Genomic DNA, 134,718 nt, shown 5'->3' on the forward strand with positions numbered 1-134,718 from the left:
ATACTCTTTAATGCCTTTCATTTGATACACATGTCATACAAACACATTCCAGGGTTTCCCTCGGTTCATTTTCCTACATGGTTATTTTCCCTTATGTTGTCACCATAGCTCTCAACTGAGTATGTAATGTTCGGTTACACCCGAACTTAACCTTCCTTACTTGTTTTAATTAATATTTTCTAGAACATGAAAATAATACACTGTGCGACGCCTGTTTGTGGATATCACTGAGGACCTGTTTGTGCTTTTTTGCTTCATACGGTTGTGTTCTCAGGTGCCGTATTTTCTCATAATACTTACGGAGATGACCCCTTATGCCCATGGGCGGTGTAACCCGAACTTAACCTTCCTTACTTGTTTTAATTAATATTTTCTAGAACATGAAAATAATACACTGTGCGACGCCTGTTTGTGGATATCACTGAGGACCTGTTTGTGCTTTTTTGCTTCATACGGTTGTGTTCTCAGGTGCCGTATTTTCTCATAATACTTACGGAGATGACCCCTTATGCCCATGGGCGGTGTAACCAATCAGATGTCTGTTGCGATGCCCAGGTTTCTGGGTATTCAACAGAAACTGTTTAGCATTTCATTTCTCTCCCTAATGGGGAGTACTCTCGCCTCATGGTGTAGATGGTGTTCTGGGGACATAAGAAGACAGCCCGTAGCGGTTCTGAGGGTAGTATTTTGGCAGGCCTGTATTTTCTTCCAGTGAGTATCCTTTAGGCTTGGCGACCATATCGGGGACGCGTAGCATGTAATCGGCCGGCCAATTTCTTTGTAAGTGGTGATGAGCGTTTATCTTTACCCCAAATACTACCGGCAAGAGATTTATGGATTTTATTACGGCTCGGGATTTTCTGTACAATTGCGGCTGCATGCTCTCCAAAATGTAGATCCTGATCGAACGTCACACCCAAGATTTTAGGGTGTAAGACAGTCGGTAGCGTGGAGCCATCGACGTGAATGTTCTATATGGTCGCCATTTGGCGCTTCCATGTTGTAAATAAGGTCGCCGATGATTTGGTCGGTGACAATGTCAGGCTTCGCGTGGCGAAGAAACTGGAGAGATCAGGGAGATAGCTGTTTATTTTGTTACAAAGCTCATCGATCTGACGATAGTGATTCCTTCTTGTGGTGAAGGTAGCTTTGATATCCCTTTCATGCCCGAATTAATTTGGGCAGGGTTAAAAAATTTTTTATGACATATTATTGTTTGGTAGGCTGTAAGTATAAGGTTGTATCGGTTTCAAAGATCTACGCTTCTTGGTTTGTCCGTTATGAAATGTTGCCTATAGGCAACATCGTGCCATATTGGTACACATAAAAATGAAAGTACATATGTATCTATTTTATTTAGAGTGTTTTTATTTGCCTTCAAATTTTGAAATATTAAGTATGGTATGAATTGAAACAATTCTTTTGTGAATTAGAGCATTAAAAAATTTTACACTTACAGCACTTTGAGCGCGGAAATCCAGTATGGCATAGTCTGCACCTTCCCTTTTCTCCCCATTCAACCCAGTGACCGGTTTGCCAGCGTAGCCCATAGCCTCCACGGGCTCACAAACAAAAATAAAGCTTTTGAATGGAAGAAGGAGCAGGAAGTGGCTTTCCAAACATTGAAAGAGCGTTTGTGCCCTGCCCCAATGTTGGTATATCCGATTCCAGGAGCAACGTTTATTCTAGATACAGATGCGAGTGGATGTGCGATAGGAGGCGTTTTATTACAACTGGTCGATGGACAGGAGAAGGTAGTTGCATATTACAGCCGATCAATTGGAAAACCAGAGAGGAACTATTGCGTTACACGGAGAGAGCTGTTGGCATTGGTAGAGTGCATTAAACATTTTCACAAATACCTCTACGGGCAGCGATTCGGCGTCAGGACAGATCACGCAGCGTTGAAATGGCTCCTGCAGTTCCGTAATCCAGAAGGACAATTGGCACGGTGGATCGAGCGACTACAAAGCTATGACTTTTCCATTGAGCATCGAAAAGGTAGTACCCATGGAAATGCTGATGCAATGTCACGAAGACCATGTACTTTGGAATGCAACCACTGTTCAAAAGCTGAGGCTGAAGAAGACATTATAGATGTGCGGCTAATGACTATAACGTGTACGGATGAATGGGACAAGGAACAACTAAGAAAATGTCAGCTAGAAGATACAGATCTGTCACATGTTATGCAAGGGCTCGAACGAAACGAAAGACCAAATAGAAGGGAGATGTCAGGAGGGAGTCCCATTTCGAAGTCATATTGGGCACAGTGGAACAGTCTAGAGTTGATATCCGGTTGCTTGCATCGAGTATGGGAGAGTGAAAATAGCCAATGTCAGAGGAAACTGATAGTTGCTCCCAGGAAAAGGATTCCTCACGTTCTCAACGAGCTACATAATGGTCCAAGTGGAGGTCATCTGGGAATCACGAAGGCGATCGAGAAAATTAAGCAGAGATTCTATTGGGTTGGTTGCCGTCAGTCGGTCACTGAGTGGATTGCCAATTGCGAGGCCTGCAGCAGAGCGAAAGGGCCCAAAACCCGAAGTCATGGTCATGCAAAACTTTGAAGGGTTTCAACAATAATATTCTTCAAATGCACCCCGGTACTTGTTTCTTCCTCATCACTTTCACCATCTTCTGAATCGTTCCAATCAAATTCAATTATTTTGTTGATCTCCAACTGTGTCAAACCTCGCCGACGCATTGCTAATATAAAGCATACCAGATATGATATACATATGTACCCAATGGACCAATGTTGCCTATAGGCAAAAGTGCGTTTGTCAAAATGTGTGGCTCAAACCAAAGACATTTTTTACATTTTTTTACACTGCATTATTCTCTTACCTGTTTTTTATAATATCTTTCACTTTTTGTAAACCAATTTACTTATTTATTGTACTTTACTTTAATCTTGCCCAAGCACTTTTTGCGGATTTTTTTCTGCACGTGGAACCACTATGGAAGAGCGATGGCAACTAAGCACGCGTAAAGCTAACATAATTTAACTCAACTCTATGCGCTCACAATATTTTATGTTGTCGACTAAAAAAACCGTTAGTCAAAATATTTAATAGAATAACAGTTACAAACTAAAATATACAATGTTGCCTATAGGCAACAACGGGCATGTAGAAGTTAAACAAAATATTGGACGCTACCCTGTGGCACCCCTTGTTTAATTCTTCTTGGTTTGGATGCTACGTTCCTGAATTGCACCGATGCTTGCCGACCAGACAGATAATTTGCGGTCCACCTTTTGAGACTTGGGGGAAGAGGAGACCCTTCCAGGTCTTGCAGTAACGTGCCGTGGTTGGCCGTATCAAAAGTGTTCGGCCTGGGTGCGTCTGAAACCGGCAATGGGTAGGCGCACACGGGTCGATCTCGGGTTGATAGTGCACTCGAAAGAAATACGAGAAAGAAAACACCAAGAGGAATTCCTCGTTATAATAATGTATTTAATTGAATTGAACGGAAATGTACAATGTAAAGATGACAAGGGTTATTTTACCTGTATAACAAAGTACAGCGTTGATCCTTGGACGATGCGTATCGGTAGGCGGTTGATCGAAAAAGAGCCCGGTTGTGCCGTTGATGACAACCGCTAAGCCGCGAAAAGGTCCTCTGGTATTAAGGAGGGGAAAAACCACACACACACCACCCTTACGTATACGTGCATGGGTGCTGACAACCTGCACACACACATGCATGTGTACGCAACACATGCATGTGCATGCATGCACACAAATGCGGCGTGAGTGTGGGTGGCTGGAAATATTAAAACATTAGGGAGGGGCGCCGTCAATCAAGTGAAAGTTAGGCATTGGGCCTAAACATGCCGCCCCCCTTGCGGTACGCAACCTCACAGTCCTCCAAGGATCACCGACCGTAAAGAAGAGGAACAAAAAAATAAAAAACTTATAACTAACTTAACCTAACGACGGCCAGTCCGCCGGCTTGGCAGCACGCACGATGAGTTGCGTAGTGTGCGGGCTTGGTTGCGGATGCCTCGGTCATTCGCCACTTTCCCGTCTTGGTTAGAAGCCTGAGCCATGTTTGCCTAGAGCTAGGGATTGCAAAAAAGTAAAAAGATATATATGTTCATATTTCTTGCCGTTTATTACAAATTCATGGGAAATGAACAAGCATAGAATTTTGTATGAAGAAAATTCAATAAAAAATAACTTATTGTAATGATACAGGATTTTAAACGCACATCTCCATTGTGAATTCATACAAGTGGCGAATTTTTGATAAAACGTTCACAATAGTGAACAGCGAGTGAGTATTAATCTGTAGTTTGATTTTCTGTATACAAATTTAAAGGAAAAGCTGATTTGAAACAAATGCTCAATTCATGGCACTTCAATTTAATAACGTCGAACACAAGAAAAAGAAACCTTTCTTCCATTCTCTGGCCCTTCGCGACAGCCGTCCTCCCTGTCAGCTATGATTTGCCACGTAGGTATGGCAATGGAGGGATAGAAAGATTTTTCACTTGTACGAAGTCACAATGCACACCTCTTGCGAATGTGTACAACAGAAATTCAATAAAAAATAAATAAAAAAAGAATAAAAAGTGTAAAAATTCCTGTATTTCGGTCGTTACCGAACATTTTCATGTTAGGCCTTGGTTGTGCCCGAGAGTACCCAACCGAAGATGGTACTCTGAGCCAGCAAAGGGCCAAACGTGGTGGGCAGAATCCCTGGTAATATTATCTCCGCATATACATCTGTTCCTAGGATGAGGCGGATCGGCGCGGATGCATGGAACTGCGGATCCGCAAGACGGAGATGTGCATACGGGGATGCGATGGCGCTGTCGACGCTGGTCGTGGGGGCCATTCGCCGAAAATTGGACACGACCGCCGCATGGGTTGCAATTCGTTTATTTTGACCGTGTCTTCCTCGTATGCGTAGTAGGCATCCTGCTTGCCCGCCAATGGTGCCGGTAGGGAGTTGGAGCTCCCGGGCGAGCTCATCTGCGATCACGGTGGTGGGGGAGCATCCGTCGATTAAGGCACGGACGAGGTGTAGCCGCCCCCCAGCTTCTATCTTCACGACCGCGGTGGGTGTGATCGCTACCGTTGGTATCATGGTGGCGGTGGCCGCTGAATGCAGGGCTACGAGCCCTGATCGAAAGGCGGACACTGTGGTGAGCTGCAGCGGGTTGCATCCGTGGCTTCGATCTTGTGGCTGATGTCGTTGGTGCAGGCGAAGAGGCCTTGTCTCCGCTCTGCGGTTGCGCGAATATCGTTTGCGTTGGGGGTTCCTGGTTTGCCGGCGAAGAGACCGGGTCTCCGCTCGGCCGTTATATGTATGGCGCTGTGCTGTCGCTGTCCCTTGTTGGAGCCGTTTCCTCTCGTGCTGCAGAAGTGGTCGAAATGATTTGGCTGTAAGCGGTATGGTCGGGCGAAGAGACCGCGTCTCCGCTCCGGTTCGGCTGGAATCTCGGTTTCGGGGTGGACGGAGAGGTCCAGTCTCCGTTCCAGCGTCCGACGCATATAAAGAGATTGAGTCGTCTATCCGCTCTCGGGGTGAATCTAGCTCCTCTTCCACTTGGACGCTCCATGGCTTGGAGCGGGCTTCTCGTAATAGCTGCTCCTCTTCGTCGATCGAGGCGATGTGCAGCATCGTGTGGTGCTTCTCGCCGCACCGTTTGCATCGCCCTTGGCTTGGGCACGCGTTAGAGCGGTGATCAGGCGCCAGACAGTTTCCGCAGTAGCTTTCGCGAATGGTTACGTAGAGGCGCTCTTCTGGCCTTTTCGCCCGAAAGGTTGGGCACAAGCGGATAGGGTGTCGCTCAAGACACACTCGGCATTCCGATGAATAACGCGCTGCGTTCGTGGCAGCATTACGTTTCAAAGCGGCAAAACGACCCATTTTCCTGAAAGAAGTGCAATATGTTTGACTGGGTCGAGTCATTCTCGAGATGCAGGGGCGAATGGTCCCTAATTGTACTATTGAGATTTGGGAACTTTTATTAGGGCGTGCATAAACATCTGTCGCTGCAAAAAAAAAAATATTCATATGTGGCGCGCATTATGTGCATGGCCTCTTTCCCCGCACGTTATGTGCCTGGGTCTTTAGTGCCTTATTTTGCTAATTTTGTGTCACCCGGTAGCGTTTTAGTTAGCCACGGGCACACTAATGCTGAAGAAAAATTAGCATTTAGGATTTTCGGTTCGCACATTCTGGTACCGAACCGGATAGAAAGTGTGTAGCGTGGGTTCTTTTGAGTCGCTGTTATTTGTGTTGTTGATGCTAAAAACCAACAACTTCCCTGCCCGCCACAAAAAAATGTTTGGACAGCAAATTGTATGCTATGTAAAGAAAAAATAAAAAGATCTTCGTTTTGGACGAAGAGAACAATTTGTAGAATGAATCATTTTTTTTTTTTGTTTTATTGCCCTTCGCTTATTTCTTCAACTTTTCCCCAAGTACGCTTATAGTCCCGTTTTATTGATGGCCTTTAGCAAACGCCACGGTTCCCGAAGGGTATTTGGCTCCGGTACCGATTTTTCCGGAAACGGGTTTTTGGGTACCCGTTTGCATCTTATTATGCATCCCTAATATAATGTGCATTTAAAACTCGGCATATATGTGTACATACGTTGGTGTAAGTATATGGACAGTCAGTGCACGGACCTTACCGCATTAGTAGATTTTTTAACTTTTCTTACCCCTTTTCATTTTCTACTACTACTACCACCGAGGCCCAAAATCTACCAGTTTTCAGTATTTTCGCATTGAAAACAAATACTGTGATCATTTTGTAAACGTATTTAATTGCTGAGCAGAACCAGCTAATATTAGGCGGTTACACTAACCCCCCCAACGAAATTTGGACAAAGGTGTGCACAAATGCAAAACGGAAATAAATTTGTTTATGAGATAAATGTATTAACTGAGCACGCAAAATATTTTCGGCGCTTTTGTCATCTTTGTGTGTGTGAATTTAGGAGTAAGCTGTGCCGCTACACATTTACATGGATTTTGGTTTTGTTTTCAAAATTTCCCTTTTTTGTTGAAAGCGTTATTTCCGTGCACTGTGCTTCATTTTGTTTTGATAAGCGATGAATTGTTTTGTACGAATAAAAACGGTCGCTTTTGTTTCTTGGAAAAAAATCTCTTAACTTCCATTACCATTTTCATATTCCGTCTACCAACATTTTCATCATGTAAAGTCCGCGAACTGGTATAGCATACCAGCAGCAAAGGCAAAAAGAAAAAAATACTCGCGAACATTTATACATACCTATGTATATCATGTAAATTCCACTGAATTGAAACAAACGGGACATAAATTGGATAACTTAAACCGTTTTCTCATTCTTCTACTACGGCGCGTGGCTGTAGTGCTATTACATTGTGGCGTTGGAGAAAAAAAACTAATAGTAAGTAGGATTTAACATTTAATTAAAATAGGATATTTCATCTATTTCATTTATTAATCAATTTTCTTTTAATTTTAGGTTTTCTCCAGCGTTTAGAAGAAGCAAAAATGGATATCATTCAAACATAGATCATAGTTAACCTCCTTTTCCTGGAGTGAAACGATACTGCCGACAATTAGAGCAATTGAAAATCTCCTGTGAAAAGGAGGTTAACCATGATAGTGTAGCACAACTCCACGCCTTACCTAATCTTTCTATGTACTCATTTGGTGCTGTACGCGAAACACTTTTCATTGCTTTAGCAGCACATAAAGCGCAACAGCTCGAACGACTAGAGATATCTGCTAGAAATTGCTTAACCCACGACCGTGCCAAAAGCTGCAGCAATTGTGCAGCCTTATTTGTCCAAGTAATGACAATCTAAACGAGGGATGTCTATTCGAATGCGCTGAAAGTTTAAATATTTTGGAGCACATTGATATAAGAAATTGTCACGCTGTAACAAAGATCGGGTTCTTGTACTGTTGCGCCGTTGTACACACCTCAAAAATGTTAAAGTTGGACAGTGTGCAGGGATGAACGATGGTTTCGTGTTCGATGCATATGACAGGTTGAAACAGTGTATTCGGGAGTTTAAGGAGCAAGCACTGCTTTATGTCGCAGGCACAAGACTGCATGAGATGGTAGTAAAGAATATATACGATTTCGAAATATGACGTTTATTGCGATTTGCGCTTACAGAAGCGACTTCCTAGTAGAGCGTTAACGAAATGTCGTGATTCCCACTAAAGGCGGATAGGCAGCGCTTACCGCATCATGTGCTTTCGACACGCGCGTAGCGATTCTGGACGTTGCTTAAATAAGAATTCCCTAAAGCCCAACATATAACGTTCCACATAATTTTCCAAACCAATGGTGCGTGCATCAAATATTCGAAGCAACCAACAGCCCTGGCAATTTTATTTTAGATACTTGAAATGCTACAAAAAAATGAGGTTAGGAATAATATATTCTTTTAAGGAGGAAAAAAACACGAAAAATGTATTGGAAGAAAGGGCAATTGTTCCAAATTGGCGCATAGCCATTTATGACAAATATTTTTTTTTTTTTTTTTTTTTTTTCATGATTGCAAGAAGCTTGAGGTGGCACGTTTCAATTCACCACAAGGGCTTTACTTTCTTGATGATGGTATGCAATCGAGTTACAGTGTCCACGTTAGTTAAGTACACGAGTTTGCAAGGTTATGGGTTGGATAGCTGGCACAAACGGAGAAATAATATTTGTTGCTGAACCAGATAGCAATAAGCTTACAAGTTTGATCATCAATTTTTACGCCCGAAAGCTTATGTTAGGCAACACGGCCATAAATATCGCTAAAAAGAGGCGACATACATTTTAAATGCGTTTAAAACTTTAGCCAAACGTTTCAGTAAAATTTTTCTGGCATCGCAAATTTTTTAATTGAGCCGAAGAGGTAAAACATCATTTTCAGATTCGCTTGATTTGGATTCCCCATGTATTTTTTTGCATTTTAGAGCACAGTTCAGCCGATTTCTTTTCATCAGTGCCCTATATGTTTAAAGTAGGATATTATTTTGATTGAAGATCATTCTGTGGGTTACCATCGGCAAAAACACGCTGCACCCGGTTGAGGTCACTTTGTTCCGAATGTCCTGGTACGGTACGCGCACCCAAATTGTTGTCCAAGCAGATGCTGGTAGTGTATATCAGTGCGATTTTGAACACTTTTTAATGCCGATTTAACCAGGTTTCACTAAATGTTACAGGAACCTTTACACCGACTGACGGCCGAAAATGTTCCCGAAGGAGACCATACAAGGCGTAAAGATAACGCAGGAGCACGCAAGCCAGCATACAAATATGACTACTATAGGAAGGAGAATCATGGGTAAGCCATTAATAAATTGAAACATCATCAGCGTCAACCTCTACTACTGTCTGTCTGTCTTAGAAAAAAAAAAAAATTTTGTGTTTGAGTGAAAACGAAAAATGTTTTATTCGCAATAAAAATAAAAGAAAGGTGTTTGTAGGATATTCAAATAGTTGCACTATTTCATTCCAATTAGATATAGTACAGAAAAATAAGTTGAGGTGGTTGTGTAAAACAAAACCACATCGGCGATACACAACTGTGCAGACAGCTTGCTATGGCACGCCCAATTTATCCAAATCAGCAGAAAATTGCTGAAAAATTGGTTATAATCAATGATCGTGGCCTGGGAATATTAACACGTATTTACAATATTAAAAAAACATGCGGCGATACTAAATCCAAGCCAGGTTTTCTATCAGACAAATCAGTTATTTAATATGTGCCGCAGATTTAAGATGCATACTCGGCATCGATTAATGGAATTGCATAACCAATAGCCTTTAAAACTGCAGACAGACCTCTGCCACGATGTGTGCGTATACCCTTCCAAAGCGGCTTCAGCTAAGGCAGCAATTGCCAAAGCTGAGGACTATAACCTAAAACAATATAAAAAAAACGAATTCAGAACCTCAAAGTTTCTTAGGGCCAAAAATAACGGCATATCAGCTCATATTTGCAAGGATCAAACAAATTGATAAAAACAAACTTTCCGACACCCTCTGAATATAAGCTTCAAATTTAGGGGCGAACCTTTGTAACTAATTTCGACCCAATCTTGAGCCCAGCTTTAAGAGTAAAAATTAGAGAGCGTAAGGAAACCTGATATACCACACACTAAACACAAATATCTGAACTGCATGCTTTCAAATATTGTCTATTTTAAAATATAAAATTCTACTGAAACTAGCAAGAATATTGAGAGCGGTTAGAATCTGTAACGTAACTGGCTTTTGGTGGTAAGTCGGAGGTGGCATGCGGCATGGTTGCAAGCCCCTGCTAGCTCGCCGAATGGGGTGGGTTTTGCACACCCTCCTTACCTGCAGTTACCTTTACAAAAATAAGAGTGGTTCATGCCTAGCTGAAAAGAAATAAATAGGAGAATTCTAAGGAAAGTAGGAGGAGAAGAAAAGGTTGAAGGCCTGTCCTGTCAGGTGGAGTCTTCCCACCCTCTTCAGCGCAGCTTGCGCTGAACCATGGGCGCTGTGCTGACTCCTCTTTCCTTACAGCGCCCCCAAACCTGACGTCCGTCTAAGTATTCATATGTCACTCAGCCATTTCTCCTCCGTTATCCTTCACCCACCGTAGCGCGCCCAAAGGCAAACCACACACCAAAAATTATTCTTACCTCAGCCCTGCATTTCAATGAAGATCACGTAGTTCAAGGATACATTCTTCAGGTGTTTATTTACAAACGATTCTCTTAAACCTAAGTATATTCTAGTATAAGTAATCCTATCTCTACGATTAAAAACTCCAGAATAGATATTCACAAATAGCTATTTCATAAAAAAAATCCCATACAACTCGGACTCAGCAAAAGAATAAACTATAATAATCCGATCTAATTGTGTTTCTTTTAGTCTACTTAATTATAAGTCTTGAAGGCAAATCCAGTTTACAAAGTGTTTTAAAACAAAAAAACTGCTACCACTAAGATATGTCTTAAACTATGGCTTCTTTCACACAGCCTTTGTATAGTTTAATTATAACCTAACTGACCCAAAAAAATTTAACTTTCATTCTTACTATCCTATAAATATCGCCCCATCTTGATGTTTTCGTTTGCACAAGCAAACCTAACGAATCTAAAAGATACAATTGCTCTTAGCCTAACGCTAATGCGAAATTGCAAATTTTTTATATGTGAAGGATTACTGACCTGCCACAAAATGCATGTGAAACTGCGGAAATAGGAAATAATAATAAAAAAACTTGTTTTGAAAAAAAACTAAAATGTATAAGAAGAAAAGGAAATACGCTCAACGAGATCGCTTTTCTGGTGAGCTTATGTTTATGTATGTTTGTATAATATTTTTTTTTTTCTCAGCTACAATGCATGCACATACATCTATTTTCTTGCTCTCGCTGCTAATCATTCAAAATTCATAGAATTAGGAGCGCCTAGCTTAATCTATGTGCATACATAAGCGCATATATGTTTTTATGTTTTGTATTTGCACTCACCTGGTCACTCCGTCGCTCTGGTACCGTCGCTCTTGAGCACCTGTTGCTGAAAAAAGTAACTCGAAACACATATGCTAATATACATACATACATACATACATAAAGGGAGCGTGGTCACTCCGCTCTATCACCTATCATTAACTTTGGGACATTAGTTTGTGAGACTTGACACCATGTGGTCGCGATTGTATGCGCTAGCAGTAACGTGTCGTCTTATTAACAAAAATCGGAATAACAAAATTTTAATGTCAAAAAAACTGCCAAGAATAAAAAAAAAGGTGGAGGCGGCCAAACACGGGTGGTGTGTGTAGCTAATGTGCGTCTTGGAGCCGCGAAATCGGAAGGTCCTTACCAAAGGTATTTCTTGTTTGGTAAGCAAATATGTGTTTCTGGTGTGTTTTTTTTTCTTCTTTTTTTTCTTTTGTGGGGTTTCTGGTTTTGGGGTTGAATTATGCCCTAGCAATCATAAAGGCTTAGATCCCTAAAAACGGGTCGAAAAATAGTTTAACCTAAGACATGTGCTTTGGCAAAAAAAAGGCACAAGAAAAAAGGCAAAAAAAAAAAAATAATGTGTATATGGGCTAGTAACAAAGGCAAAGAAAACCCAAAACAAAAATAGGGGCAAATACCAAAAATAGCGAAATGAAAAAAAAGGGAAGACGTGAAAAAAATTCTTACGAAATCGCTGGTGAGATGAAGTAATTAACTCCAGCGAGTGCAAAAAAATGCAAAAATCAAAGTGAAGATCACTTCAAAAGGATTTACTTCGCACCTTTTACCGATGTGTCCGCAACAAAAATCGAAAAACGAAGTCGAAAGAAAATTTCCAATATTTAAAAAAAAAACAAAAAAAATTAATTAAAGGGAAACTAATTAAAAGCCTAGGTGACTTTCTTCACCCCTTGTACCTCAGCTACCTACGCCTTTCCAAAACCTCTCTCTTCATACGTATAAAATCAAACTTCTTTGCAGCTTTAAAGTATTACATACAAATATAAAATAAAAAAAACTTATAAACTAAACCACTTCCTTCGGTGATTTTTGGACTGGACCGTCTCCCGGGGTTGATGCCGCTAGTAAAAAAATGTCCGCTTCCTGATGCGTGTCTGGCGAAATGAGTGTTGTTGTTGTTGCCGTCACCGATTTAAAAAAGTTGTGCTTCCTATTAGGTATTTGCTCTACGGCTGTATCGTATTACCTGGTGTTGTTGTTGTTGTTGCCGTCACCGACTTTAAAAAGTTGTGCTTCCTATGAGGTATTTGCTCTACGGCTGTATCGTATTACCTGGTGTTGTTTCTGTGTGTTGTGCGAGGTGACAGTGGGCGTGTGCGGTACATACCAGTGCGTCGTTCAGTTGTTGTTGTTTGGTGTTGAGCGAGCTGATGGCCCTTCCTTCCTCATGGATGGGATGTGAACTAAAACAAAAAAATACAAAGAAAAGGTCCTAATTAGGTTTATATAAATGTATATCCGCCTCTACTATACGCGGGCACACACAAAAAAATTATTTTTTTCTTTGTCTGCTTGGATTTCCGTTGCTTGCATCGACATAAGCGTGTCTAGCAGCAAGGGTTAAAGCAGTTGCGGGTTTCATTTGCCTTGCTTTAACGTTAGGGACTGGACAGTCCATGCCCCTGTTCGTAAGCCAAGGGAAACACCTAGCAACAAAGAGCACGGATATCACTTACCTTTATATCGGGCCTATAGCCGTGACAATACCTGGGGAGGATTCCCCTCACGCTCCTGGGGCTGCCTGGGTAATTTTAGCGCTTCGCGTTTACTTATTTTGCACCCGCACTTTTAACGTGAATTTATACGCGCACTTAACTTTCACTTGGACATTTTTTTTTTTTAATTTTTTTTTTTTTGTACTACTGTGTTTTGGTATCACTACACTTCGCACTTGCACAGATTTATTGAAACTTTGGCCCGTTGCCTTGTCTCACTCCCTTTTATACCTACTGCTGGGGCATGGAACGTTAAGTAAAAAAAAAAAAACGGAAAATTTTAACAAGTACATATACAAAATACCTATCGGATTTCCCGAATTCACACGTACACAATCATACACCCACACACTCGCACTAACTAGCTTTTAGATGTAAATCATACGTGTATTTTCCGTAATGTTGCTAAGCCTTCTGCAACATTGTGGCTGCTGCAACCGTCGTGCTGCTAGCGCCTTTTGTTTCTGCCACCTGCATCAATCCTACTGCGTTTACCATGGACACATGTTGCCTCTCGCTTATGCCCGTGAGGTAAAAAGCTGGCGTTACAGGCTCGCAACCGCCGATGGTGCCTGCACCATGGAGCGAGTGCGTAAAAAAAGTTCAACGCAGCCGGCAACGTGTGATTCCCCCGCTTAATGTGTGGCCTCGACCCACGCCATAATGCCGGGCCTAATGTTACCATCATTACTAACCTCTCTAGTTATTCCTTCCTTCGCATGTGCCTGGGTTAACTCAGTGTGCTTCCAATTCTACCTCTTATACTTTACTTAAACTATACCACAGACAACTTAGATACTCTACGTGCCTAGCAGTAACAATATATTACCGGTAACACGATAAAAAAAATTGTATAAAAAAATCACAGCAAAAATTAAAAAAAGATAAATAAATAAAGCGATCGGAAAATACCACGGCAATATGGTAAAAAGGTATATATACTAATCAAAAATATATAAATAAGGGCTTAAAGACACATACACAAATAAATAAATAAAGTCAATCGTAAAGTAAATAAATAATACATTGGTCAAGAGATATGTACATACGAAAATGCGACAATTAATAACAGACAAAACAATTAAAATAATATGACTGTAATTAGGACAACATTAAGCAGACGGACTTGCTACAAAGACACAACGGACTATTTTGCAAAGATATCCTTGGCGTGGTATATCCCCATTCGTTTACCATTTATGTCGCCTAGCTCGTACATTGAATTTCCAATGACCTTCAAGACGAGACACTTAATATTCTTCGGGGCCAGTTTAGCATTATAGCTCGCTATCTGCGAGCTTTGCCTAAAGTTGCGGCGGTACACCACTTGTCCGATTTTGAATTGCACTTCTCTAGATCTGGCGTTATAAACCTTTGCGTTCTTGTCATGGGCCAACTTCAGCTCCTTCATGATCTTATCTCTAATCATTTGCATTTTCTCATCCGTCGTCAAATCTCGCAATCTCCATCTTTTAAGGCTCCGAGCTTACGATACAACTCATACGATGCTGCATGCTGTACCATGGGAATACCAAACGCTGCGAAATATGGGGAACTTCCTATACTGGTATGTACCACACTGCGAAGAGCGAAGGCGGCATCACTGACGTGTTTGTCCCAGCTTCTCTGGTTTTCTTTGACGTATGACCTTACGATTTGTAACACCGATCTGTTAACCCTCTCTGCAGCATTCCCTTGTGGTGAATAGAATGCCGTCCTTATGTGTTTTGTACCATATTTTTTTAGGAACGAAGAAAATATCTCGGAGACAAACTGTTTTCCATTATCCGAATGTATGTATTCCGGAACACCAAATACATGGAATACCTCCTTTTCTAAAAATCGAATAACTTCAGCTGAAGTGGCTTTACGCATCGGTTTTAAGAAGACAAATTTAGAGAAGTGGTCAAGACATACGAACACAAACACATTACCCTCTGACGTACGTGGATACGGACCCATAAAATCGATAAATAAACGCTGAAAAGGTCGCTCAGTTAGATGCTGCTTGCCCATATGAGGTTTATGAAAAAGATTTTGCGTTTTGTTCACTCTACAAGTTTCGCACTCGCTGATATGCATCCGGACATCAGTCACCATACCAGGCCAGTAATATTTCTGTCGTATTCGTGATAAGGTTTTATGAATTCCACAGTGACCAGCAGATGGTGAGCCATGGGAAGCTTCCACCAAGCCTCCCCGAAGTTCAGTCGGTACCCAGAGTTTCCAGGCTTGGTCCTCCTGAATATCGTCCCCCCTAGAAAATTGCGTTCGTTTATAAACGTATCCGTCCGAGATGCACAGTTCTGGCAGTCTGTGTAAGTTGTTTGTCAAGCTTTTCCTCAGCTCTTCATATTCGTCTGAATTGAAGCTGGGTGAATCCATGTCGATGTCTAACAGTCGGCTGTTCATGTCGATCTCGTCCATGTCCATACGTGACAGTGTATCCGGTACTATGTTTTGTGCGCCACTGCGGTGTTGTATGTCGAAGTCGTACCCCTGCAGTTTAAGACTCCAACGTGCGAGCCGTCCCGACAAATCCTTCTGGTTCATCAACCATTTGAGGCTCGCATGGTCTGTTATGACGGTGAAGGGTAACCCTTCGACATATGGCCGGAATCGCTTTACGCTCAGCACTGCCGCGTAGCATTCAAGTTCGGTTATACTGTAGTTGCGCTGAGCCTTGTTAAGCTTAGCAGACATATACGCAATTGGCCGCTCATTTCCGTCGTCGTCTAGTTGGAACAGCACACCCCCTACTCCGTCGGTTGACGCATCGCATTGAATATAAAACCGTCTAGAGAAATCAGGATGGGTCAGTACTGGGGCTGATATCAAACTCTCCTTCAAGCGCTCAAAACCTTTCTTTGCATCGTCTGTCATTGTAAATTTTTTTATTCGGTCTTTACTGAGGCAATCGTGGAGCGGCGCTGCAATTGTCGCGTAATCCTGAATAAACCTGCGGTACCAGCCCGTCATCCCTAAGAACCGCCTAAGTTGCTTCGGCGTTCTTGGCTCGGGGAAATCCCTCATGGCGGTCACCTTGTTGGCATCCGTGCGAATGCAACCATTGCCAACGACATATCCTAAATACCTGACCTCCTTAAAACAGAATTTACTTTTTTCAACATTTATCGTCAGTTTTGCATCGCGCAAGCACTTAGCGACCATTTCTAGCAGACACAAATGGGAAGGGAAATCAACTGAGCACACAAGCAAGTCATCTAGATACACAAACACTGATTCACGCAACGAGGCTGGAATAACTTTATCCATAAGTCGGCACATTCTCTGCGCTGCATTACACAACCCAAAAGGCATAACTTTAAATTGATATAGGGGCCGACCAGGTACCGTGAACGCTGTCTTTTCTCGAGATTTCCGCTCCAGCGGTATTTGCCAAAAAGCGTCTTTTAGATCTATGGCTGAAATGTATCGCGTGGTTTGCAACCTACTCAAAATTCCCTCTATATGCGGCAACGGGTAAGCATCTTTTATTGTACGAGCATTCACCTTCCTTGCATCTAAGCATAACCGATTTTTCGTTCCTTTTACCACTAGGGAGACTGGCGAACTCCAGCTGCTATTGCTCTCTTCGATTACTCCCAATTCCAGCATTCGATCAAGCTCTGCATATATCAATTTCTGGATAGCCGGCGATATTGGGTAGAATCGTTGCTTCACGGGTAAGTTTTCATCAGTAACCTCGATTGTATGCTCCTCTATATCAGTTTTGCCAAGCCCTAAAACTTCGAATGATGGAAATTTGGCTTTTACTCGCTCCAGGGCTTCGTTTTTCTCGTTGGAAAGTTCGTGTCGTACTGCGTCAAAGGACAGATCACCATCGGTGGGTACGAGCTCTGTCACACCGTACTCATTCAGACTCACATTCACACCTCTACTAACGACACTCATCCCGAAGGCCTGCCAGAAATCCACTCCCAAGTATACCTCTTGTTGTAAATCGGGCACAATTAGGAACTCCAAATCCCTCACGGTATTATCCCACAAAACAGGCAACGTAACAACCCCAGTGACCGCAGTTTCTCCTCCGTTCGCCGTCCTAACATTTTGACCCCTTATTGGCATTATCTGGTTCTCCTTACCGCATAACAAGTTGTCTGCGTTCCTACCAATACAGCTTGCGCCTGCCCCTGAGTCTAGCAATGCTAACACTTCGTGACCTCCGATCTTGGTTTTCGCAAAAAAACGATTATCCCCTTTGAGCGTTACTGTTGTTGAAACGATCTTGTTCTTAATCCTTTTAAAATTTTTTCTCTTTTTTCTCATTTTCTTAATCTTAACATAGTTTCTATTTTTCCTTTTAGCTACTATTTCCTCACTAAAGATTCTCCTACGTGCTTGTTCATATTCTATCTTACGTTGATGCAAACTCTTCGGTTGTTTCTCCTTTTCCTTCGTTTTACATTTCTCTTTATCTAAATGAAAATTTTTAGGAATTATAGTTTTGTTTCCGGGTTTCCCTGATCCTGGTATAAGTTCCCGGAAATCTCTGCCAGTTTGTGGTTTCCCTTATCGGACTTGTACACACAAAACGACGAATCTCCTCCACACGCAAAGCACAACATATTATGGAACGAGGACTTACATCTGTGGGCTTCTGCCGGGTTTTTCATGTAATGATCCACCGGCATGCCACAAGAGAAACACAGCATGAGATGGAAAGGTGAAGGACAAAAGGATTTTACACTGGACTTAGACGGATCACTACAAATTGACGAGGAAGCATCCTTTCTGTATTGACTTTGTGTTGTTACTGGTACTTTCCCATATTGGGTTTTATTAATTGCCTCGACGCTTCTCCCTATAACCCCACTCTCCTCAAAGTCTATTTCGCTGACCTGTTTGGACCTGCTCTTGTTTTCTCTGATTAGCTTTTCTGCCCTTTTGCATTCTGCCTTCAACTCAGCAATCGTTTCTATTTTGGATGCAAATGTTAGGTTAGCTAGATATGGTTTCAGGTTTCCCCGGACAATGCCAATAAGCTCCTTTTCACTTATGCGCTTCCTCAGACGAAACGTTAAATTATGAATCTCCCCGTAAAATTCGTCAAAATTTTCGTTACTCTGTTGTTTTCGCTCCATTATTTCACGTATTATCTCATAGTCTGTTTCAGCGGTCTTAAAGTGGCATAGCAGTTCGGCTTTTAGTTCAGGATAACCAAAGTCGGGGTTTTCTGCATGGTCTTCGAGTACCTGCCAATACCACTTTAAGGCATCGCCGGTTACCAGGCAGTGAAAATCCGTGAACAACTGCTTATACGTGATTGCATGCTGTTCACGCATTTTTTCTACGCGAAAAATGAAGCTTTCTACACTCATACCTTTACTAGAACCGTCGAACTTAATATGCCACTTTTCAAGATCGATTTTCTTCCAGCGTCTGAATTCACCTGAAGGCGAAAAGTTTTCGCCCTGGGTCCTATCCGCTGCGCTGTTTCGCTCATCGTCCTCTTGCATAACGTTGGTCACTTCTGGCGTGGATGTGTTTCTTGATCGAGGTTGAGGTATCTGGGTAGGTGCGCCCACTCCACTCACACGCTTATTGAGGTCTGCTACAGCGGCTCGCAGGTGGTGAATCTCGCCAGTATACTGCGCAAGCAAATCCCCTTGTTGTGCCATCATCGCCATCATTCGGCTCAGCTGTTCCATTTGGGCATCTGACGAAACCGGCTTCCCACCTACGGCCCCCGCACCTGACGTCAACGGATCGTTGGGTGAGGCATTTCCCCTTCCTCTCTCGTCTGAATCGGCCATAGCGAGCACCTCCTCAATCTTCCGCGAAAAGTTAATAGTATCGTCGGTTCTGCTACACGAAAATTCGTCTGTTATTCTAATACTCGGCCTCTCTTGCCCTTGTGACCCGAAAACCCTAGCAGTACAGCGATTCAGTAAATCGATAGGAACGAAGTCAACGCGATGAGGTATCCCTGTATCGATTTGGGTAAATATAGAGCCAGCGATTTGGTTCTGGAGAGCCCTCGTCGTGCACCTAGTAACTCTACGACTTGTGTCGAATATGCCTAGCCCGCCTGGCACTATCCAATCAATCTCTTCTTCTTGTTCCATACACTCAGAATTACCGTCTTTCTCTTTATTTCTGGGACCGGAAAAATTGTATGCTCAACTATCTGGGAAAGCAACTATGGATCTTACCAAAAACTTACACTCCTCCCAGGTTAAAAGTCACCAGCAGGTATTAATCAATCGTAAAAAATATAACCCATGTATATGAAGACCACAAAATTCAATTCAAAAGACTTCAAAATTCGCCTTAAATGTATGGGTATAATTGAGTATAATTAAGTACAAATATATGCTAATAAGAGTAGGTATAGTTTTAAATAATAATAAAACCATCTACTTCCATATAAAAAAAATTGTAACCGCAACTACCGTAGAAAAAAAAATAAATTCACATAAATATAAAAAAAACAAGTAAGGAAGGCTAAGTTCGGGTGTAACCGAACATAACATACTCAGTTGAGAGCTATGGAGACAAAATAAGGAAAATCAATCTGGGGTAACCCTGGAATGTGGTTGTATAACATGTGTATCAAATGAAAGGTATTAAAGAGTATTTTAAGAGAGAATAGGCCATAGTTCTATGGATGAACGCCATTTAGGGATATCGCCATAAAGGTAGACCAGGGCTGACTCTAGAATTTGTTTGTACGATATGGGTATCAAATGAAAGGTGTTACTGAGCATTTTAAGAGGGAGTGGGCCTTAGGTCTATCGGTGGACGCCTTTTCGAGATGTCCCCATTAAGGTGGACCAGGGGTGATTCTATAATGTGTTTGTACGATATGGGTATCAAATGAAAGCTGTTAATGAGTATTTTGAAAAGGAGTGATCCTTAGTTCCATAGGTGGACGCCGTTTCGAGATATCGCCATAAAGGTGGACCAGGGGTGTCTCTAGAATGTGTTTGTACGATATGGGAATCAAATGAAAGGTGTTACTGAGCATTTTAAGAGGGAGTGGGCATTAGGTCTATAGGTGGACGCCTTTTCGAGATATCGCCATTAGGGTGGGCCAGGGGTGACTCTAGAATGTTTGTACGGTATGGGTATCAAACGAAAGGTGTTACTGAGCATTTTAAGAGGGAGTGGGCATGAGGTCTATAGGTGGACGCCTTTTCGAGATATCGTCATTAGGGTGGGCCAGGGGTGACTCTAGAATGTGTTTGTACGATATGTGCATCAAACGAAAGGTGTTACTGAGCATTTTAAGAGGGAGTGGGCATTAGGTCTATAGGTGGACGCCCTTTCGAGATATCGCCATTAGGGTGGGCCAGGGGTGACTCTAGAATGTTTGTACGATATGGGTATCAAACGAAAGGTGTTACTGAGCATTTTAAGAGGGAGTGGGCATTAGGTCTATAGGTGGACGCCTTTTCGAGATATCGCCATTAGGGTGGGCCAGGGGTGACTCTAGAATGTGTTTGTACGATATGGGTATCAAATGAAAGGTGGTAAGGAGTATTTTAAAAGGGAGTAATCCTTAGTTCTATAGGTGGACGCCTTTTCGAGATATCGCCATAAAGGTGGACCAAGGGTGACTCTAGAATGTTTGTACGATATGGGTATCAAACGAAAGGTGTTACTGAGCATTTTAAGAGGGAGTGGGCATTAGGTCTATAGGTGGATGCCTTTTCGAGATATCGCCATTAGGGTGGGCCAGGGTGACTCTAGAATGTGTTTGTACGATATGGGTATCAAATGAAAGGTGGTAATGAGTATTTTAAAAGGGAGTAATCCTTAGTTCTATAGGTGGACGCCTTTTCGAGATATCGCCATAAAGCTGGACCAAGGGTGACTCTAGAATGTTTGTACGGTATGGGTATCAAACGAAAGGTGTTACTGAGCATTTTAAGAGGGAGTGGGCATTAGGTCTATAGGTGGACGCCTTTTCGAGATATCGCCATTAGGGTGGGCCAGGGTGACTCTAGAATGTGTTTGTACGATATGGGTATCAAATGAAAGGTGGTAATGAGTATTTTAAAAGGGAGTAATCCTTAGTTCTATAGGTGGACGCCTTTTCGAGATATCGCCATTAGGGTGGGCCAGGTGTGACTCTAGAATGTTTGTACGATATGGGTATCAAACGAAAGGTGTTACTGAGCATTTTAAGAGGGAGTGGGCATTAGGTCTATAGGTGGACGCCTTTTCGAGATATCGCCATTAGGGTGGGACAGGGGTGACTCTAGAATGTTTGTATGATATGGGTATCAAACGAAAGGTGTTACTGAGCATTTTAAGAGGGAGTGTACATTAGGTCTATAGGTGGACGCCTTTTCGAGATATCGCCATTAGGGTGGGCCAGGGGTGACTCTAGAATGTTTGTACGATATGGGTATCAAACGAAAGGTGTTACTGAGCATTTTAAGAGGGAGTGGACATTAGGTCTATAGGTGGACGCCTTTTCGAGATATCGCCATTAGGGTGGGCCAGGGTGACTCTAGAATGTGTTTGTACGATATGGGTATCAAATGAAAGGTGGTAATGAGTATTTTAAAAGGGAGTAATCCTTAGTTCTATAGGTGGACGCCTTTTCGAAATATCGCCATTAGGGTGGGCCAGGTGTGACTCTAGAATGTTTGTACGATATGGGTATCAAACGAAAGCTGTTACTGAGCATTTTAAGAGGGAGTGGGCATTAGGTCTATAGGTGGACGCCTTTTCGAGATATTGCCATTAGGTTGGGCCAGGGGTGACTCTAGAATGTTTGTACGATATGGGTATCAAACGAAAGGTGTTACTGAGCATTTTAAGAGGGAGTGGACACTAGGTCTATAGGTGGACGCCTTTTCGAGATATCGCCATTAGGGTGGGCCAGGCGTTACTCTAGAATGTTTGTACGATATGGGTATCAAACGAAAGGTGTTACTGAGCATTTTAAGAGAGAGGGGGCATTAGTTCTATAGGTGGACGCCTTTTCGAGATATCGCCATTAGGGTGGGACAGGGGTGACTCTGGTATGTTTTTGTACGATATGGATATCAAATTAAAGGTATTAATGAGGGTTTTAAAAGCGAGTGGCCCTTAGATGTATATGTGAAGGCGTTCTCGTGATATCCACCAAAATGTGGACCAGGTGATCCAGAAAATCATCTGTCGGGTACTGCTAATTTATTTATATATGCAATACCACTAACAGTATTCTTGCCAAGATTCCAAGGGCTGTTGATTTCGCCTTGTAGAACTTTTTCATTTTCTTCTACTTAATATGGTAGGTGTCACACCCATTTTACAAAGATTTTTCCAAAGTTATATTTTGCGTCAACAAACCAATCCAGTTACCATGTTTCATCCCTTTTTTCGTATTTGGTATAGAATTATGGCATTTTTTTCATTTTTCGTAATTTTCGATATCGATAAAGTGGGCGTGGTTATGGTCAGATTTCGCCCATTTTTTATACCAAGAAAAAGTGAGCTCAGGTAAGTACGTGGGCTAAGTTTAGTAAAGATATATCGGATTTTGCTCAAGTTATTGTGTTAATGGCCGAGCGGAAGGACAGACGGTGGACTGTGTATAAAAACTGGGCGTGGCTTCCATCGATTTCGCCCATTTTCACAGAGAACAGTTACCGTCATAGAATCTATGCTCCTACCAAATTTGAGAAGGATTGGTAAATTTTTGTTCGACTTATGGCAATAAAAGTATTCTAGACAAACTAAATGAAAATGGGCGGAGCCACGCCCATTTTGAAATTTTCTTTTATTTTTGTATTTTGTTGCATCATACTTATATACAGTAAAGATATTAAATTTTTTGTTAAAATTTGAATTAAAAAAATTTTTTTTTTAAAAAGTGGGCGTGTTCTTAATCCAATTTTGCTAGTTTTTATTTAGCACATATAGAGTAATAGTAGTAACGTTCCTGCCAAATTTCATCATGATATCTTCAACGACTGCCAAATTACAGCTTGCAAAACTTTTAAATTACCTTCTTGTAAAAGTGGGCGGGGCCACGCCCATTGTCCAAAATCTTACTAATTTTCTATTCTGCGTCATAACGTCAACCTATCTACCAAGTTTCGTCGCTTTATCTGTCTTTTGTAATGAGTTATCGCACTTTTTCGGTTTTTCGAAATTTTCGATATCGAAAAAGTGGGCGTGGTTATAGTCCGATATCGTTGATTTTAAATAGCGATCTGAGATGAGTGCTCAGGAACCTACATACCAAATTTCATCAAGATAACTCAAAATTTACTCAAGTTATCGTGTTAACGGACGGACGGACGGACGGACGGACATGGCTCAATCAAATTTTTTTTCGATCCTGATTATTTTGATATATGGAAGTCTATATCTATCTCGATTCCTTTATATATGTACAACCAACCGTTATCCAATCAAACTTAATATACTCTGTGAGCTCTGCTCAACTGAGTATAAAAACAAAAAAAATTAATTAAAGGGAAACTAATTAAAAGCCTAGGTGCCTTTCTTCACCCCTTGTACCTCAGCTACCTACGCCTTTCCAAAACCTCTCTCTTCATACATAAAGTTGTGCTTCCTATTAGGTATTTGCTCTACGGCTGTATCGTATTACCTGGTGTTGTTGTTGTTGTTGCCGTCACCGACTTTAAAAAGTTGTGCTTCCTATGAGGTATTTGCTCTACGGCTGTATCGTATTACCTGGTGTTGTTTCTGTGTGTTGTGCGAGGTGACAGTGGGCGTGTGCGGTACATACCAGTGCGTCGTTCAGTTGTTGTTGTTTGGTGTTGAGCGAGCTGATGGCCCTTCCTTCCTCATGGATGGGATGTGAACTAAAACAAAAAAATACAAAGAAAAGGTCCTAATTAGGTTTATATAAATGTATATCCGCCTCTACTATACGCGGGCACACACAAAAAAATTATTTTTTTCTTTGTCTGCTTGGATTTCCGTTGCTTGCATCGACATAAGCGTGTCTAGCAGCAAGGGTTAAAGCAGTTGCCGGTTTCATTTGCCTTGCTTTAACGTTAGGGACTGGACAGTCCATGCCCCTGTTCGTAAGCCAAGGGAAACACCTAGCAACAAAGAGCACGGATATCACTTACCTTTATATCGGGCCTATAGCCGTGACAATACCTGGGGAGGATTCCCCTCACGCTCCTGGGGCTGCCTGGGTAATTTTAGCGCTTCGCGTTTACTTATTTTGCGCCCGCACTTTTAACGTGAATTTATACGCGCACTTAACTTTCACTTGGAAATTTTTTTTTTTTAATTTTTTTTTTTTGTACTACTGTGTTTTGGTATCACTACACTTCGCACTTGCACAGATTTATTGAAACTTTGGCCCGTTGCCTTGTCTCACTCCCTTTTATATCTACTGCTGGGGCATGGAACGTTAAGTAAAAAAAAAAAAAACGGAAAATTTTAACAAGTACATATACAAAATACCTATCGGATTTCCCGAATTCACACGTACACAATCATACACCCACACACTCGCACTAACTAGCTTTTAGATGTAAATCATACGTGTATTTTCCGTAATGTTGCTAAGCCTTCTGCAACATTGTGGCTGCTGCAAACGTCGTGCTGCTAGCGCCTTTTGTTTCTGCCACCTGCATCAATCCTACTGCGTTTACCATGGACACATGTTGCCTCTCGCTTATGCCCGTGAGGTAAAAAGCTGGCGTTACAAATCTTCCCAGCCAGCATTTTTTGAAAATTTTGATCAAAAAATATTCAAATATCACACCCTACGATGATCAAAAACGTTCAAATTTAAAAGCATTTTCTGTTCGAATATTAGCGTATCGTCGGGAGAAAAATGTACCATAAATGTGATTATTCTTGAATAATCATTTATGATTCATATTTCGAAACGCTTTTTATTCATATTTGATATCATTGTAAAATTGAGCTTTAATTGTTTTAGAGTAATATTTGACTGCTTTTCACAGTCATTTTCTGATCATATTCGTTAATATATTTCAATCGTTTTGGTTTAGATTTTTGACTAATTTTTGAATGCGATTATGATGCATTTATTCTTCATATCTCATTCAAAATAAGATACTACATAATAATCTTATTTCATCAGGGGAAGAAAGCATGCGGAAGTGAGCTATTTGAACCACAGGTCACTCGCAAACAAACCTGACCGATATTCACCTGCGACTACAACATCCAACACCAGCTATGATCGTCAATAACTTAAATTACGATACGGTACGGGATGTTGAAGACATATCCAGGTACATATGTCAAGAGAGTTTCACCTACCTAATCAAACAGCTCACAACTTTTGTATTGTCCAACTATTATGTATTATCTGGGAAGGTGGAGCAATGGTTGGGGAAATCTTCGGGCATGATCAGCAGTTGCATTAAATTGTCTTGAAGAATGTCTTAATAATAAAAATTTTATATACATATTTTTTCTGAACTTCATGATTGAAAAAATGTGTGTATGTGAAAAAAAAATAAGTTTTTCAATGAAAAGTAAAATTTTAACAAGTATAAACTCATTATTCAGTTAACAAATATAGTCAGAAAAGTTTCAGAAAGCTGAATTAAAAATGATTATAAATGTTTGATCACCTAAAGTAAACACACATGATTCAAATATGATTCCAAAATGTGATTGAAAAACTATATTCAGATTTTGTTCATCGAAAGGTGAGCATATTTGATCATTCCTTTTGTTGACTTTTATGAAATATTAAAATTTAATCATCAAAGGACTTCAAAAATGATTCCAAAACGTGATCGAAAAATGATTTTCAGCCCCTGATCATCAAAGGTATTCATATTTGATTATTTCTTTTGTTCAATGGTATGATAACTCATTATTTAGTCAGAAAGAAGAATCAAATTGTATTTATATGTAGGGAAATTCAAAATTTAATCATCTAAATGCCGTGTGGGTTGGAAATCGATATGAAAAGTTTGATGTTTGAAGTCTGAAGTTTTTTTTTTCATTGGAAAACTCAAAATTTATGAGTTTATTTATTTATTTATTTTATTTTTTTTCTTTTTTTTCACAAAAGATTTTGGGGATGGGATGAATTTTCATAAATTCTGTTGGCCGAGTGCCTTTGGCCGAGTGCAGATGCATTATGTGGCAGATCATGGATCTGCGTTAGGGTTCTGATTGGCCTCGTTTCGGTGAACGAGAGCTGGGTTATGAAATTTTGAAAATTTAAAAAGATTATGGGCCGAGTGTCTTTGTTTTCTGTGGCAGACCGAGGGTCTGCGTAAAAGCTTTCCTGGTATACTCGTTATGGAATAACGAGTGAGTGGGGAGATTTCTAATGTCCTCGCTCGGGGTGAGCGAGTGAATTTGTGGGATATTTTTTGAAAGGCGGGATGTGGAGGAACGGGGGGATTGTTAAGAGAGGCTCTTGGTCCTCTCACAATCTATCTCCGTGGGAAGAAGGATCACTTTGACCAAAGGTCGTCTGACTTGACCCTTCTCGGTTATGAGGTCGACTACACGTACCCGGTTATCTTCGCCGTGGTGTACGTTGATGACTCTACCTAACCTCCATTCGTTGGGAGATAAGTTTTCCTCTTTGATGACAACTAGATCATCCACTTTAAGATTTTGCTTTGACTGTTTCCACTTCACTCGTTTTTGAAGTTCGGAAAGGTATTCGCTTTTCCAACGACGGCAGAAGGTTTGATGGAGGGCCTTGAGCTTCTGCCATCTGTTTATTATGCAGGCCGGGCTTTCGTTCACATCCGGTTCTGGCGGCGCCAGAAGATGGCTGCCCGTTAGGAACTGTCCTGGGGTGAGTGGTTCCAGGTCCGTTGGGTCATTCGACCCTGGACTGAGTGGGCGCGAGTTGAGGCACGCCTCAATCCTGCACAAAATGGTTTGGAACTCCTCCATGGTGTACTTATGGGGAGATGCGATCTTTTTGAAGTGGCTTTTGAATCTCTTCACTCCCGCCTCCCACAAGCCGCCCATATGTGGAGCGCCAGCGGGAATAAAATGCCAAGTTAATGCTTGATGGCTTTACTTGGAGACTGTTTTGTCTCGGCTTTCTGCCAGGAAGGCTTTGAATTCCGATCGTAGAGATCTGGAAGCTCCGACAAAGTTCGTACCATTGTCGGAGTAGATGTTCTTCGGACATCCTCTTCTCGCGATAAAACGCGAAAAAGCCGCGAGGAAGCCTGGGGTACTAAGGTCACTAGTGGCTTCTAAGTGGATGGCCTTAGTGGAAAAACAGACGAAAAGGCATACGTAGCCTTTTGACAGTCGACATCCCCTACCGCGGTAGCTTTTGATGTCGAAAGGCCCCGCAAAGTCTACCCCGGTATTGGTGAACGCGCGGGTAAAAGTAGTCCGTTCGCATGGAAGGGTCCCCATAAGTTGGGACTGTGCCTGCTTTCGGTGAATAATGCAGGTTTTGCAATTGTGGATGATGGCTCTGATCATGGTCTTGACATTCGGTATCCAGTATTGGGTTCGGATAAGACGGAGCATGAGCTGGTTCTCGCCATGAAGGGAGTCATGATGAGCCATCATAACGGTAAGGCGAGACAGCCTACAATTGTAAGGCAAGATAATCGGATGGCGCTCATTATATGACATGTCTTTTGAAGCCCCTAGACGCCCCCCTGTTCTAATAATATCATCTTTGTCGATATATGGGTTGAGTGACAGTATTTCACTCTTTCGATCGATAGGTTCCCTATTTTTCAATTTTAAATATTCTGTCCCGTAAAATTGTTTCTGGCAGACTCGTATTAATGCTTGAGTCGTTGCCTTAATCTCATCGGCTGAGATTATACACGACCTTTCGTGGAACATTGCTTTAGTTTTTGGGTGAGTTCGTTTATAAAATCTCCTAACATAGGAAAGAACCTTTAAAGCCCTGGGTAAATTTGAAAAACGGTCGAGAATATCTACCTGATCTACCCTTGTCGTGGCATATGTTTGTGCCCTCTTCTCCTCAACGGACGTTTTGTATTCGGTCTCTTGTGCTGGCCAGTGGGAATTGTTTTCTTGCAGCCAAGAAGGTCCCTGCGACCACAACGAATTGTTGACCAACTCTGATGCAAGTAGGCCTCTGCTTCCTAGATCCGCTGGATTAGATTCCGAGTCCACGTGAAGCCAGTCCTTGCTACCGACCATATCGATGATCTTAGTGATTCGGTGTGCGACGAAGGTTGACCAGGAACAGGGCGGCTTTCTTATCCATGCGAGTACGATGGTTGAATCCGTCCAGAGGTGAACTTTTGCTGGTCCCAGATGAATGTTTCGGAATATTGATTCCATGATTTCTGCAAGCAGCACGGCGCCGCATAGTTCTAAACGTGGTAGCGAGATGGTTTTCACTGGGGCTACTCGGGTTTTGGCTAGCAAGAGATTTGTGAAAATTTTATCGTCCCTTTTTACGCGCATGTATATAGCTGCTGCATATGCCTTTTCCGATGCCATGTATTTCGATGTCGTCCTCGGGCGTAAAATTTACCCATCGCGGTATCCTAATGTTATCTATTTCGTTATAGTGTTGGGTGAAATTTTCCCACCGTTCTAAGGTAGTTGGGGAGACAGGTTCGTCCCACCCGGTGCCCTCTAACCAGATATGCTGCATTAGTATTTTTGCCACTATGACCACTGGTGCAAGCCAGCCTAAAGGGTCGAAAAGTTTGGCTATAGCGGATAGGATTACGCGTTTGGTGATGTTCTCGCCACTCTCTAAAGCTCCTGCGGTGAAGTAAAACATGTCTGAATGCGCGTTCCATCGTATTCCGAGTGCCTTCACCGAGCTAGCCTCTTCAAACGCTAGGAAGTCCTCGCTGAGCAGATCCGTTTTGGGGATGTCCTGAAGGATTTCCTCACAATTTGATGTCCACTTGCGCAATGGAAAGCCAGCTGAGTGTAATGCTTCGCGAATCTCGTTTCTTGCTCTGATGGTTGACGCTATTGTATGTCCTCCAGATAAAACGTCGTCGACATACATACTTTCTCGTAATATACCCGATGCTATTGGGTGCGTATTTTCTACATCATCAGCCAATTGTAGAAGTGACCGTATCGCGAGGTAGGGGGCGCAGTTTACACCAAATGTGACAGTCTTTAGTTCGTAAAGACTGATGGGTTCGTTGGGGGATGTTCGATGGACAACTCTTTGAAATTTGGCGTGATTATCGGTCACCCAAATCTGCCTATACATCTTTTCTATGTCGCTATTAAAGACAAAGCGGTAAAGTCTCCAACGTAGAATTAAAATAGGCAAGTCCGCTTGGAGTACTGGACCTGGGTGGAGTATGTCGTTTAGACTAATGCCATTTGCCGTCGGACTTGACGCGTTGAAGACGACGCGCACCTTGGTAGTGGTACTTTCCGCCTTTACAACGGCGTGGTGGGGCAGGAAATAATTATCCGAATCGTCGGATGGTATATTATTCTTAATTTTTCTCATATGTCCAAGTGTTTCGTATTCTGACAACACCCGAACATACTCTTTTCCAAAATCTTGGTTTTTCAGTAATCGCCCCTCATTTCTGAAGAATTGTGAACATGCGCGCTTTAGGAACGGTCCTAATTTAATATTCTCAGGGTAATCCTGCCTGAATGGTAGCGAGACTGTATATCTTCCACTTTCATCACGTTTTGTTGTGTCCTTGAATAATTGTTCACAATACCTTTCTTCTTCATTAAGCATTTTATTTTTGGGAACATTTTCTATCTCCCAGAAAGCTTTTAATTGGTTGTCCAATGCAACCTCGTTATAAAATGACATGATGCTCTTCGTTGGACTCGGTGCTTCGATGCGACCGGTTAGTATCCAACCGAACACTGTCTCTTGGGCCAAAAGTGTATTTAGCACATTCTTTTTCAGACCGCTCAGTATAATTTGGGGATATATGTCTCCTCCAAGTATGAGGTCTACGTCTTCGTTAATGTAGAACCTCTTGTCTGCCAACACCAAGTCTGGGAATGCCTGCATAGTCATGGCGTTGATATGGCAGGATGGAAGATTCCCAGTGAGTTTGGCTAGGACTAGAACGGGTGTAGTCAGGCTGAAGCAAGCATCCACTGGTGAACGTAATTCAATTTTGGATGCCTCTTTCACCTGAGCTGACACCGCATTTGTGATGCCTGAAACTTGGGCATGCATTTTCCTCGCTGGCAAATTGATTCTGCGTTTCAGTCTTTCAGTTATAAAGGAACATTCAGACCCTGAATCAATTAATGCCCGCGCGGAGAAGTCGGTACCATTATGGTGAATGTGTACGCGAGCAGTTCCTAATAGCACACCTGTGCTGGAATTCGTATGACAGGATGTCACATTTTTGTTCCCGTTTGAACCTGGTTTTTCTGTTTCCTGTCTCGCTAATGCCTGTCTAGAAGTAGAGGGCCTATTATCGTAGGAGTTTTGGGGCGGGTTGTAGGTGGTGTTTTTCTGCAGGGCATCCGCATGCAGGAGTGTATGGTGACGAGAGTGGCACGTATTGCAGTTGTAGGAACTGGTGCATCTGGTCACTGTGTGTCCTGGGGATAGACAATTCAGACAACCACTTGTAGATTTTATGAATTTAATCCTTTCTGGAGGGGTTAACTCGCAAAAGCGTGAACAGTTTCGTAATCTGTGCTCTGCGGACTTGCACATTTTACACATTGCCTTTGACGTCGGTCTGGATACCTTTGTTTGAAAGGCACCAAGTCTTTTCGTAGGGGGTTCTGTTGATTGTCGCGACGCGTTTGGTTTTTGCACTTTCGAAGTGGCATGCCCTGTAAAACCAGACACTGTTTCAAGTGTCTGAAACCGATTAGACAGGAATTTATCCATATCCTCCCACTTGGATATGTCCATTTTATGGTCTATACTTTGCTCCCATAGAGCCAACGTGCTCTCTGGTAGCTTGGTTAAGCAGAGATAAGTCAGGATTGCATCCCAATTGGAAGTGTCAATTTTGTGGCATTTGAGGGACGAAATACAATTATTTATATCATTTTGCAGCTTTTTTATTGAACTGCCACACTCACTTTCTACCTTTTTTAAGTTAAATAAAATTTGTGGTTGTGTGTTAACTAAGATACGTTTGTTTTCGTATCTTTCACACAAGTTTTTCCAGGCCATCTCGAAACCTTCATTTGTGAGGGGGCATTTTTTAACGATATCTTTTGCTTCGCCCTGCGTTTTGTTGTTGAGATGGAATAACTTTTCCACCCCTTTCAAGCTGGAATTGTTTATATAAATTGCCGTGAAAAGGTCGCGAAAAGTTTGCCAAGACAGATAATCCCCTTTAAAAACTTCCGTGTCGCAAGCAGGGAGGCGAATTTTATGCGCATGAGGTTCTTGCTCAGGGTTGACGTTCTTTTCATCCTTCTTGTATTTTTCTGCCTCAGCAGATATAGACGCTGAACATCGCACGTAGATTGCGTATGCTGCCTTTTGCTTCTTTCTGATCGCCATAACGTCATCGGCTGACACCTCATCAGATCCCAATAGCGAATCAAACGCAGACTTTACCTTCTTCCACAAGAGCCGCAACTCTTCCTGCTGTATTGCAAGGGTGTGTTTGCTATGGTCGCTCTCCGGAATAGGGCTGTAATCTTTATCAAACTCTGCGATTGATTCTGCTAAACGGATGTAGGTTTCCATTGTTTTATTTACGTTTATTAACGAGAAAATTTCCGATTAGAAAAATAGAACTCTTCTGAGTTAATATGCCTGCCCAGCCCTAAATAAAAACTATTGAACTTCGAGTTTATTATTTATTTTGTTTATTGCAGACTTTTTGTCTTGGTAGCGACAACGAAAAGGGTTTATTTTATGGACTTTTTTGTCACAACAGGGACAACAAAAAGGATTTATTTTTGGACTTTTTGTCACAGCAGCGAAAACAGCAAAAGATTTAATGTACAAATTTTTGTCTCAGCGGCAACAACAAAAGGGGACCACTCGCCACCTCCACAAATAATGGGTGTATTTTTGAAGAAGTGAAAAAATGCGTGCGATATTGTAAAAAAGCGCCAAAAAAAGTGTAAAAAGTGTTTAAAAAGTGAAGTGAGCACCGGATTAATTAATTAAATTGAACTTAATTTCGTGTTTGTGAAGTACAAAAGAAACAACAACAAAAACCTATTTAGTATGGTGCGGAAAGTGAGGTTGTGTCTGGAAAACCTTACCACTGGTGGGGGGATGGACCAGATAATCACAAGGACTGAAAATAAAGGCTAACAAACCGAGTGATTTAACCTTTGAAATTAGAAAAATAAATTGGTGCTCACTAAATCACTTCACTGTTTTCACTTTTATTTTTAATTTTTCGCGCACTACACAGGGTTTTTTTCTTTACTTTGCAAAAAACAACACTCAAAAAAAAAAGTGGCAAGAAATATGAACTTACTTTGTTTTTGTGGAAAAATTGATGTGATGGTTGTGGCTCCGGCGGCTGATAATGTCGTGTATAGTATCAAACTTCCAACTTTTTGGTGGTTCTGCTGGACTATGCTGTGACAAATAAAACTTTTGATGATTTTTTGTGGCAATTCGTGCAAATTTAGTAGTAGGCAAATGTGCTGTGTTGTGGACTGTATATATAAAGAGGCGCTTTTAGTTCCTGGTGAGGAGGACCAATGTTCGGCCTGGGTGCGTCTGAAACCGGCAATGGGTAGGCGCACACGGGTCGATCTCGGGTTGATAGTGCACTCGAAAGAAATACGAGAAAGAAAACACCAAGAGGAATTCCTCGTTATAATAATGTATTTAATTGAATTGAACGGAAATGTACAATGTAAAGATGACAAGGGTTATTTTACCTGTATAACAAAGTACAGCGTTGATCCTTGGACGATGCGTATCGGTAGGCAGTTGATCGAAAAAGAGCCCGGTTGTGCCGTTGATGACAACCGCTAAGCCGCGAAAAGGTCCTCTGGTATTAAGGAGGGGAAAAACCACACACACACCACCCTTACGTATACGTGCATGGGTGCTGACAACCTGCACACACACATGCATGTGTTCGCAACGCATGCATGTGCATGCATGCACACAAATGCGGCGTGAGTGTGGGTGGCTGGAAATATTAAAACATTAGGGAGGGGCGCCGTCAATCAAGTGAAAGTTAGGCATTGGGCCTAAACAAAAAGCTTTTGACAGGTCTAACGCAACGAGTATACTGTCCTATGGTGGAGGTTTTGATTTAATCCGCAATTTATCTGAGTACTAATAGCATTTAGCGCGATGGTAATGCTATGTAATTTTCGGGAGCCATGCTGATGATTAGCAAGTTGCAAATTTGCATTAAAATAGGAAAGCAGAATGGCTTCAAGTGTATTTGCTACTGGCGATAGGAGAGATATCGGTCCCGTTCTGCTCTATGATGCAGAAGCATGAAAGCTGCAAACATCACTTGAGACTACTCTAGTATAGAGTTATATTTATGTAATATCGACAAAAATAGTTTAGCAGATTTATCCCTTTATCTATAAAAAAAATAAAATAGGTTTAATAAAATTTTTATAAATCTTTTATTGTGTATGAATAAGGGGGTTAGGGTACTATGTAGAAAACTAAAAATATAATATTAATTGTTTGAGTCTCCGGAAATCTTAACTTTCTGAACTTCAATTGTAACTTCCTGAATGTCAATTGGAACTTTCTGAACTTCAGTGGCAACTTTTGGAACTAAAGCTAAAAAACGTGTAGTTCACATGGTGGAATCATGAAGCCAGATTTTCCCTGCACATTTAACTACAGGAAATATGTAATTTTAGCACCCTTAATCCCCTCACTACATCAGACACCTTGCGTTGGTGTGAAGGCTTAGACGAACGCCATAGCGCCCGACTATGGGGCTGAGTAGTTAAGGGCCTGCATCTACAACGTTTCGCTTCATAGGAGGGCGGCTGGATGTCGGTGACCAAGAACTGCCAACCTCTTTATCTAGGATGATTTGCAGCCAGGGGGTCGTATGTATTTGAACGGAGCCTTCCCGATACCGGGAAGCAATGACGGCCTTACCACAGCAAGTGGTGCTGTTGTGCCGGACGGTTTTTATCCGCATTTTTAACATTAGACAGTGATTGGCCCAACGAACGATGAGAGCTGTCGCTTGGCATGGGTCCGTGAGAAAGTGAAAGAATGTCGAAGACAGTTCACTTACGAAAACTTTGCTGCGAGCAATCCTCAATGTCGCAACCGCATCGATGAGGAAGAAGCTCCGAAAGGCAAGAGGCAGCGATCAGTTGAACCTGACAAGCCTGCTCTTAAGAGGCAAAAGGGGGAGGGAAAATGCCACAGTTCCAGAACCAGGAGGCGAACTAGCCAGAATGACAGAAACCAAACCTCAAAATCTGCCCAGTGGATCGAAGAGGGAAATAACTATAAGTACTGGGAGCTATGTACCTCAAAAGCTGTAATACAGGAAGAGGAAAGCAATAATGGCTTAAGAAACAAAAATACATGTATTAATAAGGTAATGGGAGCTTATCGATGATACTAAAAATAACTAACGCTGAGACTCCGGGATATGTACGAAGTGGCGAAGCAGTCCCTGACTGTGGCTAGAATTGTGGACTAGATTACAGCGTCCCCAATGTGCAGATGTCAACCGAAAGGTGGAGATCCGTAGAAAGAGAGCTGATTAGTCTCAAGATCAAAATGATATATGATCACCAAAAAAACCGCTATCAGCCTTCGAAAGAGCTGGATGGAACAACGGGGTTAAACTGATGACCTGCACCAACAAAGCAACTTTAGAATGGCTGCAAAGAGTTGTTCCAGACTTTAAAAAATAAGAAGGCGCAAGGTTCAAGGTGGTGGATAGAGCACTAAGCTCCACGATACCAAAGGCCAAGGTTTGGATACCCTGAGTGGTGAAAGCAGAGGACACGCTTAACATGCTGCGGCGGCAGAACCCGATAACAGCTCAATCATGCTGTGAGTCTAAAAAAGACGCTTCGAGCGGGGGTTTTCACTCTGAAAACAGCTGAAAAAATCCATTACTTGAGCGCAGTGGCGGATAATTTGGAGAGAGACAAACAGCTCAATGGCTCTGCGACTCCTACAAATATGTTCGTCGGTTAACCCTCTTAATACTCACTTCATCTCAGCCACCAATATCCCTACATTTCGTCAACGGCCAATAAAACCCTAGAATTCCATCTTTAGCAATTCACAATTTCTCATTTTATTCATAAGAAAATCTTTAACAAAATTTCCCTGCTTCCTTATTACTAGCATTTAATAGTTATCTATTCAAACGAAATACTTTGGATTCAATCAACTTTATCATCGTATTCAAAACAGATAGCCTATTAGTCTAAATATCCCTGAAGGTATACGTATTAACAAACAGAAATTCAATATAATTGTATTTGGCTTACTAGAATGTATTTAGAACGTAGGCTAAATATGAGGACGAAGTTGGTTAAGGTTACTACCATAATTATCCTTGTAGTATTTTCCTCAATACACATTTAGCTTACTTGGGTGTGCAAATTGTTTCAACCACGCGATTTTTAAATCGACCTACACATGCGATCAAATGCGCATATCAATGTAAAGGTAATATCTTGGAGATCGTGGTTAAAACCCCAGGATTGAAAATTTTAGTTTAAGAGGCTATTGAAAATAATATCCTCTTGACTTACAAAAAAAAAAATGACATAAAACATGTGCATACATATGTAAAATAGAATGTGAACGGATTTACTTACATGCTTACTCGGCCACACCATCGATGCGACGTTGGTACCAGCGACGACGAGGATGCAAACGCGATAGGTTTATGCTGTAATCAAACATGCGTGTAGTTGAAGAATCATAAACAATTAGAACCAGAGGTTCTATAGCTAAATAGGTAGACCCGAATTATGCCTGTGTACGTCACATACATACATGTGCATGCGCAGCAAATGTTTTGCACACACCCTGATAACTAGAGATGTATGAGGATGCGCTTTATTGCGCCTGAAACTATATCTCGTGAATATCCAAGAACTTGATATAATTTTTACATATGAATTTACATATAAAATTTGAAACTCTTTATCACATTATGATTTATGCACTATTGCTTAACACAATTAATTGACCTTTTATGTATATCAATTTAGGTGCAAGAAACCTAAAATCATCGAAATCACCATAACAGAATGCTATAGCAAATAAACTTCTGCTCAATGGAACTAAGCATATTTTCAAATTTTAGTTCATTGTTACAGCATTATTATTATGGGAGTTATGTACGCTTTTAACCAAAATGCACTGAGACATTAATTATATTTATGTATATGTTGACTATAAATAAAAAATAGTGTATGCTATTTAAGCAAGTTCAATACACATTTGAAGTATAATGCTTATTACTTAACAATCAGTTAATTGTTTTATTGGTTCCTTGTTTTTTTTTTTTTTTGTTATGGTCATTAAATTGTAACGAATTTACTTGCAAATCCCCCTATTTTCAATCCTCTGCTAAGTTCGAATCACTAAACTGTTGAATAAATAACTCCAATATTGAATAATGGAAAATGGCCTTTATTAAAGTACTTCACAATAACACTTATACTGTGCTACTCGCTGGCTTAATAACCAAACTGATAGCTTAAATGAACTGACTTTCAAAATAGCTATTGCTCGCTAGATATCGTCTTAGTCGTAACTGCTTGACAACTCAAATCAAACTGAATTTCAGCGCCTCTACATCTGTCGCCTTTTATACTCTTTGGTTTCTTCCTTCGCATTTTTCTAGAATCTACTAGCATTGTCCATGAGCTCTCAAACTTCTCAGCTATAACTAAAATTGCACAATTTTATACATCTTTTAGGCGCTTCCAGAATCTACTAGTCCAGTAGCTCTCAAACTTCTCAGATATATGCATGTGTTAGTGCATTGACTCTCCGCTGCTCGTATACGTACATGGTACATATATGTAGACGCAATTATTTATTCGTTTATGTAGATACATAATGATTGAATTATTGATGTGAATGTTTGTAGTTTACAGTCTCTCGCGCACACATAGGCGTATAAGTAAAAGCATCTGTGTGTGACATCTCTCGGCTGCCTTATATATGTGTATACATGATTAGATTATTGACGTAAATATCGCTTAGCATGCCTTAGCATCGCTTTAGTGATGGTATAGCTTAGTGATGCTAATATCCGTGACACTGCCCTCCACCTAAGTCTGATCGTCCCGATCAGCCAAATCTCTCGATCTAAACGCCGCTAGCATCTCCAAATGAACCACCTTTCTATTTCGTGGTTTCCCAATGGTTTGTATGCGGTAGATGGAATAACTGATCTTCTTCACAACCTTGTACGGGCCTTCCCAAATGCACCGAAATTTGGCTGGAACACCTTTCCGCCGGTGAGGGTTGTTTAACAGTACCAAAACTCCCTCCAAGAACCCTTCCGAATTATTGTTCTCATTGTACCTGCGTTTGATCTTACTACTCATTATCCTTAGTCGTTCCCTCGCACTCTGTTGTTTGACCAATGAACTACTTCGCAAAGCTTGCGCTTGACGGATTGGCTTGACAGTATCGTTCCGCCGTTTCCCAAAAGAAGTGTGCGATGGCTTGAAACCACCCTTGCATGCTTCCTGCAAAATTCTTGCAGTCGTTTTAGTGCGTTCATTAGGGTGTCTCAATGCCGGTGTTTTTCTCGCAGGTACTTTTGATTTCGCTTTGTTTGGCCCATTCGTTTCATCAACCTTTACCTTTGACTTTCGTGGCCTTTGTCGACTTTTCTCCACCAGTACTCGATTACTGCTGAAACCTTTTTCCAAACTGAAGTTAATTGGCACATCCTGGTTCTTATAATGCATAATCCTTTTCTGCATGTCGATCCTGATGTCATAGTCAACTAGGAAATCCACTCCCAATATGACTTCATCAACAATTTCTGCCACAACGAATTTGTGTAGAACCATGACCTCCCCAATTAAGACCTCACATACCACTTCTCCCTGGACTTGGTTATACTCGCCAGTAATCGTACGCAATCTTGCTCCAGGTAATGGGTTTACTTTCCTGTTGACCAAATCAGGTCGGATCAATGAATGAGATGCGCCCGTATCTACAGTCAGTACACGATCCTTGCCATCCACATTTCCTTTGACGGTAAGACTGCTCGATTTCCTTCCAGTTTGCGAGATAGGTATCACAACACATTCCATAGCTGGGGCAAGTCCTCGATTTTTACATTTGACTCGCTCTTGTTTATCTCCTCCAGCTTTGCGTTTACGACCAGCAAAGTTGGAACTACCATGACCGGTTCTGCAATGACGTGCAATGTGACTTGGGTTACCGCACTTGAAGCACTTCATAACTCCGGCATTATTTTATTGTAATCCCTTCAGTGCTTCCAAAATTGTGTCTACCCAATTTGGTCTTTCCACTTGCACACGATGACCTTTGTATGCTGGTTTACTCAATAGTGAGGCGGTTTCCTGAGTCAATGCATGTGATACCGTCTCTGCAAATGTTGGCTTTGGGTTTGCGTATGTGGCTCGCTTCGTTTCGACGTCCCGTATGCCATGTGCAAGCCTTTCGACATCTGACGAAAACTCCTGCAAAGTCTCATTCGCTTTTTGGTAGCGGTTTTGCAACTCTATTTGGTGTATCTGCTTCCTGTGTTCGCTTCCGTATCGCCCCTCTAGAGCACTCATCAATGTTTCGTAGTTGTTCTGCTCTCCCTCGGGAATAGTTTGTAGGATTTCAGCAGCAGATCCTTTCAATGCCACGAATAGTGCAGCAACTTTATCTTCCGCACTCCAGTTGTTCACTGCTGCGGTCTTCTCAAATTGAAGCTTGAATACCTCGAAAGGAACAGAGCCGTCAAAAGATGGAGTTTTTATCTTCGGATTGCTCGTTGGACCAGCTGAGCGATTTAGTTGTAACTTTTGCATAAGACCTTTCAACGCTTCTATCTCGGCATCAATTTTGTCCTCGAGTTGTAAAATTTTTGCATCCTGCTCGTCCAGTTTCGCAAAGAGCTGCGATGAAATGTTCCGAAATGTTTGTCGACATTCCAGATATACGTGCCTCTTGCGCTTCCAATTGAGATGACATATATGTCTTCTGTTCTTCCAATTGAGATGACATTTGCGACGTCATTTCGGAAATGCGTGCCTCCTGTGACTCCAGCTGAGATGCCATTGTCGATGTTTGTACAGATACTGTGTTCGTCACTGTCTGCGGTGTTTCGTTTTTTTCTTCCATTTTTGTTGTTGTTTTGTCGCTATCATAATGAAAGTCATACTCCTCAGCATTGTAGATTCCTTCAAATACCATAGCTACACTTAGTCGTTTTTGTAGCTGGGATTTATCGCCAAAAGTAGCCACTCCACGGACTTCCAACTCCTCCTTCAGTTGCTGGATCGTCAATTCACTCAACTTTGGCATGTCCAAGTTTATTCGAAGTCTTCGGAATTTATTCAACAATTCCTCTTCTGACACCAATTGTAACGAATTTACTTGCAAATCCCCTTATTTTCAATCCTCTGCTAAGTTCGAATCACTAAACTGTTGAATAAATAACTCCAATATTGAATAATGGAAAAATGGCCTTTATTAAAGTACTTCACAATAACACTTATACTTTGCTACTCGCTGGCTTAATAGCCAAACTGATAGCTTCAATGAACTGACTTTCAAAATAGCTATTGCGCGCTAGATATCGTCTTAGTCGTAACTGCTTGACAACTCAAATCAAACTGAATTTCAGCGCCTCTACATCTGTCGCCTTTTATACTCTTTGGTTTCCTCCTTCGCATTTTTCTAGAATCTACTAGCATTGTCCATGAGCTCTCAAACTTCTCAGCTATAACTAAAATTGCAAAATTTTATACATCTTTTAGGCGTTCCAGAATCTACTAGTCCAGTAGCTCTCAAACTTCTCAGATATATGCCTGTGTTAGTGCATTGACTCTCCGCTGCTCGTATACGTACATGGTACATATATGTAGACGCAATTATTTATTCGTTTATGTAGATACATAATGATTGAATTATTGATGTGCATGTTTGTAATTTACAGTCTCTCGCGCACACATAGGCGTATAAGTAAAAGCATCTGTGTGTGACATCTCTCGGCTGCCTTATATATGTGTATACATGATTTGATTATTGACGTAAATATCATCGCTTTAGTGATGGTATACTTAGTGATGCTAATATCCGTGACAATATCATTGGTTTCTGGAAGAATATTCAAGTAGTTCACCAAGATTAACGAACTGGTTTAGCTGAATTTTGGTTTCACGCTGGTCAAATCAATTGAATTATTTGAAAAATCGCAGAGCTGTAAACCACGAAAATGAACAGGGCTAGAAGCCATGGTCCAACAGGATACTGGTTGTCTTTAGCTTTCGATGACTGGAATGTGAATGCATATTGCTGCTACCTAAACGCAACGGTAGCATAAGCGCCGTATTGGGATAAGATTCCGAGATGCAATTTAATTTTTGTAATAATTCAGACTTGTATCACTTTGTCTGTATGCGAGTATGGCCTCCAAAGCCAGAAACATACCTTTTCCAAAGAGGTGTGGAATCTAGGCTATTTGAATCACTGAACACTGCTATGCGCACAGTTGCTTAAACTTCTAATAGAAAAATGTTTGTCCTTTTTTTTTCACTAACACCGGTTTTATATTTTTATTTTTTGTTAAGGTTAATTTAATAGTGACCGGAGCGACTTTTAATTTTCGATGATTATCAGGAACTGACTCTTGTTTTTCTAGTCAGCTTCAAATTAGGCTTCATTAATTGTCTAGCATCGATTTATTCTGTGCCAGGTAGCGGTCCACAAGCAAGTTGTTGCTAGACATCGGAATGCAATTTTAAAAACAAATAGAGGCCATAAGCAAATATGCAAAAATTCACTCGCTCGCTGGATTTAACGGTATCATTATGAACATGTACATACGTGCATACGTCTGTAAATGTTTAACATCTTGCCTTTAGAGGCTAGCATCGGATTACCGTGCTCATTCGATACTCGAATGTCCCAGTGGGAAAATCTTAGGGTAGTGCGCTACAAACCCTCCCCACCAGACAGATGCTACACGACGCGAACGCGGAAGTTAGGGTCTGAAACAGGTCACCAAATATCCTTAGCATGGTATGTTCCTTTGCTTTTACCAGTCACATCTTCCAGCAGGTAATAAGCGTTACCCACCTTCTTTATTTCTCGGACATTTATTCCCTTTGGAGCTAGTTTGGAACTGAAGTGTTTCGCCAGGTCGCTTTGCGCAAAATTTCGTCTAACTACTATCTGGCCAGGTTTGAATTCTCTCGTTCGGGTGCAGAGATTGTAGGCATGAGCATTCTTCTCGAAGACAGTCCGAATTTTGTTGTTGATATCCTCGCGTAGTAGGGTAAATTCGTCCTGTTTTTCCAGTTTTGTCGAACTGTCGTTCAATAAATCGAGGTTTCTCAATATTTCATAATCCCTACCGTTGGTCATCATGTTTTGGCCGAAAACAATTAAGTACGGAGACTTTCCGATGGTGTGATGCAGGCTATTTCGTAGGGAGCTATTTATGCTATGTTTGGTCAAGAATGATGAAAATTCTTTACTAACGAACTGGCTGCCGTTATCAGAAACGATAGTTTCCGGTACTCCTAAACAGTCAAATACGTCTGTTATGAACAGACCTCAAATACCCTCCAACGTTATGCTACATGGCAACACCACCATTTGTATCACTTTGATGTCACACGGCAACACCGCAGTTTTGTCTTCTCTAAGCTGTCAGCTGTTAGCATTGAAGTTGAAAAATTTAAACTTGATAAAAACCGACAGAAAACAGCCCAAGCAGAAGTGGAAACTGCGGTGAGTTTATTAATATTTATTATAATACATTAACTAATTGTAATTGTCAAATTTACATATAATCAGAAATAAACGCATTTAAATGGAGTTGTGTTTCAACCGCTTCTGCAAAGGATTCCCAACAATTTTTATTTCGCAATTTCGCTAGCAGTGAACTCCTGCGCACATGTACAGAATTCATCATACACCCGTTCGCCGTAGTCCACGGCTCCAGACAGGAGCAAACAACCAGATAAATATGCAAAGTACAGCCTTTTTGTCAACAACCACTTGCACCTCTCCGGCAAGTACAAGCGTGACCGCCGCCATCGACATTTTGCCGTCGAATCCGTCACTGCCTTGCACTTGGTCGCCCGTTGCAAGCGAAGTAATCGCCATCGACACATTGCCATCGAACTTGTCCTCCACTGCAATTATACCAGCCGTCACGAATATTCTGCCTTCAATCTGTGCCTCGCCATACAGTACAGGCGCACTCGCCATCACTACGGCGACGTCAAATGTATCCTTTTCAAATACACGTACAACAGTCACACATGATTTACCTTTAACTAGTCGAGCAGTTGTACCTGATATGCTGTACGAATATGTGTCACCTACAACTGAAATAACACAGTCAATAAGTATTTCTGCCGTCACAGAAGCGCCGCCAGTGCACACCTATTCATACACGCCGATCGGGTCAAGTGCTCATCCTTATTATGCTTATTCCAAGATGCCTACGACCAGCCCATTACCATATACCTATACACCCCTTATTGCAAATGCATTGCCTCCCCATTCGTATATGCCCGCAGCGGCGTATGACATGCCGCCATATGTCCACAAGCCAGAGGCCCTCGTCAATGTTCCTCCGATAAATACATCAAACATCGCATCTTATGCGCCTTCGAATATAGGCAGCAACACAGTCACCTCACAACCGCAGCTCATTACAAGAGCTCTGCCACCCTACCCATATGGTCCGTCACATATACCAGACAATCCTATAGTCGCCGCCTTACAACTACAAGTTAATGAACTACAAAAACAACTTATGGGAATGAGGGACAGTCCAACGACAGTGCCGCCGCCGCATTACGCACCAACTCAGACGTTCCCAGGTCATAACATGATGATGCTAACTCCCAGGCAAGTACGTGACCTGCCGGAGTTCGGCGGACAACCTGAAGACTGGCCTGTATTTTATACTGCATATAACGAGTCTACCGCTGCATATGGGTACTCGAATTTCGAGAATAACCAAAGGTTGAATAAGAGCTTGAAAGGCGCAGTACGAGAGGCCGTAAAGGCGCTATTGATACAGCCGACTAACGTCAATGCCGTCATTGAACACCTTCGTTTCAGATTTGGTAGACCGGAACAGCTAATACGCAGTCAGCTCCGCCAGGTAAAGGAAACTCACTGTATACGGAGCAATGAAAGAATTGCTCCAGTTCGCTACGTTTACAAATAACCTCGTAGTGTTCCTTCAATCCATGGGCGACGAAAGACATCTATCAAATCCGACATTGCTCGAGGAGCTAACGTCGAAACTTCCTCTTACGAAACGCTTGGAATGGGCCCGCCATGTCGTAACTGTGAGACCATATCCCACGATCGTTAGTTTCAATATGTGGTTGACTGACGTGTCCAACTACGTGCAACTAGTCATAGAATCTGAAAGACAGGACGTTAGGCGTCGCCCAGTGTTACATGCTGCAGTCAACGAGTACGACGGAGAACAGCGACGAGATAGATGCCCAATTTGCCAAGACGAGCATCATGCATCAGAGTGCCGACGTTTTAAAGATGCCACCATTTCGGAGAGGTGGAATAAAACCAAAGAGCTTCGGTTATGTTTCGGTTGTTTGAAAGTTGGTCACGCTACGCGGGAATGTCGACATCGTCAAGTATGTTCGATCGACAACTGCAAACGCACTCATCATCGACTACTACATAGCGCTGAGCCTCCTCGTCGAACGCAAAACACGACCGAAAGAGATATCACAGCTCCGACTCCGAGCCCATCAGATACAAAGGCGACCAATAACCCAGTGCTGAACTGTTCTTCTACGACTAATCCTAATATATTGTTTCGAGTGCTGCCAGTGACCTTACATGGACCCGGGAAAAGCGTCAACACATATGCGTTACTGGATGAGGGGTCATCGATAACGCTAATGGAGAACTCACTAATGGAAGAGCTGGGCGTCAATGTCCATCGTCGAGATGTGGACATTCAATGGTTTGGCGGAAAGGGCCGCCAGGCAAACGGTCGCAGTAGCGAACGTCGATATCGGAGTGGGAATTAGAAGACGTCACATGCTCCATAACGTTTATGGAATCTCCAACCTCATGCTGCCCACCCAGACCTTACGCGAGAGCGACATTCCCGACGTCGCACGATACAGAAATAAACTACCGATGAAACCATACACGAACGCTGTACCCACCGTGTTGATTGGACTGGATCATGGTCATCTGTGTTTGCCCACGCGTTCAACAAATCCCAACAAACAAGCACCCTACGCCGCGCATACTGAATTGGGTTGGGTCGTATTCGGACCAGTAGAAGCCGGGGGCAGAGGTCAAATATGTCTGCATGCTAGACCTACCGCAGACACACAAATACAGGAGATAGTGTCGGAGTACTTCTCCACTGAGTCATTCGGCGTAACGCCGCTGCCACTTGTCGAGAGCTCTGATGATATACGTGCTCGCCGTATTCTCGAAGAGACAACGTCGAAAGTTGGTGAACGCTTTCAAACGGGCTTGTTGTGGAGATCAGAACAGATAGAAATGCCAGAAAGCTACGACATGGCATTACAACGCTTAATTGGCATCGAACGAAAAATGAGAAAAAACCAAGAATTCGCTACGGCCTATAAAAATATAATACAGAGCTACGTCACTAAAAAGTATGCACGCAAATTATCGCCACAAGAAGCCTCACAGTCGAGTCAAAGAACCTGGTATCTACCACATTTCGCTGTGTATAATCCCCGTAAACCAGGAAAGATCAGACTGGTCTTCAACGCTGCCGCAGAAGTTAATGGAGTTTCGTTAAACTCCTGCCTTTTAAAGGGTCCTCAACAGGGTCGACCGCTGGTGTCAGTGTTATTTCACTTTCGGGAAGGCGTAGTGGGAGTCTGCGCAGATATTAAGGAAATGTTTCATCAGATCGTCATTCGTTCCGAAGATAGGTGCGCTCAAAGATTCCTCTGGCGGGAAGGAGAGTCCGATACAACTCCAGGCATCTATGAAATGTCAGCGATGATCTTCGGAGCAGCTTGCTCCCCTAGTTCTGCCCACTATGTCAAAAACATCAATGCTTTAGTCATATTGAGAAAGACGCTCGTGCAATCGAGGCCATCACCGACTATCATTATGTTGACGATTTCGTCGATAGCTTCCAGAATAGTGTCGAAGCAATACGCGTGTCGGAACAGGTCAGGGACATACATAAAGATGCTGGCTTCGAGCTTCACAAATTCGTTTCTAACTCCCGTGAGGTCGTTAAATACCTCGATGGAAGCTACAATGAGCTGCCCATCCAATGTAAGGACGGTCTAGGATCAGAAAAGGTGCTCGGAATGATGTGGCAACCGTCAAGCGATGAATTCACGTATAGCTTAAAATTTCATGGCGTCGATGCGCCTGTCGTGGAAGGCCGTCGTCCTCCAACAAAACGAGAACTACTAAGTATAACGATGTCCATATTTGATCCACTGGGATTCTTATGCAACTTCACTGTCACAGCTAAATGGATGTTGCGACAACTCTGGAAGAAGAAACTCGGATGGGATGAACCTATCCCAAGCGACGTCAACGCTATATGGAATTTGTTTAGGCAGCAGTTGTCCAGCGTCGTCTCATGTAGAATTCCACGTCATTACTTTGTGGGAGGCTCCATGCAAACTCTTCAGCTCCACATATTCGTCGACGCTAGCGAAGAGGCATTTGCAGCAGTTGCGTACTGGAGGGCTCAGACTACGCTAAACGACAGAATCATTTCCCTTGTGTCAGCCAAATCATGCAGTGCTCCTCTGAAACAGCTTTCGATCCCTCGACTAGAGTTACAGGCTGCGGTGCTGGGCACCCGCCTGATGTTAACAATCGTCAAAAACCATAACTTCCATATTGAACGGTGCGTCTTCTGGAGTGACTCATCCACGGTCATAAAATGGGTAAATAATGAGCAACGGCGATACAAACCCTTCGTAGCACACAGAGTCGCCGAGATACTGGATTCTACTAGACCGTCAGACTGGAGATGGGTACCGACAAGCGAAAACGTTGCGGACGAAGGCACTCGCTTGAACACGGAAACTGACTTCAGCCCTTCATCCAGGTGGCTTACCGGACCGAGCTTCCTATCCAAAGAGGAGCACGAGTGGCCGCAACTTCACGATTTGAACCCTTCCGAGGATAAAGAAGAACTTCCACCAAGAGTAATGATGGTAATCAACACGACCGCAGTAATCGACTTCGCGAAATTTTCCTCCTTTACGAAGCTCAAGAGAGTCATGGCTTGGATCATTCGCTTCATAAATCAATGCAAGCCCAATACTGGAGAGACAACGCATCCGAAAAAATACGGTCTTACTGTGAAAGAGTTGAATTCAGCTGAGCGTTTGATTTGCCGACAAGTTCAGCGAGTAGCGTTCGCCAATGAAATTCATCTACTAAGTAAGGGAGACGTGCCCCCAAGAGGCAGCGAACTATTTTCGCTCTCTCCGTACCTCGACGATGATGGAATACTCCGCGTTCGTGGTCGGATAGACGCTGGAAGCTGGATACCTCATGAAATTAAGCGCCCGATAATTTTGCCAAGTGGGCACATACTGACAAGACTCATAGTCACCAACGAACATGAGAAAATGATGCATCAAAACAGCGAAGCCACGATATGCCAAATACGTCAAAGGTTCTGGATACCTCGACTACGAAGAGTTCTCCGAAACGTAATCGCTTCTTGTCACTTGTGCAAAATAAGGAATGCGAAGCCGGTGTAGCCAATAATGGGACCTCTACCGGAAGATCGACTTACACCATTCGTCAGACCATTCACCTTTACGGGAATGGATTATTTTGGGCCAATAAATGTGACTATAGGACGACGCGTGGAAAAGAGATGGGTAGCGCTTTTCACGTGCCTTACAATACGCGCCATTCATCTCGAGGTGGCGCATGACCTGTCCACTGATGCATGCATCCTGGCCATGCGTAACTTCATGAACCGTAGGGGTGTGCCCAAGAGAATCCGATCCGACAACGGAAAGAACTTCGTGGGGGTGGCCAACGATGTGAAGCGTTTTTCTGATGTCTTTGACTGTGAAGCGATTCAGTCTGAATTGTCTTCAAAAAGCGTAGAGTGGATATTCAACTGTCCGGCCAATCCATCCGAGGGAGGAGTCTGGGAGAGGATGGTCCAGTGCGTAAAGCGAGTGTTGCATCATATGATGAAGGAGGTCGCTCCAAGAGAGTTCACATTGCAAAGTCTTATAGTCGAGGCAGAAAATATAGTAAATTCTCGCCCGCTCACACATCTTCCCATAGACCCAGACCAAGAGGAGCCGCTAACGCCGAACCACTTCCTGCTTGGAAGTGGCAATACAGCTCAAACGGGTGGAGCAGATGAACCGGAAGTAAAGCTGTGTGCCATACGTAGGCAATGGAGGATCGCCAGAGAACTAAGAAAAAGATTCTGGAAAAGATGGGTTTCCGAGTACCTTCCAACTCTTACTCGTCGTACGAAGTGGTGTAATCCCATTAGAAGTGTACAGAAGGGCGACCTAGTTTTTATATGCGACTCGAACGCGCCTAGAAAGGACTGGCGCCGTGGCCGTGTGGAGGAGGTATTTACTGGAGCAGATGGTGAAGTGAGAGGAGCAACCGTACGCACAACTGTAGGATTGACACAAAGGCCAGCATCTAAGTTGGCAATTCTTGACATATCTAGTAGTGAATCATAGTGGATTCACGGGGTCGGGGATGTTATGAACAGACCTCAAATACCCTGCAACGTTATGCTACATGGCAACACTACCATTTGTATCACTTTGATGTCACACGGCAACACCGCAGTTTTGTCTTCTCTAAGCTGTCAGCTGTTAGCATTGAATTTGAAAAATTTAAACTTGATAAAACCGACAGAAAACAGCCCAAGCAGAAGTGGAAACTGCGGTGAGTTTATTAATATTTATTATAATACATTAACTAATTGTAATTGTCAAATTTACATATAATCAGAAATAAACGCATTTAAATGGAGTTGTATTTCAACCGCTTCTGCAAAGGCAACAACGTCCTCTTTCAGAAACTGTATTATTAAGTTAGCCGTGAACTTTCCGAGTGGCTTCAGAAAGGTGAACTTCGAGAAATGGTCTAATGCGATAAAGATTCCGATATTTCCCTTTTTGAACCTAGGTAGTGGTCCGATTAGATCTACGTATAGCTTTTGGAATGGTCGTTCACTAATTGAAGGTTGTCCCATGGGAGGACGTAAGGCATGTGTGGGCGTTTTAGACGTCTTGCACAGTTCACAAGACGAGACGTAATCCCGCATATCTACTACCATTCGCGGCCAAAAAAAATATCTTCTAACGCGCTCTAGGGTCTTAGCTACTCCTCCGTGTGCTGCCAAGGGAGTATTGTGAGCACTGTACAACACTTCTTTTCTCAGACCCATCGGGACTAACAGTTTCCAAGAATCGGTTGGTTGATGTTCGTCACTATCGCAGGTAGTTCGATGATAAATATATTTATCTATAACTCTATAATCGGGTAAATCTGAACTCGCGAATTTTTTCCTCTGTTCTTTGTAATCACTAGCTTCAAGCAATTCGGACTCTAAATCTATCTCTGGCAACGTTTCTAATTCTACCGCCTCAACATACCCTTCTTCTTCGTGTATGCGCGATAAAGCATCTGTTCCTTTACACAATTCAGACTTCGCAAAAAAAAATTTCAAGATTAATCAATCTAAGTGTTAATTTAATATGGCCGACTATTCTGTAGGGCATATCCATGGCTAAAGACGAAGTTTGCTAATATAAATACACAATTAAGTAATTGACGATGCGTTGTTGTAACATCCCGAAACTAATGCTGGTATAAATATTCTAATTACGGCGAAGTATCACTTCACGCCGGGATTCAAGGGGTTGTGTAGCGCAATATATAGCTTCTCCAACCCAATAGTCAACCTCACCTTCGAGCGGCGAATCCCGTTTCACTAACAGACGAGGCTTTGGCGACCCAAAGCTCCTCATGGAACTTGGGGGTGGGGAGGGATGGATGGCCTGAAGGTTTAATGTGGCCATATAAATCGTTCCCGAGATGGTCGGGCCAGCACCTTAATGGTGCTGTGTTACCGGAGCGTATCGGATCTGTATCCGACAAAGGACCATCACATCGATAACACTCCCCAAAGCCTTCGGGGAGTAACTAATCGCTACAACAACAACAACATCACTTCACGCCGTTTCTCTATAAGAGCTTCCGAGAAATAAAAAAAATCAAGTAAAAAAAAACAGTTTTCGGGACGATTTCGAAGGATATGCCATCGACATGAGCCAAGAGCAAAGGTCTACTTCGTTTATCTTCCCAAAAAAATTATAGCTAACTTGTATTCCAACAATTACTATGATCCGAAATGTAATCCAATCGAAAGAAGTTAGATTTCTGGTATGCAATCAAGATGACTCAATTTGCTAAAAATCCGATCTTTTCTAACAACTCTCAAAAAAAATATGCATTACTGCTATTTGTTTATCAGCGAACTAAAAGAGATGGAGAAACAAGCGGTCAGATTCCGAAGCTGTCCAGAATTCTGTAGGTCCTGCTTCCTTACCCATTCTTCGGCTGATAACATAAGAAAACGGTAAAAATATAAAAAATTGATGGGGACTTAATCCGCAATATAGACACTCTATCAACTGTCGAAATGCCTACATTCGGGCCCCACACGTTGGGCGCCATTTATTTTCTGTAGCGAACTTCTCCTCACGACGTTGCTCATATAAGGAAAATTTACAAAGGTGCGGTTGGACTGAAGCGAGGTGGCATATCTAGCTATGCTTCAGCTTAGTTTAGGGAAATTGCGGGCGGGGGGGGGGGGGGGGGGGTGCTTCAGCCTCACGCAACGAAGTCGCACAAACAATATTTAAATATATGCCTACGGTAACAAAGGGATATTCCACGCAGAATTGCGCCAGCAAAATGACAGTGCAAAACAAACAAAGAAAAAACCAAGTGACTAGGAAAATGAACAAGGCAAGAAAGAAGAACGAGGAACGTTACACCAATCGTCGTTTATGGGGAAGAAAAGCTGGAAGAACTCCCCCTGTCTCTACCCACCCGACCTGTTAAACAAAAAAAAAAAAAGTTATGTTCGTCGGTTAACCCTCTTAATACTTACTTCATCTCAGCCACCAATATCCCTACATTTCGTCAACGGCCAATAAAACCCTAGAATTCCATCTTTAGCAATTCACAATTTCTCATTTTATTCATAAGAAAATCTTTAACAAAATTTCCCTGCTTCCTTATTACTAGCATTTAATAGTTATCTATTCAAACGAAATTCTTTAGATTCAATCAACTTTATCATCGTGTTCAAAACAGATAGCCTATTAGTCTAAATATCCCTGAAGGTATACGTATTAACAAACAGAAATTCAATATAATTGTATTTGGCTTACTAGAATGTATTTAGAACGTAGGCTAAATATGAGGACGAAGTTGGTTAAGGTTACTACCATAATTATCCTTGTAGTATTTTCCTCAATACACATTTAGCTAACTTGGGTGTGCAAATTGTTTCAACCACGCAATTTTTAAATCGACCTACACATGCGATCAAATGCGCATATCAATGTAAAGGTAATATCTTGGAGATCGTGGTTAAAACCCCAGGATTGAAAATTTTAGTTTAAGGGCTATTGAAAATAATATCCTCTTGACTTACAAAAAAAAAATGACATAAAACATGTGCATACATATGTAAAATAGAATGTGAACGGATTTACTTACATGCTTACTCGGCCACACCATCGATGCGACGTTGGTACCAGCGACGACGAGGATGCAAACGCGATAGGTTTATGCTGTAATCAAACATGCGTGTAGTTGAAGAATCATAAACAATTAGAACCAGAGGTTCTATAGCTAAATAGGTAGACCCGAATTATGCCTGTGTACGTCACATACATACATGTGCATGCACAGCAAATGTTTTGCACACACCCTGATAACTAGAGATGTATGAGGATGCGCTTTATTGCGCCTGAAACTATATCTCGTGAATATCCAAGAAATTGATATAATTTTTACATATGAATTTACATATAAAATTTGAAACTCTTTATCATATTATGATTTATGCACTATTGCTTAACACAATTAATTGACCTTTTGTATATCAATTTAGGTGCAAGAAACCTAAAATCATCGAAATCACCATAACAGAATGCTATAGCAAATAAACTTCTGCTCAATGGAACTAAGCAAATTTTCAAATTTTAGTTCATTGTTATAGCATTATTATTATGGGAGTTATGTACGCTTTTAACCGAAATGCACTGAGACATTAATTATATTTATGTATATGTTGACTATAAATAAAAAATAGTGTATGGTATTTAAGCAAGTTCAATACACATTTGAAGTATAATGCTTATTACTAGTTAATGGTTTTATTGGTTCCGTTTTTTTTTTTTTTTTTTTTTTTTTTTTTGTTATGGTCATTATATCATGGGTTTCTGGAAGAATATTCAAGTAGTTCACCAAGATTAACGAACTGGTTTAGCTGAATTTTGGTTTCACGCTGGTCAAATCAATTGAATTATTTGAAAAATCACAGAGCTGTAAACCACGAAAATGAACAGGGCTAGAAGCCATGGTCCAACAGGATACTGGTTGTCTTTAGCTTTCGATGACTGGAATGTGAATGCATATTGCTGCTACCTAAACGCAACGGTAGCATAAGCGCCGTATTGGGATAAGATTCCGAGATGCAATTTAATGTTTGTAATAATTCAGACTTATATCACTTTGTCTGTATGCGAGTATGGCCTCCAAAGCCAGAAACATACCTTTTCCAAAGAGGTGTGGAATCTAGGCTATTTGAATCACTGAACACTGCTATGCGCACAGTTACGCTTAAGCTTCTAATAGAAAAATGTTTGTCCTTTTTTTTTTCATTAACACCGGTTTTATATTTTTATTTTTTGTTAAGACTAATTTAATAGTGACCGGAGCGACTTTTAATTTTCGATGCTTATCAGGAACTGACTCTTTTTTTTCTAGTCAGCTTCAAATTAGGCTTCATTAATTGTCTAGCATCGATTTATTCTGTGCCAGGTAGCGGTCCACAAGCAAGTTGTTGCTAGACATCGGAATGCAATTTTAAAAACAAATAGAGGTCATAAGCAAATGTGCAAAAAGTTCACTCGCTCGCTGGATTTAACGGTATCATTATCAACATGTACGTGCATACGTCTGTAAATGTTTATTAACATCTTGCCTTTAGAGGCTAGCATCGGATTACCGTGCTCATTCGATACTCGAATGACCCAGTGGGAAATTCTTAGGGTAGTGCGCTACATCCTACATCGAACAATGTGCTTGATATCAGATCGAGTTCTGAACTGGATGCTTGACAGGCCATCCTTCTCAGACCATGCATATATCAGCTTTAGAAGCTCCCTAAAGAAGGTAGAGAAGGGGAAAACCTTTAAAAGCTCTAGGGCGACGGACTGGTACAAATTTCAGAAATGTGTATCAGAAAGACTGGGGCAGCCTAAAGAGGTTACCACCGTAGAGGAGTGGAACAACTTCTTATCAAAGGCGCTGACAACTGCGTACAACAAAGCTTGCCCTCTGCGAAGATTCAAGGGGAAGGCAAATCCACCATGGTGGAGGAAGGGGATGAGTTTTCTTAGAAGGCAGCTGAAAGAAATTTTTTAGCCGGCAAAAGTTGCGGAAAGAGAGGAGCGCTGGGACGAATACAGAGATCTGTAAAGGATCTATGAATATGAAATCAACAGGTCCAAGCGGGTTTCGTGGAAGAAATTCTGTGCCGACATAGAATGCCCCAACGAAACGGCGAGACTGAGGAAAGCCGGCGTTCAAGGGGTTGTGTAGCGCAATATATAGCTTCTCCAACCCAATTGTCAACCTCACCTTCGAGCGGAGAATCCCGTTTCACTAACGGACGAGGCTCTGGCGACCCCAAGCTCCTCATGGAACTTGGGGGTGGGGAGGGAGGGATGGTCTGAAGGTTTAATGTGGCCATATAAATCGTTCCCGAGATGGTCGGGCTAGTACCATAATGGTTCTGTGTTACCGGAGCGTACCGGGTCTGTATCCGGCAAAGGACCATCACATCAAGAACACTCCCCAAAGCCTTCGGGGAGTTACCTTATCGCTACAACAACAACAACTTAGGGAAGCCCTATCTAAAAGAGATGCAGTCCAGATATTAATAAAAAAGAACGACAGGGAATGGTCACATATGAGTCACAGTCCCTTGAGGCAACACTTAACACACACTTTCCATCAGGAGACGATGCGGACGACTTATGTAACCACGTCTATAATCCTAACACGGAGGGAGAGGTACCGGGATTGGTGACAAATACTAAAAGTGAATGGGCAATAAAGACTTTTGCCAACTTCAAATCGCCGGGTCCAAATGGGATATTCTCTGCTATGCTGCCGGTGGAGCGATTATAGAAAGGCTAAGAATAATCTTTGAGGGTTGCATAAAACTGAACCACGTCTCGCAATCTTGGAGAACGGCTCGGGTACTCTTCATACCGAAAGCGAGAAAATCCAGTCATCTGTTTTAGCGAACTGGATCGGCTCCATGTTAAGATGCAGAATGATCACATCGCAATGGGGTCTATGCGAGGCAACAAAAACTGTAAGACAGGAGAACGCCGCAGGGTGGAGTTCTATCACCAATGCTGTGGACGCAGTCATCATAAGCGGCAGATGCCTAACAACAATCAGCTTTCTGATGCCTGAGGCACTTTGGAATGTACTTGCCTGGGAATCTGGAGTCGGGATTACCGAATCCGAAACCCGATCTAGTATTATTTACAAGAAAATATTGGACAAAGCCTAAGCTCAGAAAAATATAGCACAAAGTATCTAGGAGTTATACTAAATAGTAAGTTGTCGTGAAAACTCCATGTGGAGAAGAGAGCGAAGAAAGCCTACTCAGCACTGCATGCATGCAAGACCTAATGGCCAAAAACTGCAGCAAAGCTTAAGGTCTCGGGCAGCAGTATAGCACCATCTTATATCGGGCAACGGAATATATGGTCCCGTGCCTTAGCTTCGATAGAGATCTTGGGGCCAAGATCTTGAGCCGAAGTGTCGGTACCAGGGTTCAGAAATGGCAGAATATACTATACATTTGTATACGGATAGTTCGGTCGGGACTGCTGTGTCGATTAAAAAATAGGTAGATCCCACAGGCTGCCACATTACTGGAGCATCTTTCAGATACAGATAGGGGTTGCTAACGCAATATATAGGTTGTCCATCCCAATTGTCAACCTCGCCTACCCGTGGTGAATCCTGTTTGTTTAGCAGCCGAGGCTTGGGCGACCTCAAGTTCCTCATGGATCTAGGCGGTGATGGCCTAGAAGGTTGCATGTGGTCATGCCAAATCGTTCCCGAGATGGTCGGGCTTGTACCTTAATGGTGCTTGTTGCCGGAACATACCAGATCTGCATCTGGCAAAGGACCATCAACATCGATAACACTCCCCAAGACCTTCGGGCAGTGTCCTTATCACTACAACACAACAACAGCGATAGACGTCCTAATCCGTTTGGGAGAACCTAAAAGAAGACAGAATTGCATATGATCCATCAACAACAACAAGTAAGTAATTTTTTCAAGCAGGAAAGGCATGGACAAAAGCGCGGGGCTGCAAAATGTCTAAGATCATGTGGAAAGACTCACGAAGTGGCTCATATCTTTGAAAAGAGAAGACTTAAGCCTCACGATGGGCATACTAACTGGACACTGCCTTCTGGCGCCACATGGTCATAAGTTAGGCCTCGTCTGTAATAGCAGGTGTAGGAAGTGCTACCTGCAGGAAGTAAGGGTTGAGCACGTTCTCAGTTCGCCATACATACATTTGTGGATCCGCCCCTTTGCGCAATCAAGGTGGAATCGCCCCAGCTAGCTCAGTACATGGAGTCGCGGTCCTAAACCCTTTTTCCACCTTGATGCAGCGCGGATGTCACAATCATCATAATCATTTCTCTCTCTCACATCACCTCTCAAGAATCCCACCCTTCCTTGGACCGCTCGCTTTACTACGCAGGCCCCTTACCATACCTTTGCTCCAGTATATTCCAACCTACCTACCCTTCACTCATCTTCCGCCTCCCCACTCGATTAACTTAGCATACCATGTTAATTTTTTTTCTAAATTCAGTATAACATTTTAATTTGGTAAAATATCGATAAATACATACATATGATACTTAAACGAAATTGTAAAAAAAATCAAACCTTACCATTGACTTACGTACAGGCGATTTGAACAAGGTCAAGGCTCCCGTTATAAGGGCCGACAGAGTTGCCTGATCTCAAGGCAGCAACTAAGCTTGGTCGTAGAAAACTTCTAGTATTTGCCAAGGGGCGGAGTTATTCTATAAGTCCTGGTATCTGATTGGGGTTCTTCCGTTTGGTCGTCAAACAAATTCTGGTAGCACTATGGACACATTCAGTCTATGTGAGGTCTTTATTGACCGGTCAGTTCAACCTAACCTAACTCTTAATAAAGTTCAAATTGAGGAAACATATTGTGAGTAAAACTCGTATTCGGGGCCCGTATATTTCCCCCTGGCCCGAATTTTCTCTCTACGGCCCCGATTGCACATGTGTCCACAATGTAAAAAAGAGGTAGTAACTAGGCAAATTTTAATCGCAAAGTTCTGTACATGGTATATCCACAATAGTTTTAAATTTTCACAACACTATCTAAACCGGATGTTTAAATAAATTTGGCTTTAGTTATCCTAGACAAAAGTATCAAACGAAATTTTCTGTTTCTTCGGAATATTTTTACATAATATATTTTTAAAAATAAATATATTTGAGTTATCCGCCTCTATTTTTAATTATAGTCCCTTATAATTGAATTACTTTTGAAAAATGGACCACAATGGAGAGGGCTCTAACGATTTGGATAAATTTTATTCCGAGGAAAATGGTAGCAGATCTCCAACAGCTTCGACCACCAACTCAACAGTGTGCGATAAGTCTCAATCCCTGGTTGATATAGCAAATAATACATTCAAAGAGCTATGTCGAACATTGGAGAATGAGCAATCGAAATTGTTGGAACTCGAGGAACGACGAAAAAAGTTACAAGAGGAAATGCAAAGCCTCAAGTTAGAAATTGAGGCAGAGAAACATACATATCGACTTAATTTGGTAGAGTCTCTTGCAGAAAATGCAGACGCAATGTGTGCTAAGGAAATGGAAAATCTGGGAAGTTGTTATAATATGGAAACTGGGGAAGGTTAGTAAGTGTATATTTAAAAAGAGAGCTTCTGTACAGTTCATTTCAGTTTAAGTTTTTGACACTAACCACTATACCCAACAAGCAAAGTAAACGTAATGTCAGTTTATAAAAACTTCTTAAATACACACCATTGTGAATTAATAAAAGTGGCGAATGTTTGAGAAAAAACGTTCACAATAGTAAACAGCCTGGATCACCTGTTGAATCGCTGTTCGATTACTTAAATCATTTGCTCAATAATGTTTTTTACACATTTTTGTAGACGACTGGTACATTGCATTACGTACATAATTAAAAAAGGTTTGCTAAACTGGATGCTCATATTTTGTCTATTAACTAGATTTTAAAAATAAATATTAATTTGTAGTCTCATTTTCTCTAGACACATCTAAAAAAAGTTGGTTTGAAACACGATTGGGCAGTTCACGGCACTTCAATTTATTAACTGCGGGCAAAAAACAAACTTCTTCCATTCTCTCGCCATTCGCGACAGCCGTTCTCCCTGTTAGCAATTATTTAACAGGTAGGTATGGCAATGGAGGAATAGAAAGGTTTTTCACTTGCATGAATTCACAATGATAAACACTAAGCCATTGTGAATTCACAATGCACTAAGCTTAGGAAGCGTTGATTTTTTGTTTACAAACCGGTTAGAAGTAAGCGTGAAGTAATCGAAACGCCTCGTTGCTTTTAAGCTTATAAATGTAAACTTAGCCCAAAGCTTTTTAACACGAAAATTAAAATAAATTTTTGTTTTAGCGGCCTATTGATAAATGATTGAAGGTTCGATTTGAGCTCAAGGCCAGAACATTAATTTTTTTTCTAATACTAATTGTTTTTTAATTTTTCCATAATTGAAAACTAAATACAATCGAACCTTGAATCACGAAAATTTTTATTAATATGAATTATTTGAATAATTTAAACATGTATAATATACATATACGTTTTACAATTAATCTATATATTCAATCTACCTAATTTTTATCTTGAATTTTCGCGTTTCGACATCCGTTTTTAGAATCCGAAAGCGAAAATTTAAAATTTTATTTCTATCAAAAGATATAAGCAACAAATCTATTCAAATTTGTATGTGGTTGTTGTATTTTGCCAGATTTGTACAACATACACTAATGTTCTGCTCGGATTTCATTTTGATCCCCAAACCGGTGTTGGCCACACACAGGGTTCTTTTTTTAAATTGCGGCCGAAGGCTCCATTTTTCGGACCTTCTTCATTCTATGGTGTTTTGTAAATAAAAATCTTTATACAAAAATCAAATTTTTTGTTTTCGCTTCTGGATTCTAAAAACTGAGATCGAAACGCGTCTTTTGATACCTCCTTTGATAATTTTTGATGAAAATTAGATGGTGCACGTCTTGTAAACCGTTACCCTTAATACGATACTTACATTAAATGAAGAATGCCTGCAATTCCAACAAGTTTGTTTTTAAATCAAGAAGCGGTTAAAATGCAGCCATTCTCTTATGAACAAACGTTTATGAAATAACTAGCAGACCCGGCAGACGTTGTTCTGCCCTAAATTTGGTCTATCTGCATACATCTTAATAAGCGTTTTCCGTCTAACTCTGCCTCCCCCCTCTTATATTTTTCTTAATCCTTTTATTCACTCCTCCCGCCGTCTTTTTCGATTCATCTATCTCTATTTCGTCTCACTCTATCTCTTTCTCAGTCTCCTTCTCCTTCCCTCTTTTCTCGTCTCTCAAGTTTTTCTCATTCTTCTTAATCCCTTATTGCCAGTCCCACAGGGTGGTATGTATTTTGTTCCAGTCCTATCCCGAGTCCCAGTCCCACTCCGAGTCTCAGTCCCAGTCCTAGTCCTCATCCCGTCCCAGTCCGTCTCTGGTCTAGTTCCCGGAAAAAGGACCGTAAATACTAATACATAATAATATACCAGATTTCAGGCAAATCGAATAGGACGTACATATGTATATAGGTATGTGGGTATTATTAATTCATGTCTTTATTCGGCTTCGCATGTTTGTTTATCAGTTTTGCCAGGTTGATGCGACTAAATCGGATATGACAATGGAAATTACTTTAAAGCTCTCAGCAACAGCTTTCATTTGATATCCATATTACACACACATTGTAGGGGTATCCAGGTCCACGTTTTGGCATATATCTTAAGACCCTAGTCACCCAGCGATATAGAAATTACTCTGTACTAAAGCACATATCAACAGCTTCCATTTGCTATCCATATTACACACACCTTCTAGGTGTATCCGGGTCCACGTTTTGGTATATATCTCTAGACCCTAGTCACCCAGCGATATAAAAATTACTCTGCACTAAAGCACACATCAACAGCTTCAATTTGATACCCATAATGTAAAACACATCCTAGTGTTACCCTGATCCACGTTTTGGCCTATATCTCAAGACCCTGGTCACCAAAAGATATGAAAACTACCCTCTACTAAGGCATTCATCAACAGCTTCAATTTGGTACCCATAATGTAAAAACATCCTAGTGTTACCCTGATTCACGTTTTGGCCTATATTCCGAGACCCTAGTCACCAGTAGGTATGAAAGCTACCCTGTACTAAAGCACTCATCGACAGCTTAAATTTGATACCCATAATGTAAAAACACATCCCAGTGTTACCCTGATCCACATTGTGGCCTATATCTCGAGACCCTAGTCACCAATAGGTATGAAAACTACCCTGTACTAAAGCACTCATCAACAGCTTTCATTTGATATCCATATTGTATAAACACATTCTAGGGTGCTCGGGTCCACGTTTTGGCCTATATCTCGAGGCCCTAGTCACCCAGGGGTACGAAAAATATACAGTATCAAAGTACTCATAAGCAACTTCCATTTGATACCCATATTGTATAAACACATCCCAGGATTACCTAGGGCCACGTTTTGATCTCAAGACCCTAGCCAGAACGGGATAAAAAGTATCCTATGTCCCTTCCCTGGTTCTAAGCTACCTCTCCACCAATTTTCAGCCAAATCGGTTCATCCGTTCTTGAGTTATGCGTAGTGTATCTAACAAGACTTTCTTTTATATACATAGATTTGAAATTTTCCAAGTTACAAAATATTGAGAAATAGTGTGTTCTTGTTTTCTTGTATTTACAATTAATTTCAAAGTTAAATATGCAATGTATTAACATTTGGCCTCAACGCTTTCTGAAAAAAATTTGATTTATTTTTACTATTTAGTTACTTTATAAAACATTTACAGAAATAGCATTTTGGTTCGAATTTCCAATTATAAGAGCTTTATAAACCTATTTTTATACTCAGCGTGCTTTGCACACAGAGTATATTAACTTTGATATCCATATATCAAAATTATCAGTATCGAAAAAAAATTTGATTGAGCCATGTCCGTCCGTCCGTTAACACGATAACTTGAGTAAATATCGAGATATCTTCACCAAATTTGGTACACGAGCTTATCTGGACCCAGAATAGATTGGTATTGAAAATGGGCGAAATCAAATGATAACCACGCCCACTTTTTATATATATAACATTTTGGAAAAAAACCTGATTATTTAGTAAATAATACACCTAGAATGTTTGAAATTTGACATGTGGACTGATATTGAGCCTCTTGATAAAAATTTTAAAAACAATTTTAAAATGGGCGTGGCACTGTCCACTTGTAATAAATTCAATTTTACAAATATTAATAACAAATCAAAAATCGTTAAACCTATCGTAACAAAATTCGACAGAGAGGTTTCCTTTACTATAAGGAATGCTTTGAAGAAATATTAACGAAATCGGTTAAGGACCACGCCCACTTTTATATAAAAGATTTTTAAAAGGGTCGTGGACGAATAAAATAAGCTTTATATTTGCAAAAAGAGCTTTCTATCAATTGTATTTCATTTCCCAAGTGGATTTATAACAATAAATAGGAAAAACTTCAAATTTAAAAAAATGGGCGTGGCACCGCCCCTTTTATGACTAAGCAATTTTCTATATTTCGGGAGACATAACTCGAACAAAAATTAACATATCGTAATGAAATTGTGTACACATATTTTCCTTATAGCAAAAAATATTTCTAGTAAAAATGGACGGGATCGCAAATTGGGGATTAAGCACTAATTTCATTCAAAACCACTTACAGGTTCGAAAAATCAACCGACTGCAACAATATTTACACAGAAATTTTCGTAATTGAATTCTGAAGAGACTCACATCGCTTGATTCTTCAAATTAATTTGTTTTTTAAACAATTTGTTGCAAAATAGCATATTCTTTGCAGAACTTTATATTATAATACGTGTTTATGTATCACTTTCGTGACACACAATTTTTGCTCAATACTTAGGAGAATGATACACACTTTAATAGTAGGTATTGCTATTGACATTCTTTTTGTAAAATTAATTTGTTTAAACAACTTTTTAAAGAAAATTTTGCAAAATTGTTCTTTTTCTAAATTGTTTTTCTAATTAATTTTGAAAATCGGGTGATGTGAGTCTCTTCAGAATTCAATTACAAAAATTTCTGTACGAAAATGATTAAAATCGAAATTAAATGAAAATGATTAAAATGGAAATTTTTAATGTGGTTGTTGTAATTTTGTTGATTTCGTGGTACCCATAAAAAATATTTGAAGAAAGTGTTCAGCGCGGATATAGTTTTAAGCTCCAAATCAGTGTTGGACCCACCCAGGGTAATTTTTATAAGCGCCGCCTATGCAGAAAGGTGTTCTGCGCAAAAATATTATGGATCCCACTCCCCGTTTCGAAGCGGTCTGGGCTAGTTTTTCGGTCTTTTGGAAATATCTTTTGACAGATATAAAACATTTGTTATTTCCGCTTCCGCCGTCTTTTGACACCCCCTCACGATATTTTTGGACGAGTTCATGGTTCAATTATATGGTAGGCTCATCTCAGCAGCTGATTTTATTTATTTCATTGCATGGCCGAAGGGATTGTCAAAAGGAGATGGCAAACTCAAAATGAAACCAACACATTGGCAACATTTTTCTTACACATACAAAAACTGCTAAGTTTTATGTTTCCATTCCATACCATTCGCACCAACACCAACACACAGATTTTGACAATTTGAACAGACGTATTTTGTTGCTTTACAGATGAGCCAACCATATAATTGAACCATGGACGAGTTTGAGCAGTTGTGTGCTAAGATAAAAAATTACCGAAATAAATGTGTCGAGTTTTTCACGATAGGTGAATTCTTCCAGCTATCTCTCTCGAATCGTACAGCATAATTGGTCAAAAAAGAGGCAAAGCTATGCCAACTTTTAATTGTGCAGCGACTTCAATGTAGAATAGAAAACATTTTTCAAACGGACTAAATATCATGGTTTATCTCAAATCAGTTTTATAATCCAGAAAATTGTTTTAAATATAAAGTTTTAAATTTAAATTAGTAAAACAACTGAAATGACGGTAAAATATTTATTTATTTTGCATTTTTGTTTGTGCTTGCTCGTGATTGTTTGGGGTTTTTGTTACCCAACACTGATTTAATGCAGCAAATTTTTTTTTAGCATGAAGCGACACATGTGCTTTGCGTAGTGTAAATCAGAGTGTTTGAAATCTAGCTGCGAAGCAATTCTGTACTTATGTTTTGGGCTTTCACAATTGAAGAATACTCAATTTATTATAAAAACTCTTTGTACAAGTTCTTTCATTCCTATGGTGTATCTATACTGGCATGTTGGTTCGCAAATTACAATAGCAATATAATCTTTTTGGTTTTTATTTTTTCTAAGAAAAATATTCTTCTGAATACAATGGTTCGTAATTATAGTAAATTAAAGTAGGAGCTATGGCTAGTTGCAGCTTTTTTTATGGAAACGAAAACTGTCTTTCAATACAAATCTTCTCAAGCAAGGGAGAATTCCATCTTTCAAAGCGATTTCAATCTTTGACAAATACCGTAAAAGTAGGCAGATAGACTGACGGTTCGGCTCGAAAGACCATGAATAATTGAGGTGTCTCGATGGTAGATCGGAGGCACCACAATTGTGCTTGGATAATGTGTAAAATAAATAAGAAAAAAGGAAAAGCGAGATATTTCTCGTTATAATAATGTCTTTATTAACGTTAAAATTTACTTAAAACAAATAATTTACCTTTGTATAAATGAATGAATATGTGGCGGGGCTCCTCGGGCCGGCTATGGCTGTGTATGGCGTAACGATCTTGCTTGAAAAGTAGTCGGTTGCCTAGACGAGGACAACCAATATATATACCGACTACTTTTCAAGCAAGATCGTTACGCCATACACAGCCATAGCCAGCACAATGCCGAGCGACGACGATATACGCCGCGTCGGGCGATGACATTTTTCAAATTACGCCCAGACATTTCGTCTACTTAAAACACAATGCCGGGCGAAATTGACGCTGTTTATTAAGAGTGGCCATTATTTAGAAATAAAGATGAAAACTATTAAAACTTTTTTGATTCTCTGCTTTAGCACTTGGCTGCTAAAACACGGCCAAAATGTTACGAAATTAACAAAACAAACAAAAAATGTTAAGAAATTAAACTAAAAATTAAAAATTATATGTAAAGAAAAAAAAAATTGATTTTGGATATTATGTTTTCTTTCTTTATACTTAAAAAATTGAACAGGAGCAACCCTTGTTTGTCGTCATCGCCCGGCGGCGTCGATAGAAATAAATCTATCGTCGCAAAATGACGTCGCGTAAATTTCGCTCTTGGCGTTCATTGTGTTCACCTTCATGTAATTATTGGGATTTTATTTTTGACAAGGCGATGTTCGTCGCGTTTATTTCGCGGGGTCAGGGCAATTTGTTTCAAGCTTACATAAGTACACATATACATCCATGTGGGCGGACAGTGGTCGATAACGTAGTGGCATTAGGGTGGCGCGAGTTAATAGAAATTTTGGCTTCGGGCCTAAACACATATCACTCGAGTCCTGCATTTATATCCCACAAAAGACTGTCACATCATCTGTAACAAAAACTGCAAATAAAAAAATACAAGACGCGATAACCTCAGAAGAGGTTTTAGGCCGAGCTTCTCATCCATCTTGCGTCGTGCTCCTTTTAGTTCTTCCTACAAATTCGCGGGACGGTACTTACATATTTTACGCCGACTCCGAATGGCATCTGCTAGGCAGATAAGTTTTCACTGAGAAGCTTTTGTTTACCAAATCACTGGCGAAGGGCGACCATGCCTAGAACATTTTTTTTAAATTGAAAACGTTGTTACGTACGGGTTTTGGGTTGACGCGCCTACTGCCTATCTTCGCGAAGAACTCCTCGCCTTCAGCCCCTCAACTTTCCATGCCCGGTCTGCCACGGGGTACGCTTGCTTACGCGCGAGCTAGCTCGCCGGACCGTGGGTTGTTGTGGCACCACGGCATGACCGCACCATACAAAAATTCGTACCCCCCCCCCTTGTTCCTTACCCATTCGATGGGCACAACACTCAGAACTCCCGTTTGCATGCATAACTTACCATGACTCCTCCGAAGTTTGCAGCTGCCGATGGTGTTATTTGGCCAGCCCTCTTATTCCCTCCCTTCCATGGTCGGCAGTGGCCTTATGGTTGCCGGCCCCAATGCTCAAGCTACAATTGTCTATCCCCTCATGTCACCCGTCCTTCCCCTCCCTGTCCGTCCGTCTGACCACATCACATCCGAAATCAAATACCACCAACCTAAATTGATTAGCAATTCATTGTAAATTTATTGACAAATTAATTCACATGTTTGTATTCACACCAACGTGTGGTCCTTATTTACTATGTATTTATTACATACTATATGAGCCTTACGATCGGCCCTCGTAACCCTATAAAGCTACAGTGCTTTTGTTAATAAAATGTGAAAAGAAAGAATTATGCAAAATTCGAAGCTACTCAAACGTGTCGCCTAGTCTCATCTTTCTGGCCCAGTTCGGCCCGACGATTGAAATTATCAAGGCTTAAAAGAAGCTGCCCAACGCGGCCAAAGAGAAGCGGTTTGAGAAACCGCAGGGTACTGAGCGTGTAATCCACGCCTGGGTTTTGGCAGCCTACCTCCTACAAGACGTCTTGCTCCGGTGAGCGCTAAAACTACGGGTGTATCCCTACAATTTCCCCCCGCCCTCTCTTCCTTTTACTTTAGGGGTGCCCCTGCACACTTGTTCACACGCATGAAACCGTGCGACTCACAAACGTTACTATGATGAATTCAGTCAAACTATTATTAAAATTTCTCTCCTTGAGGAGGAGAGGGAAACAAAAGGCATGCGCACTCTGATGTGCAGATAAAATTGTATAATGAAAGTTCAATGCATTGGCAAACTACAAGCTGTTCGCGTTGATCTCGCAACTATTTATGCACTCCAATGTGTTGTGATGCTGCGGGAGCAACAGCTGTGGCAAAGATCTATGCAGCTCCCCGCCGATCTGTGATGGTTTCCATGCAAAAAAACTTCAAGACACTCTCACCTGGTATATTTGCTAGCAATCTGCCCCGGCCCTTCTCGTTTGTGCCGCGGGTACCGGGTAGTGACTTGCCTGTTGGCGACTTGTCTATCCAAAGGTGCGCTTTTTTTTTTTTTAGTAAGTAGCGGATTGGTTAGGTGTCCAGTGCACTGAATATGCTGGATCCAAAAAAAATTGCAGCTATTACAATTCGCTGCCGGCGGTGCCCACACTTGTTTGTGCCAATCAGCTTTACTAGCTTAATGCTGCCTGTCGTGTTGGCATACCAAAGTAGCTTCTCATTTAGAGCACGCGATGAAGCTTGCAAATTGACTTTGTTGCTTTTTCTTTTTTGTTAGTTTGTGATCTGATTTTTGATCACGTCTAACCTTCTTGAGTAATCACCGGAAAAAGGACAGAATTTTCGCGAAGCTCGTGGCAGCTATTGCCTTATTTGCAGAAATGTCAAAAACAGCTGAGTTGACTGCGTTCGCAACATGTAGTTCAAGGTTGTTGCATTAGCTTTAACATGTTTGCAGCCAGTGTTAGCAGAAAGGTCGTTGAAATAAACAGGGTGACCGCAACAGGGCGAGCGGTTTAGAGGCGTTCGCGGTGATGAAACTCTCGAAAAGCCGGTCTTTTTCGTCCGCTTGGGGCAGTGTTCCGATTATGTGCGGAGATCCTTCGCATGATACAAACCCACCGAACGGCCTTGTGCATCCCCGATCTCATACAGCGAATTGCCTCGCACCGCGAGAATCACTGACTTGAGGTACTTGGCAGCAAGCTTTGCGTTATAACCTTCCGCAGCGCTACTCAGTTTAAAATTCCTCCGGTAGACTGTTTGACCTACCCGGTATCTGATAGGACGCGATCTGGTGTTGTACGCTCGCTGTCCCTTCCTGTGCGCCTCTTCCAGTCCTTGAATTAGCCTGTTCCTTATCAATGAAAGTCGGTCAGATCCGGACAGCACCTCCACGCTGGCTTCGCCCACTGAATTTATTCTGCGCAGCACTTCATAGGCATTCCCATGCTGGATCATGGTCTGTCCGAAGACGGCTTTGTAAGGCTCCACTCCAATGGTTTCGTGAATGGCACTGCGCAGTGCGAAGGCAGCATGCGAGACGTGTCGATCCCACTCTCGTTGGTCTTCGCCCGAAAAGTATGCCCGGATAATGGCAACAATGACAGTGGACACGCGCTCTGAGGCATTGGGCTGCGGGGCATAAGGGGCAGTTTTGATGTGCTTGACACCATAGCCTTGTAGAAAGTTCGCGAAACGCTCTGAGATGAATTGTCTGCCGTTATCCGAATGTATAAACTCCGGGACGCCGAATACGTGGAATATATCAACCTCTAAGCATTTAATCACCTCCTGCGCCGTAGCGTGTCTCATTGGCTTGAGAAAGACGAACTTGGTGAGATGGTCTAATGCCACGAACACATACGCATTTCCGAAACTCGAACGTGGATACGGTCCGCAGAAATCAACATATAGTCTTTGGAATGCCCTCTCCGTTTGAAAACGATCCAATATCGGTGGCCGTGACGTCACGTTCGGTGACTTCGAGCACTTGCAAAGCTCACATTTGGAGACGAACTTTCTAACATCTCCAACCATGCCTGGCCAGAAATACCATGTTCTCAGCCTATAAAGCGTCTTTGTAATCCCTCCGTGACCTGCCGTTCTGTCGGAGTGCATCCCCGTAAGAAGGGCTTGTCTGAGGCCTTCCGGGACCCAAATTTTCCATAGGGATTCCTCTACCTCCTCGGTTCCCCTAGGAAGCACCCTTTTGTACACTACTCCGTCCGCTACTTTCATGTCCGGTAACCGGTCAGCGTTATCCTGGATGTTTTGCTTCAGAGACTCATACTCTGCACTCGAAAATTCTGCCGAATTAAAGTCCAGTATATTGTGTACCGTGTTCTCCACGATCTCTTCCATATGCATGCGGCTAAGCGCATCGGGAACCACATTCTGCACACCCTTACGGTGCTCTATCCGAAAATCGAACGATTGTAGCTTCAAGCTCCATCGGGCGAGACGACCTGCGAGGTCTTTCTGCCCCATTAGCCACTTGAGGCTCATATGGTCTGTGAGAATCGTGAATGGGAGGCCTTCCACATATGCGCGAAACTTCTGCACGCTAACGACTGCCGCAAGGCATTCCAACTCGGTAATGGTATAATTCCGTTGCGCGGAATTCAGCTTCTGGGACATGAAGGCGATGGGCCTTTCATTTCCCTCTTCGTCCTTCTGGAACAGTACGCCTCCGATGCCTTGAGTTGAGGCATCACACTGAATGAAGAACGGTTTGCTGAAGTCGGGGTTAACCAGAACATCTGTGGAGATCAGTGCTTGCTTCAGGTCTCCAAAGGCTTTTATGGCCTCGGCTGTCATCGCGAAAGCTCTCGCCTTCCGGAGGCAGTCTGTCATCGGCGCAGCGGTTGTGGCAAAATTAGGTATGAACCGCCTATACCAGCCACACATACCAAGGAAGCGCCGGAGCTGCTTGATGGTGGTCGGTACAGGAAAGTCGATCATTGCTTGGATCTTCGCCGGGTCCGTCTTTAATTGACCTTGTCCCACAATGAAGCCTAGATACTTCAGCTCCTTCTGGCAGAATTTGGACTTTTGCAAATTTATCGTCAACCCCGCATTGGCAAGACACTCCGCAACCTCTGCCAAGTGTTCCAGGTGGGTATCCAAATCGGGCGAGCAGATGAGCAAGTCATCTATGTAGACAAACACATGCTCTCGCAACCGAGAGGGGATGACCTTATCCATCAGTCTACACAGTCTCTGGCTGGCGTTGCACAGACCGAAAGGCATAACCTTAAACTGGTACAGTGGCCTGCCAGGGACTGTGAAAGCGGTTTTTTCCCGGGATGACCGCTCTAGAGGGATTTGCCAAAAGGCATCTTTCAAGTCAATTCCGGAAATGAAAAATGTTTCTCTCAACCGTGACAAGATCCCTTCTACATGCTGCGTCGGGTACGCATCCTTTTTCGTACGCTCATTCAATTTTCGCATGTCCACACACAGGCGTTTCTTCCCCGGCTTCTCGACAAGTACGATGGGCGAACTCCAAGAGCTATCGCTCTCCTCTATCACATCGAGCTTCAACATTCGATCGATTTCATCATAGGCGTATTTCTGTTTCACCGGCGACATTGGGTAATGCCTCTGCTTTACCGGCACCGTATCGTCGAAAACTTCAATGACATGCTCCATAATGTGTGTTCTGCCCAGACCGAGATCTGCGAAAGATGGGAAGAGCTTTTTAACTCGGTCCAGTTTCCGGACCTCCGCCTCTGTGAGCTCGATTTGGTTGGCGTTTGCCACATCTAGCTCCGAGACTATTGTCGGGGCGACGCCAAACGCATCCCAAAAATCAATCCCCAGGTATAGTTCCTGTTGGAGACTTGGAACCAGATATAACACCATCTCTACTGTTTTGCCACGCCAGGTAATTAGAGCGTTAAATTTTCCCACTACTGCCTGAGGTCTTCCGTCCGCCGTACTCAAGCACCTGTTCAAGGATTGCACCTTGTGGTTTAATCGGGCTGCCCACGCATTCGAGCCTGATCCAAGACAACTTATCGAAGCCCCGCTGTCCAGAAAACCCTGTACCGGAATTCCCTCTATCTCTACATTTATGTATGGACGCTTGTCAATCGTATCGCGTATTACCGTCTCGGCAATAGCATTTCCTTCCCTTCTTAGCTCCTTCCCTGACTTTCTAATTTTTAAAATTTTCTTCCAAGTCCTAGTATATGCTGCTCGGGGTGTATTTTCACCCGAACTATCGTCACGTCCGAAAATGCGTTTCCTGGCGATCTCATATCTGCGTTTTCTCTCCCCTAGCGAGAGTATGCACGCAGAAAAAATTTCATGTTGAATCAACACTTTTTTAACACATTTTCAGGTTATTATTTTTCAACACTATTGCTCAGTTTGTTTTAACATGAACCTACTTTTTCACTGTTCCTACATGTCAGATCAACAGGAAGGAACAGTGTGAATTTAACATGATCACAAACGTTTGAATCAACATGACTTCCTGTTAATACAACATTATTTGTCTCGTTAAATTAACACTATTTCATGTTACTCTAACACGATCTGACATGTAAAACTAACACTATACTATGTTGAAATAACACGATATGTCATGTTAAACTAACACGATCTATCACGTCAACTTAACAGGGTTTTATTGTTAAATTAACACGATCTATCAAGTTAATTTAATAGGTTGTTATTGTTAAATTAACACCATCTATGTTGTTACTTTAACAGCTTTTTATTGTAAAAGTAACACGATCTATTATGTTATTTTAACAGGTTCTTATTGTTAAATTAACACGATCTATCGTGTTATCTTAACAGTTTTTATTGTTAAATTAACATGCTAAAAATAAAACACCTGGCTTTTTGTTTTTATACTCAGTTGAGCAGAGCTCACAGAGTATATTAAGTTTGATTGGATAACGGTTGGTTGTACATATATAAAGGAATCGAGATAGATATAGATATAATCAGGATCGAAAAAAAATTTGATTGAGCCATGTCCGTCCGTCCGTCCGTTAACACGATAACTTGAGTAAATTTTGAGGTATCTTGATGAAATTTGGTATGTAGGTTCCTGAGCGCTCATCTCAGATCGCTATTTAAAATGAACGATATCGGACTATAACCACGCCCATTTTTTCGATATCGAAAATTTCGAAAAACCGAAAAAGTGCGATAATTCATTACAAAAGACAGATAAAGGTGAGTTGATCTTATGACGTAGAATAGAAAATTAGTAAAATTTTGGACAGTGGGCGTGGCACCGCCCACTTTTAAAAGAAGGTAATTTAAATCTTTTGTAATCTGTAATTTGGCAGTCGTTGAAGATATCATGATACAATTAGGCAGGAATGTTACTGCTATTACTGTATGTACGCTTAATAAAAATTAGCAAAATCGGAGAAGGACCACGCCCACTTTTAAAAAAAATTTTTTTTTTAAGTAAAATTTTAACAAAAAATTCAATATCTTTACAGTATATAAGTAAATTATGTCAACATTCAACACCAGTAATGATATGGTGCAACAAAATACAAATATAAAAGAAAATTTCAAAATGGGCGTGGCTCCGCCCTTTTTCATTTAATTTCTCTAGGATACTTTTAACGCCATAAGTCGAACAAAAATTAACCAATCCAAAATTTGGTAGGGGCATAGATTTTATGACGTTAACTGTTTTCTGTGAAAATGGGCGAAATCGGTTGATACCACGCCCAGTTTTTATACACAGTCGTCCGTCTGTCCTTCTGCATGGCCGTTAACACGATAACTTGAGCAAAAATCGATACATCTTTAATGAACTTAGTTCACGTGCTTACTTGAACTCACTTTATCTCGGTATGAAAAATTAACGAAATCCGACTATGACCACGCCCACTTTTTCGATATCGAAAATTACGAAAAATTAAAAAAATGCCATAATTCTATACCAAATACGAAAAAAGGGATGAAACATGGTAAGGTAATTGGATTGTTTTATTGACGCGAAATATAACTTCAGAAAAAACTTTATAAAATGGTAGTGACACCTACCATATTAAGTAGAAGAAAATGAAAAAGTTCTGCAGGGCGAAATCAAAAGCCATTGGAATCTTGGCAGGAATACTGTTCGTGGTATTACATATATAAATAAATTAGCGGTATCCAACAGATGATGTTCTGGGTCACCCTGGTCCACATTTTGGCGATATCTGGAAAAATCCTTCACATATACAACTACCACCACTCCCTTTTAAAACTCTCATTAATACCTTTAATTTGATACCCATACCGTACAAACTCATTCTAGAGTCACCCCTGGTCCACCTTTGTGGCGATATCTCGAAAAGGCGTCCACCTATAGAACTAAGCCCCACGCCCTTTTAAAATACTCATTAACACATTTCATTTGATACCGATATCGTACAAACATATTCTAAAGTCACCCCTGGTCCACCTTTATGGCGATATCTCGAAAAGGCGAACACCTATAGAACGAAGGCCCACTGCCTTTTAAAAATACTCATTAACACCTTTCATTTGATACCCATATTACACAAAAGCATTCTAGGGTCACCCCAGCTCCACCATTATGGCGATATATCGAAACGGCGTCCACCTATGGAACTAAGGATTACTCCCTTTTAAAATACTCATTAACACCTTTCTTTTGATACCCATATTGTACAAACAAATTCTAGGGTCACCCCTGGTCCACCTTTATGGCGATATCTCGAAAATGCGACCACCTATACAACAACCACCGCTCCCTTTTAAAACCCTCATTAATACCATTAATTTGATACCCATATCGTACAAACACATTCTAGAGTCACCCCTGGTCCACCTTTATGGCGATATTTCGAAACGGCGTCCACCTATGGAACTAAGGATTACTCTCTTTTAAAATACTCATTAACACCTTTCATTTGATACCCATATCGTACAAACGCATTCTAGAGTCACCCCTGGTCCACCTTTATGGCGATATCTCGAAAAGGCGACCACCTATACAACAACCACCACTCCCTTTTAAAACTCTCATTAATACATTTAATTTGATACCCATATCGTACAAACACATTCTAGAGTCACTTCTGGTCCAGCTTTATGGCGATATTTCGAAACGGCATCCACATATAGAACTAAGGCCCACTCCCTTTTAAAATACTCATTAACACCATTCGTTTGATGCCCATATTGTACAAACAAATTCTAGGGTCACCCCTGGTCCACCTTTGTGGCGATATCTCGAAACGGCGTCCACCTATGGAACTAAGGATTACTCCCTTTTAAAATACTCATTAACACCTTTCATTTGATACCCATATCGTACAAACGCATTCTAGAGTCACCCCTGGTCCACCTTTGTGGCGATATCTCGAAACGGCGTCCACCTATGGAACTAAGGATTACTCCCTTTTAAAATACTCATTAACACCTTTCTTTTGATACCCAAATTGTACAAACAAATTCTAGGGTCACCCCTGGTCCACCTTTATGGCGATATCTCGGAAATGCGACCACCTATACAACAACCACCACTCCCTTTTAAAACCCTCATTAATACCATTAATTTGATACCCATATCGTACAAACACATTCTAGAGTCACCCCTGGTCCACCTTTATGGCGATATTTCGAAACGGCGTCCACCTATAGAACTAAGGCCCACTCCCTTTTAAAATACCCATTAACACCTTTCGTTTGATGCCCGTATTGTACAAACAAATTCTAGTGTCACCCTGGTCCACCTTTATGGCGATATCTCGAAACGGCGTCCACCTATGGAACTAAGGATTACTCCCTTTTAAAATACTCATTAACACCTTTCCTTTGATACCCATATTGTACAAACAAATTCTAGGGTCACCCCTGGTCCACCTTTATGGCGATATCTCGAAACGGCGTCCACCTATGGAACTAAGGATTACTCTCTTTTAAAATACTCATTAACACCTTTCATTTGATACCCATATCGTACAAACGCATTCTAGAGTCACCCCTGGTCCACCTTTATGGCGATATCTCGAAAAGGCGACCACCTATACAACAACCACCACTCCCTTTTAAAACTCTCATTAATACCTTTAATTTGATACCCATATCGTACAAACACATTCTAGAGTCACCCCTGGTCCACCTTTATGGCGATATTTCGAAACGGCGTCCACCTATAGAACTAAGGCCCACTCCCTTTTAAAATACCCATTAACACCTTTCGTTTGATGCCCGTATTGTACAAACAAATTCTAGGGTCACCCTGGTCCACCTTTATGGCGATATCTCGAAACGGCGTCCACCTATGGAACTAAGGATTACTCCCTTTTAAAATACTCATTAACACCTTTCATTTGATACCCATATCGTACAAACGCTTTCTAGAGTCACCCCTGGTCCACCTTTGTGGCGATATCTCGAAACGGCGTCCACCTATGAAACTAAGGATTACTCCCTTTTAAAATACTCATTAACACCTTTCTTTTGATACCCAAATTGTACAAACAAATTCTAGGGTCACCCCTGGTCCACCTTTATGGCGATATCTCGGAAATGCGACCACCTATACAACAACCACCACTCCCTTTTAAAACCCTCATTAATACCATTAATTTGATACCCATATCGTACAAACACATTCTAGAGTCACCCCTGGTCCACCTTTATGGCGATATTTCGAAACGGCGTCCACCTATAGAACTAAGGCCCACTCCCTTTTAAAATACCCATTAACACCTTTCGTTTGATGCCCGTATTGTACAAACAAATTCTAGTGTCACCCTGGTCCAGCTTTATGGCGATATTTCGAAACGGCATCCACATATAGAACTAAGGCCCACTCCCTTTTAAAATACTCATTAACACCATTCGTTTGATGCCCATATTGTACAAACAAATTCTAGGGTCACCCCTGGTCCACCTTTGTGGCGATATCTCGAAACGGCGTCCACCTATGGAACTAAGGATTACTCCCTTTTAAAATACTCATTAACACCTTTCTTTTGATACCCATATTGTACAAACAAATTCTAGGGTCACCCCTGGTCCACCTTTATGGCGATATCTCGGAAATGCGACCACCTATACAACAACCACCACTCCCTTTTAAAACCCTCATTAATACCATTAATTTGATACCCATATCGTACAAACACATTCTAGAGTCACCCCTGGTCCACCTTTATGGCGATATTTCGAAACGGCGTCCACCTATAAAACTAAGGCCCACTCCCTTTTAAAATACCCATTAACACCTTTCGTTTGATGCCCGTATTGTACAAACAAATTCTAGGGTCACCCTGGTCCACCTTTATGGCGATATCTCGAAACGGCGTCCACCTATGGAACTAAGGATTACTCCCTTTTAAAATACTCATTAACACCTTTCATTTGATACCCATATCGTACAAACGCATTCTAGAGTCACCCCTGGTCCACCTTTGTGGCGATATCTCGAAACGGCGTCCACCTATGGAACTAAGGATTACTCCCTTTTAAAATACTCATTAACACCTTTCTTTTGATACCCAAACTGTACCAACAAATTCTAAGGTCACCCCTGGTCCACCTATACAACAACCACCACTCCCTTTTAAAACCCTCATTAACACCTTTCATTTGATACCCATATCGTACAAACGCATTCTAGAGTCAACCCTGATCCACCTTTATGGCTATATCCCTAAATGGCGTCCACCTATAAAACTATGGCCCACTCCCTCATAAAATACTCTTTAATGCCTTTCATTTGATACACATGTCATACAAACACATTCCAGGGTTTCCCTCGGTTCATTTTCCTACATGGTTATTTTCCCTTATGTTGTCACCATAGCTCTCAACTGAGTATGTAATGTTCGGTTACACCCGAACTTAACCTTCCTTACTTGTTTAAATTAATTTTATTTATTTATGACATTTTCAATTAAGGATTGTTTTTTTATACTAATATGGACATTTTGAGTGACACTCGGTGTACGCGCTCTCGCATAACAAAAAAATAAGCACACAAAAAACTTATGTATAAAAAAAATACTTTTATAATTCATTTACAAGTTTTTTTTATAAAAAATATATAACCCATATTCAATTAAACATGAATACCCCTTATAACAATAAGGCAAATACATAAAAAGGGAAACTTACTTCGTTTTGGCGCCAGTGTGAAAGCCGTTCCCTGAATTTTATTCTTAGCCCGATCTCTGCCTTTGGGAAAATGTCTGCCAAGTCAGCATCGTTTAGAAGACAAATGTTTCCAGCATCTAAGCCACAATCTGAAAATTAAACCAAAATCGTTTCATTAAAAACTTTCGAAATTGCCCAAGCAATTGTAAAACTGCTATAATACGTCCAAAAAATGTCGGAATAGGTATCAAACGACGCCATGCCCAGTATTTCTGCGCAGAACACTTTTTTGCCTAATGTGATTACAACAACCACGTGCAAACTTGCAACTTTGATTGCAAATATCTCTTCACAGAAGGAAACAAATACCAAACTCTGTTCTGCACATAAATACCATGGAAGCGCCTTCGGATTATTGATACCGACGTAACACGAAAAATTACACAAATTACTTACCCAACTCTTTGTAAAACTCGTTCATTAAATTGCATCCTACCGCAAATAATTTCGCGTAAAGCTTCCACCTCTTTATTCGAGAATAATCAAATAATATTTCCTTGGAGTCTCAACAAATAACACATACGACTCTTGGTCGAAATGAGGCATAAGGAAATCTATTTGTTCGCCCAATTTCACAAAATAAAGTTTTAGATAATTAAAAATTCACACAATTTTTCGCCACGTATGCGCTTGCATATTAAAATCGGAATAATGCAAGAGGCAGCGCAGCTATGGTGGAACAGTACAATGTGGCCGCGGCTCGACATGCATACAAACGTTCCATGTGTTTTGTTTTTGTAATTCTCTAGTGTAATGTCAAAATCGCACTACGCTAGAGAATGTTATGTCCAATCTTATGAAAAAACTAGCAATCAGCTGCTTACCGACGCCACCTAGTTTTGTTTCGCCATGCAGCGCAGCATTGAAAAACGAACGAACAGTGTTGCCACAGAGAGATTTTTTATCCAAAATGTAAACTAAATAATAAAATGGCGTGTTTAACTACTAAGTTAGTTTCTAATGTCAAGCTATTTTGTTGTACTCTATATTTGCATATATGGCCAACATCGCCAAAAACGGAACCACAGAAAAAATTAGATTTTTTCAAATATTGTGTGCTTTTGATTGTTTTGGGGTTATACATATGCCAAAGAAACCTATGCTTGAAGACATCGCGCAAACTCTTGTTTTCCTCGAAAACATACGATAGCTTCTGTAATGTTTCTTAATGAACAAAACTTTTAAAAATTGCATTATCTAACGAAAAGGTACGTTGCATTTCAGGAATCTTATTTCTAACGCTCTAGTTACCTTTTTCAGACAGATTTAGGTTAACTGAAAATAATTAGATAAAATATTTCGAGAAGACAAATGTTTTGAGTACTTTTGAACACAGTGAATTCGATCGCATTTTTTCATGTAACGTAACAGTCCAAAATTCAAAATAGTCTTTTGTCCAAAGTCTAGCATGTCAACAAACCAGAAAAATTCAATTTCCTTCGAGCATTCCAAGTCTATTTTTCATATAAACTATAATATTAGTAGAGTTTGTAGTTAAGACCTTGTTCAGAGCCCAAAGTGGTTTGTAACGTAACAGTCTTTACTTCAAACTTTTGTACGCCGATTTTTCATTGTAATTTATTTTTCATTTATTACATACTTATTAAACCTTTAATATTATATTCTACATGTTTTTTTTTGGGGTTTGCACGGGTTTGCGCGCATTACTTTTGATCGAATTGAGATATTAAATATCTGTTTCCAGAAGGTCCCCTATTTCATATATTTTATCAGATTTTCGTCGGCTACCCATATATACATATATACACACTAAAATATTAATTTCCTTTAGGTTCTACTTTCACAATTGTGATCTGTACGACCCCCTCTACCATTCCCAGAAAGTAGCTTTTCCCAAAGCGTGATGTTCTCTCGTAAAGTTTCTCCAATATGCCACAAACAATAATGTTTCTCTTTTTCGATAAGAGAACTTTGGTACTTTGGAACTTTTGGCCATTTTACTTTACTAATACTGGCAACACTGACCAAGACTTAACTCCTGTTCTTTTGAGAACAAAATTCTGTTCACAACCTTTGATGGGGGACAGATGGCGGTCGAAAACAACACTTGTTCATGTTAAATCAAACCGAATTTATGGTGAGGGATACACACTAATGTAATTCTAATGCAGAAATAGTTCATGTTATTTTAACCATACGATTCATGTTAAAATGTTCGTGTTGATTTTTCGAAATTGTTTTTGCTTTACGTACTAGAGCTGTTCATGTTGATTCAACATGATTCATGTTAACTAAAAATGTAAGAAATTTTTCTGTGTGTGGGAGTCAATCTTGGCGCAGACTTCGACACGCCAGCACCGCTCAAAATCTTGTATTTTACGTCTCCGGGGTTAGACGACGCGGGTAGGGCCCCCCGGTCTTCCCACCCGTCTCGCGGTTTTCCTGTTTGTGTTCTTCGCACCATGAGCATTGCATGCCGGGCCTATTGCATTTGAAGCAGACCATCCGATGGAGTTTTCCATCACAGCTAGAGGTGCTCGTACCATTCTCTTCGACGACCGGCTTTTTGGACCCCGCGTCCTTTTGCTGACTCTGCCGAGAGAATTTATCTTTTGTCGGTCGATACAATGCCTCCACCATTTCATGTCCTTCTTCCGCAGGGTCGGTTTCCAACTCCTCCACGGTTTTCCTGCGAAAGGTTTTTTGCTCCACTTCCGAGAGATGTTTCTCGGCTCGACGGCATTCCGAACGCAGCTCCTCCAGCGTCTCTATCTTACATCCGAAAATAAGGTTTTTCATTCTGGGCCTGAGATTCCTCCTAATCAGATTCACCAGGCTTCGCTCTGGCATTCTGGTTGTCATCGTCAGCTCCATCCCCCTTACGGCCGCGTAGAATTCTTCAAACTTCTCATTGTAGTCCTGCCTGCGATCGTTCATGGCTTGACGGATCTCCTCGTCGCAGTCCGCTTTCCGGAAATGTTCCACGATAGCCGATCGAAATGATTGGTAATCTCCTACGGTGCCTCCAGAATGCTCCTCCAGGTACAACCAGTACCATTCGCGAGCCGGGCCATCCAAGAGCATGTGAAAATTTGCATACAGGTCTTGTGGAGAAACGTTATGTTTTCTTCGAAGCGTCTCGATTCGAAACAAAAACCGTTCCACATAAATCGACTTTGGTCCCCCATCAAACTTGAGGTTCCAATCCCGAATAACCTTAGTCGCATTCCTCTCATGCCGGTAGCCATGTTCACGTCCACGTTCCATTGGAGTGAGCCCTCGATGAGCCTCCAATCCGGTTTCGGGTCTCATCAAGCTACCCTCATCTTCTCCCTGACCAATGCTCTCAGGAATCCCACTCGAGCCGGCCCTCCCATTCCCTGTGGGAGTGCGAGTGCCTGTATCCCCCTTTTCCAGACTGAACAACCTGTCTGCTAGACCGTTCATATCTTTGCGTAACGTTTTAACGACCTCTTTGATTGCATCCGTCGTTGACTGACTCACGTCCAATTGATGTTTGACGAACATGAGTTCAAATTTCCGCAGTAGCTCTTCGCCCACTGCACCCAACTGCATGGACTTCGGACTCGATGTACCTGCTTGACATTTATCGTCGCTCTCTTCGAGCGTCCCTGTTCCGTCCTCGTTCACGGAGTTGGGTCGCTGAGCGCCCTGTTCCGCTGGGACCTCATTCTCTTTCTTCTCTACGGCGCCATCGCTACGGAGTCCTTCTTTTGTTTTTTGAGGCTTCGTCATTGTGGAGTGATACGTTGTTTAAAGGTTTAATTCGGTTTAAAAGTTTAATTGCAAGTGGTTATGAAGTTTAACTATACGTAGTGATTTCAAAATCGAAGATGTGTGTTTTTGTATACATACATATGTAAGGTAATAATGCCTGTGTTAGGGCTGTACGATGCGGTATATGGGTGAAATATATGTGAAATTGTTATATGATTAAGTGGCTTGATTTCCGGATGTGACGTCTGTCCGCCTAACGTCGTTCGTCGATTGTCCTATCATAAAATAAGTGTCCATCTAAAATCTAAAACTCCCAGCATCGATACTACAGACTGATCAACTGTCTGTCCAGACTGGCTACCGATGAATATAGAAATTTAATTTATGTTGCTGTAGACACATTTAGTCTGCACTCCTACGTCAAACTAAGATACCTAAACAGCTCCCGCCCATCTACTTTGGTTCGCGACACTTTCGTCCGCTCTAATAAAGGCTGAACGAGCTACCTGCGAACCCCAAGGTAGTGTCTAAGACCTGACACAATTGCTCGGCTATGTATCAGCCAGGCAAGCTATCAGCTAACCGACGTTCTACCTTCCGTATCTTCCGATTGAGCATTGACACAATTGACGGACGATAACTCTTGCCCATCAAGCTATCAAATGCTGCTTAAAGTGTGTATAAATGGAGTTAATTGTGTAGTGTCCCCTCGATGTCCGTAGATTGTTTCTGTCTTCCAGGAGCACCGCTCGTCTTCGGGCCCCACGTTGGGCGCCATTTTGTTACGTACGGGTTTTGGGTTGACGCGCCTACTGCCTATCTTCGCGAAGAACTCCTCGCCTTCAGCCCCTCAACTTTCCATGCCCGGTCTGCCACGGGGGACGCTTGCTTACGCGCGAGATAGCTCGCCGGACCGTGGGTTCTTGTGGCACCACGGCATGACCGCACCATACAAAAATTCGTACCCCCCCTTGTTCCTTACCCATTCGATGGGCACAACACTCAGAACTCCCGTTTGCATGCATAACTTACCATGACTCCTCCGAAGTTTGCAGCTGCCGATGGTGTTATTTGGCCAGCCCTCTTATTCCCTCCCTTCCATGGTCGGCAGTGGCCTTATGGTTGCCGGCCCCAATTCTCAAGCTACAATTGTCTATCCCCTCATGTCACCCGTCCTTCCCCTCCCTGTCCGTCCGTCTGACCACATCACATCCGAAATCAAATACCACCAACCTAAATTGATTAGCAATTCATTGTAAATTTATTGACAAATTAATTCACATGTTTGTATTCACACCAACGTGTGGTCCTTACTTACTATGTATTCATTACATACTATATGAGCCTTACGATCGGCCCTCGTAACCCTATAAAGCTACAGTGCTTTTGTTAATAAAATGTGAAAAGAAAGAATTATGCAAAATTCGAAGCTACTCAAACGTGTCGCCTAGTCTCATCTTTCTGGCCCAGTTCAGCCCGACGATTGAAATTATCAAGGCTTAAAAGAAGCTGCCCAACGCGGCCAAAGAGAAGCGGTTTGAGAAACCGCTGGGTACTGAGCGTGTAATCCACGCCTGGGTTTTGGCAGCCTACCTCCTACAAGACGTCTTGCTCCGGTGAGCGCTAAAACTACGGGTGTATCCCTACAATTTCCCCCCGCCCTCTCTTCCTTTTACTTTAGGGGTGCCCCTGCACACTTGTTCACACGCATGAAACCGTGCGACTCACAAACGTTACTATGATGAATTCAGTCAAACTATTATTAAAATTTCTCTCCTTGAGGAGGAGAGGGAAACAAAAGGCATGCGCACTCTGATGTGCAGATAAAATTGTATAATGAAAGTTCAATGCATTGGCAAACTACAAGCTGTTCGCGTTGATCTCGCAACTATTTATGCACTCCAATGTGTTGTGATGCTGCGGGAGCAACAGCTGTGGCAAAGATCTATGCAGCTCCCCGCCGATCTGTGATGGTTTCCATGCAAAAAAACTTCAAGACACTCTCACCTGGTATATTTGCTAGCAATCTGCCCCGGCCCTTCTCGTTTGTGCCGCGGGTACCGGGTAGTGACTTGCCTGTTGGCGACTTGTCTATCCAAAGGTGCGCTTTTTTTTTTTTTAGTAAGTAGCGGATTGGTTAGGTGTCCAGTGCACTGAATATGCTGGGTCCAAAAAAAATTGCAGCTATTACAATTCGCTGCCGGCGGTGCCGACACTTGTTTGTGCCAATCAGCTTTACTAGCTTAATGCTGCCTGTCGTGTTGGCATACCAAAGTAGCTTCTCATTTAGAGCACGCGATGAAGCTTGCAAATTGACTTTGTTGCTTTTTCTTTTTTGTTAGTTTGTGATCTGATTTTTGATCACGTCTAACCTTCTTGAGTAATCACCGGAAAAAGGACAGAATTTTCGCGAAGCTCGTGGCAGCTATTGCCTTATTTGCAGAAATGTCAAAAACAGCTGAGTTGACTGCGTTCGCAACATGTAGTTCAAGGTTGTTGCATTAGCTTTAACATGTTTGCAGCCAGTGTTAGCAGAAAGGTCGTTGAAATAAACAGGGTGACCGCAACAACGTATCTCTAAATTTTTGACCTTTGGTGTAGTAGGCTATCACCAAATCACGGCGGCCGAGGAACAAAACTGTAATCTAACATTTCTTTGTTGTTATAGTACTTACCAAAATTGTCCAAAATTTACATTACTTGGTCAAATTACTTACCAATGTGTTCATTTACAAAATCCATTTTACAATAGCAGAAGAATTTAGAACATATGTACGTGGCAAGAAATATCAATAGATTGCCTTAGCGAACTTACAGCCAAATTCGTCTATGTTTTCATGTTTTTCGCATACTTTATATAGTCAAGAGCGTTGTACTTCCATCTAAGAAACATATTCGCATGATATACCTAAAAAGGAAAGCAACAAATGCACAAGAGCCTAAAATTTTTTGATGGTGCATAATCAATGAAAGAAAAATCAAATCAACTACAAAGTATGCAAAATCTGCTATTAAGTGCTATTTGTTCTATGTCGTATGTTAAGAAACCATATAGACTATTTCCGAATTTCTGATTAAGCAATCAACTACTTGAATAATTAGAAGGGACTACTATTTTTATTGACCCGGTTAACGCCTTTTTTTGAATCCATTTCCTATTTCATTTTTATAAATACAGTAAAGAAGTAAAATAACATTAATATAAAGTTGTTATTCGCAAAGATATTGGCTATTATATTCGCTATAGTGCCCTTTAAAAATGTTTTACATCTATCTATATCTATCTATCTATATAAATCTTATAAATAATAGTTTAAAAAAACTAAAAAAACACACTGTTATAGCTAACCGAACTAAAAAATAGAAAATAATTTTCAATTAAAAAGAGTTTATATAACAGTAGTAGAAGGTCAAACAATCATTTATAGTTAATCACCTCAAAATAAAATTATAATAAAATTTAAGTTATTAACAGAATAATTTAATTCAGAGTAAAAAGCGTGGGGTGCATTTGACTACATTTCATATCTTTCCTCTCAGATAGTTGCCAATAGAATGACTGTAACATTCAATATCAAGCACCCCACGCTTTTTACTGTGAATTAAATTATTCTGTTAATAACTTCAATTTTATTATAATTTTATTTTGAAGTGATTAACTATAAATGATTGTTTGACCTTCTACTACTGTTTTATAAACTCTTTTTAATTGAAAATTATTTTCTATTTTTTAGTTCGGTTAGCCATAAAAGTGTGTTTTTTTTAACTATTATTTATTTTAAATTTTTTAGTTGAAGTAATTTTAAAAGTTTTAGTCGAGAGTGATGAAACCTCGAAATGCCAGCGGTCCATGGATGAATCCAACCCCACGGCACCGAAAAGGGCCAAGACGCAGGGGGCTGGACGCGGTCTTTCGCTGAAATTGCCAAGGGTCGGCAGATCATTGGCATTATAGACGAGAGCAGCGAAGATGGCGGGATCCAAAAACAACAGTGGAAGAGATCGAGGCCGCGCTCGCTACAGTGGCCGTTAAGATTAAGAAAGACAACCCTGGTCCACCGCCATCTTACACGGATGCAGGGTGGTTCCAGGGCAATGTCAAGCTAATTGCCTGTGACGACGCCAGGTCGGTAAACCTCTATAGGGCCGCCGTCGCGCTGATAGGGGTGGTATATCCGGGTGCGCGCCTCAAGGTAGTGGAGGCGCGTGATATCCCCTCACGACCAAGGGCTAGAGCCTGGATTCCAATGACGCCAACGGACCCAGCTGACATCCTGGAGCTACTCTAGGAGTACAACCCGCCACCCGTTTGGAAGCCAACCCGGATAAAACCGAGCTTGTCCTCTTCACGAGGAGGTACAAAGTACCAAATCTTACACCGCCAAGAATTGGGGGTACGTTCTTAGCGTTTAGCGATCAAGTCAATTATTTGGGAGTCATTCTGGATAGGAAGCTATTATGGAGTGACCATATAGTGGAGCGATTCAAGAAGGCAGCAGCAGAGCTGTTCACCTGCAAGAGGCAATTGGCACCTCCTGGGGATTTTCCCCGAAGGTGACCTACTGGATTTACAAAGCCATTGTGCGCCCGATTCTTCTTTACGGGTCTTTGGTCTGGAGGCCTGTACTAGCTAAAAGAACCTATCTTAAAATGCTTCAAAAGGTGCAACGGAGTTAGGAGCTCTGCATTACCGGGGCTCTCGGCTCCACTCCAGATTCCGTTACATCCATACATGCATACATAGATACATAGATAGATACAGGCCAAGCTAATAAAAGCGTGTTAAAAAGGGCTCTTTCGTAGATGTGCCATGCATTCCCTTCTATCGTTAATAAAGGAATGCGTTCTTCACATTATGTGCAAGGTTTCAAATCTATGGCCATTTGACCTTATGTCCGTTAACCTTATGTCACCCCACCATCACATTATTGCATTGTCATTGAGCCTTGATACGTGTGCAAAGTTTCAATCAAACTTATGGCCATTCAAAGGTGTAATAAGGCCAATTGACCTTATGGCCGTTGACCTTATGTCACCACACCATCACATTAATGCATTGTCATCGAGCCCTGAAACGTGTGCAAAGTTTCAATCAAACTTATGGCCATTCAAAGTGGTAATAACGCCAATTGACCTTATGGCCGTTGACCTTATGTCACCACACCATCACATTATTTCATTGTCTTCGAGCCTTGATACGTGTGCAAAGTTTCAATCAAACTTATGGCCATTCAAATTTATAATAAGGCAAATTGACCTTATGGCCGTTGACCTTATGTCACCACACCATCACATTAATGCATTGTCATCGAGCCTTGATACGAGTGCAAAGTTTCAATTAAACTTATGGCCATTCAAAGTGGTAATAAAGCCAATTGGCCTAATGGCCGTTGACCTTATGTCACCGCACCATCACATTAATGCATTGTCATCGAGCCTTGATACGTGTGCAAAGTTGCAATCAAACTTATGGCCATTCAAAGTGATAATAAGGCCAATTGACCTTATGGCCGTTGACCTTATGTCACCACACCACCACATTAATGCATTGTCATTAGTCCTTGATACGTATGCAAAGTTTCAAATTAATCAGACTTCTAGAAACCGGTGAAAATTAAGCTCAAAGATTCCGTTACATACAGGCCAAGCTATTAAAAGCGTGTTAATAAAATAAAGTCGCTAAATGCCATATATGCACATAACTTCACACAGAATGCTCCGATTTTAAAACGGGTTTTTGCATTTGAAAGCTTAGCTACGTGAGATGGTACAGTTAATATAATTTGAAGGTATATATTATAGGGGCGTAACAAATTGCCAAAATGTAGTAAAAAATCATAAAATTATTGTTTACACAGCTATAACTCATAAACGGATGGATGGATTTAAAAAATTCTTCTTTTCAGTGAAACTTTGAAATATTTACCTCCGATCTGCATCAAAAAAAAAATACTTGATTCCTTTCTTATATCAGCCAAATTGTTTAAACAAAAGTAACATTTTTATCAAAAAATGCGTATGTGTGTTTGTTCGCTGTGAACTGTCCGCTTTTGAGTGAGACTTGATGCGACACATACATACGTACATATATAGCATTCGCTGCGTTATTTAACTTCGGGCGTAGGTTTATAGGTATGTATGGATGTACATCACTACATAGTATAAAACAAAGTCGCTTTTTCTGTCCCTATGTCCCTTTGAATGCTTAAACCTTTAAAAATACGCAACAAGTTTTGATGCGCTTTTTTTTTAAAGAAAAAGAGTGATTGAAGAGGAAGTAACGGATGAACATATTTGGCTGAAAATTGATGGAGGGGTAGCTTAGAACCAGTAGACAGACATAGGCTAATTTTTATCCCGTTCTCGATAGGGTCTTGAGATCAAAACGTGAACCGGGTAATCCTGGGATATGTTTGTACAATATGGGTATCGAATAAGTACTTTGATACGGGGTATTTTTCGTACCCGCGGGTAACTAGGGTCTCGAGATATAAGCGAAAACGTGGACGCGGGTACCCCTAGAATGTGTTTATAGAATATGGATAACGAATGAAAGTTGTTGATGAGTGCTTTAGTACAGGATAGTTTTCATACCTTTTGGTGACCAGGGTCTCGAGATTGAGGCCAAAACGTGGACCCGGGTACCCCTAGAAAGTGTTTATACAATATGGATAACAAATGAAAGCTGTTGATGAGTGCTTTAGTACAGGGTAGTTTTCATACCTATTTGTGAAGGGTCTCGAGATATAGGCCAAAACGTGCATCAGGGTAACACTAGGATGTGTTTTTACATTATGGGTATCAAATTGAAGCTGTTGATGAGTGCTTTAGTTCAGAGTAATTTTTATACCTCTGGGTGACTAGGGTCTCAAGATATGGGCAAAACCTGGACCCGGATACCCCTAGAATGTGTGTGTAATATGGATATCAAATGAAATTTGTTGCTGAGAGCTTTAAAGTAATTTTCATTGTGATATTCGATTAAGTTGCATTAACCTGGCAAAACTAATAAATAAGCATGCGAAGCCGAAATAAAGACATGAATTATAACTATTTACATACGTCCTATTCGATTTGCATGGCAATAAGGGATGAAGAAGAATGGGAAAAACTTTAGAGAAGAGAAAAGAGAGAAGGAGAAGGAGACTGAGAAAGAGATAGAGTGAGACGAAAATAGAGATAGATGTAGCGAAAATACGGAGGGAGGAGTGAATAAAAGGATTAAGAAAAAGTGAGGTCGGGGGGGCAGAACTAGACGGAAAAAGCTTATTAAAATGTATGGAGATAGACCAAATTTAGGACAGAACAACGTCTGACGGGTCTGCTAGTATGTATATAAAAATGAACTTGGACCTTAATCGATTTAGTTTTTTTTCCCAGGCCCCCTGCAACAAGGGGAATCAGCCGTGTTTGTGTTGACAACTTACGCCATTTTGGATTTATAATCAACAGTTGAACAATTTATTTTGTAAGAAGTGGGCAGTACCACGCCCCTTTTGAACAATTAATTTACTTGTTCGCTATTTCAACCTACTCATTAGGATTGAGTGCCACGAAACCGACATACCAAATTTCAATAAGATTTCTAGTACTTTGTCTAGAACGAATTTTTTTTATTTTGCCGAAAAAAATTTTTTAATTTTTGTTACGTTTTTTGTGCAATTAAGAATCACGTACTCAAATACATGACTATGCCATGTAGTTTTAAGAGCAATTAACTAAAAATCGGTTGGTCCCTGCAAAATTGTTGCTAAACATAAAATTTGAAAAAAAAAAAAAAATTGTTTGTAGAATGAGTGAAAACTCTCACGTTTAACAATAAATAAAATTTTTCCAAATTTGGGCATTTGAAAGTGGACAGACAGCTGAATAATGCTGGAAGGCTTTTAAATAACCGTAAAATTCTACGGGAAAGGGAGGTAGAAACGGACCTACAGAACATGAAATCAGCGGAAAAAATCCATTGCATAAGCGAAGCTGCGGAGAATTTGGGGAAAGACAAACAGCTCGATGACTCTGCGGGTCATACACATAAACCTCGTCTACAGTAAAGTGGGGTCGAGCGATCTCATTCTGACTCTTGAGGAGGGTTAGTTTGATATGGCGCTGATACAGGAGCCATGGGTCTCATTTGGAGAAATGTTTTCTGGGCTAAGCGCGCGTGGATTCAGCGTTTACTACGCAAAGACGGAAAGAAGGATTAGAGCTGCAGTCATGGTAAGGAAACTATACTCGTGAACCGTGGTCACAATAGAGGTGGAAAAGAACCGTCCCTTATCCTTGCATCCTTCTACATGGCCCATAACGCTGGGCCCACCAGAGGAGTTCAAAATGTTGGTTGATCAAGAAGGTTTGTTTTATACTACAAGTAGTCTACAGGTGGCCAACAGGGGTAGTGTTCCTACATTCGCTAGTCAGGCTATGGATGGAAAGTCCTTGAAAGGCCATCCTTCCCAGACATGCTAATATCTGCATCAGCAACCCCCCAAAGAGGATAGACAATGGTACAAATTTCAGAAATAGGTAGCAGGACAACTCAGCAGGTCAAAGAGGGTTACATGGAGGGTTTCTGTGTGGAAATAAAATACTCCAGCGAAAAGGCGAGACTGAGGAAAGTCCTATCTAAGGGATACACAGTCCAGGGACAGATAAAAAACGACGACGAGGTCAAACAGTAGTGAAGAGTCCCTTGAGGCGCTACTTAAAACACACTTCCCAGATGATGCGGAATACAACATCTACAATCCAAATATGGGACGAGCAATAGCAGGGTCTAGATGGGATTTCCCCTGCTAAGTTGCAGATGGCGGGTGGAATGATGGCTTAGAATAATCTTTGAGCGTTGCACACAACTGATCCACGATTCGCAATCTTAAAGAACGGCTCGAGTAGTCTACATTCCGAATGCGGGAAGAACCAGTCATCTGTACGCGAAGTCTACAGGCCTATTAGTTAGACATCTTTTCTGCTCAAAATCCTAGAGAGATTCATATTTGTATATATTAAATCAAACATGAATGAAGCATTATACTTGCCAGCACAACATGCTTAAACCAAAGGTCAGGCCACAAAATCTGCAAACAGAGCTGGTCATCAACCAATTGCTCTATTTCTAGAACAAATGTACGAATATGTTTAAAGATATTTGTCTGATTGAAAAACATTATACTTATAGCAGGACATTAGAGCGAAAGTAGATCTTGTATGGGATTAAACTCGTTTTCGCAGCTCCAAATAAGAAACTAGACATTTTTCAAATACTACGAAAATGAGGTATTCTTGTTTTTTGAATGTGGTTTGAGAAAAAGTAGTTAAAAGAGGTTAACAGGATGAGTAAATACATAAGGATAGTATGAAGAGTAGTTGTAAAAGTTAGACTTGGATAAGAGCAAGCGCAGGAAGAGTTACGGAAGAACGAAAGGGATGGGGAAGTTGAATGGGCAGATTAGGGTAAACTAGAATATGCAAAGGGGAGAAAGAATAAGAAAGGAAGAAAAAAAAATAAAGTTCTGATAAGCCACATATTTCTCTTTTGCCATCAATGAATTTCTATAAGTTCTGAATTTTTGTTTAGTTGTGGACAATGGGATACTCTGAAGATCCAGTTACGTTGACCAAAACTTTTCCATTACGAGTCAGGAAAAAGAAATAACACCCTCCCACAAAACGAAATACAGAGCACAGGCATTAATGTAGAAATTTTGTATAACACTGAAAAAATAAATGCTGCAGATATGTCAAGAAGCAACACAGTATTGTCAAATGCGACTCCCTTTTGTAATAATGACTTCACCTGTCTGGTTTATTGCATCATGAACGAAAAAAAAATTCTTTTCATAAATATTTGCTAACCGGTATTTGAATTATGTATATTTTACTAGGCTAAGGCGGCTTAATTCTTCTTTGAAAATTGGTTATTATAAAAACAACATATCTCCACTTTTTGCCCTTCGTCTCGCCAAACTCCTGGGCATCTTCAGGGGCTTCCGTAACAACAACAACAAAAACGATGTATATTTGAACGATTTTCCGTCATCCCTTGTCAAATTTGGTTTCGAGACAAACCGGTTTCGGCGTTGTGCCATCATCAGTGTCGATTTTCGTTCTGATCTGTTGTTACCATTTGTCTTATATTTAGAAGGACGCATTCAGAACAAAAAAGAAATAATGGAAAGGAAAATAATAATACCTGGACGACAATGAAATATACTGGAAAATCAATATATAAATTGGCAAACTTTTTTTAAAATACAACATTAACACAGCGTTCAAAACATCGAACTATCTAGGGCGAAAACTAAGAACTAACACCGGCAAACGTCCTTGAATTTATTATTAGTAATGACCTAAGCATATACAACGTTGATACGTGTGCAAAATTTCAATCAAACTTATGGCCATTCAAATTGATAATAAGGCCAATTGACCTTATGGCCGTTGACCTTATGTCACCGCACCATCACATTAATGCATTGTCATCGAGCCTTGATACGTGTGCAAAGTTGCAATCAAACTTATGGCCATTCAAATTGATAATAAGGCCAATTGACCTTATGGCCGTTGACCTTATGTCACCGCACCATCACATTAATGCATTGTCATCGAGCCTTGATACGTGTGCAAAGTTGCAATCAAACCTATGGCCATTCAAAGTGATAATAAGGCCAATTGACCTTATGGCCGTTGACCTTATGTCACCACACCACCACATTAATGGTCCTTGATACGTATGCATAGTTTCAAATTAATCAGACTTCTAGAAACCGGTGAAAATTAAGCTCAAAGATTCCGTTACATACATAGGTCAAGCTATTAAAAGCGTGTTAATAAAATAAAGTCGCTAAATGCCATATATGCACATAACTTCACACAGAATGCTCCGGTTTTAAAACGGGTTTTTGCATTTGAAAGCTTAGCTACGTGAGATGGTACAGTTAATATAATTTGAAGGTATATATTATAGGGGCGTAACAAATTGCCAAAATGTAGTAAAAAATCATAAAATTATTGTTTACACAGCTATAACTCATAAACGGATGTATGGATTTAAAAAATTCTTCTTTTCAGTGAAACTTTGTAATATTTACCTCCTATCTGCATCAAAAAAAATACTTGATTCCTTTCTTATATCACCGAAATTGTTTAAACAAAAGTAACATTTTTATCAAAAAATGCGTATGTGTGTTTGTTCGCTGGAACTGCCCGCGCTAATTGCTTTTGAGTGAGGCTTGATGCGACACATACATACGTACATATATAGCATTCGCTGCGTTATTTAGCTTCGGGCGTAGGTTTATAGGTATGTATGGATGTACATCACTACATAGTATGAAACAAAGTCGCTTTTTCTGTCCCTATGTCCCTTTGAATCCTTAAACCTTTAAAAATACGCAACAAGTTTTGATGCGCTTTTTTTAATAGATAAAGAGTGATTGAAGAGGAAGTAACGGATGAACATATTTGGCTGAAAATTGGTGGAGGGGTAGCTTAGAACCAGTAGACAGACATAAGCTAATTTGTATCCCGTTCTCGATAGGGTCTTGAGATCAAAACGTGGACCTGGGTAATCCTGGGATATGTTTGTACAATATGGGTATCGAATAAGTACTTTGATACGGGGTATTTTTCGTACCCGTCTTGAGATCAAAACGTGGACTTGGGTAATCCTGGGATATGTTTGTACAATATGGGTATCGAATAAGTACTTTGATACGGGGTATTTTTCGTACCCGCGGGTAACTAGGGTCTCGAGATATAAGCGAAAACGTGGACGCGGGTACCCCTAGAATGTGTTTATAGAATATGGATAACGAATGAAAGCTGTTGATGAGTGCTTTAGTACAGGGAAGTTTTCATCCCTATTGGTGACCAGGGTCTCGAGATTGAGGCCAAAACGTGGACCCGGGTACCCCTAGAAAGTGTTTATACAATATGGATAACAAATGAAAGCTGTTGATGAGTGCTTTAGTACAGGGTAGTTTTCATACCTATTTGTGAAGGGTCTCGAGATATAGGCCAAAACGTGCATCAGGGTAACACTAGGATGTGTTTTTACATTATGGGTATCAAATTGAAGCTGTTGATGAGTGCTTTAGTTCAGAGTAATTTTTATACCTCTGGGTGACTAGGGTCTCAAGATATGGGCAAAACCTGGACCCGGATACCCCTAGAATGTGTGTGTAATATGGATATCAAATGAAATTTGTTGCTGAGAGCTTTAAAGTAATTTTCATTGTGATATTCGATTAAGTTGCATTAACCTGGCAAAACTAATAAATAAGCATGCGAAGCCGAAATAAAGACATGAATTATAACTATTTACATACGTCCTATTCGATTTGCATGGCAATAAGGGATGAAGAAGAATGGGAAAAACTTTAGAGAAGAGAAAAGAGAGAAGGAGAAGGAGACTGAGAAAGAGATAGAGTGAGACGAAAATAGAGATAGATGTAGCGAAAATACGGAGGGAGGAGTGAATAAAAGGATTAAGAAAAAGTGAGGTCGGGGGGCAGAACTAGACGGTAAAAGCTTATTAAAATGTATGGAGATAGACCAAATTTAGGGCAGAACAACGTCTGAGTATGTATATAAAAATGAAGTTGGACCTTAATCGATTTAGTTTTTTTTCCCAGGCCCCCTGCAACAAGGGGAATCAGCCGTGTTTGTGTTGACAACTTACGCCATTTTGGATTTATAATCAATAGTTGAAAAATTTATTTTGTAAGAAGTGGGCAGTACCACGCCCCTTTTGAACAATTAATTTACTGTTCGCTATTTCAACCTACTCATTAGGATTGAGTGCCACGAAACCCACATACCAAATGTCAATAAGATTTCTAGTACTTTGTCTAGAACGAATTTTTTTTTATTTTGCCGAAAAAAAATTTTTAAATTTTTAAATTTTTTTACGTTTTTTTTTTGCAATTAAGAATCACGTGCTCAAATACATGAATACGCATGTAGTTTTAAGAGCAATTAACTAAAAATCGGTTGGTCCCTGCAAAATTGTTGCTAAACATAAAATTTGAAAAAAAAAAAATTGTAGAATGAGTGAAAACTCTCACGTTTAACAATAAATAAAATTTTTCCAAATTTGGGCATTTGAAAGTGGACAGACAGCTGAATAATGCTGGAAGGCTTTTAAATAACCGTAAAATTCTACGGGAAAGGGAGGTAGAAACGGACCTACAGAACATGAAATCAGCGGAAAAAATCCATTGCATAAGCGAAGCTGCGGAGAATTTGGGGAAAGACAAACAGCTCGATAACTCTGCGAGTCTTACACATAAACCTCGTCTACAGTAAAGTGGGGTCGAGCGATCTCATTCTGACTCTTGAGGAGGGTTAGTTTGATATGGCGCTGATACAGGAGCCATGGGTCTCATTTGGAGAAATGTTTTCTGGGCTTAGCGCGCGTGGATTCAGCTTTTACTACGCAAAGACGGAAAGAAGGATTAGGGCTGCAGTCATGGTAAGGAAACTATACTCGTGAACCGTGGTCACAATAGAGGTGGAAAAGAACCGTCCCTTATCCTTGCATCCTTCTACATAGCCCATAACGCTGGGCCCACCAGAGGAGTTCAAAATGTTGGTTGATCAAGAAGGTTTGTTTTATACTATAAGTAGTATACAGGTGGCCAACAGGGGTAGTGTTCCTACATTCGCAAGTCAGGCTATGGATGGAAAGTCCTTGAAAGGCCATCCTTCTCAGACATGCTAATATCTGCATCAGCAACCCCCCAAAGAGGATAGACAATGGTACAAATTTCAGAAATATGTAGCAGGACAACTCAGCAGGTCAAAGGGGGTTACATGGAGGGTTTCTGTGTGGAGATAAAATACTCCAGCGAAACGGCGAGACTGAGGAAAGTCCTATCTAAGGGATACACAGTCCAGGGACAGATAAAAAACGACGACGGGGTCAAACAGTAGTGAAGAGTCCCTTGAGGCGCTACTTAAAACACACTTCCCAGATGATGCGGAATACAACATCTACAATCCAAATATGGGGCGAGCAATAGCAGGGTCTAGATGGGATTTCCCCTAAGTTGCAGATGGCGGGTGGAACGATGGCTTAGAATAATCTTTGAGCGTTTCACACAACTGATCCACGATTCGCAATCTTAAAGAACGGCTCGAGTAATCTACATTCCGAATGCGGGAAGAACCAGTCATCTGTACCCGATGTCTACAGGCCTATTAGTTAGACATCTTTTCTGCTCAAAATCCTAGAGAGATTCATATTTGTATATATTAAATCAAACATGAATGAAGCATTATACTTGCCAGCACAACATGCTTAAACCAAAGGCCAGGCCACAAAATCTGCAAACAGAGCTGGTCATCAACCAATTGCTCTATTTCTAGAACAAATGTACGAATATGTTTAAAGATATTTGTCTGATTGAAAAACATTATACTTATAGCAGGACATTAGAGCGAAAGTAGATCTTGTATGGGATTAAACTCGTTTTCGCAGCTCCAAATAAGAAACTAGACATTTTTCAAATACTACGAAAATGAGGTATTCTTGTTTTTTGAATGTGGTTTGAGAAAAAGTAGTTAAAAGAGGTTAACAGGATGAGTAAATACATAAGGATAGTATGAAGAGTAGTTGCAAAAGTTAGACTTGGATAAGAGCAAGCGCAGGAAGAGTTACGGAAGAACGAAAGGGATGGGGAAGTTGAATGGGCAGATTAGGGTAAACTAGAATATGCAAAGGGGAGAAAGAATAAGAAAGGAAGAAAAGGGTTAGCCAGAGGAGAGGCAGGTGGATAGACAGAGAAAGTCGGAGCTGTGTCTGTCGGGTTTTATCATACGGCGATTTCTTGTTTGTCTAAACGTTTCCAGCGTCAGGGTCAGCCAGAGCTGTTAAAAATAAAGTTCTGATAAGCCACATATTTCTCTTTTGCCATCAATGAATTTCCATAAGTTCTGAATTTTTGTTTAGTTGTGGACAATGGGATACTCTGAAGATCCAGTTACGTTGACCAAAACTTTTCCATTACGAGTCAGGAAAAAGAAATAACACCCTCCCACAAAACGAAATACAGAGCACAGGCATTAATGTAGAAATTTTTTATAACACTGTAAAAATAAATGCTGCAGATATGTCAAGAAGCAACACAGTATTGTCAAATGCGACTCCCTTTTGTAATAATGACTTCGCCTGTCTGGTTTAATGCATCATGAACGAAAAAAAATTTCTTTTCATAAATATTTGCTAACCGGTATTTGAGTTATGTATATTTTACTAGGCTAAGGCGGCTTAATTCTTCTTTGAAAATTGGTTATTATAAAAACAACATATCTCCACTTTTTGCCCTTCGTCTCGCCAAACTCCTGGGCATCTTCAGGGGCTTCCGTAACAACAACAACAAAAACGATGTATATTTGAACGATTTTCCGTCATCCTTTGTCAAATTTGGTTACGAGACAAACCGGTTTCGGCGTTGTGCCATTATCAGTGTCGATTTTCGTTCTGATCTGTTGTTGCCATTTGTCTTATATTTAGAAGGACGCATGCAGAACAAAAAAGAAATAATGGAAAGGAAAATAATAATACCTGGACGACTATGAAATATACTGGAAAATCAATATATAAATTGGCAAACTTTTTTTTTAAAATACAACATTAACACAGCGTTCAAAACATCGAACTATCTAGGGCGAAAACTAAGAACTAACACCGGCAAACGTTCTTGAATTTATTATTAGTAATGACCTAAGCATATACAACGTTGGGAATTCACCAACCTTCATCACTAGGTCTAGAGAAGAAGTCCTTGGCATAACCCTGGGTAACGATCTGGCTGATGAGCTGGTCTCTGGAGGGGGGGTTTCCTCTGAACCCTCAATGTCGGACCATCTTATTATCCAGTTCGTCATCGGGGCTTTACCCAAAGAAGGACCACCAAGGCGAAACCCCAGGAACACGAACTGGGACACGTTCAGGAATATAATACAGGGAAATCTTTCTATTATAGATAGTAGGAACAGAGGAACAAGTTATATGGAATTAGAGACCAGAGTTAATAACTTCAACCGTGTCATTATTGAAGCGTTTAACTCTAGCTGTCGAGAATCCAAGGGTCCAGGAAATAAAACCCCCTGGTGGTCGAGGAAACTCTCGGAAATGAGGAAAACCGTGCGCAAACTCTTCAACCAAGCGAGGCGCACGGGAAACTGGGAGCAATACACAGCGAATCTAACAACATATAACAAAGAGATTAGAAAAGCTAAAAGAGAGAGCTTCAGAAAATTTTGCGAGGGTATTTCGGAGGTTCCAGAGGCGGCAAGGCTTCACAAAGCCCTAGCCAAGGACCAAAGGGAGACACGACTATCGATTCAGCTCCCTGATGGAACCTACTCAAGGACTGAGGAAGAAAGAGCACGTGCCCTGCTTGCAGCGCATTTCCCGGACGCATCCTCGGATACCTCAACAGAGGAGGCGCGAGAAGAGAGACCGACACCCACAGATTGGAACCTCGCCAAAGAACTCTTCAACGTTGGCACAGTTAAGTGGGCAGTAGAGTCTTTCCAGAGCTACAAATCTCCGGGAGTGGATGGTATATATCCAGCCTTTCTGCAGCAGGGCGAGGAATTGATCCCACACCTGGTCAGGATTATGAGGGATAGCCTCGCACTGGCATACATCCCAACGGTGTGGAGAAGAGCAAAAGTGGTCTTTATACCTAAGTCGGCTAAAAAGGACTACTCCAGTCCTAAGTCCTTTAGGCCTATAAGCCTGACATCCTTTGCTCTCAAGGCAATGGAGAAGATTGTAGACCACGAGATTAGATCAAAGGCTTTCAATAGAGTGCCACTACATAAAGATCAGCATGCATACAGAACAGGCAGGTCGACAGAAACTGTACTGTATCAGCTGTCCACAGAAATCCAAAGTGCGTTCGAGTGCGGGGAGATAACTCTATGCACAATTTTGGACATAGAGGGGTCTTTCGTCAACACGACACACGAACGTGTGAATCGGGTACTCGAGAGAAGAGAGATACAACGTCCAATCCGTATGTGGATAAACGCCTTATTGTGTACGAGGATTGCCGAAACCTCAAGTAGGGACGGTACAGTAGAAATTAAAACAATGAAAGGATGTCCACAAGGGCGTCCTGTCACCCCTGCTGTGGAGCCTGGTAGTAGATGGACTTCTACAGTGGCTCTCAGACAACAGAATCCGATGTCAGGGATACGCGGATGATATTGTTATCATTGTAAAGGGCAAATTTGAGAGCACCCTTTGCGACATAATGCAAAGGGCATTGAGGTTAACGAAAGAATGGTGTACTGAGGTAGGGCTAAGCATCAACCCTAACAAGACACCCATTGTGCCCTCCACTAGGAAAAGAGACGAAGACTTAGGATCCTAGGATCATCCAAACTAGAAAATAGTCACATACACTCTCTGAAGCCGAGAACCATTCTGGATTTTCTGAGAGAACTCGGCTTGGATGAAGTGTTGTAAAGAGAATGAGGGCACAATAGACCAATAGGTCGCAGTGCTTAACCTCACAACATCTATCTACCTATCTATCTATCTAACACCGGCAAAGGACCATCCACATCAATAAATGCAGAAGAAAAATTTTGCTAGCTGATCACGTTCTAGGCGTCGTTGTAGTAAATATAAACACACCTCGAAAATTTTTTACCGCATTATCGATGTCACAACAAACCCGCATTCAATCATCTAAATACCAACTGGGTTTTATAGCCGTTAAAACTTATTTTATAGATTCCGGTTCTGAATTTCACAAGGAGCTTTACACGTGCTATGAGCCCGAAGAAACAGCAAATAGGGAAGATGCAATACACGACAGCGATTCAGCTGGTGAAGATGATAACAAACATCCCAATGACATAGCTCGTAGCATTCAGAAAAAATTAACAGGCTTAGCTGCTGACTGCGTGATTGAGCAATTCAACCACGAAGATTCCACGCATGAGGTATGTATGACGGCACTAGTTTCAACTTAATTTGCTAAAAAAAAATTTAATTTTTTAGACTTAAACTACGAAGGATTCTTTATTTATAGGTCCGTCTCACTCATTAATTCTATACAAGTATTTGCACATGTATTTTGTTGAACATATTGTATGTATTTTATTTCTTAAACTTTTACAATAAATTAAAATGAGTTTATTTATTTTGTAAAAATAGAGTTTGTTCTAGTAATTGACTAAGCGCTGTGTATATTTTGTGGTAGTCTGCGGTTTCTGGAGAATTTGAGGTATGTTCCAGCTGCTTCTTGAATGTATGCAAAATAGATGTGGTTAGCTGGAAAGTAACAATGATTTATCATTTCAATATATATGTATAAATATCTACAAGTAGTAGTTACCTGTACGATTTCTTGATCACATTTATGTGTGACAATGGTTTCCATTAAAACAGCGGTAAACTTGTCAAGAAACGATATCATGTGTGGACGGATTATTTGCAATGGAATTGGCGTAATACAGACCAAATAACACTTGAACATTTCCTGAAAAGGAACAATTTGAAAAGAGGGTAATAAAAAACAAGAACTGTGTAGTTTTTTTGTTTTAGCTGCGCTTGTCATCAATATCTTTTAACGGAAGTGCGAAGAAACTTGTTGTTTCAACAGGGTAAGACCGCAGAGATAATAGCACCCTTATCTTTGATTTGAAAGATAGTTGGTGTCATGTGAGAGAACTTAACCTATTACAGTATCTAGATCTAAACTGATCTAGAGTGGCCCGCATTTCCCTGGGGAGGTTGCTAACCTTAACACGGGGTTCATCTGGCATTGCAGTCCGACGCCTTTCTTCGTACGGCTGAACTCTGAAAATGCGGGATTTTTCATGTGGAGTTCTTGTGCATAGTCATAGTAAAAAAAAAGAAACAGGTTTTACATTTAGTTGCAGCTTTTTGAAATAATTTCTATGAGCTGTCTGTCAAAAAAACTGCAACGAAGTTTTATACCGATTTTATTTTGACTATTTTATTTTTATTAACTATGATTATTTTTAGTTTAGAAAATCATAAAATCACATAGAGTTCAGGATTCTGTGCGTTTGGTATTCGAAACGTAATACTATAAACCACGGACTCTGAACAATTATAATACTTTACTGTCTGTAATTTTGGGCCAGAGTATTATTTGTTCTTATTTTTCCAAGTGGAGCTTTTCGCCCGATAAATGAAGGGAAAAATTTAAATTTTTTCTTGTTCTCCTACGCGTTTCGATGCCTTTATTTCACATCTTCATCAGCGAGTTTGGTTTATTTTGATAAAACATAAAACGAAAAACAAACATTCAAAAGTTATTAACAAACAGCATCAAGGAAACAGTACAGTTTTCAAAGGTTAAATTGCATTTGAAAGAAAAAATTTTATAAACATTACAAATTTCTGTATTAAACACAATATTTAGTTAACATAAACATTTAATAAACAGCATTTAGCACAATTATCATTATTTTGTTTTTTTTTTTTCTTTCTGCTTTTGTTATAATTTAATTTTTTTTAGTTTATATAATTGTAATTTATTTTTTGTTTTAATTTTATTCCAATGTGAGCATGGAAATGTAAATAGAAAGTTATAAATGGTAACAGGGACAATAGGGGTTATTTCCAAAAAAAAAAAAGCGATAACGCCCGCGGGCTTTATTTCCCTTTATAATAAGAAATAAAGCCCGCGCGCGTTATTTCGTTCTGTCAGCGGGCGCTATATCTCTTAGGAAATAAGGCCCGAGGGCGTTATTGCACTACACCCATCATTTTACTCACATAGTCACAGTTAGACAAAATCTCACAGCCATAAAAGAGCGTAAGTATCAAGTGCGCTTTGGATACGAATAAGCGTATATGGGAATCTGGATAACTTTGGCAGCTTTGCAGCATTTTGAAAAGACACATGTCGTTAAGAAAGAGTTCACTAAATAGGTTATATGGGGAAGGATCATGGGTAACATGATTTTCAAAAATTTAGCATATATTCCGTCTAACCCTATAGCATTGAACTTTACCGAAAGTATGGCTTGCCCAACATCGCAGTCATCGACACGAACAAACTCAAGGGGACTTGCATCAATATTAACACGATGACAGGGAGGACTGAGAGAGCGGCTTTGAAGTTGCCAATCCCAATGCCTTTCCAAGTTTCTTTCAAATTTAATAGGGTTTTTCAGTTTGGTCGTTAAAACAAACTTCTGGTAACACTACGGACTCATGCAGTCTATGTGAGGTCCTCATGGACCGGCCAGTTCAACCAAACCCTTTTGTTGAAATCTACTTTAGCCGATCTTATGGCATTGTCGGCAATGAGCTGGGCCGCTTTGAAGAACATATGTATTTCAACAGTTCGGTATCTTTTAAACCACGAGTAAGCCAAGTTACGCAAGTGAACTAAATGCCTTATTCTGCCGTCAAACCATTTATTTTTATTGTGCTTCGCCACCTTAAGTTTTGTTCGAACGTGGTCTTAAAAGAGCTTGTTTATGCTGTCTTGAAGTAAGTTTGATCGTTAACCGATGCCAGCGAGCGAATCATTCTCCACTCGACGGACGCCAATACTCCAGCAAATTCACTTATAATTTATGGTCTTAAAGACACGGTATGTAAACGAGCACAGTGTGCACGACGTTTAAAAATTATAAGTTATGGATAGGAGGTAGTGTTTAGAAAAATTAGATTTGTTGTAGTGTAAACAGCCAACAATTTCAATACCAAATAAGTAAACCAGTTAATATGCTACCCTGTAACAAAAAGAATCTAAATCTTCATCAACACAAAAAGGGCATTTGCTTATTGTTGCTGACAGAGCAATTCACACGATTTAATACTGGTGTGTGTACAACGCACGACCAAACCAAATTTGCATTCCGGCAAATTTGCTGACATTGCATTTCCCACAGAAATCACAGCTCAACAGATGTATAGGTACATATTTTGTGTCGAGTTGTATGTAGGTATGTAAGTATGTATGCTTAAGGTAAATATGTATGTAAGAATATGTTTAGGATAATTTAGTATAAATAAGCTGACAATATTTGAATAAAGAAGCATTCATGCATTCACTCATTGACACTTACACCTCACAAAACACTCTATTCATTTTTCCACATTGTATATGGCGATCCTGCCTATGTTCTGGTGGCTGATTTTTCAGCCTAAGTTCATTTCTGGCAAGAATAATACTGTCTGATTATTCAGCCTAAGCACTACATATATATACACATACTACACAAATCATACAAAAAACCGACAGTACTAAGCGGTGCTCCAAATTACCAAACATTTTTCCGAGTGCACCTGATGCGGCAAGGGAAGTGGAATATAACATTTGCTAGAGGATTGAGAAGAAATTAAAGGATACCCTGAAGAAAAAGGCGGTGCTCCAAATTGCCAACCATTTTTCCGAATTCACCTGAAGCGGCAAGCGAAGTGGAATATAACATTTGCTAGAGGATTGAGAAGAAATTAACGGATACCCTGAAGAAAAAGGCGGTGCTCCAAATTGCCAACCATCTTTGCGATATGTATTATAATAATTAACATTAATATTTATTTCCAACAATAACAATATTCCGGCAACCTAACGGCTGACTATTGACAATTTTTCTTTTCCTACTTATTGAATTATATTCCCAGAAGAGGGCATACAAAATCAAAGTCAATTTGACCACATTTTTGATAAATTAGTTAGATTAAATTTAAATTTGCAAGGAGGTGAAAAGAAAAAACCCGAGAAAATCAAGGAAGGCCCTAAGCCACTAACAATCGAGAAGTATAGAAAGAGAAATAGGATTCAAAAAATTGAGGAACCCAAAGTCCCGAAGCCGGTCAAACTGAAAAGAAAAAGAGGAGGAAAACAGGCCAATGGTAAGAGATCCATAGCAAAGCTATACGAAAAAATAAACTTGAGTACAAGTAGGGAAGAAAAAATTAACTTACAGAAGGAAATAAAGAGGTTAAGGAATATAAACAAAAAGAAGCCTCAAATAATAGTAAAAGAGGATATAAAAAACCAAGACCAGTAATAAAAAAACATTAGGGTGTCGAAAAAAAAATATAAAATAAAATTTTGTAAAACTATTGATTCTAAATTATGGAAAGACCAAGGAAGATTAAAACTTATGTAAAAGGCCCACTTGGGGACTTTAAAAATTAAATTAAAATGGTGGAAACTTATTAATATGCCTAGGGAACCAACAATATGGAATGTAAGAAACCCACAAGCAACAACACCTGAAGAATTATATAGGTTCGAAGTCAAATTTATGGGAATAACAGACTAATATAATGACAACAAATTAATAAAAGAAAAAAAACAAAAAAAAATTGTTTTTTTCATATTTTTTTACGATGGGAGGCGAAGAATCGAAAATAGAAAAACCAACGGCAAACGTTGTAAATTCAGTCCAAGTAGTAGACCATACTGAGGCACTAGATACTATTAAGGTCATGCTTCTAATCATCTGTGTAGTTAGTTGCATTAATTTGTTTCTGAAGCTCTACTCAACCCATAATAAATTCCTAAAAAAGCGATATGCCAGCCGCGCCGATGGTTTAGATCAGGTTTAACAAACTTTTTTATCTACCATCCCCAACGGGCAAATGGGAAGATATCGTTAAACTACTCATAGAAGAAAAAACGATTGCAGACAAATCTTACAAATGTAAGACAAGAGTAAAGGCAGAAACAGCCGTAAAGAATCTCAAAATAATAGTTGAAGCGTTTAACAAAATAGGAAAAACAATACAACAGTTAAATTGTAAACTAGACGGCAATCGAAAAGACCAAGCATATCAAATTTTTACCAGCGTTAGAGACAAATTGATGTCCTAACTGGCAAGATATGATATAGAATTCATAGTACCAACGAGTCCCAAGAAGGAAATAGAAATAGACTTTAGCACATTCCTGCTGCAGTCAGCCTCCGATTTAGAAGAGGCACAGAAGTAGAACAAAAAGAAGAACAAAAACAGGAACAAAAAGAAATTTTAATAGAGACACCAAACTACCAAACAAAAAAGACAAAATGGCACAAACCACAGTAGAATTCTTAAAAACGGCTTCGTCCATTCTGCCTGAGTTTGATGGTAAGCATGAGAACTTACATAGTTTCTTGGACGCACTAGATATCCTAGAACAAATTATGGATACTCACGAGACCATAGCAGTCGCTTCCCAAGGCAGTCGGTTCTATGTACCGGAGCGACTCGGGATTTTTCCCGACCAAGGACTGTCATTTCAGTGTAACCCCATTTAATTTGTTTCGTCCCTCCCACAAATTGTCATCCTCCCAGCAGCTCCTTGCAGCAGGACTGCTCCATATTCTCTTGCTCCGGGAAGGTATCGAATCCAATCCGGGTCCGTCTCCTGACCCCGGTCCTGAGAAATGGTTATGCTGCATCTGCCTGAAAAGAATCTTTTTAGGACGGTCATACTCTGTTCAGTGTGTCTCGTGTAAGGGATGGTTGCATCGGACAGGTTGTTCTGGGCTTGATCCCAAAACCCGACGTCCACGTAACTTTTATAAATCTTTTGTGGCTCCTTGCTGTTCACGCCCAAGGGCGTCCCGTAGTCTACGTCTAAGCGCCCCCCCCCCCCCCCCCCCCATTACCTTCCAGCAGCCCCGCTGCTCAGCAAGCCACAACAAGTACCCGCTGCTGCTCGCGCCTTACGGCGCCAACAACTCAAACAGCTGCTACCACTCATAACTACAATCTTCGTAGTAGAGTCGGAAGCAATGCTGAGCAACAGCCCCTGCCCCCGTCTTCTCCCCCCCTCTTTTCCGGCAGCAATCGTGTAGGTCAGGGAAACAGACTCTTAGTCCCTACCTCCGTTTGCACCGTTTGCCAGCACAGAATATATATGTTTGCGACATCCGCCCAATGCAGCTCCTGCCTCGGGTGGTGCCACTTTCCTAGATGTTCTGGTCTCCGCGACGGCAACCCTTCGACGGGTTTCATCGCGCCATGTTGCCAGGTCGCAAACCCAAATCATCCGGGTACCCCAATGCTTGCCCAAGGACGCCCAGTCCCAGGGCCACAACAGCAATTGCGTCCTGGCCTTCCTCAACCCAGGCGTAGTCACCCGTCACTTACCCCCAGAGTGGCGACGTCTACCCTCATGCACTTCAGAATTCTGCAGTTAAACTGTAATGGACTAACTGGGAAGATTACGGAGATAGTCAATTTCATGAAGCGGCACAACATCCGCATTGCTGCGATTCAAGAGACTAAACTCACAGCACGATCTGCATTGCAGACCTGCTCTGGGTATAATGTCCACAGAAAAGATCGCGAGAGCGGAAATGGAGGCGGCCTCGCGTTTATAATACACCACTCTGTGCAATATCACATATTTGATCCTGGCATCGACCGCAGGGACAACGTCTTAGAACGTCAAGGCCTATCTGTCCGGTCAGGCGATGCAAACCTAGAAATCATCAACATCTACATCCCCACTGCCACCTGTTGCCCCGGTGGATACCGCCCTAATATTAGAGCCTTACTCACTGGAAACAATCGCATTATTTTAGGCGACTTCAATGCCCATCATGATCTATGGCATTCAAATTTGCGGGCGGACAGTAGGGGCGAGATGTTGGCGGATCAAATAGAAGAAACGACGTTCTGCACTATAAACGGAGACGCCCCCACACGTATGGTAGGAAGCTGTCACAGTTCGCCAGATATCTCAATCGTGAGCGCAGAACTCGTAAACTGCGTCAACTGGCAGCCGATGGTATCATTGGCATCCGACCACCTGCCTATACTTGTTTCGCCGACTTCATCGTCACCGAAAAACGCACTTTCATAAACTTTAAAAAAGGAAAGTGGGGAGAATATAAATCCTTTACAACCTCTTTGCTGCCCTCCCTATCCCGACTGATGCCCGCCAAGGGGAGCGTGCCTTCCGCAAGGTCATTGAATCCGCCTCGGCACGTTTCATTCCCGCCGGGAGAATTCCCGAAATCCGGCCCCACTTCCCGGCGGAGGCCGCAAACTTAGCGAGAGAACGTGACCTTATAAGGCAGCTTGATCCAGGCGACCCCCAAATAAGGGATATAAACCAACGCATCAGATTGCTTGTGGATGAACACAAGCGGGCGAAATGGGAGGAGCACCTAAGAGGTTGTAACCTCTCTACCGGTGTGGGTAAACTTTGGTCCACCGTAAAGTCCCTATCGAATCCGACTAAGCACAAAGACAAAGTTTCCATCGCCTTTGGCGACAAAGTGCTGTCGGATGCGAAAAAATGCGCGAGCGCTTTCTGCCGACAATATATAATGCATTCTACGGTCGACAAAGTTAGACGGAGGGCCAACAGACACGCACATAAACACAAATTCAGCGCGTCACCAATCACCATCACCGCTAAAGAGGTTGAGGACGCCATTGGTCGCGCTAAACCATCCAAAGCAGTGGGCCCAGACGGCATAGCCATGCCGATGCTTAAAAGCCTAGGGAAAGAGGGTTTCAAATATTTAGCGCAGGTCTTCAACCTGTCTCTTTCCACCTTTGTCATACCCGAGAAATGGAGAACGGCCAAGGTGGTCCCGCTACTAAAGCCTGGTAAACCAGCTAACATAGGAGAGTCGTATCGTCCGATATCTCTCCTATCGCCAGTAGCAAAGACGCTCGAAGCCATTTTGCTCCCTTATTTCCAAGCAAATTTGCAACTAGCCTCCCATCAGCATGGCTTCAGAAAACTCCATAGCACTACCTCCGCGCTAAATGCCATCAGCACCCAGATAAATTGCGGTTTAAATCAAAACCCCCACCATAGAACAGTACTCGTAGCGCTAGACCTATCAAAAGCTTTTGATACGGTCAACCACGGCTCGTTACTGCAAGACCTGGAAGGGTCTACCCTTCCCCCATGTCTTAAAAGGTGGACCGCAAATTATCTGGGTGGTCGGCAGGCATCGGTGCTATTTAGAAACGAAACATCAAAGCCAAGGAGAATTAAACAAGGGGTGCCACAGGGTGGTGTCCTATCCCCACTTCTGTTTAATTTCTACATATCTAAGCTACCTTCACCACCGGAAGGAGTCATAATCGTTTCCTACGCCGATGACTGCACAGTAATGGCCACAGGCCCAGGCCCACAGATCGATGAGCTATGCAATAAAATAAACGGCTACCTCCCTGATCTCTCCAGTTTTTTCGCCTCGCGAAACCTGGCATTATCACCGACTAAATCTTCCGCGACCTTATTTACAACATGGACGTCCCAAATGTCGACCATTTTGAACATCCACGTCGATGGCTCTACGCTACCGACTGTCCTACACCCCAAAATCTTGGGTGTGACGTTTGATCAGGATCTACATTTTGGTGAGCACGCAGCTGCAATTGTTCCGAGAATTCAGAGCCGTAACAAAATCCTCAAATCCCTTGCTGGCAGTACCTGGGGAAAAGATAAAGAAACGCTCATGACTACATACAAAGCAATTAGCCAGCCGATTACGTGCTACGCGTCACCCATATGGTCGCCAAGCCTAAAAATTACCCACTGGAAGAAGCTACAGGCCTGCCAAAATACTGCTCTCAGAATTGCCACGGGCTGTCTTCTTATGTCCCCAGAACGCCATCTACATAATGAGGCGAGAATACTCCCCATCAGGGAAAGAAACGAGATGCTGACCAAACAGTTTCTGTTGAATACCCAGAAACCTGGGCATCCCAACAGACATCTGATTGACGAGCCAGCACCGCCTAGGGGTTTAAGGAGTCATCTCCGTAAGCATTTTGAGGAAATACGGCATCTGAGAACACAGCCGTATGAAGCGAAAAAACACAAGCAGGTCCTTGGTGAACTCCACAAACAGGCGTCGGACCTTTATGCCGGGAATTGCCCGGTGAACCCAGTACTCAAAGTAAAGTATCCAAAACTTGCGGAAGAGGAACGCATACTCCCCAGGGAAACGCGTGTCACTCTGGCTCAACTTCGTTCTGGATACTGTAACAGGTTAAACTCTTACCTATCCAGAATCAACCCCGACATACAAAATGTATGCCCCGCTTGCAATGTGTCCCCACATGACACCAACCATCTCTTTAATTGTAATGTGGAACCAACGCCTCTAACACCCCTTTCCCTATGGTCCACCCCTGTTGAAACAGCAAGTTTCCTTGGACTCCCGTTAGAGGATATTGATGACAGTTTGTGACCGGTCGCGTCTGTTAGGTGGGGCGAAGCACTGCTACAACAACAACAACAACAACAGACCATAGCAGTCTCCATGATAAAAACTAAGATCAAGGGAACAGCTAGAAACCTTTTGAGCACTGAAAATTCAAAACTAGCAATAAAGCAAAAGTTGAGTTCAGCAATTAAAGGTGAATCTGTAGAAATTTTGACGGAAAAACTCCTAAACGTCCAACAGCGCAGTAAAACAGCTAACCAGTACACTGCCGAAATCGAAAAATTAACAAAATCGTTGGAGGGTGCTTACATATCTGACGGTCTTGCACCTGATGTGGCAACCAAATATGCCACACAATCAGCTGTAAGGGCTATGTGTAAGAACTCGGCTAACGAAAGAGTTAAACTGATAATGAAAGCAGGAACGTTCACATCTATGAACGAGGCTATTTCAAAATTCAAGAATAGCTGTACTGAAGTCACGGGTAACCCAAATACAGTGTTACGACTGACGCGCTCACAAGGTAATTACCGAGGTAAGTTCCGAAGAAGCTACCAAAATAATAATTATCGAGGTAACCAAAACCGAAGATATTATGGTAATACTAACAGATATAATAATAATAATAGTAATAGACAAAATAATAATTTCCAAAGACGGAATTTTGGAGGTCAGTCAAGATCATCTAATCAGAGTAACACGAGCAATCTCCGTAATATAAACCAACAGGAAAACCAGCAAACTCCACTCCAACAGCAAATTCTAACGGTAACAAAGTATGTACATTCAACTTGCAGCTACATATCTTCCAAAGATATGTAAATAAGTCAAATTCAACGTTCCTGATAGATACAGGAGCGGATATCTCAATAATAAAGAAGGGTCAAACTGACAGTAATGTCACGATAAATAACTCACAGATCGCAGATTTAAAAGGTATTGGCCGAGGCATAACAAGCACACTTGGAACAGTAAAAGCAGATCTAGCAGATGATAGTCTTTTAACACGACACAAATTTTACATAGCAGAAAATGATTTCCCAATCCCATGTGATGGAATTTTGGGACTCGACTTCATTAAAAAGTATAATTGCATTTTAGATTATAATAAAAATGGGGCAGCCTAATACTACGACCTTATGATCACCCAGAAGACATATTTATACAAATGGCAAATAAACCAACAATCAATAGCATTACAATACCCGCAAGAGCCGAAGTAATTACACAGGTTCATATCAATAGTTACAATAAGGAATTATTAGTGCCTCATCAAGAATTTACTGATGGCATTTTTGTAGCCAACACGATAGTAAACTCAAATCAAGCTTTTATAAGAATAATAAATACAACAGATAAACATGCAATCATTCAAGATTATGACATCAAAGCAGAATATTTAGAGGACTATGTAATAATTGAAAATACACCTCCCCCTAAAGCTAATAATAAAGAAAAGTTAGAAAGATTGAATAAAAATTTCCCACTATTCGCTAGTAAATCACTCAACACATTATGCTCAGAATTCGTTGATATATTCTCATTAGAAACAGAACCAATCAGGACCAACAATTTTTACAAACAAAATTATAGACTACCTCAAGCACATAAGAATGAAATAAATAAACAAGTAAATAAACTAATTCAAGACGATATGGTTGAACCATCAACCTCAGAGTACAACAGCCCTATTTTATTGGTACCTAAAAAATCCCTTCCGGGCAAAGAAGAAAAAAGGTGGAGACTAGTTGTTGATTTCAGACAAATAAATAAAAAATTAGCAGCTGATGAATTCCTTTTGCCTAGAATAGATGATATTCTGGATCAATTGGGAAGAGCGAAATATTTCTCATGCCTAGATTTAATGTCAGGATTTCACCAAATAGAACTCAGCCCAGAGTCAAGGGATATCACACCCTTTACAGCAGATAACCGTACTTATCGTTTCAAAAGATTGCCTTATGGCCTCAAAGTACCTCCAAACTCATTCCAGAGGATGATGACGTTAGCATTCGCAGGTCTGAAACCATCACAAGCATTTTTATACATGGACGACTTAGTCGTATTAGGATGCTCCGAAAAACATATGATACAAAATTTAAGAAATGTCAACTTGCAGAAAATATAATTTAAAATTACATCCCGATAAATGTTTATTCTTCAGTCAAGAAGTTACTTATCTGGGACATAAATGCACAAAGTACTGGAATTTTACCAGACCCAAATAAATTTAAAATTGTTCAAAATTACCCAACTCCCAAAAATGCCGATGAAGCAAAAAGATTTGTCGCATTTTGTAATTATTATAGAAGATTCATACCAAATTTCGCGGAATACGCCAGGATTCTAACAAGGCTTAGTAAGAAAAATGTAATTTTCAATTGGACAGACGACTGCGAGAAATCTTTTAGCTACTTAAAAAATGCATTAATTAGTCCAAATATCCTACAATATCCCAATTTTGATAGAGAGTTCTTTATTACAACTGACGCAAGTAGCTATGTTTGCGGTGCTGTACTAAGCCAAGAGTATGAAGGAAAACAATTACAAATTGCCTATGCCTCAAGGTCATTTACAAAAGGCGAATAAAATAAAGCCACAATCGAAAAAGAATTGGCGGCCATACATTGGGCTATCATATATTTTAGACCATATGTTTATGGCAGAAAATTCACAGTGAAAACGGATCATCGACCTTTAACATATTTATTCTCAATGAAAAACCCTTCATCTAAAATAACTAGAATCAGGTTAGATTTGGAGGAGTATGGCTTTGGGGTGGAGTACATAGCCGGAAAAGAAAATTACGTGGCAGACGCTCTGTCACGAATAGATATCAATGATTTGAAAGAAATGTCAGTACAGGCATGTAAAATAATGAAAGTCACGACAAGATCGCAAACTAAAAAGAATTCCAGTAATAACAGTAATAGAAAGGAAGAGATGAAAAGTCACAAAGAGAAGCCTATAGTATACGAAACGCTTAATAATGTGAAGTAAAAATACTAGTCCAGCTCGTTTTCGATCCTCCGAAATTATATTTCAAAAAAGGAAAGAAAATTTGTAGTGAAATAAATATAGAAAATCAAATTGTTGAGGCGAAGATTGACTTAGGCCAATTCTTTACCAGGCTTATGGAAAAGCCGGCAATTTGGGAATTAAGAAAATACAGTTGTCCTTAAGAAAATATCGATAGTAAAAATAATTACACTTTAATCCCGTCTAGAATAGGAAATAATGATAAGCAAAAATTTCCCAGTAGCATAGCAAATAGCAATATCATAAATAATAAGAAAATAATAATACACAAAAATAGACTTAAATTAATAGAATAAGTAAATTTTCAACCTACAAACATAAAATACAAAATATAGAATTAATTTATACTTAACTAAAAAAAATAGAATGCTCATGCATTCTCCAAATGCATAAGCATTCTGAAAAAAAGGGAGCTGTAGTGTAAACAGCCAACAATTTCAATGCCAAATAAGTAAACCAGTTAATATGCTACCCTGTAACAAAGAGTCTAAATTTTCATCAACACAAAAGGGGCATTTGCTAATTGTTGCTGACAGAGCAATTCACACGATTTAGTACAGGTGTGTGTACAACGCACGACCAAACCAAATTTGCATTCCGGCAAATTTGCTGACATTGCATTTCCCACAGAAGTCACAGCTCAACACAGATGTGTGTGTAGGTACATATTTTGTGTCGAGTTGTATGTAGGTATGTAAGTATGTATGCTTAAGGTAAATATGTATGTAAGTACGTATGTAAGAATATGTTTAGAATAATTTAGTATAAATAAGCTGACAATATTTGAATAAAGAAGCATTCATGCATTAACTCATTGACACTTACACCTCACAAAACACTCTATTAATTTTTCCACATTGTATAGCGTACTGCTGGTCGTAAAGACTTTTTGGGAGTCGTTTATAAAGAAAACGCCTACCAGCAAAGAGATTGTGTTTGTAGTGTATTGGTAAGGAATCGTTATCGGGGAAAAGTCTCAGAGATTCCATACTTAGTTTCAGACTAGACTCGAGCACGTTGCTGTTGAAATGATGAATGATGAATGATGTTTTCGTATTTAAGAAGTAACGGTTGCAGAAAATCAGTGAAGCCATCAAAGTTAACTTGGCGATTAGGTCTATATGCACAGCCGACAAGGAGCTTATCACCATTCGCTGGAAAAACATCAACAAATACAAATTCGGCACAATCACCCTATAATTTACAGGACAGACTGCTCTTAACATATATAGCAACACCACAACCATCACCACTTCTATCAGCTCTGAAAAGCAGATAACCGTTTAGTTTGACTAGATCATCGTCATGGCTTGAAGAAAACCAGGTCTCGGAAATGAATATTATAATATCTGAGGACTCGAAAAGCTATTGAGATACACCTATACAGGCTTTGCGCGTTGAGGTGGTTGATATTTATACACTTGGCAAGTCTGCTCAGTATGCGCAGCAACGTACGTTAAGAGTCTTTGGAATTCGAAGAATTGTTATAGATTATGTAATAGTTAGCGAAAGTTTTAGGTGTGAGCTTCGCACTGCTGGTGGTTAATGGCAATTTAATTTTCTTATATATGAAGGCGAAGCAAGAGAAACGGGAAGTAAGGAAATACATTTATATTCTACGTAAGAAGACCGATTTACTTGCAGTTTCGGAGCTCGTCCAGTGCAGTATTTGAGGATCTCACCTAGCCGTGGCGAATCCTGTTTCTTCAACAGTCGAGGCTCTGGCGACCCCAAGTTTCTCATGGATCTAGGGCGTTGAGGGGGGGGGGGGGGCGCTATGGCCTAGAAGGTTTCTTGTGGTCGTATCGGAAAAGGACCATCAACGTCGATAACAGTCCCCAAGGTCTACGGAGAGTGTCCTTATCGCCAAAACAACAACACGATCCCGAGCTTTAATCTCGAAAAGAAATACTCTATTCTGGGGTTCGAATTCTGAAGTTCCTTGAGTGACTCCTTTATGTGGACTATGCCCCTGATACTCAAGACCGCGGTTACTTTCTTTTTTAAGGTGGTTCGCAGCCTTAAATATCTCGTAATTTCATTTCGTCAGCGATGCATTTATATAAATCAGAGAATCGGAATTTATACCCACATGTACTAGACGCAGTCCTCTTTTACCTTTATTGCCATTGTCCAGACGTTTGAAATGTTAATGCAATTTGTATATGTTAAATGTAAGCGAAGTGTTGAAACTGTATTGTTGCTTGAAGCCCTCTTGATGCTGTTTATTAACAACTTTTGAATGGTTGCTTTATGTTTTATTAAAATAAACCAGACTCACTGAATATGTAAAAAAAACACCGAAACGCGTAGAACAAGAAAAACTTAAGTTTTTGTTTTTCATGGCGGCGGCCTTGGTGTGGTAGTACCGTGCTCCGCCTACCGCACCGAAGATCCTGGGTTCAATTCCTGGGCAAAGCAACATCAAAATTTTGAAATAAGTTTTTTCCACTAGGAAAACGGTTTTCTTATCGGAGGTTATTTCTTCGGAGGTTATCGCGCCTTGCATTTTTGTCTTTTATTTATCGGCTGAAAAGAACAATTTAATATATTACATTTGGCTGTCCCTAATCCGGATTTTTTTTTAAGTGAATTCGTAAAAATAATACAAAAGAAATTATAATTGGAATAAACACCGTTGTCTTTATCGCTCAAAGAAGAAGAAAGGTGTTCTAACAACTACTTTTTGGTTTGACACAATACTAACCGTTAAAAATTGCATCGATATCGCCTTGTCGTGCATTAGCTTATAGGAATTATCTATAAACATATTTAAAATATTTTTCGCCCAACGATAAATGATATACGAATTATTTGTAGCGCAGGTAATTCTACACCGCTTTAATTCCATTGGATTGTTTAAATTTGCATTACAATGAACTTCGATCTCTTGTTTATTTATTGCAAAATAGCTTGCACATTTTCTAATATATTGCATATTGCAAAGAGATATAAGATCGTTCGGTGCCATTGTTACAGTTTTTAGCGCTTTCTCCATTAGATCATCCAAACGGCTCCACTACATAGAGTAATATATGAAGGAAAGGAAAAGATAATAAATAATTACGGATTTGTAATAATTTATGTAGTTACATTAAAGCTATCCAATTCCTTAAAATAGTCCAAGCATTTGTATAAGCATTCCCAAATATCTGTTGCAGCCTCTTCAGAGTCCACGAAATCAACATCTTTGAATGCTGAATCGTATATAACGCTGTGTATATTTTGCTGTTGCACAGATAAGAAATCCTAAAAGATATAAATATGTACGCTATTGATTTAATTTCATTGAACCAGGGCTGGACAGCTTTCGCAACAAGGCCGCTTTCGTGAAACATATACGAGCCGTTTATTCTCAAGTACCACGGTGGCATCACTTCCACGCACATGCCGAAAGCTTTCTACAGAAATTGCCCAACCATGTTTTACGCTTACACTAGAGTTCAAAATCAAATTGAAAAGTAATATCCCAATTCGTTTGCAAAAAGGCTCATGACTATCACGCACTGTTAGGCTAACTGATAGACAAAAATTAATCCACTGCTTCGGTAATGCTTTCTTGGAAAATTGCTCCTAGCAAATACAAAATATTTATTTATAACCAGTTAATATAGGTTCAATTTTTGGCTTACATGTAGAAATTGTAGGAAACCATGCAATGCCCCTATTTGTTTTTTCCATGCAGTTTTCCCAATTTTTTCTTGGTACAACGATAAGACCAGGAATTTTATTGCAATTTTATCTACAGGCATTTGTTCTTTCAGTATTCTTTTTACATTTCTCTGCAGGCTTTCATTGGCTGTTCGATAAACGGTATTGGGAGCAGATATCTCACATAGTAAAACTAAAAGATTGGCCAAAATCTACTCAAGAAGAGAAGATTATTCATTTTTATGAAAAAACATGTGGTTAATCTACAACTTACCTCATTGCCTTCTTGATCTTTGCACTCGAAAATGGAATTCTTATTTTGTTGCAGCAGATCGAAAAGCAATGGTAGCTGCATTTCCAACGCTTTTCTATAACCATCAAAATTTTCTCTTTCTGGAGTAACCTCATCTACATCTTCTTTTAACTGCGAAACGAAACAAGCGTTTATTAGTTCGTTGATTTGTTGTAAATGTCCATTCGAATGCGTCATTTTCCGAGCTTTTAGTTTTGTGCAAATGTTGTTTTCACTTAAGTTTACATATGTTTTATTATAGGTAAATATATTGGGCTTTGTTTACAAACAAGTTTTGTTTACCAATAATGCATATATGCAATAATGGATTAAATTTGATTCATTGTTTACTATATAGTTTGGCAGCTTAAAGCTGGAGACATTGGTGCTTTATCGGTAACCGTATCGGTAACCTTTTAACAGCTGATTCGACCAACCTTATGAGAATCAATGCAATCGATTATTGGTGCCGCTAAGGTCGTAACCGTATCGTAGCCAACCAATTGGTTTTTGGTTTACCGTCGTAACGATAAAGCCGGAGTCATTGGTGCCGTATGTCGTATCGCTGTAGTCGTATCCCTAACGTAATCAGCTGTTTATCGTTACGACGGTAAACCAAAACCCAATTGGTTGGCTACGATACGGTTACGACCTTAGCGGCACAAATAATCGATTGCATTGATTCTCATAAGCTTGGTCGAATCAGCTGTTAAAAGGTTACCGATACGGTTACCGATAAAGCACCAATGTCTCCAGCTTAAACAGGTGATTACGTTAGGGATACGGATACTGCGATACGACATACGGCACCAATGACTCCGGCTTAATTCGAGGTTATGTTGCGAATAGAGTGGAAGGCACTAGTAGGCCGTGAAAATAGGCACACGAATGGAGTGGAAAAAAGAACAGTAGGAAGACCAGAGTTGCATTGGATCAATCATTGCATCAATATTAAAGATAAATTTAGAAAAAATTATTAAATACTTGAGTATAAGCAAACATTTTCTTTCAATTACTGCAATTAAGGTGTCCTAGATGCTATATATTCAAAAATTATAACATTTTATGTCTGCTTAAAAATTTAACTTCAATTTCCCCAAGGCGAATTCATTACAGGTGGTGTTATCCCATCAGCTGATTGCTTCTTCTTGATAATTTTCCATACAAATTCTTGTACAGCAAAATGTCAGTTAATCGAAATCTATGGAAATTTTCTTTTAACTTGACATTCATCTGCACGGCGAATTGATTGAATTCGCTTTGACACCACCTGGTATAGATTCGCCTTGAATTTCCCTAAGATTTCCGTAATATGGCCATTATTGATGTTTGTGTGTGTGTGCAAATTTGTGCTACTTGGTAAAGTTTACAATGATTTGATTTTTATTGGGCGCTTTCAGCGATTTTCTACCATGCCAGAACCGTACAAGGTGGCAGCACGGCGACCGTAGTCATGATTCAACTATAAGGTTGACTCATCTCTACAGCAGGGTTCTTCAAAACTGAAACTCTGTGTAAAAAATTGTGGGTTTGGTCATAGTACAGGTTTACAAGTATATATATTTTTTTTTTGGTTTTAGGAATTGAATCATCCAATTCCAAACGATGGCAAGAGGACCCTTAATTTGCCTCTTAAATCGCCAGGTTATCAAACGTATAAGGGTAATATATACTTGCAACATTTAGACGTGCCTAAGCAACTGCCACATGTCACAAAGTAAAAACCCGTAGCACAAAGATGTTTTCTTGTAAATGTTAAGTTTTAATATATGGCATTATTGACATGTGCTTTTTCAAGATTTGTAATTCCTAGTGAATTATATTACTGTGCCAGTAAACAAGTATGATATGTACGAGAAGGAAGCAATTCCTTTCTCTTTCCAACACATTGCAGTTTGACACTTCGATCAGTGTCAAACTGTTGTGGAACTCAGTGGAACCTGCGTGGAACATGCGTTTGACCCTGAACGAAGTGTCAAAATTACCGGGGTTGCTGTCGTTGGAAGCGACGCAGGGAAACAAAAAAAGGAGCGGAATATCAGATATGGGTTGCTGTGATGGTAAATTTTTTGAACGAATTTAGTACGAAAATGTAGTGCACCTATATGGGTCCTACAGAAAATTATACAAAAGTTTTGAATTGGGATATCTGAGGACACGTAGTTATTCCAGTATTAAGAATACAAACACGGGTGCTAAGTTTTTCTGCAAAAACCATAGTACAGGGCTACAAGTAGGATATGTACGAGCACGCACATACACAGCCACGCTCTCCTGATAAAATGCTTGTTCTTGTTCGTTTTCTTGTGCATGCTATTTGGCACTGTTGTACTTCTTAGGTCCAAGAAAAGTGCTAACGACAACTGTGTAAAATTTTTATCGTAAAATTACAAAGAAATGCCCTTATTTACTTTCAAGCGAGCACTTAATTACATTCCCCTTTAAAATATATATGTTTTGGGCAATTTTAATTAACAAATTGTGATATTTTATTACCGGGGACGATTGCTAAAACACGACCAAAACCGCCGGGGAGGTATTAATAGACGCGTTTTTGCCTCGCTTCCAATAATTCGAATACTTTTTCTCCTTTGGACTTTTGATAACAGGACAAAATGCGTCTTTTCATTTCTCTTTCCACATTTTTGGACGGGTTATGGCAGTCAACCTCGGTTTCAAACTGTTTTTCGCGGAGAACTTTTGAACGGGTAGAAAAACTTAGCACCCGTGTTTTTATTCTTAATACTGGAATAACTACGCGTCCTTCGTTCAGTGTCAAACGCATGTTCCACGCAGGTTCCACTGAGTTCCACAATAGTTTGACACTGACCGAAATGTCAAACTGCAATGTATTTGAAAGAGAAAGGAATTGCTTCCTTCTCGTACATATCATACTTGTAAACATGTACTATGGGTATGGCAATGGAGGAATAGAAAAATTTTTCACTTGCATGAATTCACAATGATTTTGAGCAACATCAACAAAATATTCATCGTGTTCCAATGAAACGTGAACTAGCTACCGATAGAGATTCAACATGCAAATGCAACAACAATATGATCCACATAACATACACGAGGATTATCTGTATAAAGCTGTAGTCATTGGCAAAGAGGATAAATATAATAAGAGCCGTCACTCGTTATTTTTTAGGCATTTACTCGATATAAACTGTGAGGTAGTCGCTACTTTTGTTTTATGATGGACATTTTTGAATTAGCTCCCATTTATCCATGTGGTGTTGTCACTTTATGCAAACGTGTGTTTTGGAAAGAGAATTAAATAATTAATTAAATACAGTCGGAAAAATAAACACAAATACCCCATGAAAATGTACAGAAGACATTTATAAACATCTCGCCCAAAAAAGTAGCGACTACCTCACAGTTTACATCGAGTAAATGCCTAAAAAATAACGAGTGACGGCACTTATTATATTTATCCTCTTTGGTTATTGGGGCCGTTTGTCGTATCGCTGCAGTCGTATCCCTAACGTAATCAGCTGTTTATCGTTACGACGGTAAAGCGGCAATTACCCACCGACGTTTGCCGTACGTACGGACGTTTGTCGTAAGAAACACGTTTGACCGAACCACCAAGCCCGAAGGAATCAATGTGTGCGTCTGTGTACATGTACATAACATATTTGTGTGTGTATTGTTTACAGCAAAGCACTGTTGCCATTGACCAGTTTGCACGCATGCTTATGCAAACATCAACTTTTGGAATAACAATTTTTCATTGTGCAAATGGCAGAAACAAATACTGAATAAGAATTTCTAGTTCATTTATTTGTAAACTCCAATTTTATATAATAATTTTAGGATAATTCAACAAAATTTTAAACAATCATTAGGCCTTTTTGTATAATAACTGCATTTGGTCCAACATAGCACACAAAATGTTTAATAGGCAACTCTGTCTTGTGAGAGAGCGATCAGCTGACTGTAAAGTGGCATGCTGATGCCACTCAACTTTGGGCTTGCAGCCCCCAGCGCACCGACACACACCCGCAATAAAACTATTTTTAATTTCTTTCGGTTTAGTTTGTTTTATTTAAAATTTCTTTAGTTATCGTTTCTTTAGTTAAACACACACTCTTTTCTTTCTTTAGTCAATTATAAAAAAACCACTTTTACTTGTAGTTTCTTTTTTAGTTCAAACTATTTTCAATATTTTATTTCTACCTTCACTTATGTCTTTAATGCGCGCTTAAGTGACGCGTTCACCGGCTCATTTCAAACTGAAAACTGTGGAAAAAAGCTGAAGCTTCAAAGCGGCCCTGCCGCTATGCCAAAAGTGCATAGCGGTAAAATCGAATGATGCAGTGGCGTGATAGAGTCGAGTAACGGAAGATTCAGCCAATCAGAATTCTCTCCGTCACTCGACTCTCTCACCCAGTAACACCAAGTGCATACATGCATGGTTGCATTTGGGGGTGATGCCAGCTATTTTAGTTTTTAGTTTTATTTTTAGTTTTTAGTTGGCTGGCACTACATGCCGCTACATCATCCCCCTTTGGAAAAGAAGAATTTGGCAAGGTGATCAGTCTTGCCACATTCTTCTTTAGGCTTTACTAGGGTTAAGATATAAATTTATAAGAAAATGAAATATGTAAAAAATAATGTTTTTAGTTTGAAGTGAACCGTTACTATTTATATGCTTATTATTAAATTGAGTAAATATATATTTATTAAGTATTTCAATTTAACATATGAATTTTGTACATTAGGCCGTATTAAGAATTAACATTAATAGTTTGTTTAGTTTGGCCTTCATTGGCGTGTTCTTAAAGTAGGTTTATATTTAAAGATTATTTTCAGCTATCAATTTAATTAATTTTTTTGTATACGATTTTTGTGTACAATTTTTTCAATTTTATTAATTTCATCAAAAATTTTTACATTTGGTCCATCGATATTCTTTATTATGTAGGGACCTTGATATATATTTCTATGTTTATTTCTCGGTTCTGTTTCCACTAAAACCCTATCATTAATTTTAATTTCTAAAGGCTTAGCAGTTTTATCGTATAATTCTTTATTTCTAATTTTATGCTTATTAATCAAATTTCTTGCCATTTTATGAGATTTTTGCATTCTATATTTTAGTTCTTTTGTATAATTTTCTACATTATAGATCGGATCGATTTGTTCCTTTTGTAATTCATGTGGCATTGTAGATTTTCTGCCAAATATTAATTCGAAAGGAGTAAATTTATTATCAAAAACCGAACTACTTGTAGTATTATGTAAAAATGTAAAATACTTCAAATACGTATCCCAATCTGAATACATTTCATCTAGATATGCACGTAAATATTCGTTAAAGACTCTATGGTTTCTTTCAACAGTACCAACAGTTTCGTGGTGATAAGCTGTTGAGAAATCATGATTAATTTTTAAAAGTTTTGTTAATTCCGAGAATAATTCATTTTTGTATTCCGTCCCTAAATCGGATCTAATGGCTCTCATTGTACCATATGTTAGTATAAAGGTTTCAAAAATAGCACATGCGATAGTTTTTGCTGATTTATCTGGTACAGCTACTGTTACCAGGTATTTAGAAAAGTCACAAATCATAGTAACAGCGAACTTGTTACCATAGTTTGATTCTGGAAGTGGACCTATTGTATCGATAATCACTATGTCAAATGGTTTACAGGGTGTTGGAGTAAGGACAAGATTTTCTTTTGTTTTTGGTCTCACTTTATTTAAAAGACATTTATTGCAATTTTTCACAAATTTCGCTATATCACGTGTCATGTTTTTCCAGTAATATTTAGTTCTTAATTTGGCATATAACCTTTTTGTTCCGCAATGGCCTCCTAACAGTGGATCTTCGTGATAAATTGTCATAAGTTTTTGTTTCTGTTCATTGTCTGTTACGGTCTCTACAGGGTCCGTCAATATTATTTGTAATGATTTTAAAATTTCATTTCCGCGGATTTTAAAATTCGTAATTGAAAAATTATTGAAAAATATATCATTTTTTGGCCATTCTAATTGTTTAATATTGTGATTGTCGGCTGCTTTTTCCAGCCTCGAAAGTAACTCATCTAAATTCGTTATTTCGTTAGCAGTCACGATATTAAGTAAATTATATTTTTTATGTTTTAAATGCGCATAAATTTGTAAATTGGAGATCTCCTTATGTTTATTATATTGTATTGTTGATTTTACTCGCGGTATCTTTTTTGAAAAATCGTATGAAAATTTATCATAAACTTGTACTTTATTATCGTTAGAGGTCGTATCATTTAAACTTATTTTTTCATTTTGTAATTCTTGTTGTTTAGTTTGTAATCGCGTTTTAACGGCTAAAACGTGTTTTGTCGAATCTTTAATCTCGTCTATACTTATACGCGAAAGAGCATCAGCCACAACATTCGATTTTCCTTTAATATATTCAATTGTAAAATTGTATTCTGATAAATCTAATCTGATTCTAGAGAGTTTCGAGGAAGGATCTTTTATATTGAATAGATAAACTAATGGTCTATGGTCTGATTTTACCGTGAAATGTGTACCGTAGACATACGGCCGAAAATGTTTTATAGCAAAATGTATTGCTAAAAGTTCTAATTCTATGATTGCCTTTTTCTGTTCGGCTTTATTGAAAGATTTTGATGCAAAGCAAATCGGTAAGTCATTATCTCCATGCTTTTGGCTTAATATAGCGCCACAACCACTCTTAGATGCATCTACAGTGATAATAAATTCTTTTGAAAAATCAGGGTATTGTAATAATTGAGGAGACATTAATGATAATCTTAATTTTTCGAAAGCATTTTCGCAAGCATCATCCCAAACAAATTCAACTTTTTTCCGATTTAGACGATTTAAAGGGGCTGCCAGTGACGCAAAGTTAGGTATAAAACGCCTATAATAATTTGCAAATGCAACGAACCGCCTAACAGCGTCCTTGTCTTTAGGCTTAGTGTATTTTTTAATTGCGTCTATTTTTGAGTCATCTGGCAGCAGGCCTTTGGAGGTGCATTTATGGCCTAAAAAAGTTACTTCAGAACGAAGGAAATTGCATTTGTTGGGATTTAACTTTAAATTGAATTTTCTACAGGTTTCGAAAACTTTTTCTAAATTTTTGAGGTGATGTGTCTCGCTACATCCGATGACGATAACATCGTCAATGTACATAAAAGCTTGATTTGGCGAAATGCCTGAAAATGCTAATGACATCATACGTGAAAAAGAGTTTGGTGCTATATTTAAACCGAAAGGTAAAACTTTCCAACGAAAAGCTCCTCTATCTGTACTGAAAGATGTAACGTCTCTAGAATTAACATGAAGTGGTATTTGGTGAAAACCAGAAAAAAGATCTAAAGTCGAAAAATATTTGGCTCTGCCAAGATTGTCGAGTATGTCGTCTACGCGTGCCAACGGAAATTTGTCTGCGATAAGCTTTTTGTTGACTGCTCTGAAATCAACGCACATACGGTAAGACTTTTGGCCTGTAGGATCCTTTTTCGGCACCAAAATTAAAGGGCTGTTATAATTAGAAAAGCTGGGTTCTATTAAATCATTTCGCATTAAATTTTCGACTTGTTTATTAATTTCTTCACGTTGTGTATATGGTAAACGATAATTTTTTATATAGACTGGATTTTTATCAGTTAAACGTAGCTTTTGTTCGTAAAAGTTATTTAAAGTCATACGATCAGTTTTTAAAGCGAATACATCGGCATATTTTAAGCATAAATCTAGTAATTGTTTTTGAGCATAACCCGGCATTTGATTTTTCAAAATTTTCGTTAATTCCTCTAAGCGTTTTTGATCTTTTGAAGTTTCATTGATTTTGTAGACATTGTAGTTGGTGATATCTTCCGTTACGATATTGCAATTGTTGACATGTTTTACTTCGTCAGTAATATTTAAAATTTTTATAACTGGATTATTTGTGTCAACAATGCACTTTGCCGTAAAAACACCATTACAGATTTCTTGCGAGTCTACAAAAACAGGATTATCGCATTTTGGTAATTTAAATAACCGATAAACTTCACATCTCGGAGGAATAACTAAAGAATCGTTACTTGTGCCGTGTAAAATTGGTATATTTGCGTTATCTAATCCGGTATTAATGGTTATGCTATCGCTTGCGTAATTAATAATGCATTTATTAAATTTTAAAAAGTCTTTGCCGAGTATTCCGTCTGAAGGTATATTGAAATCGTCGTTAACTACATGTAAAGTATGCGGTATTAAGAATTTATATGCAATTAAGTTGGTTTTTAAGGTTCCTAAAGTTGAAATTGTTTCAGGCGTTACGCCTGTTATGTTTGTTATTTCGTTAGTATTAAAGTTACAATTTTGATATAAACTTGAAATTTTGATTAAAGAAATATCTGCTTGTGAATCTACTAGAAAAGTACATGGTTTGTAGGAATCGCTACATTGAAGTTCAATAAAATCTGAATAATTAAGGTTCAAGCAGTAGATGGATTTTAATATTTTTGAAGAAGATTCGTTTAATTGTCTAAATCGTGATCCCGATCCCCCAGTGTTCGCTCCTGAGGGTCGTTCACGTTTAAAGCGCGTACATTGGCATTACTTCGCGAATTTGAACGTCTATTATTATTAGCATTATTGTTACTACTACTAGGCTGATTGTTTCTATTAGTGCTATATCTGTCATTATTACCTCTATTAGAATTAGTGAACCCGTAATTATTATTGTTGTAATTATTTCTATTGTTATTGTTGAATCTTGCGTTTGGATTGTTGTACCTATTATTGAAATTATTACCTCTATAATTTCCTCGAAAACTATTTTGCCAATTACCACGAGTACGGAATGCTAGTACTTGTCTTTCTTTTACCTCATTATTACGTTCGACTATCATTTTTGCAACTACGTCTTTTGAATCACTGAAGGTAGTTGAAGCCAGGATGGATTTGACCAATTCTGAACGAGTGTTCAACCTGCACACATTCACTGTTTGCTCTACGGCCATTTCATGTGCCTTGGCTTGTGTCATACCTTCAATAATCAAAGAACGTTCCAATGCGTCGGATAGTTCTTCAACGCGCTTAGCAAAGTCTGAGTAATTATTATTGATGACATGTAAAGACGCGATTTTACCAGAAACAACTTTCGAGTTGTCGGGTTTTATTCTATTTCTCAAGGCAGTCTTTATGTCATCGACTGAATTTATTACGGTTGGTAATGCTTCGCGTGCTTTTCCCTCAAGTTTGGATTTCAAAAATGCAATAAAAGTACTATTTAAATTTTCATCTGAGAAGATTTCAATTAATTTTATTTTGTCGATAAAAGATTCTAATGCCAGTGGATCGCCGCTGTAGTTGTCCCTAATAATTGAGGCGCAACTGGTAATGAACACCTTTTTCTGTTCTGAGGTTGCCATGATTGAAATATTGTTATTCGATTGTAAATCTGAAGAATTATTTGTTGAAGGCAAATTAGAAGAATTTGAAGTAGAGTGAGAATTGGAAAAGTCAGTTCCTGACTGAAAATTGGAAGTGCTAGTTAGTAGGTTGTCTGAATTATTAGACGAATTTGCTGAAGGCTGAGTGTTTATAATATTAGTTACTGACTGAAAATTTGAAGTATTATTTTCTGCGATATCTGAGTCATTAAATCCTAAAAAATCTTCTTGACGAGCTAGTGAACACCTTCCTTTAGGGCTTGATTTATCGCTGGAATTGCCCTCAGAATCGGACATGTGTTTGAAACAGGGTAATTTTATTGAAAATTATTTTAAGAGAAAAAATTTTGTAAATCAGGTAAATATTTTGTAAATATTATTTGAAAATCCGGTTAATATTTGTCGCGTTTGGTATGAATTTTATAAAATGGTAAGTCTGGTTAAGAAAATTATATAATTTGTTTTTTTTTGAAAACAAAGGAACATCCGGTCTGCGGATTTTCTCTAAATTATAGGCTAGAGAAATGCCTACCCCCCTTCCGTGCCGAACTTAGTCGGACTTACCGACTGTCCCCCACTAGGTTAGCCCCGCTAGCTAACCAATGGACAGGCTGTCCTAAAAAGGACACTTGGTCTGTGGTTTCTCGCCCCCCAGAATGGGCTTTGCAAAAGGAAATAGGCAAGCGTGTTCCGGTTTTTCGAAATTTATTTAGTGAAAACCGAAACAGGCTGGTACATTTTTTTTTCGGACTATTGGAAAAAAATATAAAAAAACCGCACTTGTTTTCACAAGCCTAACCAAAATTTTTCCGAATATACGGCGATGTTTACGACCACATCGCTTTATATTGAAGGTATGAAAAGTATAACGTATATTATGTCACAGACGCACCGCTTTTAATAAAATTTCCAAAATGTTTCTATAATTCCTATAGCAATCGAACGAAATGAATGAAAATATTTTATTGTTTCCAAGTTAAATTCAATTTTTGTATATGAAGGCAAAAATTTCATTTCCTGGCATATCAGAGGACGATTTTATTATAAAAATAATAATTTTTTTTGATTTAAAGAGGCTTACAAACAGATTTGCTGTGATAATAATATAATAGCGTTAGCTTTATATAATAATGTTTCATATATTTTAATTTTCCCAAAAAAACAATTTTATAAGCGTTGGGAGAACTGTTTATGAATATCTTAACTGTGAAATTACGAAAAATACGAAAAACTATTGCAACTTTTTGACTTGGAAAAACAGAAGTTTAGAATTTTTAGTTTTAATATGAAATTATTTAAAATGTTATTTAGCTAAATGAAGTTACATGAAATTGTTTAATTTATATTTCGATTTCAATAATATCTGAAATTGTAATTAAATAATGGTAACTTTTTGTAAAGTGTAGAATTCAGAAAGTTATTAAAGCGAAATTTTTTTTTTTTTTTTGTAATGGCAAAATCAATTCGATATACATACATACATATATTAAAATAAACCTTTATGCATACATACATGTGTACATGACTGTACTTTATTGCGCTCCTCTGAATTGCTATGATGCGGCTGCTCTGCCTGCTGTTCCGCCTTCCTTTTTCCTCTTCTGCTGCTACCGTGATATACCCTGATTTTGCTTAAGTGCCGTTATTTAATTGCGCTTATTAATGCTTTAAAGATGATTTTTCGGCTTTACTGCCGCTGTTTTATGTTTTACAGGTGATTTTACGGCTTTAGTGCCGTTATTTTATGAGACTGACTTTTTGAGCGGCTGTACGCACCAGCACATAAAAATATGTACATATATCGTTAAAAATTATAAATTTTTTCAATTCAAAGTTTTGGTTTTATAGAAAAATGCTTTGTTTCCGTTACGTTGCCTTTTTAAATATTAAGTTGAAATTGTCTTGATTGGATTGTTTAGTAAAATTTTAGATTCTTGATTTTTTTTTTTTTTTTTTTTTTTAGAATTTCATGTATGTATATTTGTCCATATAATTCTGGGTTTTTAGTATTTTGTAATGTTTTCAGTTTTTGAATTTTTTGTAATTTTTAGATTTTATATATGTATGTATTTCTGTATACTTTGTTGATTTACCCATTTTTCAATTGCTCTTTTTTTTTTGCAATTGTATTTTGATGTGATCTTATAATTTCTAAGTGTATTAAACTATGAATATTTGTATTCAAACAAGTTCATATCACCAACACTGACATCCTCCTCTCGACGCTTTTTGCGTGCGCTTAAGAGTCATGTGATGCGACATCATCTTCACTTTGTTCGCTGTAACGTGGACGCTTTTTATTACGTGAACCACGCTGTTTACGCTTTGGACTACTATGATCGCTTCCTCTGTGTCGATCTGAGCGCGCTCTTTGATGCTGACGCATCCGCTCCACTTCATAATCTTCATCATCACCGTCACATAGGAACGAATCGTCACGGTCGCCATGTAAAGTGGCATGCTGATGCCACTCAACTTTGGGCTTGCAGCCCCCAGCGCACCGACACACACCCGCAATAAAACTATTTTTAATTTCTTTCGGTTTAGTTTGTTTTATTTAAAATTTCTTTAGTTATCGTTTCTTTAGTTAAACACACACTCTTTTCTTTCTTTAGTCAATTATAAAAAAACCACTTTTACTTGTAGTTTCTTTTTTAGTTCAAACTATTTTCAATATTTTATTTCTACCTTCACTTATGTCTTTAATGCGCGCTTAAGTGACGCGTTCACCGGCTCATTTCAAACTGAAAACTGTGGAAAAAAGCTGAAGCTTCAAAGCGGCCCTGCCGCTATGCCAAAAGTGCATAGCGGTAAAATCGAATGATGCAGTGGCGTGATAGAGTCGAGTAACGGAAGATTCAGCCAATCAGAATTCTCTCCGTCACTCGACTCTCTCACCCAGTAACACCAAGTGCATACATGCATGGTTGCATGTGGGGGTGATGCCAGCTATTTTAGTTTTTAGTTTTATTTTTAGTTTTTAGTTGGCTGGCACTACATGCCGCTACATGACACGTTCTTACGGAAAAAATCAACATTGTTTTGATTTCTACGTTCCGGGCTACGTACGTACGTGCGTTGACCGTCGGCCGTCGGTGAGTATTGATTTACATTGCACACTCATAAGATAGGTCGTTTCAGCTGACACGCTTTTGGTACGTACGTTCGTCAGTAAGAGCCTCCTGCGATTTACAACCAGATTGACTAAATTTTGTGTCAGTCGGGTGGCTTCATGACACACGTTTTTGTTGTCGGCTACACGTTGATGAAAATCAAAAACATTGTAAACTTTACCAAGTAGCGCAACTAACAGCTGATCGCTCAAAATTTGCACACACACACAAACATCACTAATGGCCATATTACGGAAATCTTAGGGAAATTGAAGTTAAATTTTTAAACAGACATAAAATGTTATAATTTTTGAATATATAGCATCTAGGACACCTTAATTGCAGTAATTGAAAGAAAATGTTTGCTTATACTCAAGTATTTAGTTATTTTTTCTAAATTTATTTTTAATATTGATGCAATGATTGATCCAAACTCTGGTCTTCCTACTGTTCTTTTTTCCACTCCATTCGAGTGCCTATTTTCACGGCTTAAGCCGTGGTTACTCACGAACGTACGTAGAAAAAACGTGTCAGCTGACACGACCTATCTTATGAGTGTGCAATGTAAACGAAAACTCACCGACGTGCAACGCCCGTACGTACGTAGCCCGGAACGTAGAAATCAAAACAATTTTGATTTTTTCAGTAAGAACGTGTCAGCTGATCGCTCTCTCACTAGACAGAGTTGCCTAGTAAACTTTTGTGCGCTAATTTTTGACCGTTTGCAATTTTATGCAAAAACGCCTAATTAAAGTTTGAAAAATTGTGAAAATAATTCGAAATAATTATGTAAAAGTGCTGATTATAAATATTTAATCTATTTATACTTATTTATAAGTATTCCGGCATTTTACAATATCAAAAATTAAATTGGAAAAAGTTGATGTTTCCATAAGCATACATGCAAAATGGTCAATGGCAACAGTGCTTATCTGTAAACAATACGCACACAAATATCTTATGTACATGTACACAGACACACACATTGATTCCTACGGGCTTGAGAGTTCGGTCAAACGTGCTTCGTACGACAAACGTCCTTACGTACGGCACACGTCGGTGGGTAACTGCCGCATTACGAGTGCCTTCCACTCTATTCGCAACCATGGTTCAATTATGTACAGGTTGGCTCATCTCATCAGCTGATTTTATTTATATCATTGCATGGTCGAAGGGATTGTCAAAAGGAGATGGCAAACTCAAAATGAAACCAACACATTGGCAACATTTTACTTACACATACAAAAACTGCTAAGTTTTATGTTTCCATTCCATACCATTCGCACCAACACCAATACACAGATTTTGACAATTTGAACAGACATATTTTGTTGCTTTACAGATGAGCCAACCTGTATATAGTTGAACCATGATTCGCAACATAACCTCGAATTAAGCTGCCAAACTATATAGTAAACAATGATCAAAAATTTTTGATTTTTTCATTTGACGCTAGCTTATTTGGAAGTCGCGTGGTGTGATTGAGAAAACAACAGTGTTGTATTTATTTTGTGTCGACATTCAAAATGAACAAGTGCGCGAAAGAACAGCAAAATTTATTGAAAATTATCAATGTTTAACAGCTTTTATTATTATTTAATACAATTTTTATTATTTAATAAAACTGCTGTAGTTGCAAGTAAAAAAAGTCATCACCCGAAGACGACAATGTCACGACCGAACGCTACGGTCATTGTAAATTTTACCAAGTAGCGCAACTAACAGCTGATCGGTGAAAATTTGCACATTCACACGCACAGTTCTCGACTCAGTTTCAAAAAAAAACTTTAGATTATTTAATTCAAATTTTAAAGTGAGATAATCCTTACAAATTTATGTATACAGAATATATATGGCGTTTTTGTTGTTATTAAAACAATAGTTTTATTTATATTAAAGCTTTTATAATTTTTTTTTTTTTAACTTTGAAAAATCTCCGAACACCATTCCTTCATTATATGACATTCGACTGCCTAGTCCACTGCCTTCCACCCTATTCGCAACATAACCTCTACTTAAGCTGCCAAACTATATAGTAAACAATGGCTACGGTTTCTCAATGCAAATCGTAGTAAATTTTACCAAGTAGCGCAACTAACAGCTGATCGATGAAATTCGCACATTCACACGCACAGTTCTCGACTCAGTTTAAAAAAAAAACTAGCTTATTTAGCTTAAATAAAGTGAGATAATCCTTACGAATTGATATATATATAGAATATATAAGGCGTTTTTGTTGTTATTAAAAGAATCTTTTTTATTTATATTAAAGTTTTTATCATTTATTTTTGAACTTTATTTTAAAAATTTCATGCGATTTTAAAGCATTTCCGTGCATATAAATACAACCATGTGCATATACGTTTTGACATTACATTTCATACACGTTCGTATTTGCCATTCTCATTGTTTCTAAATTCGTAATCAACGACTGCTGATATTCTGTGTGATTTTTCGAAAAAATGTATTATTTTTGTGAAATTTTATATTTAATCTGTAGTATTGTGGTGGTCAAAAAGGTTTTATGCAAAAATACTTAGCCTCACAACGCGTAAATGTTTTTCGTAATGTCGAAGTACTTATATGTATATGTATTTGATGTGGAAGCTTGCATTTGAGAACACGGTTGCCACTTCAGTCCATTCCCTTCCAGCCCTATATGGTCCACTGGTCCATTTTTCTCAATTTTGGTTCTTTTTCGGCACGGTTTTGGTACATTTATTTCTTTTTCACTGAAACAAAAATTCAAAACACTGCTAAAAAAATTGCCGCAAATCTATTACCCACATATAATTTTCAATTTATTCCAATGGAATTCTTACCACGAAAATTGCTCTATCAATAAAATGTAGCAGAACAATGATATTTCACTTGGGAGATAATTTAGGCGAGGCATTAAAAATGAAGTGTTGAATGTTCGGACAAACACATTGTCATTAATTTTTGATGAAAAAACGCACTTATCAGAAGTATTTGCGTCAAGATTCAGAATCCGAAAGCAGAAACTACATATTTTATCTCGTTTAAAAGTTATTCGCGGAAAACCCGTCGGTACTATTGTCGCTTTTTTCGTTGCTGCAATTAAACAAACGAAAACAAATGAAAGTGGTGAATAGTGTTGCCAGCTCCGCAACAATATCTTTTTAACTTGGTAGAAGATTATAAGGTGGTGACACGTCGACATAAATGCAAACAAACATACACTATCAATGTATTTTGTTTTGTAATTCTCTGAATAATTTGAAATAAATGTATTTAATTGGAACAAGTGCAGAATACATACATTTGTCAAAAAAAAAATAAAAAATTGGGCTTTATAGAGATTTTTATGCTGATTCCAACGGTAATTCTGCGTAGAACAACTTTCTGCATAGGCGGCCTTCGGCCGCGCTTATAAAAAATAACCCTGGGCTACGCCATGCCAAGTCCGGGTGTGTGCTATAACCGTGGCTACCGCCACGGTGATGTCCTTCTGCGTAGTACACCCTTCTGCGCAGCACCCCAAATAATATTAGACTACAATTTGTTATTAAAAGTGTTTTACAAAAACAAAATACATTAACAGTGTATGTTTGTTTGCATTTATGTCGACGTGTCACCACCTTATAATGTTCTACCAAGATAAAAAGATATTGTTGCGGAGCTGGCAACACTATTCACCACCGTCATTTGTTTTCGTTTGTTTAATTACAACAATGAAAAAAGCGACAATAGTACCGACGGGTTTTCCGCGAATAACTTTTAAACGAGATAAAAAATGTAGTTTCTGCTTTCGGTTTCTGAATCTTGACGCAAATACGCGTCTTTTGATACCGCTATCGACATGTGCGACCCGAATTTTAAGTGCAGGACTTAAGTTGAAATTTTACTAAATTTGAAAATTAAAAAGTTTATATTTCATAAACTAAGAGTTTCCTAGAGTTGCGGATGATAATTTTGTGATTTCTAGGACCCCCTCTACCCCTACAAATCAGCAAAAGTTTGAAAATCGTGGCACTTTATATAAAATCCAACCCTTTCATTTACGATTTATTGAGTTTGCCACAAGGCAAATTTTTTAACCGTTCCTTACTAAAACCTAACTGCGCTATACATTTTATTTCATTGCAATCAAGCAAAACTAGGTTCACATCGTTAGACTGGTGAAAGACATAGTCTTATCCTAAAAAATTGGAAATGTGATACCTAAAGGTACACTTTATTTTTGTTTGTGCAGTTTGAACTAAAGCCAAGTGTCTCCTTTATAAAAATTTTATATAGGACACCCCTGAAACATCGTACAATTTTCCTTTTTACAACAAATACGATACTCTAGTAACTTGCCGAATTGTTTGTATACCAATAAAATAAAACTAAAATTAAAAAAAAAAAAAACTAAAATTGGTCCTTTTTTTGAGGTCTGGTCCTTTTTTCGATAAATCTTGGTCCCAAATGACAACATGGTGTGGCAACCGTGTTTCAGAATGCACGTGATAAGGTTGCATTTTTCCGAACTTAATTTTTTTTTAAATAATGAAATAGTAGTATGCTAGCGACTGCCATAGTAGTAGACATGTACCTGAATATTATGAACAAAGTTTAAAGCTAAAAAAAATGTCTTTGACATATAATCTAAGAGAAGATGGACACGAGGAGTAGCTTCATAGAAGCGTATTAGGCACAGCATAAGCAATCTTGAAGTGTAGAAAGATCTTAGCTGCATGCCATATTTTGCAGGCGTTTACGAAGCTACGCCTCTTGTGTATCTTGCCTAAGTTCGACTTTTTAGGAGATCTAACATTTTTAATTAACATTGATAAATAACACCTAAAGCAAATACGCTTAAGGTGACTTCTGCGTCGTTTTGGCACTTGCGTTGCGTGTACATCTGACTTTGGACACACGCGCTTTAATTGCTTCAATCCATAAGCAACGCAACGCCAACATCAAAACAACACACAAATAATTAAAAACTTACGTTCTTCTTAAAGTTTCTTGCATTTTAGAAGAAAAAAAAAACGATTTTCTATCGCCGTTCAACTAAATAAGAACATAATTTTTTTTTCATGTCGATTTCGTTATCGATCAGGAGAGACGGTGGAACATATCTTCCTGGAACGTGACGCAATCTGATGAGGGCACAATAGATCAACGGTCGCAGTGCAATCCCCAATAAATTTTCTATCTATCTTCATGTTATAAAAATAGTTGTATTTAATTTTTTATTATATAAAATTAGTTTGACATATCAGATTTGTCAATATTATTTTAATCCTGCTACTTTTAACACATTTATAATATCTTAGAAGTAAGAAACATGATTAATACTTACACTAATACGTGTTTCATTTATTTTCATTGAGGAATAAGTTCGTAAAAATAAAAAGCACGTTTTTATAAAGTGCATGTGAAGCTCAATAGATAAAATGAGTAATAGAAGAAACATTGGTTTGTATATTACATTTTTAAAATGAAAATCTCTTGCTAAAAAGTAATAGAATGAACATTGGTTTGTATATTACAGTTTTAAAATGAAAATCTCCTGCTAAAAAGGAGCAAAGCCTAACTACATTTTTTTTATTTTCGTACTTAACTACACTCCCTTTTGTGATTCAGGATTTCGGGCAAATTTTGAAAAAACTCCGAACATCAATTCCTTCATTATATGACATTCGACTGCCAGTCCACTGCCTTCCACTATATTCGCAACATAAGCTCAATTTAACCTGCCAAAATATATAGTAAACAATGATGCAAATGGTGATTGAGGGCTTTTTATTTGATAGTCGCGGGGCAAGCGTCAAATACCCGACACGCACACATACAAAAATTCAGTCAATCTGGTTGTAAATCGCAGGAGGCTCTAACTGCCGCTTAGCTGCCGCCATGGTACAATAACCATGTACCATGGCTGCCGCATAAACCAAAAACCAATTGGCTGGCTACGATACGGTTACGACCTTAAGCGCCAAATACACGACACGAACATTTCCGCGAACATTCCGCAATCTTGTTCGCAGCTTTGGCCATACACCATATGAACTTTTGGCCGAACATTAGTTCTCTTTCAGACAGCGATGAATACAGACAACAATTGTGCTGCAGCAATATTGCTCGCTGTGGCAATTAAGCGTAAAAAAAAGAGAGAAGATCGCAAAAAAAGAATTTGGTGCAAAGAATGGTTTAAAAAACGAGCAGTTCTTGGACAAAGTGAGCTGTTCCGTTCGGAAATTACTACGATTATGAGCTTTTTCGCCATACACGCACGAACAGTTCGCGCAAATGTTCGCCAAAAATTAAAATATTTTGATTTTTGGCGAACATTTGCGCGAACTGGCAAACACCACCACACACGACAGAAAAGGTCGCAGAAACATGACATAACGGGAATGTTCGCGGAAATGTTCGTGTCGTGTATTTGGCGCTTTAGCGGCACCAATAATCGATTGCATTGATTCTCATAAGGTTGGTCGAATCAGCTGTTATAAGGTTACCGATATAGCACCAATGTCTGCAGCTAAATTAAGCTTGGATTCCAAGCAAAAAAAAACTGACGAAACTTTATCGGAACTTGAAAACACAAAAACAATTTCTATCATGAAAAAGCGAGACCACTATTCCCCAAAAATTAGTAAGTTTGACATGTTTTTGTTTATGTTTTACATTAAAACTTTTATAAAAAAAAACAGTGCAAATAACACGCGAAAATTATTTCGGTCTCTAATGGTTCACTTTTTTCACAAGAAAGTTAATTTTAATTGGGTTTTTATGCACCAAATTTTCAAACTAAAAACAAAATTGTTATGTGTCAGAAAAAAATAAAGAAAAAACGGCCGAATGTCAGAAAAACCTATCGAAGTACAAACTGGCCCGTTTTTTTTTTTAATGAACTAGATTGTATTTTCCTTGTATTTCGTTAGTTTTTTGAAATATAGTGTACTCACTTACACTAGTACTGAAGCAGTATTAGGAGGGAGTGCGACAAAAAATTGATAAAATACAAGAAAAAATACACGAAAATAAAGTAGTGTAGGTATAACGTGCCAACCTTATAAAACCGCACTGCGTTTTTTTTAGCGCACGGAAACAACCGGCGTTTTTTGCCCTAACCAAAAATAGTATGCGTTGCGACAAGCACAAATGTAATGCGGCAGTTACGAACGTACGCACCAAAAACATGTCAGCTGACACGACCTATCTTATGAGTGTGCAATGTAAGCGAAAACTCACCGACGTGCAAGGTCCGTACGTACGTAGCCCGGAACGTAGAAATCAAAACAATTTTGATTTTTTCCGTAAGAACATGTCAGCTGATCGCTAATTTTTGACCGTTTGCAATTTTATGCAAAAACACCTAATTAAAGTTTGCAAAATTGTGAAAATAATTCGAAATAATTATGTAAAAGTGCAGATTATAAATATGTAATATATCTATATTTGTTTAATATTCCAACCTTTAAATTCAAACTTCTACAACATTAAAAATTAAAATGGGAAAAGTTTATGTTTCCATAAAAGCCCCGACACATAAGCACTTTTTCATATAGATGAGTTTAACACAAGCTTATGCATTATGAATAGATTGCATACATTTTTATGGAGAACGGTAGAATGAGCGACACTGGCGCCATCTGATATTGAAAAGTAGCCATCTCCCAAATTTTGTTACAAGCAAAGCATAAGAAGAAGAATGTGACATTTGTTTTGGTTAAGGGTGTTGACACACTTTGCAAGTGAAATTATTTTTCCCACTGGTTGGTAAATTTTCTAACATTTTTCGCATGTAAAAACCGTAATATAACAAATGAATACGACACAAAATATGTTAGCAAGTATCTTTGTTGTAAGGGGATAATGTTTATATCAGAGCTTCGCGAAATTTTGTATGTGAATGGGCAAGGCGTAATAAACTTCAATTGCGACGTCTGAAGTTCCTTCATATTTACAAACGCAACATCCCTACAAGACGGAGGTAACCAGTTCACCCACACATTCAAAGCTTTTTTCGCTCTCCACTAAAGCTGGAGTCAATGGTGCCGTATGTCGTATCGCTGTATCCGTATCCCTAACGTAATCAGCTGTTTATCTTTACGACGGTAAACCAAAACCCAATTGGTTGGCTACGATACGGTTACGACTTTAGCGGCACCAATAATCGATTGCATTGATTCTCATAATGTTGGTCGAATCAGCTGTTAAAAGGTTACCGATACGGTTGCCGATAAAGCACCAATGTCTCCAGCTTAACACATCGACGTTTCATGCTGTCGTCGAAATGACAGTTCATTAATTATTCCGGACATAGTGTACAAGTACAAGTGTGTTGACTTCTTTCTGACAGGCACTCGCTTAAGTGGGCATAACGGGAAAATCTGGGTTGCCATTGTTGTTTCGGATGAAAAAGGTCAATTAGGGTTCTGTGCAGAGACGTAAAAGATTGAAACAAGGTTTATGTAGTCACAAAAGTGTTGCTCCTGTTCCACAGCATTTTAATTTTATATCATGGCGAAAAGTGTTCAGTTCAGAGTTATTGATTTTCATTAAAAGTTTAATTTATTACGGAGGGTTGCTCCTTTAATTGTAAAAAGCAAAGAAAACGTAGAGTTTTTCAAATTATTGTGAAAAACTTTTTAATTTGAATTTCTGTACCCAAGTTCACTATGAAAAACTGAAAAATGTACACTTAATGAAAACTCATTTGCACACACAATTTACACTTTGAATTTAATTGTGTTTTTATGCACAAAATTTTGAAACAAAAAACAAAATTTTCTTTTTGTCAGAAAAAATAAAGAAAAAACTGCCTAATGTCAAAAAACCCTATCGAAATACAAACTGGCTTGTTTGTTTTTAATGAACTACGTTGAATCTTTCTTGTATTTCGCTAGTTTTTTCAAATATAGTTCACATACTTTCACCAGTATTGAAACCTTATTGGCTCCCTCGACAAAAAATATAAGAGAAAATACAAGAAAAATACATAGAAAATAAAGTAGCGTCATATAGGAGTTTGATTTGTTTGCAATTACAGCACCATTATATTTGCAGGAGGCTTTCACAGCTACAAAAATTAAGGCGGATTTAAACAGACGCTTTGGTTGTGTTGCATTCATTAATTCATCTGTCGGGCGAAGTATCGAAAAATTTACATAAATGCTTTGGTTGCGTGCCTACGCTAAACTATATTTAAAAAAAACTAACGAAATACAAGAAAAATACAACCTTTCATTAAAAACAAACGAGCCAGTTTGTTTTTCGATAGGTTTTTTTTGACATTCAAAAAAAAAAATGAAAGTTTTTTTTTTACTTTGAAAATTTGGTGCATAAAAACACAATTAGAATCAAGTTTCTTGTGAAAAAAGTGAACCATTAGAAAAAGAAATAATTTGCGCGTGTTATTTGCATTGTTTTATTGTTAAAAATGTTAATGTAAAAATAAAATGTAAAACATAAACAACAAGTAAGGAAGGCTAAGTTCGGGTGTAACCGAACATTACATACTCAGTTGAGAGCTGTGGAGACAAAGTAAGGGAAATCACCATGTTGTAAAAGGAACCTAGGGTAACCCTGGAATGTGTTTGTATGACATGTGTATCAAATGGAAGGTATTAAAGAGTATTTTAAGAGGAAGTGGGCCATAGATCTATAGATGGACGCCATTTAGGGATATCGCCATAAAGGTGGACCAGGCCTGACTCGAGAATTTGTTTGTAC

The 134,718-nt window shown here is 39.8% G+C and overlaps 2 protein-coding genes and 1 long non-coding RNA gene across 7 annotated transcripts; 2 read left to right on the plus strand and 1 right to left on the minus strand.

Moving 5' to 3' along the window:
- The first annotated feature begins 8,541 nt into the window (after positions 1 to 8,541).
- LOC137237158 (dachshund homolog dac-1-like) lies at positions 8,542 to 96,548 on the plus strand. Of its 3 annotated transcripts, none has more exons than XR_010948850.1 (4): positions 8,542 to 8,874; positions 8,936 to 9,117; positions 9,169 to 9,309; positions 96,135 to 96,248. XR_010948850.1 is itself a non-coding variant. In XM_067760474.1 (3 exons), exons 1-3 carry the CDS (start codon positions 56,146 to 56,148, stop codon positions 96,408 to 96,410), a joined length of 588 nt encoding a protein of 195 aa, XP_067616575.1. In that variant the 5' UTR covers positions 56,043 to 56,145; the 3' UTR covers positions 96,411 to 96,548. The 3 variants fall into 3 exon arrangements, 1 of the variants encoding a protein (XP_067616575.1); XR_010948849.1 differs by having other exon boundaries at positions 9,188 to 9,309; XM_067760474.1 differs by lacking the exons at positions 8,542 to 8,874; positions 8,936 to 9,117; positions 9,169 to 9,309 and adding exons at positions 56,043 to 56,515; positions 96,405 to 96,548 and having other exon boundaries at positions 96,135 to 96,346.
- LOC137237157 (uncharacterized) lies at positions 96,449 to 112,902 on the minus strand. 2 transcript variants are annotated; one of them, XM_067760472.1, is made up of 7 exons: positions 112,491 to 112,902; positions 112,198 to 112,428; positions 112,001 to 112,138; positions 111,659 to 111,814; positions 111,273 to 111,584; positions 96,742 to 96,885; positions 96,449 to 96,677 (listed from the first exon to the last, which is right to left on the minus strand). In XM_067760472.1, exons 1-7 carry the CDS (start codon positions 112,704 to 112,706, stop codon positions 96,540 to 96,542), a joined length of 1,335 nt encoding a protein of 444 aa, XP_067616573.1. In that variant the 5' UTR covers positions 112,707 to 112,902; the 3' UTR covers positions 96,449 to 96,539. The 2 variants fall into 2 exon arrangements, with proteins under 2 accessions (XP_067616573.1, XP_067616574.1); XM_067760473.1 differs by lacking the exons at positions 96,449 to 96,677; positions 96,742 to 96,885 and adding an exon at positions 110,836 to 111,094.
- Positions 112,903 to 127,400: 14,498 nt separating this feature from the next.
- Positions 127,401 to 130,341, plus strand: LOC137242222 (uncharacterized). 2 transcript variants are annotated; one of them, XR_010950135.1, is made up of 2 exons: positions 127,401 to 127,489; positions 130,094 to 130,341. It is a non-coding gene; the product is annotated as an uncharacterized lncRNA (long non-coding RNA). The 2 variants fall into 2 exon arrangements; XR_010950137.1 differs by having other exon boundaries at positions 127,460 to 127,576.
- Positions 130,342 to 134,718: the final 4,377 nt, after the last annotated feature.

The sequence above is a fragment of the Eurosta solidaginis genome, chromosome 1 (genome assembly GCF_040869045.1).
Source record: "Eurosta solidaginis isolate ZX-2024a chromosome 1, ASM4086904v1, whole genome shotgun sequence".
NCBI lineage: Eukaryota > Metazoa > Arthropoda > Insecta > Diptera > Tephritidae > Eurosta > Eurosta solidaginis.

What these genes read in the sequence shown, in the direction of transcription:
- LOC137237158 (XM_067760474.1), top strand. Translation starts at nt 56,146, where the DNA reads ATGGACCACAATGGAGAGGGCTCTAACGATTTGGATAAATTTTATTCC. An exon ending in TAATATGGAAACTGGGGAAG is followed by an intron (nt 56,516 to 96,134) that starts GTTAGTAAGTGT and finishes CTTATTTTATAG; the next exon opens with ATTCCGGTTCTGAATTTCAC.
- LOC137237157 (XM_067760472.1), bottom strand. Translation starts at nt 112,706, where the DNA reads ATGACGCATTCGAATGGACATTTACAACAAATCAACGAACTAATAAAC. An exon ending in TATCGATGCAATTTTTAACG is followed by an intron (nt 96,886 to 111,272) that starts GTTAGTATTGTG and finishes GTTCCTTTTCAG; the next exon opens with GAAATGTTCAAGTGTTATTT. An exon ending in GTGATCAAGAAATCGTACAG is followed by an intron (nt 96,678 to 96,741) that starts GTAACTACTACT and finishes GTTACTTTCCAG; the next exon opens with CTAACCACATCTATTTTGCA.